Source organism: Uloborus diversus, chromosome 8 (assembly GCF_026930045.1).
Source record: "Uloborus diversus isolate 005 chromosome 8, Udiv.v.3.1, whole genome shotgun sequence".
NCBI lineage: Eukaryota > Metazoa > Arthropoda > Arachnida > Araneae > Uloboridae > Uloborus > Uloborus diversus.
In genome coordinates, this window is record NC_072738.1 from 80,047,115 (window position 1) to 80,191,293 (window position 144,179).

At 33.2% G+C, this 144,179-nt stretch overlaps 3 protein-coding genes across 3 annotated transcripts; 2 read left to right on the forward strand and 1 right to left on the reverse strand.

Annotated features, from left to right (window-relative positions):
- The first annotated feature begins 14,690 nt into the window (after positions 1 to 14,690).
- On the forward strand, positions 14,691 to 43,301 carry LOC129228259 (adenylosuccinate lyase-like). The gene is made up of 11 exons (XM_054862927.1): positions 14,691 to 15,017; positions 22,447 to 22,650; positions 24,351 to 24,395; positions 24,823 to 24,902; positions 25,360 to 25,531; positions 26,761 to 26,807; positions 26,916 to 27,006; positions 29,446 to 29,663; positions 32,586 to 32,766; positions 40,601 to 40,777; positions 42,635 to 43,301. The coding sequence occupies exons 1-11, from the start codon at positions 14,877 to 14,879 to the stop codon at positions 42,719 to 42,721; spliced, it is 1,443 nt and encodes a 480-aa protein (XP_054718902.1). The 5' UTR covers positions 14,691 to 14,876; the 3' UTR covers positions 42,722 to 43,301.
- Positions 43,302 to 43,434: 133 nt separating this feature from the next.
- On the reverse strand, positions 43,435 to 83,785 carry LOC129228257 (uncharacterized). The gene is made up of 18 exons (XM_054862926.1): positions 83,645 to 83,785; positions 75,489 to 75,652; positions 72,787 to 72,926; positions 72,269 to 72,337; positions 70,350 to 70,510; positions 66,992 to 67,093; positions 63,794 to 63,976; positions 57,225 to 57,326; positions 56,926 to 57,066; positions 55,161 to 55,257; positions 52,344 to 52,410; positions 49,241 to 49,324; positions 48,224 to 48,342; positions 47,906 to 48,110; positions 46,845 to 46,920; positions 46,319 to 46,466; positions 46,141 to 46,220; positions 43,435 to 44,738 (listed from the first exon to the last, which is right to left on the reverse strand). Exons 1-18 carry the CDS (start codon positions 83,725 to 83,727, stop codon positions 44,606 to 44,608), a joined length of 2,154 nt encoding a protein of 717 aa, XP_054718901.1. The 5' UTR covers positions 83,728 to 83,785; the 3' UTR covers positions 43,435 to 44,605.
- Positions 83,786 to 84,066: 281 nt separating this feature from the next.
- Positions 84,067 to 105,023, forward strand: LOC129227764 (guanine nucleotide-binding protein subunit alpha-13-like). Its single transcript, XM_054862370.1, has 3 exons — positions 84,067 to 84,543; positions 95,249 to 95,299; positions 104,448 to 105,023. The coding sequence occupies exons 1-3, from the start codon at positions 84,067 to 84,069 to the stop codon at positions 105,021 to 105,023; spliced, it is 1,104 nt and encodes a 367-aa protein (XP_054718345.1).
- The last annotated feature ends 39,156 nt before the right edge of the window (positions 105,024 to 144,179 follow it).

Here is a 144,179-nt window from a genome sequence, read left to right on the forward strand (position 1 = left end):
GCATTTAGGGGGGCAGCAACAAATTGAGGAAAACAAAAATGTTTTTTAATCGTCGTTCGTCGTAAATAACTGAGAATAAGCTGTAAATTTCAAAAATTTGGAGCCTTACTATGTGCCACCTAGATGTTACAACGTTACACGCATAGATATCAAAAGGATTACCGAAGATGTTATCGAAGCAACAAATTTGACGGCAAAGTTTAAAGAAGAAATTGTCCATGTATTCCATTAATATCGTTAGAATCTCCAATACTCTTTAGAAAACTTCAATTTTCGATTCGTTTAGCTTTTGCGATAACCATAAATAGTTCTCAAGGTCAAACAATGTCTGTTTGCGGCTTGCAGTGGCGTAGCCAAGGGGGGGGGGGTAAGAACCCCCCCCCCCATGAGCCCCAAAACAATATATATGTATATATATATATATATATATGAATATATACGTATATATGTATATATATGTATATATATATATATATATATATATATATATATATATATATATATATATATATATATATATATATGAATATATACGTATATATGTATATATACGTATATATATATATATATATATATATATATATATATATATATATATATATATATATATATATATATATATATATATATATATATTAGGGTGGTCCTTATTTATATGGGGAAAAAAATTCGGAATTCAACAAGTGACGCCCCCTGGTTTTGTGACACTATAATAAAAAGTAACGTGTGCAAAATTTGAACTCGATCGGTCAATAATAACACGTGCCCCTAGGCCGTTGAACTTTAACACTTTTGATAATTTTCTCACAAATCTTCGAGTTTTTACTTCAGACTCAGTACTTCGTTTCTCCTAGGTTTTAAAAATATTTTTACAGAGAGGTATAGAGCTTTAATTAATCTTTAAAATTACTTTGCATGATCTAAAGATTTTACATGGAATAAGAATGAAATAATGCTTTAGAAACTTTGCTTAATCGTACGCTTTTCTTAATAGTGTGTGTGTTTTTTTTCCGATAGTCTTTGACGGTCTGTAAAATAATTTGTGACTCATATTCGGTAAATTAATTGCGAAATTCTTCGATTAATATTGTGCTCCTCTTTCAGTTGTATCATTCACAATTTTCAGTATTTTAACGATCTTTCTTCTTTTTAAAGAGTTTCCTTCATTTTGCCGTGAATGAGGATCAAATAGAAAAAAATCTTTTAGTATTTGTAACTCATCAAACAGTTTTATTGACTCGTAATTGATTCTATGAAGAAGAAGATCGTTACCAAGAAAGTATTCCAAATCATCGACAGTTATCTGAAATTTGTTAAACAGTCATCAGACACGTCTTCCTTATCACAAGCATTTTTTGGACTAGTCTTTTCCTATCTTCAAAGTTAATTCCTTCATCCAATACGGACAAAGCTACTAGTTTATCCCTTAAATACCATAAGTGATTTATAAATTTTCCAATCACTGCTTCTGCTGCATGTTTGTCGTCATTTTGTACGCTGCTAGTTTTTCAGACATATTATTGTAACGGATTCGGTGCGACTTCCACTTTCTTGAAATGAAGACACAGTTCTTGATAAAAACACAGGAAATTTATTTACACTATGTACAGGAAAGATCTTCAACAACTGCTAAATTATTCATCAGTAATTAAGCAATTATCACACAACACCGTAAACTCAACGTTTACACACGTATTTACTTCCAAATACGAAAACAACACAGCGAAATGCCTCGCAATAAACAGAGCAAAAATGCACTCAGTTCGAAATCTCCATCGAAACTAACTGTTTATCCATCGCTAACGGCTTAAATACACCGAAAAGAAATTTCTCAAATATTCCACACGCTTCTGTAAAGTAGTAGACCGTTATCAATGAAAAGAAAGAAAATAGGGGTCGTATAATTTAGCCGAATGAAAAAGGGGTTGTATATTCATTACGGGAAACTATTTACAGGTTACGTTCCTACAATAATTACTATTTACAGGATTTGTAACATTGCCCCCTTCCTAAGGACTGCACGTCCCGGGCAGTACAATCCCCAGAAAGGGTGCCAAACTTCTATCACAAGTTTACAAATATACACATTACTTAATAACTAACAGATACAGAAAACACAATAATAACAAGAAATATTACTAAACATTAAAAGCAAAAATTATCTACAACTTTTATGTGATCAACCATGGTTGCTTACGTAATACTCATGAACTATGGCCATAGTATGGGGCTAACCGATCATAATGTACAACCCTAGGCTTTGCATTAGGTGATTTTTGGATCCTCACTACGACGTCATTCAGTCGGTTAAGGACTTTGTAGGGTCCATCCCAATGCGACTGCAATTTGGGTGACAGACCTTTCCGTCGGATGGGATTCCATAACCAAACCTTGTCGCCTTCGTTGAATTCATGTCCAGTAGACCTTGTGTCGTATCGGGTCTTCATCTTCTCCGCCGCGATGTTGATTCGCTCTCGTGCGAAGTTATGAACGTCTTCCAACCGGGCCTGGAGATCCTGGATGTACTCCTCAGGCGATGAAGGCGCATCCGGAGGACGACCGAAGACGAGATCACAAGGTAGCCGAAGCTCTCGTCCGAAGAGCATCTGAGATGGGGCATATACGGTAGTCTCGTGGACAGCACTGCGGTAGGCCAGCAGGAACAAAGGTAGCTTCTTGTCCCAATCCTGTTGATTTCTGGAGACCATAAGTGAGAGATTATTCAGGATTGTGCGGTTAAATCTCTCCACCATGCCGTCCGATTGTGGGTGTAGTGGTGTTGTCCTAGTTTTCTCAATTCCGAGAATTTGACATAGGCCCTTAAAAACAGCAGAGATGAAATTCCTCCCTTGGTCGGAATGAATCTGCAAAGGTGTTCCATATCTCGAGATCCAATGTTGGACTAGAGTCTCTGCGACGGTGGTAGCCTCTTGATCAGGAATGGGATATGCTTCCGGCCATTTGGTGAAATAGTCGATGGAAACAAGAATGTATTTGTTCCCATCAGCAGTTCTTGGAAGAGGACCCAGGATGTCGATCCCAATTCGTTCGAAAGGAGCTCCAACGTTGTACAGATGTAGCTTCCCTCTGCTTCTCTTCTTCGGTCCTTTACGAGCAGCACAGGCGTCACAAGAATGGCACCACTTCTCCACGTCATCCTTCGCCTTGCTCCAGAAGAAGCGCTCCCGAACTTTATTGAGGGTTTTCAAGACACCAAAATGTCCTCCAGTCGCACTACTATGTATTTCTTTCAGAACATCTGAAATCCTTGATCGGGGAAGTAGTAACTGCCACCTAGATGTTTTGCCGTCGTCAGATTCCCATTTTCGGTGTAGCACGCCGTTCCGTAAATGGAGCGAGTTCCATAGAGCCCAGTATCTTTTTGTTGCAGGACTGAAGATGGAAACGTCCTGCCAGCTAGGTCGCCGACTGTCACTTTCCATGAACTCCAAAATTGGTTTTATGTCGGGGTCTTCAAGTTGATCTTTTCGAACTTGGTCGTCACTCCATGGATCAGGTTCTGATGATGTTGGAGTCACTGTCACCTGATAGGCAGTAGGGCTAGTCGTTCCATACTGTTTCTCGATTCGGGAACAATAATTGCAGTTCTCAGGACAGGGTCTCCTTGATAAAGCGTTAGCATTACCGTGAGACAACCCTTTTCGGTGCTTGATATGCATGTCATATCCCTGGAGCCGCTGTATCCACCTGGCTATCTGGCCTTCTGGATTCTTGAAGTTCAAAAGCCAAGTTAACGAGGCATGATCTGTCCGAAGCAGAAATTTTCGGCCGTAGAGGTAATGATGGAAGTGTTCTACAGCTTTCACTATGGCCAGTAACTCCTTTCTGGTGACGCAGTAATTTCGCTCCGACTTTGATAAGCATTTGCTCCAGTAAGCGATGACATGTTCATTTCCGTCAATTTCTTGGGATAAAACAGCTCCGATGCCCTCGTTGCTCGCATCAGTGTCCAGGATGAAGGATTTTTCAGGCTGAGGATAGGCGAGGATAGGCGTTGATGTTAAAGCCTCCTTCAGTCGTAGAAATGCATCTTCGCATTCTTTGGACCATTCGAACTTTTGCTTGCTCTCCGTCAGCTTATGCAAAGGTCGTGCAATGTTGGAAAAACCCTTTACAAACTTCCTGTAGTAGGTGCAGAGCCCCAGGAAACTTCGCAGCTGATGGATGTTTTCGGGACGACTCCAACTCTTGACAGCAGACACCTTTTCTGGATCGGTTTGTACACCTTCAGAAGAGATGATGTGACCAAGGTAGTTCACTTCCCGGCGGAACAAATTACATTTGGACGGGCTTAACTTCAGATTGGCTTCCTTAAGCTTTCGCAGCACCTTCCTAAGATTTGCCAGATGTTCTTCGAAACTGCGTCCCACGATGATGATATCGTCTAAGTAGACCAGACAGGATTCGTAGGAAAGTCCTCTTAACACTGTCTCCATAAGACGCTCGAAAGTAGCTGGTGCATTGCAGAGGCCGAAGGGCATCACTTTAAACTGCCATAAGCCTTGTCCAGTTGTAAACGCTGTCTTTTCTCGGTCATCAGGGTGTATCTCAACCTGCCAGTAGCCGCTCTTCAAGTCCAGGGTCGAAAACCACTTGTGTCCGGAAAGAGTGTCCAAGGTGTCGTCTATCCGTGGAAGAGGGTAACTGTCTTTCTTGGTGATTTCATTCAGCCGCCGGTAATCGACACAAAATCTGGTGGAGCCATCTTTCTTTCGGACCAAGACGATGGGAGAGGCCCAAGGACTGGATGAAGGTTCGATTACATCATTCTCCTTCATCTCTTTCAGGAGGGTCTCAACCTCTTCCTTCTTGGCAAACGGTAGTCGTCTTGGATGCTGTTTAATAGGGGGGTGTTCTCCAGTATAGATCCTATGCTGCGTCAAATTCGTCCGACCCACATCCTCCGATGTAGATGAAAACAGATGCTTGAAGTCGTCCACCAATTGTTCCGCAGCAGTTCTTTGATCCTTCGATAAGGGTGCACTCCCAATTAACTTCGATGTCAAGGACTCAGAAGACACAGTCTCGGGGGAATTGATTCTTCTAATGATGCAGTTTACGGGAGTACAAGTTGCTAACACTTCGCCTTTCCGGATATTCCTTGGCCTTTCACTCACGTTGGCGACTCTCACAGGAATTACATCCTTAGAAAGGTCCACAAGCGTAGATGCTACCAGCACTCCTTTTGGGTTATTGCTTAAGTTGGGGTATTCAATGAGTCCAAATCTAAAACTATTGCTTTCTTCAATGGAGCCGGGTATTAATGATTCTGACCTTGAGGGAATTGATAAATCTGTTTGGGCTATTATTTGATGAGCGGATTTTACATCACTTTCTGCGGGGAAAACGGCTATGTCTTCTCTCATCGAGTGCAGCTCATTTGTCTTGAAGTCGAGGTTGAAGTCATACTTCTTTAAAAAGTCCAATCCGAGAATGAAGGGGTCTGTGATAGCAGCAACGAATGCCGTATGATGGTAAGTGGCATTTCCAAACACAATTTCTAAGTTTACTTTACCTTCAATCTCGATCTTGTCACCTGTCACAGTTTGGAGGGTAACACAGGGCGGCGTCCATAGAATGTTGAGTCCAAATTGACGAGCCACATCTGTTCTAATGATTGTAACATTGGCTCCAGTGTCAATAATCAGTTCGCAGGGAAACCCGTTCACGTATGCGTAAACAAACAGTCCATTACTGCCGCCACTCGTCGATGAAATCTGGAAAACTTTAAGATGGGGCTCATTCCAATTTGGCGACCTCCGCCCCGCGAGATTGCCATGGCTTAGTTTTCCTGGACCTGGGAGGGAGAGGTGCTCTTCCCTCTGGTTTCTTGGCGAGCTTCACAGTTTCTTCGTAAGTGACCCTCGCCGCCACATTTCCAGCACTTAAGTGATTGTCCATTTTGGTACTTGGGAGCCGAAGTCCTTTTGAGGATTCCTGCAATTTCTTTTATTTGCTTTTCCAGTTCAGCAAAGCGTGACGAAACCGGATCAGACTCATCAGTTTTCACGCCGCGAGCTCTTGCAGGGTTTCCCCGGTTTTCTGGAAACGGGACTTCAACTGGAGTCGGCTGAAATCTTTCTGGCACTTCTCACCGAAGCGAAGCTCCAACGCAGATGTGAGGGCGGCGAAATCCAGGCGCTGGCCGTCCGGAAGGGTCTGAAGAATGTCCGCTGCATCACCTCTCAGGGATGCTGCAAGATGGCAGGCCTTGGTAGCAGAGTCCCATCCGTTCGCTTCCGCCACTATCATGAACTGAGTTTTGTAAACCTGCCACGAAGTTTTCCCATCAAAGGTGGCAAGTTTAATGGACGGTCGAGCAACCGATGTGGGAGCGCCAAACTGTACAGAGCTGCTTTCCGCGGTCGCCAATCTCCTTTCCAGGTCTTTAAAAATGTCTTCTTTAAATGAAGTAAATTTCTTGTCTTCTTCTTCCAACTTATTTTCCACATTGGCGATACGCTCTTCCACAGTATCAAATTTTTCTTCCAGAGCATCAACTTTATCTCCCATGGCGGTTAGTTGATTCTCCATCATGGTTTTCATCGACGTTAGGTCACTTTTTATTTCATCTTGACTTGTAGTAATTTTAGCAGTTAAATCACTATTTAACTGTTCTTGGTTAGTCGCCATATCATTTTTTAATTGTTCTTGATTAGCCGCCATATCACTCTTCACAGAGTTGATTGCATCAAGCAGTTGTTTTAATTGTTCATCCATTGCGCGAGTAATCACCATAAAAATAAAGTCCAAATTTAAAAAGTCTTTATGAAAAAAAAAGTCCAAAGTCACACTTACTGCAAGAAAGTCCTGAAGTAGCCCCACGCTGGGCGCCAAATTGTAACGGATTCGGTGCGACTTCCACTTTCTTGAAATGAAGACACAGTTCTTGATAAAAACACAGGAAATTTATTTACACTATGTACAGGAAAGATCTTCAACAACTGCTAAATTATTCATCAGTAATTAAGCAATTATCACACAACACCGTAAACTCAACGTTTACACACGTATTTACTTCCAAATACGAAAACAACACAGCGAAATGCCTCGCAATAAACAGAGCAAAAATGCACTCAGTTCGAAATCTCCATCGAAACTAACTGTTTATCCATCGCTAACGGCTTAAATACACCGAAAAGAAATTTCTCATATATTCCACACGCTTCTGTAAAGTAGTAGACCGTTATCAATGAAAAGAAAGAAAATAGGGGTCGTATAATTTAGCCGAATGAAAAAGGGGTTGTATATTCATTACGGGAAACTATTTACAGGTTACGTTCCTACAATAATTACTATTTACAGGATTTGTAACATTATATTATTCAAGGGAGCCTCGATTGGGTTGCTGCGAAAAACCATATCTTCATACAGCATTTAATTGTAAAACAGCATTGAAGGGCTTTCTTTTCATGTAAGGTCAATTTAAATTGTTTCCTAAATATAAAAATTTTCAAACAAAAATTCCTTTTGCCACCTATGTGGCTCAGGGATAAGCTCCAGGTTGCCGAAAACATATCCCTGTAGGAGGAAATTCACCAGGAAATATTATTACAAGTTATGAGAATTATCTGTAATCTTTCTCAATTCCGCTTTTTACGAACAGTAAATAATATGTCATCAACTTCGTTTTTTAGAATTTAAGTGGTATTTGTACTTGATTAAAATGTTATAAGTTCTGAATGATGGAGATCTTTCCACAAAATTTTGAAGCGCTTAAATAATTGAATATCTGATTTAGAACTAAGAAAGGCAAGAACTTCTTTAAGGACACACTCTGCAGTACAATTTCAAGTTCATGATGATGGCAATCCAAATGTAATATATCCGTTCAGTTTTTGCTCTAAAAAAATGCATGTACAATTTATACGGTTGGTATTGCAAGTCGTTGTATCAAACACTACAACTAGAAGAGTTAGCAATAAAGAGCTATCATATCTAAGATATCATATACAACTGAAGAAATATCTAAGGAATCCCAAGTAGCTGTTCAATATTAGGACCTGAAGCTATCACGGTAATCCTCTCGGCAGTTTTTTTCCAGTTACATCTGGATGTACCTTTGTATCCCAGTGAATAACTACAAAATCTAAATTTAAATTCATGAAATTTAATTTTACCTCTCGAAGATTTTCTCTCTCAAAGGAATGCACGATTGATCACTAGGTCATTTGGATTTAAATTTACTGCATCTACATAGGCTGTAAATAAATGAACAACACCTTTATCCCTAATATGGCATTTGTCTAACAGTAATGAAAGCCGAGCAGATATCATTAGTTGTCTTGCTTTTTTGCATTGTGGTAGACCAGCTGTAGAAAACAAAAGTTCAACTGGTTAGGATAGATTCATACCCATTTCGGTTTCTAAATCTTGTGAATCGCAAGAATTTGATGATAATAAAGGACTATGTACTGAAATAGAAGAAAATTAATTTGAAGTATAGATTTCTACATTGTTCCGATTTGGATATTTTTTTTAAATTTATATTTTAGCTATGGAAAATACAGTATATTTTATGTTAGCAGTAATCGAGGATTTTTCGAAATTTATATTTTGAAAATTAAAAATTGCATAAGCATTTAGGTATGTTTATAACTAAAGAACAACGAATTAAAATATAATTTCAATTACTTTTATTTATACCACTGAAACTTTGCGACTCTGTTTGACACACCTATTACATACAGAGGGAATTTTGTAAATCATCACCCCCCAAAGCCTGGATGAGGCAATTTGTTGTTGTTAAAAATCGTTCATTAATGGCATAGGTCATTCATTAATGGACTATAGAATCCCTTGTGTCCATCTTGATGGGAAGAAACGTTCCCCTGCCACTTGGTTGGAACAAGCGCAGAAGAGCGGTACGCTTGACCCAAGGCCATTGGTGTACATTTTATTTTCTGTAACATGTTAAATTTTACAGAATGAAAGTGAGAGAATGCTCAATCTGGAAATAGCAGCACCTATTGAGGTTCAAAATTACTTTAAATATAAAACATTAGAATATTTTTGCATAAAAATAAGAAAATCCGCAATTTTTTCTTCGAAACTCAAAAAAGGGGACCCTAGGGGCACGTGTTAATATTCATGGATTGACTTTAAATTTTGCAAGGATCATTTATTTGTACAATGGAACAAATTGAGGGGGCGTCGCGTAAAATATCTGCAACTTCAAAAATAAGGACCACCCTTATATATATATATATATATATATATATATATATATATATATATATATATATATATATATATATATATATATATATATATATATATATACTAGTGATGTGCCGGATCGTTAAAAACGTAGATCCGCGGATACGGATCTCAAACTTTTTCTCCCCAAATCCCTACCCAAATAAATAAACTGGTGGGGGGTTAGCTAAAAGGGAAATGGCACTGTGTTTCTTCAAAAAATAATCTACAACGAAAATATAATCAAGACTATGATTTACTCTTTAAAGAAATCTCTGTTAAAATTGAAGGGCCGTTGGAAGGAACGTGTCATCGCTACGTTAATGCTTAGATAGAATGTGAAAAATTATTTCTAGATAGCTTAGTAGATGTAGGATACAGGAGCAAGAGAAAGCAGCTTCTGGGCAGGCTAGAAAATTTTTTTCGCGTTCTATTTCAGCATAAATGCAGCGCTGACCCATTCCACCCAACTTACCCCGACCGACGAAATAGCAGAACAGGGAACACCTTTTCAAACAGTAAATAGAGAATTTAGTCTCGCTTTTTTTGAAGGATGCCGAGAAAAACCAAAAGGAAGAATAACACAAACACCAAATCAATACCAAGAACCAATATTAAATTAAAAATTTCAAAAAAAAGAAAAGAAAAGAAAAGAAAAACATATCCCAGAGGGCCGACCTCATATTAAGATGAATTTCGCGGGTCAGAACACCCATTAACAAATATGAACTGACAAGAGACAGAAATTTTAAATTATTGAGCTTTTTCTCCTTATCTTCCGACTATGAAATTGCTTCCATTCACGCATATAGGCTTAGAATAACATTTAAAATGTACTCAACAAGATTATAACTCCTAATATACATAACTTGGAAGTTTCAAATAAATATCAACCGCAGAAAACTTCGTTCTTTCAAATTATTGCCATTATTTTTAACGTACGGGTAGTTTTTTACTACCATAATTGTGTTGGTCTTTAATCTATATCTATCTCCGGTAATTAAAGTTCTACAAAACTGAGGACCTGTGTAACGTGATTAACACTTTCGATCAAGTCACCTTTTGAACGAAAATAAGAACTATCAAAATCGGTTCATCTGTTTAGTAGCTATGATGCCACAAATAGATAGATACACATATACACACTTTCAAAACTTATTACCCCTTACTTTTTGTGACGGAGGGTGCAAATTGGCTTCGGAAATGATGCCTTATAATTTTGATAGGGAATAAAACATAATTTAAACGGAATTTAAGAGTCTTTTATTCAAATATTTAAGAATTTTTAGAATAGAAAAGATCCGTTTAAGATCCGCCAAAAAGTAACGGATACGGATACAGATCTTTATTTTCCCTCGGATATCCGCGGATACGGATACGGATACAGAAATCCGGAACATCACTAATATATACATATATATATATATACATATTGTATTATTATACAGTATTGTATTTGTATCAACTTGAAGGCATGGCTTTACTTTAAACTTCAGAAAAAATTACCCCCCCCCCCCCCCAGGATTTTTTCTCGCTACGCCACTGGCGGCTTGGGCTTGGAAAATACGTGTTTCTCTCATGTCGCCTGCTTACGTGTGTGAAAAATGTTAATTCTATTCGTGTTAGCCAAAGGCAGGTTAACCAAGAATATTGTGGGCTAATTACACTGGCCTCAAAAAGTTAAGGTACAACCGGTTTTTTGCGTCTAATTTGCAAATGAATGAATGTAGAAACAAAAAATTTGGAGGATATGTGCATTCAATGGTTTTTTATTGAATGCGTCGTAGAAATTTGTATAAGTGTATTGCAAAAAACCATTTATAACAAAAAAAGCAATCTTTGCGGAAAAGTCCATTCTTGAAGAAAACAGATCATCACAGTATTATGTAGTACAATGTCATAGAAACAATACAAAATTGGGTTCTAGTAAGGAATGTGTCTCCCCTAACTTGAATTCATTGGTGGCATCGATTTTCCATGCTGTTGATTAAGTTGTCGGACACCGGAATAGGAAGCGAAGACCAGATACAGAGTAAGCCTTGTTCCAGCTCATGTAACGACCTTGGAGAAGGATTTAAAGCATCAACCTGTTTGCCAAGATAGTCCCAAAGATGTTCTATCGGATTCAGGTCCGGAGATCGAGCTGGTCATTAGGGTGGGCCGAAATAAGCCGAAAATTTTTTTTTTTTCGAAATCAATTTTTGGATAGCGCGCAAAAGTTGCGTAGTGAGCTAGTTAGCACTCACAAAAAATTTCTTGGGTATTAAAAAATATCTAGCCGGCGCTATTTGACACAAAAAAACCGAAAAAAAAAGAGAAAAAATAAATTTTTGTCGAAATTTATTTTTAAAAACTAAATTCCAAATATTTTGCTGGAATGCACCGAAAATGTTATATAATGAGCCAGTTCGAGCCCATAAAATTTTTCATTGATTTTAATGAGCATTTAATCGCTCCTTTCCAACATCAAAAATTGGAGAAAAATGAAAAATATTGAATTTCTTTAAAAACCATTTTTAAAATTATTTTTCAAAATTAAATCATAGAGTTATTAATGAAATAGCACTATTAATCATAGTAATTATTATCACGCAATAGTATCATACATTTTCTAGAAATACATATAAAGATAATAAAAGTTTGAAAAAGAAATCTTCAAATTTGATTTATAATACCTCATGCATAATGAATATTATTTTTTAGAATAATATTGTTCCTTGTTATCAAATGTTGGAAGTTCTTTCCTGGCTTGAAGTTTGGCACGAATGTATCCATCTTGTGGCAGTTTCATCACGAACTTTTATTGCAGCTTCGGTTATTAGTTTCACACAACGTTCCACAGCTTCCATGTGACACTGAAATTTCTCGAAAGTGAACTCTGTAGGCTGTTCTTTGCACATTTCTTTCAATAGTTGGTCTTTTAAATGCATTATAAGAGGTGGCTCTGTTGCAACACAGTTTGCCCAATCAACTAAATCAACATAATCAACGACTTCAAAATTGAGTTTAGGACGCTTAAAAAATCGTACACCATCCGAGCTCTTCGTCTTCTTATTTCTAGAGTTCAGAATGCGCCTAACAGATAATTCCTGAATGTATTTTCTTGAGTCAAACAACATTGTCAACAGTAGCTGTTCAGGATGAGCGAAATATGCATTATTTGTTACCTTATCCACTTTTCCTAAAGCCATTTTTCTTATTGTCTTTTGATCAATTAGAAATTGTTTATCTCTATCAGGGACTTTTGCTTTTTTTCTGCAATTACACGAATATAAATCTGCGCATTTGCAGACACAAATATCAAACAAAGTCGTAGCCTCTGCTTTAAATTTGCCTAGCTTTGATTGTAAAAGTTGTGTCTTTATATTCTTAGCATTTTTTGTTGTGCTATTATATTTAGAATAATAAGATAAAATCATGGTAATCATTCTTCTTATCGAAACAAGGGGAAGGGAAGCACGCTTCCAAATATCAATAACTTTTTTTTGCAACTACAGCGGCCACACTTGCAGAAGATGGTTGCTTACATCCTTCTCCCTTTATTTGCATCCTAGTGATTTGATAACATCTTCATATGTTGGAAGAAATAAAGCATCGGGAGGAGACAAATCTTTTCCAGGTCCAAATAGAAGACTACTTGTGCATGCTCGCGTTACTTTCTTTTTCGCGCGTTTCTACATAAGTCGTGTTGTATACCAAAACAAAGATAATAATGCAATGACATTCGAAAAGTCCGGCTCCCATTTAAAAGACTTCAGAGGATTCACATTTTTTTAATGCTCAAGGACCCTATTTGGCAAACATATATAAAATAGTTATAAAATAATCTTAGGAATAATAGAAGCAGTTGAGCGCCGTTTATTATGTAGGAGAAACAATTGGAACCGAAGATTAAAAAATTAGCATCTTATTTAACTATTTTTTATTTGAGTGTGTGCATTTTTTAAAATTGGCTTACAAATGTCGCATAAAATTGATTGAATTTTCACTGTTTTTTCTAAGTAACGTATTGTGTAACATTTCAGTATTTACTTATTTTGAAACTACGTACTTTATTTATTTTTTTTTTTTTTTCATTTTTCCCATGTGACAGTCTTAAAGGAGCGTAGCTAAATATTTTACGAAATGTATAAAAATCTTTGAGGATTTCAACTAATTTACTGACAGATACTTCTAATGTTTGCTGAAACTAGCTTCAAACATTTATTTTTGACCCCCTCCCCCCCTTTTTTTTTTTTTTTGAAAAAAGTGCATTTTTGCCCTTTTTTTCAGTTTTTCAAGGTCAAATAGCGCCGGCTAAATATTAAACAAGTTTAGCGAAATTTTTTATGGGTAATAACGGGCCCATACAGCAACTTTTCCGCACTATCCAAAAACAGATTTCCAAAAAAAGTTTTTTCGGTCCACCCTACTGATCATTCCATTTGTCTCAAACCGTGATCCTTAAGATATTCCTCAGCAATCCGAGCTCAGTGAGGTCGTGCATTTAAAACCCATCAGAATGAAGTCATTACCAATAGCACCAACGTATGGGCGGAAATATGGATCGAGAATCTCATCCTGATATCTCAGACCAGTCAGTGTTCTTCCACGGAACACATGCAGGTCAGTGTAACCACCGAGCGAGATCCCAGCCCAAAGCATGATTCCACCACCTCTATAATAACTGTGGTCTTTCAACAGTGTTGGATTGGTGGTATTTATTGCGCTGTTCCCTCCAGATCAGTAGATGCCCTGAAGCACTCTCCAATGTAAATCTGAACTCGTTTGTGAACAGCACAGAAGCCCATTGCTGCTGAGTACGAAACATGTTCTATTGCCCAGCATAAGTGGATACCTTGCTGTGGTCCGTTGAAGGGAACAAACACAATTGATCGTCCTGCATACTGACTTGCATTGTGAAGACGATTTCGCACCGTAGTAGCAGAGATTCTTCTTCCTGATGCTACAATAGGGTCTGCAACGAGTTGAAGCACAGTAGTGGTTCTTCTCCTTCGGGCCGAAAGAACTAGGAAACGGACTTCTGCAGGTGTTGTATCTCGTGGTCGGACTGGAACAGAGGTTTTTTGGACACGAAATTCTCGGATTGGTATCGATCCTTAAGTCGCTGAAGAAAAAACCAATAAATCTACCGTTTATGAGCAACAAATGCATAAAGAATAACCACATCTTTACAAAACAAGCACAAAATATGAAAACAAGGCAAGAATATCGCTAAAAAAATTAGAAAAGTAATGGTTTGGTTAAAATTGCTAGCTTAATACCGTAGCAGAACATATAGCAGACAAGCTGGATTAGTTTTTATCCGATTTAAGTGTCACCTATTGTTACTTTCCGTTTCCAATGCGTCCCCATCGACTGTGATGACTTTCCCTTTGGTAGGACTGCTGATAACAGCGCCATCTATAATTGAGCAGCTTTATTAATCTTTGAATCTGGCAACTTCCGTTTGGCTTATCATACATGCTTTGTTTGTTTATCATTTTTATCATCTGCCGCTATCTCAATGTAAACTATGCTTTTCTTGATCAAGAAATAATTCCTTTTATCGAATTCTTTGGAGTGCTGAAGCTGCACCAGATTACTGATTTGCCCGTAGCTGCTTAAAGCTTTTTCTTCAAAAAGTATTTTGCTTAAATTTATAAATTCCTTTCACAATGTCTGAAGCTATGCTGTCTCATTTTCAATCGCCTCTTTCTAGTCGTTATGCTAGTGAAGAAATGTCGCGCAATTTTAGTGACGGTAAAAAATTTACTACTTGGAGAAAACTGTGGGTATATCTTGCAAAAGCTGAAAAGGTAAGCCATCAATAAAATTATTTGACGTTTTAAACTGTGCACTAGAACAGTAAAATAAAAAACAACAAAGTATAATTTTGCAAAAATGCAGATTTCACAAACACGTGTTTCTGGTTACAAGAACCCTTTTTTCATACAAAAATAAGTGAACTTTGGGGGAAAGGACATTGCATTGAAAAGCATTGAGTTCCTTGCAACCCCGAAAAACGTGTCTGCCGTACTCTGCAGTTTTTGTGCAATTATACGTTGACGTTGTTATTTCTTATTTACTTTTAGTGCACCAAAGTGATGTAACTTTTCTTGAAAAATGTTCTTGTTTTTGAATTTTTTAAATGAATTTGTTAAGGCAGTAAAACTAAGTTTTTAATTGACCACTCTAATAGATGTATTTTAAAGAAATTTACTTGTTATGCTATGATATCCTGTTTTAATGAATACTAATGCAACGAAATAATTGTTCAGTCCCTTACAGGGGCGTGCCCAAAAATTTTGGGGGCCTGTCAAAAATTACTTTTTTAGTCCCCCCCCTCCATATTGTTTACCCCTATATTTCACCCCTCATTAAAAAAATATTGGGGCCCTCCAGGCTCAGGCCCGGGTCAACAGATGTCCCTTCTCCCCCCCCCTGGCTGCCCCTGGTCCCTTACATAGCTTGAATTTCTGTGCAACAACTAAAATTTGTAGTCCCTTAAAGTTTGTTGTGAAGGAATTTTAATGTAGTTTGAATGTCATAAAGGCTGACTAGATGTCAGCAATGAAAAATCACTAGTCCACCCAATTATTGCCAAAAGATATAAAATGATAATCTAAAGTAAAAAAATTAGTCATGAATGTACTTTTTATTACACATTTGAACTCATGGAAAGACAAATCAAACATAAGCGAATGTCAAATTACTGTTTAAGTGTTTCTGTTTTTTGACATCTTCTTTCAAAGATAGAATTGACGAAAAAAACCCCTTACAACGAACTAGAAGGGACCAAAATTTCTTTCATTGTTACTGGAACTTCATAGTAATGGAATTATAGCAATGCAATTGAAATCAAATCGAGACTGAAAATTTATTTCTTTGAAAGATACTTCATTGTTCTGGTTTTCATTGTAATGGGATTTCACTGTGTACAAAATGAAATTAACTGTGTGTACTGTTTTTGTGAATACAGTGGAACCTCCATAACTCGATGCCTCAAAGAAACATGTCAACCCAAGCGGTTGTCAACTTACTGAGGTTCCATAATTTTAATTCCTAAAGAATTTCTGTATCACTTACTTACTAGTGCTTAACATTCACATTATGAAAATTAATTCCAGTAAATGAATTTTCTTTCCTTTTTATTTTCTGAAAAGTACATAACAAAATAACTGATATTATTTAAATATGTGCAGGAATAAATCCGTTTTGAAAAGAGATAAACTCTTCTTGTCAGTCGGAATCTGTTAAAGATAAAAAGTCTTGCTCACACTCAGTGACGGATCTAAAACTTGAACGGGGGGGGGGGGGGGGGGGGGGGGGGGGGGCTAACCTAGGTTCAAGTGGAGAGTCACTGTTTCAGAGGGTCTTTTTTTTTCCGTTTTTGTGGTTACTCTCAATCGCGGGGGGAGTGGGGAGGGGAGCCATTGCTCTTAGAGGGACAGACACCCTTGTTTAAACAATATGAAATTTTCTCTACAAGCGATCCCTCATCCCTCTAACGAAAAATTTAGGACTTATAAGGTTTTTTTTTTGCTTGAAATAAACTCAGATAGAATGTAATCTGAAGAATATAAATACTTCGCAAACCCTTTAAAGGTCTGAAAGCACTATATACAATATGCATCTCAATTGGATATATAGCTACAAATTATCTCGCCATGACCAGAGCTAAGGCGAAATTACAAGCAAACATTGAAAAGGTCAGTTACAGCATCCAGAGATTTCAGCTGCGCCTCCTTAGCCAGCAAACGGAGTAAAATATATTACTTATTTTGAAACGAATAACTTCAGTTTAAAAAGCTTCGACAGCAGGACGAAGTTTTTCCTCTTAAGACTTTCCATACCATTGCAAATCACATTGTGATCTGTTGCAAGTTTTGACCAAATGGGAGAAGGGGCTACTGTTCCTATAGCCCCTCCCCCCAACCTAACATTAATACGCCACAATATAGTGTGTATATATTTGTTTAAATACAATGCATATTTAAATTTGAAGTATTGGGTTTTGTCTAGGGTTATTTCTGACCTCATGGGGTGGAGGGGGGCAACAGCACCCTTTGCCTGGGAATGAAGTAAAATATATATGGCTGTTTTAATTTGAAAGTAATAACTTTCAGATGAAAAAAAATATATTGCGGAACGAAACAATGTCCTCTAAGCCTTTCCATTTCATTACAGATCACAATTTAATGTTTTCAGTTTTTACCAAATTATATTTATTATTACAGCCCCACCTCCTCTCCTTCCATTAATATGCCACTGTATATAGTAGTTTATTTAAATATAATGCATATTTCAAATCGCAAATGTATTGCAGTATTAAAAGTCTCTGAAATTTCCATTTTATCTAGTGTAAGTTCAGACCTCAAGAGGGGAGGCTATAGCTCCTTTAGCCCCCCCCTTTGATCTGCCACTACTCACACTTGTTTGAAAAACATATATTATGTTGCCTTCTTTCGCTAGAGGAATCCTGGGTGCATTTGTCCTACCCCTTCCTAGCAGGGTTGGCAAGGTTTTGGACACTTTGGTAAAAACCATGGTTTCTACCTTCCTGTCCAAAACCCTTGTGTCTAAAACAGTCCAAAAGTAAAATTTTAGAGAAACTGTATTTTGTGAGAAAATATCAAAAATAGAACATAATGTGTCAAGGTGATGTTTTATATTGAATATTTATTCAATGGTGAACAATCGAGTATAAATATATAGGTAACTTATTTCTGATTCTAATCTAGCTACATATTAGAAGTTGAATTGTTCAGTAAAAATTTCAATTTATACGCATGAGGTTTTTTTCATAACAGTAGCAAAATTTTTTGATATTTATGCATGTGTTCAAAAGAAAGTGTTCAAAATATAGTGCAATAACTAACTTGAATGCAATAAATGACAATTTTTGTAGTTATAGAAGGATATAGTTACAGATATATTAAAAATCTGAATTAAAAAAAGAAATTACGCAAGTTAAAAAAATATAAGTGTATATTTTTAATCATCTATTTATTGTTCTTTAATCTATGGTTAAAAAAATTATTTAAACATCATCTAAAAACTTATATGCAAAAACTATAAAAAAAAAAATAAATAAACTTTTTATTACATTTCTTTGAGTTGCAAATACAGTGAAACCTCCCTTAACGGACACTCCCGAATAACGGACACCTCTAATTAATGGACATTTTTGCAAGTCCCAGTCCCTCAATATAGGCTATTCCATGTAATTCACTCTGAATAATGGACACTCCGAATAACGGACAGTTATTTCACAAAAAATTTCCCTTGCGATCGTAGCACTTCCAAATTCTTTTATTTTCACAGAATATCTTAGTAACTGCTTGCCTTACAAAACTTTTCATCCTGGGCATTTGATATTCCCCCCCCCCCCTGTCATTTCCTTATCACTGTTTCTTGGTATTAAAAGGGTGGTAATGGGCAGAGGCAGCGAATGGGACTTAAAAGTTGTGGGCAGAAAAAAAAGAACTAAAAGACATGGTACTTTTTGCGGGCAGCAAAAAATGAAAAAGAAAAAAAAAGTCATAATTTTGTTGCTAGTTTTGAGAGTATTGAAGCAGATAAGTGAAAACTGATGTCAGTCTAACAATTTTAACGTACGTTTTTCTTAAGATTGTAATGAATTTTGCACACAATAACTTTTAAAAAGTTAAGATAAAAAAAGAGGAAACTGGGCGCTTTTTCTAACTGGGGCTTTCAGGAGATGCTATTGAACAGACCGACGCCGCGCCGGTAGTAGTCGGCTTTACGGCGCCATGGTTTCGTTGGGTTGTTTCATTTTTAGACATGAAAAAGATTTGCCCATATTCAAGGTCATATTGCCAACTGTCAATCATGCAATAGTGATACTCGAGATAAAATAAATAAATTAACCATAAAAAGCGTGTGTAGGGGGGGAAGAGGGGGTTGTTCCGTCGAATCGCCGCCGTTGGTAATGGGATATTCACACCCTGAGATGAACTGAGAGGCAAGCGAACCTGCTTTTCATGCAGCAATCGTAGCTTTGCAGTTGCAAACTCTCATAAAGTAGTGTTGATTTAGTTGATTTTTTTGTGTGACAATATTGTTTGAATTTTAAAATGGCAACTAAAAGAAAGAGACTGACATTGAAAGAAAAAATTAATGTTTTGGATGTTGCCGAAAAAGAAAAAAATAAGTGTGCGTTGTCTTGTTGTTTTCAAGTTGGGAAAACTCAAATCAGCGAAATTTTAAAAGATAAAGACGAAATTAGAAAATTGTGGATTGTGAGTTCAAATGAAGATTTAAAAAACGTTAAGTTTCGCAAAACAGAAACCAGTGAAATCGACGAGGTTGTCATGAAATGGTTCAGAGCTGCTCGTGCAAAAAACGTCCCTATAAACGGGGTATTTACTCCAAGAGAAAGCCAGAGAAGTCGGGGAAAACTTTGGGGATTTTCCTGTGATTGAAAATGATGTTTGCACAATTAGAGACTTTTCGGAAGCACTGAAATACAGTAAAGAATTGAAAAACTTTTTCCTGATTAAAGGGGACACTGAAGGACTTGCTAAGGTAAATGATTTAAATATTTATACTGAGAAACAGGCTTGTAATGCAAAAAAGAGATGTCAAACTGTTTTAACTGATTACTTTAATTGACTAAATGCTTTTTAAGACAAGTGTGTGCTGTCAGTATACCTTTATTAAGAAAATACAGATTAATTACCCTTGAATGTAAAATATAGTCAACCTTTCGCAATTGTTTCGATTGTGTTCTACAAAGGGAACAACAGCCCATTTTGAAAAAGGTAAATTAAGTAGTGCCTCCCAATAGCGGACACCTCCTAATAACGGACAAAACTTCTGGTCCCTTGACTGTCCGCTATTCGGAGGTTTCACTGTAGAACTGAAATTAGTTGTCTTGGTAGTGTTGTGAATTTCCTTTCATACATCTACCAAGTTACAGAAGAAAGTTTTTAAGTAATTGAGTTTATTGGCAATTCTTTAAGTAAAATAATTTTTTTAATGAACGTCTCAGTGGAAAATATTATCAATTATGCATCAATTAAAATTCATTAATATTTGTTTTTGTATCACAAATTTTGCAGTAAATATGAATTGATTAGATTACTACCCCTTAAGCTTCGGCATAGTTTTGGATAGTTTAAGACACTTTCGGACGGTATAAACCACCTGACTGTCTGTCCGAAACCAGTTTTGGACTGTCCCAAAACCCGTTTCCGACAGCCCAAAACTCTACCCTGCATCCTAGCCTTTTAGAATTGCACTAACAGAACAAAGTTGATAGCTTTAAATGAGCTTGAAAGAAACTGCAACGTAAAATTTACAGAAAAGGTCAATATGAAAGAATGCCGCTAGCAAAAATTCAACTGGAAAAGCAGTTGGATCTCGACTTATAGGGTCATCAAAATTAGAGGGGTTTTCGCCCATTCAGGCCGAAATCTATAAATTTTGCCCCCACCCCCTGTAACAAAATCTGTAGACCCCTCCCCAGAGGCCAGCAGTGTATCTTTTGCAATGTTAATGCGTCTTAGTGCTAGTTTTTGAGGGGAAAAATTAATTTTTGGGCCGCACTGCTGGGTCTTTGGGTACGCAGATCCGGCCCTGCACCCATTGAAATTAGCATTGGGCAAACCATAAAAAAAATAATGTTGATCTACCAAGGAAATTGTGTTTTCCACATGTCAAGTTACCAAATTTTCATTGTATTTCAAATTAAATGAGTGAAAGGCTGAAAAGGGGGCTCAACTGAAACAAGTACGGAGAGAATCTGGTCTGTCCTCCTTAGGATGACAAACTAAATATGTTCAATGTTATCGCGAGACCTCTCCGACGGGAAGGTTTTTTTCACAACAGCCATCTTAAACATACTCACTGTTAAGCATAGGACTAGTTGACTTGTCCTTACCTACTCTTTAAGATGCAGCAGTTTGTGCAGGGGAAGGAATCGAAACCTTTGACCAAAGATGTTTGATTTCTCCAACCTTAACAGAAATGACTGGCACAGTGGCTTTCACCTCCAGTAACAGCCTACTCTCCTCCCTTTGCCTGTTGCATTTTTGTGCATAAATGAGTACCCCCCCCCCCCCCCCCCCCCGCCCACCCCCATAGGGCCCAATTTTCCAATAGGCAAGGTAGGCCTAGAGCGGCACATTTTGCTTTAACCACAAATTTTTTAAATTATTTTTTTATTCTTGAAAGTAAAATATTAGCCTTCTTTCATTATTCATATATACAATTTTTTCTTGTATTTTAATAATGATTACTTTCACACATCTAATGAAAATCATATGCTTTTAAATCATGGTAATGATCAGCATAAAACAGTAAGTGAAGACAAAAAGCGGATGTTGATTTTAGAAAGTGTTGTTGCGTTTATCCAAAAGTCACAACAAAATTGGAGTTTGACTAATATTTTTAGTGCTATACTAAAGTTTATTCTGCCATGTGCAGGTAAAGGGCAGTAACTGCAAATTTTTCATTTTTAATTTTTTTGTATTTTTGTTATCTACTGTACATTATCTTTATTGTACAAGTTCGCTTATTTGGTTTCGGCTGAAAAAAGGTACAAAAACAACGTCTCATACCAATATTTTCTTATTGTTAGTATTGAATTCACCACACATTTCTTCAAATATCTCAAACTCATTTATGCAGATACTGCCGTTTACCTGCACACGGCAGTATTCAGTACTAGTCTCTTGAGTGATTGTCTTTTATTTCCATTTTTACATTATTAATATTTAAAAGTTGTTTTCTGTTAACATTAAGTCTCGGAGAAAAATGAAAATGAATGATGAGCCAAATTGGTCGATTTTAAAAACGCAGACTTGGGACTCTTTGCGAAGTAACCCAGTTACAATTTATTTATGAAATAAATACCATCGAACAGTGAAGTGAGGAGTGGTAAGAACATAAGTGATATATCAATCCACCGTATGAAAAATCATTTTTCAATTCATCATTAATTTTAACTCTGAAAAGTGAGGGTGTAAGGCCCCTTCACTTTTGAAAGTGTGAGGGCAGTTGCCCCCTTGTACGAGCCTCCGATGTTTTTGTCATAGAGAAAATGTTAGTTTTTACAATTTAAAATGATTTCTTGTGAAATTTTAAAAAGTTTGATACGTGCAGACGTATGATAGTAAATAGCATGTCAATTTTTCACCAATGAATAAAATTTCGTAGGATGATGTGTAGCATTTGTTTTGTTAGAACAAATATTTTGTTAACCATTTAATATTTTAACAGATGCTTGGCCTAAACATAACAGATGAACAGATAGAAGAAATGGAGTTAAATCAAGAAAAAATTGATTTCCTTGCTGCTATTAAAGAAGAAGGGCAGACTAGACATGATGTTATGGCACATGTACATGTTTTTGCAAATCAGTGCCCTAAAGCAGCCCCTATTATACATTTGGGGGCAACTTCATGTTATGTTGGTGACAATACTGTAAGTTAATTATTTTTAAGTTTCCTTAGTTATTACTGAAATATTTAATCAAATGCACTTTAGTGGGAGGTCAATTTTTTCTTATGGAACATTCGGAGACACTTGAACTTTTTTCCTTTATCCTTTTTAAATAATGCCTTTTATCTCTTCTCATTAGATATGAGATGTAAGCATGTCTGCACACATTGTATTTATTTTTTCTTTGTTTGATTATTTGATGAATTCAGAGTTTTATTCAGTGAATTAAGAGTTACTCCTCTCCCAAAAGTTAAGGTTTGGGGTGCCTCTTGCATACTTGCCAACTCTGTTTTTAACAGAACACTGTTTTTTACGTCCATCTCCCTATTTCCTGTTTTTTACCATTTTCTAATGTTTTTACAGTTTTTTTCAATCAATCATGGAAAGGTTTCACTTTTTTTCTCAAAAGATGATACCCATTTCTAGTCATCCCCCAATGCCAGGGGAGAGTAGAACTTCATATAGTGCATAAGAATATGGACTGGAACCAATTTTCTCCCTTGTGATAGGAAGAGATTCCTTGTCTTTCAAATATTGTAGACCTGAAAATTCCAATTTCCAGTTACTACTCTGTGACTTGAGGTCCCTTTTATCTTACTGGCCATTTTTTTCCACAAATATAATAAAAAAGGCACAATTTTCAATGAAATTGAATGCCCCCCCCCCCCCCCACCAACTACCCTTCCTACTTAAAAATCTGCATGTTTGGGTTTTATATGTTGTTTTTGTTGTATTTGTGTTATAGTTTAAAAAAAATTCTTTCATACTTATCATATAGCAAGCATAATATTGAGTGTTTAGTTTTTCTGGTATTTTAAATTTTTATGCTTCATGCATATTATACTCTTCTTTAATCTGCAAAATGAAAGGAAAGAAAAAAAAAAACTGAAAAGCATCATATAAATGTTTTCAAGAGGGAGGAGTGTAAAAGGTACAAAATGAATGCAAACCCATGCCCAGATAAAAGTTACATGCCATATACACTTACGTATCAGTCATCCAACCCCTTTTCTTATAGGAGGAAAACTGAAAACTTATGTATAAATTGAGCTCCTGGTTTTTCTGAAAAAATTGGGAGCATTTTGCTGCAATTTTTGAACAGAAACCTTTTAAATAGAAGTAAAATAAGATGTGATGAACATTCTTAAGTGAAACTAGTATATAGTGATCATCATGAATCTTTCTTCTGCATCTATCTTATGAATTACTGGCTGCACCTCATACTAAAATGATTCTCACGGTCCTGAACATAGAAAATTGTAAGATATTTTAAAATTTTCTAAACAAATTAAAGAAAATTACAAAACAAGAATTGTGTTGTGATCATTATTCAATGAGTACCTATTTAATTAATTGGATTTACTTTCCAACAACCTACTTCCAAATACTCGTCTCCAAATTTGCGACATTGGGACTAATTGTGACTTTTGTAATATTGAGCAAAAGAGGTCACATGGGTCAGCTTTGCGAGCCATAAGTTGGGCTCTACTGCACTAACCTACTGATCTGTAAGCATTTATTTACATGTATTGAGAACTATTTAAACTACCATTTTCAGGGTATCTTGTAATAATTCTATGTTTTTTTTTTTTTTTTTACTTTTTTTTAAATATATAAGATCCAAACATAAACCTCAACCGTTATGTAACTTTTACTCTTCATATATTCTCATTTTATTTCAGGATTTGATCATAATTCGTGATGGTTTAAACATCTTGCTTCCAAAGGTGAGTAAAAATAGTAAAAGTTTACATTTGAATATCACTACTTACTTTGTAATTATTCATTTTAAATTTTCTTAAATTAATTTTTTAAGTTTCTAACAATACCCTTTTTTGCTTCTGATATATTGTTTATCAAATGCAAAAACATATCTATGTAGTTGCAATTTTAAGTGTGAGAACTTTGCCATAATTAGCTAGTACACATTTATAAAATGTTAATAAAAGGCAGTTCTAAAAGTTTTTAGTGAAAGATTACCTGCAGATTGCAGGGATATACGGTTTGACATCAATTGTATCATATTTGGTGACTTTATCACTTGTGTGGTAAAATGAAAAAATACAATTTATTTCATTATTTTTTAATATAATTAATAGATGCTACTGTGTCTTTATGTTCTCATATAACTTTAAAAGTAACCTTTTTTTCCAGTTAGCTCGATGCATCCATAGATTGTCTAATTTTGCCGAACAATATAAAGATTTGCCCACGTTGGGTTTTACGCACATGCAGTAAGTATCCGTTGAAATGATTTCAAGAACATTTCCAGCTAATTTTTTTTTAAAAATATTGTTGTGTTTCCATGTAGTTTAAACATTCAAAAACAAGTTATGTCATCATTTTTGATGAAAATATTGAAAGCTTACATATAGTGGCGGATCTAGGGTATAAGAATCGAAACTTACATTGCTGGGTAACATCAACATTGCTTAAATTCATATGTTTTAACTTACCAGACTGAGAATGTTTCTGCTTGGAGCAAATTAAATTTTTAACCTGTAATTAAAAACATTCAAAGCAGATGTATCACTACATACAAAACTGACTTTAAATCGAAAACGTGCAAGCCAATAATTGGAAGATCCTATGGTATAATTTATCACATTATTTTAACTTGTCTCTTCATATTTTTTTATAGCACACAGCTTTTAGTTTCTTTTAAATTTTTTAAAATCATTTTTTCAACAGGCCTGCTCAGCTTACAACTGTTGGAAAAAGAGCGTGCTTATGGATTTCAGATCTCTTAGCGGACCTGGTAAATATACAAAGAGTGCGGGATGATTTACGTTTTCGAGGGGTTAAAGGAACTACCGGAACTCAGGCGAGTTTTATGACAATATTCGATGGAGATCAAGAAAAGGTAACTAAGTTTTGCATCAAGAGGCTACCTATATTTTTGCAGTGAACGAACTTTTATTCATTTTTTATTTTCATTTTCCTTTTTTGTGTGTGTGCGTCAAATACCATAGACTGGCTAGGCCTGTCTGGAAAGTACAATCTAGTGTCTGGTGTAATTGAACGTGTTAATAAGGATGTTTTGTATTTTTTACCATGAGAAATCTTTGCTTCTGTTATCTTTTCTTTTCTTTTCTTTTTTTCTTTTTTGTGAAAAAAAAAAAGAATTCTGATTAGAATGCTTGTGGGGAATAAATGATTTTTGCAAACTTGTATTTTCAAATTTTGACTGAAGGAAGCGCAGTGATTGGAGAGGGGACACTTTTTTTGGTTAATTTACTCTTGTTGTTTTCAATTTTGAAACCGAAACTAGAAATAGTATTAAAAAAAAACAGAAATGTCAAAATTTGCAGAAAATAATTATTGTGTTACTTTGTATGTCTGTTTACAAAACATTATTTAGCACAAGCAGTAACTTTTAGCTTATGTATTCATTGTTTAGATATTAGTAAGTCAAATGTTTTACTTAAACAAAAGCCACTTGCTTAATGAAATTATTACCAGGTGCTTGTGACATCAAAGTAGAGAGGGTAACTTTTACAAAATTCATCAAAATCTTAAGAAAAATATGGGTTATGTTGATAGACTTACATCAATTTCCACTTATCTCCTTCAATAGGCTCGAAACCAGCCCTAATATAATTTTGTACTTTTCTTCTTTTCATTTCTTATTACCGCTAAAAGTCCTGTGACTTTTTTTTCTCCCCCCCCACTTATAAGCCCCCATTGCCGCCACTGTAAGTCTGTGATAACTGGCTATATTTTGAACTATTACTATTAAAACACTGCAGTTATGTAAACATTTGCAATAGCAATAATTTTGCTCTTTGCTCAAATTGTAATACAGTATTACCCCAATTTAACAATTGCCAAGGGGCCCGAAAAAAGTTATTGTTAAATCAAGGAGTATAGGCATTCGATGTAGTCAAATCGGGACCAGAGATATGTTTCATTAAATTGCGGAAATTGTTAATTCGAAGTTATACTGTAGTTGGATAATTTTAATTGTTCATCAATGTTATCCAAGTTTTCGTGACTGTATTGTTATAGTCCTCCCTCCTCCCTCGTTGATAAATGTTTCCATTATAATTAGTTAATCATTTGACTTCTAACTTTTTAGATCTTGTCTTTTAGGTGAAAAAGTTAGATGCACTTGTCACAGAAATGGCAGGATTTGAAAGGTATTTTTGTTGTTGTTTTTTTGATGAAAGTTATTTTAAATGCTTTACTTTACTAAGCATTGTATAAACTTTTCAAGGTTCTAACAATCTTTTGTTCTTAAATTTTAGATCTTACAAAATATGCGGCCAAACCTATAGCCGCAAAATCGACTGCAATGTTATTTATAGCCTGTCCAGCTTGGCTGCTACAGTTCACAAGGTAATATTTATAAAGTAGATCTTTCTTTTTTTTCCTTATTTATTTATTTACTTTTTGTTGGATATTTGCAATCAATTATTGAGATATTGACTAAATAGCAGGAAAAAGCACACATGACATGCACAACATGTGGTTTGAGGGGAAGGAGAACTAGGAAAAAAATTAAGCTCATTAGAGAAATTTGTGCTTTTGAAATGAACAAAGAAATCAAAATAGCAATACCCCAGTAAACAAACCCAGTCAATTCTTTGATTTATGACATACTAAAAAGAACTACCTTACAGAACCGAGCAAAAAAAAAATGTTGACATTGATTCCATGTACTATTTTTTTGGATCTAAAGAATTGAAGTTTAATAATAATCATAATGAAATTCTTCTCACGGGGGGGGGGGGGGGGGGTCAGCTGACCCTTTGAACCTCCCCTGAATCCGCCCTTGTGTGTGATTGAATCCCTGTGCTCTAACAACATAAATGAACTTCATGTATTTTAGTTAGTTAAATTAGGATTGAAAACTATGATGTCTTGTTTTTATATAAGTATGGTTGTAGTTTCTTGCAGACACATATTGCAAAGAAAAACCCATATGAGGCAGTGAGAAGCAGAGGGATGTAAGTGGCAAAATTAAAAATTTGGAGACGTACAAATGGTAGGTGAACCTCTCCTCTGTCTTAGGGCAAGAGAAAATACCAGTAGCCCTGGTATAGATGCTTTTATACAATAACTTTTCAATGAGAGCCTACCTAGGACTTTATCTTTAAACACATTTTATTCAAAACTTGAAAAGGTCCACTGACATCTCTTTGCTGCTCACTGCCTCATATGATCATGAAAATTGACTTGCATATCTGCTATTCCAGTTTATGTTTTAACTAGTGGTACCCACACGGCTTTGCCCGTAATAGAAAAATTAAAAGGTCTTTTGGTTTGTCTGTATATTTACAAATAATATATGTTGAATTTTCTCGCCAATTGGCTTGTACCCATGTTATGTTTCCACGTTATGATAATTTCGTATCTCGCCAATTGGCTTGTGCCCATGTTACGGTTCCACGTTGTGATAATTTCGTAATTTACTCGTCCATCTTATGATAATTTTGTTCTTAAAGTTGGAATAGAAAAAGAACCACATAGAATTTTCAAAAAATCGCTTTGAGGTGCACACCCACATGCTACAACCTAATTCTGTGCCAAATTTCATGAAAATCGGCCGAACGGTCTACTCGCTATGCGCATCACAGAGATCCGGACAGAGAGACTTTCAGCTTTATTATTAATAGAGATAACTTAACCTCTTCAGGACTCATTTACTAAACGAAGTGATGGGACTTACCAGGCTCCGATTGTCAAAACAGCATTTTCTCCCACCAGGTCGCATAGTACAGGTATAAATATGTATCATGTACGTGTGTGTAATTCTGCCATGGACAGGTAAAAGGCAGTAGCTGCAAACGTTTCCCCGCTTTTTTTCTTTTTTGTGCATTTTTATCATCAATTGTGCGTGAGCTTTATTGTACAAGCTTGCTTATTTGGTTTCCACTGAAAAAGAATCTAATTCCAACCCTATTGTTAGTATTGCATACTTGCCAACTCTACTGTTTTTAACGGGAGACTCCCGTTTTTAAAGATTTTCTTCTGTTTTTGTACTTTTTTCTATTAATTATCAAAAAGGTTTCCCTTTCTTCTCAATAGATGGCGCCCTTTTCAAATTTACCAGTGTCAGGGAGTAAGAATTTCCAACTCATTTAGTAAAATTTAATTTTTTGGAAGCTTTCCACATTGCATATTCATCAAAGCACGTGCTTTGGCGAAAATTGAAACAGATTTCAATCTTTTTGCATCTTGAAATGATTTCAAATATTTTGAAAGTTTGAAGTTATTTTAACATGTGCAACCCTATACCTACTTATTTTATATTTCATTTTCATTATATATTTTTTTTCGGATTTTAGTAATTATATTTTTGTGGCTACTTTTTTGGTAGAGACTGGGGAGTGTACGAAACTTTAAGCAAAATCTTTCCTTATTATTTGGATTTTCTAGCTGCTACTGGTTAGCTTACGTTTGCACAAAATCTCCATTTCACCTTAAGTTTAGTGTTCATGCCATTTAAAAGCATAGTTTAATAACTCTGTTGTAAAGATATGTCGCTGGTGAATCATCTGTATACCGATAGTGGAATCTCCTGTTTTTTTCTTCGAAGGTTGGCAAGTATGGTATTGAATCCAGAATGTGTTTCTTCAAATAATTCTAAAACTAATTTCTGCAGATACTGCCATTTACCTGCCCATGGCAGAATCGTGAAAGTTACTGGTGCAATTGTTTCAAAACCTTGATATCTCGAATTTTTTTCTCTTCCCAAGAGATTTGAGATGTTGAGGTTGTATTGTCTTGTGTAAATGAATTCTCAAAGATATAATGTGATACATTACTTTCCAGATTTGTACAGATTTAAGACTGCTGGCAAGTCTGAAAGAAATAGAAGAACCATTTGAAAAAACTCAAATAGGGTCAAGTGCTATGGCATACAAACGCAACCCCATGCGCAGTGAAAGATGTTGTGCACTTGCAAAACTGCCCATGGGCTATCTCATTAATGCTCTGATCACTGCCTCAACTCAATGGATGGAGCGTACATTAGATGACAGTGCAAATAGGTATTCAAAATACATCAGAAGTTTATTTTAGTGAAAATCTTCTGAATCCATGGTTTTAAGCTTTTCTTAATTTTCTCTTATGTTTCCATGTTTCGCTCTTCTTTTTTCTCCTCTGATCTTTTTCTGAAATATTTTCTTGTACTGTTGTTGTTGAAAATTCTCCTATATCCACAATTAATGCTTAAAATGAGGCAGACTCAACATACACGGCAAAATAAATTGTGTTTGGAGCTTTTAAATTGCTTCTTTCATTTTCAAGAGCTGCAATTTAAAATTGCAGCTCATTTTTACTTTTCTTGAGTAACATCGTATGGTATGTGAATAAAGTTGAATTTTTTGAATTTTTATTTTTTTTTAAATGATCATTTTTGTGATCATTTTTATCTTAATAAAAATATCCAAACGTGTGAACATAAAGCTGAAAATGTGGCGGTGTAGTAGTTCAATATAAAATTAATGATATGGAAGTAGTAAGAAAATTGCTTCTACACAAAAAATTTCATTTTCATAGATTGTGTAGGGTCCTTTCTTCATACAAAACGAGCTGATGTGTGCATCACATGACTTCCTTTTACACCAGTTTAATGTCATTTTCTCATTATTGGCAGTTTTAATATGATTCAATAGTTTACTCTCTGAATATCACCAACAGTGGCCAAATTGAAACCAGATTGAAAAGAAAAAAAAAACCCCGCCAAATTTGTCGCCAAGTTGGCGACAAAACTTGGTGACCAAAAGACTGGCGATATATTGCCAAGTGTCTGCCAAATTATAACACCACTTGAATTTACATCAAAATTAACAATGACTTCCCCCAAAAAAGGGGCAAAAGACCCCCTTTGGAGCATACGAATGCAACCAAAAAGGAAAGTGCACAACTAGACCCCACTAGGAGTCTAAGTACCAAATTTCAACTCTCTAGGACATTCCATTCTTGAGTTATGTGACATACATACACACATACGCACGTACATACAGACGTCACGAGAAAACTCGTAATTAACTCGGAGATCGTCAAAATGGATATTTCGGTTGTCTGTACGTTCCTAGGCACATATCCACGTGTGGTCAGGTTGAAAAAAAAAACTCAACCCAAAAACTCAACTCAATTTAGGGGTTAGCAAAATGGAAATTAAGGTCGATTTTTGGGTGAAATTTTTTTTGCGGATACAATACTTCCTTTTTTGTAAAAGGAAGTAAAAATAAGTTTGCTTTTTCCCAATAATATTTTTTTTCATTTCACCCACCTTTTACTTGGTTCAACAATTTTTTAAACTGATTGTGACAGATTCGTAATTTTCCTTATTTCTACATTTTGACTGTTTTCAGACCACTAAATTATGTTTAAAATCCTCAATGATTCTATTTTTTTTTTGGCATAACCTAATATTGGTTTTATATTTTAATATAATTAAGGGATTCAAATTAATAACAAGTAATTTTTTCTAAAATTTTATTATTTAAGATTATTTAGCATGTCCCTAAATAATCATCTTTTTAAATTCAGTTAGCTTAAAGGATGAGAAAATATGAATGCATTAAACTAAAAATGCAAGCCTCAAAAGGGAATTATTCAACAGACATGTGATTTTTCAGTTTTTTATGAGAGCAAAATATTGTATGCATGAAAAAAGAAGGAGCATTGGAAGCTAAATTCAACAAACTTCCAGTTAACTCATGCAACCAATTAAAATAGTTTGCTATATAGATATATGCTTGCCAACTCTGCTGTTTTTAAAGTGAGACTCCCGCTTTTTACGTCCATCTCCCGATTTCCCATTTTTACCATTTGCTCCTGTTTTTTCAGTTATCTCTATCTGTCATCAAAAACTTTTTCCTCAATAGATGGCACCCATTTCTAGTCATCCACTAATGCCAGAGAAGAGTAGAACTCCATATAGAGCATAAGAATACAGACTGGAACCAATTTTGTCCCTAGGGATATGAATTCTATGACAATTATTATGCTAGAGAGTGCTAAATAGGTTTTCTGCACTAACTTGTAACAGAGCTACATCTATGGGTGAATCTGCACCATTTTTTTCCTAAGCATAATATGTAGGTACGCCAAAAAAAGGATACTGTTAAATACTCAATTTTCCTAACACTTATTTGTATGCTGCAAAAACTCTATTTTTTCCTCCGAAAAAGTCCATTGTTTCTTTTAAATGGGCGCCAAATTCACTGTACCAAAGAAGTTGGCTTGCTCAAGCGTTTACTTAAAAGAATTAATTAATAACTCAATCAGTAAAAATTTATTTCTGGAACCTTTTCCACATTGCATGTCCAACAAACCACGTGCCCTGCTGAAGATTGAAGCAGATTTAAATTCTTTTGCATCTGGAAAATGTTTCAATTATTTTGAAGGTTGGAAACTATTTTAACATGTGCTACCTTATACTGACTTATTTTATTTTGATAATTTATTTATATTTTTACGAATTTTAGTAATTAAATTTTTCCAGGTACTTTTTTGGTGGGAATTAAGGAATGTACGAAGTGAAGGCACTCCTTTTATTCAATTTTTCTTTTGCAGTATTTTTTTTCCTTTATGCTACCAATTAGCTTACGTCTTAGAAATATCCCTATTTCAATTGGAATTTGATATTCATGGCATTTTAAAGCATACAATTATAATTAAGATGTAAAATATATCACTGGCAAATTATCTATATACCTGTAGTAGAATCTCCTGTTTTTTTTTTGTTTTTTTTCCTTCGAAGGTTAGCAAGTATGTAGATACAAAAATAAATTGGAGAGCTTTCAGGTGTTGTGCAATATACTAATAGTGTTATGTTAGTTTGCACTGCCAAGCAATTTCAGTATTTTTCATCCTATTTGGGTCACATGTCTGAAATACAATATTTTAAAAATGGTTTGTAAGGTTTAAAAAAGTTAATGTATAATATTTTACATTTACAGAAGAGTAACATTACCAGAAACTTTCCTCTCTGCTGATATTTTCCTAAACACTCTGCAAAACGTCACTGACGGTTTGGTTGTGTATCCAAAGGTAATTGAGAGGCATCTGAAGCAGGAACTGCCCTTCATGGCAACGGAGAATTTTCTTATGGCTATGGTTAAAGCAGGAGGGGATAGACAAGTAAGATAGATAACATTATTGTAAATCTGTTCTGTCGGTTTTATTTCTTGAGAAAAAACATGATGGCACAAAAAATTTTTTGACTGATGAGGAGGGCTGTACAATCTGACCTCCAAAGACATGGAATATGACAAGAGGCCAAGTTAGGGCCAAGGCCGTGTCCAGAAATTTTTTTCGGGAGGGGCCCGGATTAGCACATTGCCCTAACACACACACACACATATAGTATATATAGACACACCAAACGCATAAAAATGTTAACATAGAAGACTTTTTGTCTCGATTTTTAATGATTCCACTGTGTCCTTATTTTAATTTCTTATTATTTTTCTTATTCACCTTGTAGTGGTAAGGATAACAGGAGAGTGTCCCTTTAAGTCAGATGTAGAAAATTCTGTATTTTGAGGCCATATATTAGGTAATTGAGACAACAAAAATATGAAAAAAAAAAAAAAAAAATAGACAAAAAAAGTCTTTTAAAAGTTATACATTCTTTTGCAAATCAAGATCAAACAAAATAAAAATTGCTTGCTCGACAAATCATGGAACTTAATGGACAGAAAGGAAAAACGAGAGAGGAGAAAAGAGAAGCACCCCGCCATCTGCTCATATTGGCTTTTAGTGAAGTTTATTTTTGATCACTCTCCCTACCCCCCCCCCCCCCCCCCCCATTTTTTTTCAATTAACTGCCCTACAGTATGAAAATTGTACAAAACAGTTTAAAAGAAATGGTGTAGACATTCAGAAAATAAGAACGGAAGAGTAATATTCTAGTCATTTGGACAATTCATACTTTATTTTCTTGATAAAATACAAAATTGAAGAACTTTTCAAGGAATTTCAAAAACTTAAATAATTTTCAAAGACTCTCGAACAGTTGAAATTATTTGAAGCTTTTTATTTACACTTTTCAGAAGTTGATTGCACAGTCTTACAAAACGATTATAACTTTGAAAGACACACCCGTTTTAAGTTAAAAATAAATGCAACGAAATATTTCTTGAAACAAACTTTTTTTTTTCAATCACAAGTAGTGCAGAAAATGAAAGAGAGTAGAGTAAGTGTTATTTTTTTCTCATACTTTAAGGTATTAACAGTATGCAGTAGAAGTAAAGAAAAAAAAACAAGCAATAACAAAAGAACTTCCATGATACTGAATTCGGCATTAAATAAATGCAAGACAAGAAACATATCAGTCACAAAAATGATCTTGAAAATTATGCTACAGAAACGCGAGAATCGTGATTTTTGCATTTTTTACTCAGGATGTATCAAGGAGCTGAATTTGGCACATCTTGGTAACAAGATACTCGCCTAATCGGAAACTAGGGGCCCAGCCTTTGGGAAGTCCCCGGTTCGAAATCAGTACAGTGTAAGTTTTATAACAGTTTTAGAGGGAGGAGGGCAGGGTCGTGCACAGAGGGGAGAAGGGACACCTGTTGGCCCGGGCCCGAGCTTAAATGGGGCCCAATATTTTTAAACCTAGGGTTGAAAATATGGGTAAACAATATGGAGGGGGCCCAAAAAAAGCATTTGTGACAGCCCCAAAATTTCTGTGCACGCCTCTGGAGGAGGAAGTGCACAGAAGTAGACTTGAAAAGTCTACCGAACTGACAAAGGGCCTGCCTTGACCCTGGACTGCCCTGAATTGAATTGGGAAAGAGAGCAGGAAGTCCTAATTAAAGGTCTAAATTTCAAGTGTGCCTTGCAGCTAATGAGAACAAGAACTGCTTTTTCTGTATTTCTTCAAAATATTATAAATTTTGAATAGTAGCAAAATTAATTTAAAAAAAATTGTTATTTTCCTTTTCTGACAATAGGAATTTTAAAAAAAGAAAAAAAAAAGCTTCTTCTGTTTTACGGTACAACAGGTTTCGGGGGGGGGGGGGGGCGGGCCCGTCAGGCCCCCCCTCTGGATACGGCCTTGGTTAGGGCGATTCCATTTAAATAGGTGTTGCAGGAGAGAAGGGAAAATAGCTATGTGATTATACTCGTTTTATGTTGTCACTGGGGCCTTATTAATTTACTGCATTAATGAGGGGAAGCAAAAAGTTTCTATGGAAACAACAAAAGGAAAATAAAAATGTTTATAGTATAAAGAATGTTTTAATTTTGTCCGGAAATGTAAAAGCAAAATCGTAAGCTCAAAAGGGTAATAAATCAATTAATTTTTGTTTTGAGAATACAGATTGAATATAGTTTAGATTTTAAAAAATATTGCCGTGAACAAACTGTCCTTTTTTTTTTTTTTTTTACAAAACTGGGTCTAAATAATTAAGAGGCAAAAACACACATTCATGACAGACAAACTAACATGTCTGTAAAATAATAGACACGTCCATTTCCGCCTACAAACAGGATGTTTGCCTTTCCATATCGTCGTTGGTCAGACTATGTATGACCTTTATTGAAATATTTCTTGCAATTTATGTGAAAATGCATCATTACTTCAAAAATTGTGGTGCATTTTATAATGTTAATGAAAGCATTCATTGGTATTTTTACTAAGAAAATATTTTAGTATTATTTTTAGAATTGGTTAATAGTTTTTACTCTTTTCAATTCATTTTGATAATAATGATGTTTATTATTTGTTGCTTACAGGCCGTCCACAAATGATGTTACACTTTAAGGGAGGAGTGGTCATGGTTGCCACACTTCCGTCCAAGGGACGGAATTCCGTCTTTTCAAAAATTTTGGCCATCGGATTTCTTTTTCCATGTTCAAAATGATTTTTATAGATGAAACAAATCTTTACTTTTGAATCTCTTACTCTCAAAAAAGGTCTTATTCTTCTGAGGACAAAAAACTGGCCCATCTGCTAAAGTTAAAAAGATAAGCTGTTTTTTCCCCCAAAAAAAATAATTAAATAAGTCACTCAATCTGTTGATTTCAACCATTCTTATCTTAATCTGGAAAATTTTATTAAAGTTTTTATCAATGCATCTTATAGCCAAGAATCTCATACCTGAATTTTTTTTAATTACTATTTTTTTTTGTATGAAATATGAACTATTTATGTAACATGAACTATAAAATCTGAAGCTTTTTTTCTGCAGTAGCAAATAGTAAGTTTTTTTATTGTATTTTATTATTAAGTTCTTTTTCTGCTTTTACCTCCTAAAAATCTTGGACAATGATATGTTGTTTTTTTATTTAGGTTTTAATTTTAACTTAATCTTACATTTTGGTTTTACTATATAGTTACAGCATCAAGAATTAGCATTATTATATATGTCTAAAACATCAAATAAACTAAGCGCTAATATTTTGGTGTCGCGAAATGGAGCCACGCGCTTTTCAGTCCTGGCCAATTTTTAGAGTGGCACCCATGGGAGTGGTGTTAACGAAATTGTGATAGTTTGTGACATTGCACTTTTTCATAACAATGTGAAACAACAATTTCATAAAAGTGTGACTTCATTTCTGGGCAGGCCCTTATTCATCTGACCATGTTCTGTGCTTTTCTAAACGTAATTCCGTGCTCTTTTTTTGCATTTTTAAATGTGAGTGAACTAATTTCTAAACAAACATAAATGCATTAACGGGTGGTGAAGAACGAAATAACTTATGCTTAGTTGAGAGTATGATGATGTAGTTTGAGATCTGTAATGCAAACAAGTTTCTTAATTTTTCATAATTTTCATTAATAATAATAATTGATTTTAGTTGCAGTAAAAACATTATTATCCTGTTGCAAAACAAATTGCTACTCAAAATTTTTTTTTATTTCATTGTAAAGACTGGATGATTAAACTGAACAGATTAGTCAATGAACTTATATTCAAAATAATTATTATAATAACTGAAACTTCTACGAGCGACCACCTGTGTTAACGGCCATTTTTCTGCAGTACCGATTTTGCATCCTATCTACTCAATGATAAAAATCCGTGGGAGAGATCATCGAAATCTCTCCTAATGACCAGCAAATTGCAAAACTCAGTACCAAAAAACTAAGCTATTTTTCAAAAGGAAATCAATAAAAAATTTTGGCCTGGATACATATTTGTCTTCTGCTTACAAAGGTGGAAGTAAACCAGAATAAGGGGGGTAAAATCTATGTATCCAGGCGTTTCAAATGGATTCCTTTCGTGTCCCTCTGTTTTGAGCCTCAAAACTGTTGCAAAGAGGAGGGCATAGTTTTTTGCACCCTTGGGAAGCTTAGGTGACACTTGACAATCTCACTGCAGATCAGTCGAGCCTCTGTCATTTTGTTAGAGGTTGATAAGGATAAACAGTTTTTCAAAAGGTTGTTATCGGAATTCAGGGGATACTTTCGAATAGAAGAAGGGCATTTCTATGTCATTTTAATGGTCAGAATCTATTTATAGCCCTATGAACATGTGATAAAAAGATAGGCTCATGTTGTACTTGGGCTAGCACCAATGGTAACGACATTATTTTTTGAGTCTAAAATCTGAGCTAGAAATGAAAGTTGTTTCAGAAAAAACAGAATCTGAAGCAGACGAATCTCTTTTTGCATTTTAAAGTGAATCATTTTTTAAATGAAAACATGAGGTAAGAAGAAATTATGGAAAAATTTAGTATTTCTCAGGAAATGTTTCTTCTTCCAAATGATTTTAAAATATTGGCATGTTTTACATTCATCTGAACTCATCGTATTTTATGCCACAACTTTAGATTTTTATTTCACCAAAAAAAAAAATCAAAACGTTTAAAATTATTTTTAAAATTTAGATGAGCAATTGGTAAGCTAATTTGTTTGTTTTTAAGAAAATCATCCCAATACTGTTCGATATTTTACGAATCTGCGCATGCGTCAGGTTTCTTCTGATTTTATCAAAATAGGGGTAATTGTGATAAGAGAGTTGAGGGGATTTTTGTTTAGCTTTGTTTCGTTTTTCGTTGGATTTGTTTATTATGCGTGTTGGTTTGTGTTTTTTTTTTTTAATTCCCCTTCCTTATCAGGTCTAGAAAAATAAAATAATATCAGACTAAGCAGAAATGCTACCATGGTGCATTTTCTTAATCAAGCAGCCACCACTTTTTAAAATAGAACCGTTAAACCATGCTAGTCGCGACTTTCGAGGTTGAACAGTATCTGTACCTCAGAGCCAGAGTGACATAAATCCAAAAATTGTGATTTTCTGTTTATTAGTGCATTGTATGTAGAAACCTATTCTGCATCGAGCTATGTGAAAGTAATTCTAAAAAGAAAATCCATTTCTATTTTTTACCTGAGTTAAAAGAGCGTACATCCCATCCTTTGCATGCCATAGAAAAAAGTTTTTCCATCATAATGTGACTTACGTCCTTCTGACTCTGAAGTACGGATATGATAACAAACTAAATTTGTAGGCACATGTCTTTTATTTGAACATCAAATAAATCATTTCAGTCTATTCCGGTTAATCCCATCCAGAGCCCCCAAGACCAAAAGGCGGGCCTCTTGTCAGTTTCGCCCGAGGCCCCCTCCCCTCATAAAATTTATGCTACTCTGATTCCGAACCGGGCCCTGAATTTCAGACTAGGCTGACACGGCTTCTTGTGAGCCCTGATCGGACCTTTTCGGGGTGGGATCATTTTGGTCTTAATAACCGGCTGGTCTGATTACCTAAACAGGACCTGTATATCATGACCAAACATGCTATACATAAAACATTTAAATTCTGTGACGATTGAGGACCATTTGTATGGTGAAGATACAAAGAAGAAATATTGCTCTTTACAAAATGTTTTAATTAAAAATAGTCAATTTGTGATAACTCGAATCTAAAGGGGCCGACGAAAAACTTACGACTTATCGGAAGTTCGACTTGCTGCTAGTTTCGATATTCAGTCTTTTAATATTAAAAACCATCAAATATTTTAATTAATATGTAATAACAGACAAACTTACAGAACTTCAAAGTTTTTAAGTACAATATGCTCATTTTAATCAAAAGTATTGAGAGAAAAAAATCAAAAATATGGTTTTGATTTCGATGCTGCTGGAACCACTTGAATAGAGCTTATTCTACTTCAGGAAAAGTGCACATCTTCATTCGTTTCAAGTTTAGATTCATGGATTCTACCGCTTTAGAAGTTTCACTTTTACTTTTAATATCATTGACAGAGTACGTGCTTAGACGTCTTTAATAGCAAAGATAACTCACCCTGGCTCTCAGGAACCTGTTGGCAATGGATCGAACTAAAGAATGAAGGGGAACGCATCTTAACATAGGTCAGCCTTTAAAGGTACAATCAGTACCTGACAGCTTAAAAGCAAATTCGCAGTCCAGCAACATGTCAAAGTGTAAACAGTACAGTACAACAAAAGAAAACTAGCTAACTCATTTCCGCACGTGTAACTCCTTTATTGCACATTGGCTAAACAGGTGCTCTTCTTGCTTTAGAGGTCTATTGTGCATGAATTGCAAGTGAAGGTGAAATAATTTTTCTCTCATAGTCACTTGTTTTTCTCTTTCTTTTTTTCGTTCTTTCGAAATAAATTTTGAGTTATCTTGGAAAAAAACTTTGAGTTAAAAGAAGTTAACTTCAAGATGTTGAGAATAACTAGCATGGAATTAAAAACAAAGGGGTCGGAACCTGATAAAAACTTTGAGTTATCGGACTTTAGTTACCGCAAATTGTCTGTAATTTAAAGCAAAGAATCTTTTTACACTCAATCAACAACATATTCAAACTAATAGGGTTTTAGTTACATTCCTTCCAGTCAGTATTGATTCAATTCAATAACCAAACTAAAAATATGAGAGTGAAAAATTAAGTTACAAAAAGTACTAATCAGCTATTAAAATTTCCAGCAAAATGAAAATTATGTATTTTACAAAGGAAGGTATTTGTAAAATAAATAAACATGTTTTTTGAAAAAAAAAATTTTTTTATTATGCCTTAAAACTGAGCTAAATAAATTTGAAATGGCTATTTTTTTTTAACGTCTGCCGACAGTGCCTCCATGCAGTGGGAGTTTAGTTAAGCATTTTTTTCCTGTAAATATTGCTGGGTAAATATTGCTGTAATTTTAATCTAAAATTACAGGAACCATAATTAATTTCTATTGCACTAACCCTTATGTTTGTTAATCTACTTGAAACTTGCTTCAAGCGGGTGATTTCTATATTTTTTCCCGACTTTTTCTCATTTCCCTTGCTCTAATTAAACATATTAGTTCCCTCTAAGTGAATAAAATTAGGATTGTGTTGTATTTGTTTTGATTGTTCAAGATTTATTTTGAACTAGTGGTACCCGCACGACTTTGCCCATAATAGAAAAATTAAAAGGTCTTTTGGTTCGCCTGTATATTTACAAATAATGAATGGTGAATTTTCTCGCCAATTGGCTTGTACCTATGTTAGGGTTCCACGTTATAATAATTTCGTATCTCGCCAATTGGCTTGTATCCATGTTATGGTTCCACGTTATGATAATTTCGTAATTTACTCGTCCATCTTATGATAGTTTTGTTCATAAAATTGGAATAGGAAAAGAACCACATCGACTTTTCGAAAAATCGCTTCGAGGTGCACACCCCCATTCTACAAAAAACTAGTTCTGTGCCAAATTTCATGAAAATCGGGCCCGAACGGTCTAGGCGATATGTGCGTCACAGAGATCTGTACATCCTCTGGACATCCAGACATCCTCCTGACATCCAGACAGAGAGACTTTCAGCTTTATTATTAGTAAAGATAAGCGGTTGGTCCAGTTAAGAGGACATGCCACTGTAGTTTGTATGACTTTGTTTATATTGCATTTTTGGATAGGTCGCGCTTCTTTGCTGTCTCCCAAGAAATGCAATATGACGAGTGGTTACTGTAATATAGGGTATAATTGCAGATACATTAATATTAATTTTATTGCTTTGAAGGTATGCCATGAGGAAATACGTGTGCTCTCGCAACAAGCAGCAGATGTTGTCAAAAAAGAAGGGAAAGATAATGATTTAGTGGAACGAATTCGCCAAAGCCCTTACTTTGCTCCTATACTTGATCAACTGGATTCTCTCCTGGATCCATCTACTTTCATAGGCAGAGCTCCACAGCAGGTAACTAAATTTCATATTATTAACTGAGCTGTAAGCTCAAATGCCTCTATTTTTTTAACTTACACCTCTGTTACTGGATTCCATCTACTTTTATGGGTAGAGTTTCACTTCAGATAACGTTATTTCATATTATTGACAGGTCCCCTAGTCAGTTTGATCGCCAGGCCCCCTACTCAGATTCTGAGCGGGGCTCTTAGTTTGTGACTAGGCTGACATGGCCTGTTGTCAGCCCTGGTTATTGATGGAAACGTAAACCCAAATGCATTATTTTTATTGACCTTTATTTTCTCAGCTTAGTTATAATGTTTTGAGTATCAATTCATTGAGTTTACATATCTCCAGCAAACTTCGTATGTGAATGATCATTTCTTCAGGTTGAGCTGTTTATGATAAGTTTCAGAGTACTAACGAAGATGCTTGCTGGCATTTTTGTGCAAATTATAGTACAACTAGTTTTCTATCCCCCCCCCTTTTTTTTTTGCTAAGTAATAAACCCTAAAATATAAAAATTAAGTTTGAAAACTAAATTTTTGTCTCAGCTGGTATTGAAATTGAAACCATTATATATTAATGTCAACTTGTGTTGAGTGGAACTCGTGTAATCAAACATTTTCTGTTCTAACTTAACTGAAAATTCACGGGTTATTATTGAAATGACCTTTTTAATTCCATTAGAAGTAGCATTTAAAACCCAAGTTTTCCTCTGCTCTATTATATCACTTTCACCCCCAGAGAATGCAAGACTGCTCTTGTGTTCCAAGGTTTTGGACGACAGAAATTAAGACATTTTAAGGAAGAACATATAACAAAATGCTTTGGACTTTTTCTTTTATCAGAAAAAAAAAGAGAGAGAGAGAGAGAAGAGCAACACTCTTAAGCAGAATCAGTTAATTTAGGCTTTATTAGCTTAGAAACACTTCGTTAATATTTTTAAAGTGAACACTTGTAATTTATGTACACATTATCATCTCTGCATAAGTTAATGGCATTTGTTGTATCCAGTAATGTAGTTAACATTACTTTTGCATTGTTTTTGCAGTAATTTACAATAAAAAACCAAACATTTTTAAAGGCCAGCATTTTTAAAGCATGACATCATTTGCTGACAACCCAACAATATTTTTTTTAGTTGGTCCAAATTGAGATTACAATATGCATCCTATTTTGACAATAGAAACAACTTCTTTTGAAAATATAAAAAGGAATATAACAAAATACAGGGTGTCCAAAAAGTCCTTGACACATTTAAAAAAATTCATAGAGAACCAACAAATTGTATGAATTTGTGGTTTGCACCATAACACTTCACAGGTTCAAGAGTTTTTATGACACCGAAAAGGGGGGGGGGGGGTGAAAAGTTTGAAAGAAGAAAAAAGGCATTTCGCAGCCAGGGTGTCAGTATATGCTATGCTTGTAATTCTTCATTTAGTAATTTTCATTCCTGTTTGCGTTTTCCCATGTCAACAAAAGCAATTTAAAAGTTACTTTTAAATGCCTTTTTTCTTCTTTTTTCCCCCCTTTTCTTTTTTTTTCTTTTTTTTTTTTTGATGTCATAAAAACTCTTAAACCTGTGAAGTATTATGGTGCAAACCGCGAATTCATATGACTATTTGTTGGTTTTCTATGAATTTTAAATGTTTCAAGGACTTTTTGGACAGCCTGTATAACTTGATGCAGTGATCCAAAAATAAACTTAATCATCAATCTTGTCTGTTTATGTATTTATTTAGTCTCATTGTTAATGAAATAAAAAAAAATATTAAATGGAAATATTTTTAAGGGAATAATTTACACATAACAAGCAAAATCAGGGAAAATTAATCAGTCAAATAATAATAAGCATGCCATCTCTTTTAGGTAACTGAATTTTTGGAAGAGGAAGTCTATCCAGCCCTTGAAGCATACAAAAAAGATTTAGACGTTAAAGCTGTTATAAGAGTATGATGGTTTAAAAGACATTTATATTATGTCACTTGAAACTAATATACTGTGATAGACTAATGAAATCAAGTTTACTAAAGATTATATGAAAATTTGTAACATTAAAACATGAAACTACTTCTTTAGGTTTGTTATATAAAAATAAAATGCTGATACTTGTTTTCTTCTTTTTTTTTTTTTTTTTGAGTTATAATACCTTCAGATAAGTGTATAAAATTTAATTGTATAACATTTACCCATTGAAAATTTCAGAGTTTAAAGATATATGAGGCAGTGAGAAGCAAAGGGATGTAAGTGACAAAATTAAAGGTTTGGTGATAACCAGTACAAAGAATAGAAGAACCTCTCCTCTACCTTGGTGCAAGAGATAGTTTTAGTAGCCCTGGTGGGTACTGCTATACAGCATGATTTAGAAAAAAGATTCAATGAAAGCCTACCTAGGATCTGATTTTTAAATGCAATTTACTTAAAACTTTAAAACTTGCTTCTCGCTGCCTCATATATATGTTGAATAATCCCCTTATTCTTGTACCAAGAGTTGAATTTATTAGAGTAACACAACTTCGACAACAAAATAAATTCAGCACACTGAAAAGGCTTCCTTGCTATGATATTTACCTAAAAAATTGCTTTTCAATAAAATTGTTTGATGAAGAATTTAAAATTCGAATTTCAAAGATCTATTCTTGATTTTCTGAAAAGATACAAACTTAGCATAGCCAAAAGATTTTACTTTTTAATTACTTTGTACATATAATGTAATACATACATTATGATAAAGATGTAGTACTTTTAAATGAGGCATTTATACAGTTGAACTTGCTTATAGTGAGCCCTAATTAACAAGGAATTTAGAAATACTTGGTTGGTACAATGTTTAGTCTTCGGGACTAGAACTGGCTTTTAACGAGCAAACCCTTCTTAAAGCAAGCAATATTTTTGTGCTCATAAGGTATCTATTCCCTTCCAGCTCAGCTTATATTTTCTTGGAAAATGGATCGTTAACACTCTGAAATGGAGTTGGAAATGTCATAAATTCTGAGAAAGTTATGAGGGCCTTTAAAAAAAAATGTGGAGCAGAGAATCATTTTAAACTTATATATTTTTTGACAACACTATAATCATTTCTTCAAAACTTACTTTTGAGGATATATAGCTCTAACAAATGGAAAATAATAATTATGAAGAAAGTAACGACAAAGGTGAAGAATTTTAATCTGAACCATGATGTGCAGAAAGAGTCCTTTTGTTTCATGGAAGGTAATGGTGCAAATGAAGTTTTCTGGGTCACAAGTATTCCTTGGACACAAAACAGTTCAAAACATGTAACCAACTTCTTTAGAACTGTACAGAAATAAGAACAGACAAAGCAGGTGTGTATGAATTTTTAAAGTTTTTCACTAACTCTAAGTTATAACGAGTAAGTATTGCGGTCCCTTTGTACTCGTAATAAGCAAGTTCGACGGTACACTCTTTCATTTTCATATTTCGCACATAAAAGAACCTTTCAAAACAATAAATACTTGGGGAGAAGAGTATCCAAAAGAAAGAGGGAGTGAACAATGTATTTCAGACATTGTTAACTGAAAATTATTCTTAAAAACACAGAAATTATGTTCCTAGGTAAAATTTCATTTTCTTCAGAACTAAAATATTTCAATGAGAAAAGCTTTACATTCACATTGAGTAATTATGACATATCTAATTAACTTATCTGGTCTTATATAAAGTTTTATGATTTGATATTTTTTTTCCCTTTAAAAATAGTTTTTTTGTGTTGGGAATAACTAAAGGCGGAGTTTTCTTTCTGCCAATAAAAGTTTCTCATTCTATAACTTCCAAAGTGAAAAGAAACCATTCTAAAAAGGGCTAAATGCAAACAAACTGCTAACTCTGGGTTTTCTTCAAGAGCTGGTAACTCACTAGAAGTGCATCTGTGCAGGGATCTCTTCCACGAAATTGGCGAAAGACCTCTCCAGGATGGCAGCCACCTCCAAGGGATAAATATGTATCTCTAAACCTGAAATGAAATGTTTTTGAATTAACAGTCAATTGGAAAAATAACCAAGCAATTCTGAAATTGTCTGTTTTGAGCAAGGTGACCAACCTTTTTAGGGTAGTAATGTGTAGTAAAAATGAAAGAAAAAAAAAAGGGGGAGAGGAGATGAGGTTACACAAACAAAGGCTTTTTTATTATCAGTGTTATTGGTTTATAGTCAAAAACATTTTAACTTCACCTGCAGGTACTAATATTAATATATATAAATATTTGTACTTGTTGAAAAGAAGCCTTAAAAAAATAAATTTAAAAACATTGTAAAGTTTAACATTGAAAGCTGTTTTCAACAAAGCCAATTCACCAATTAGAAGTGGATTTACACAAAATGAAAATAATTTCTCATCTTAATTTTTTCTTAACTGTTTAAAAATGAACAAAATATTGTTCAAATCAATACCTGAAGCATGGGAAAAAAGCCCTTTCCAGTCTTTGGTCTGGCAGTTCAAAGTCCTCATACAAATGTTTTCCATGTCTCATAAGTTTACTTTCAAATTTTTTCAACCTTTCCAAACATTTATTCAATTAAATTTATTTCTAGACTCATTTTTGTTTTCAGCTATATTTTTTGATGTGATTGTATTTAATTGGGGACTGCTTTCATGTTCTTATTTTATCTTTTTTCTATAAAGCTTTCAAGAGAAAATTGGCTATACAGTAATATAGACCGCATGATTTTAAAATTTGTTATCTTTGTATAAAATTTAAAATAAATTATATATTTGGGGAAACAGTCCAAAATCAATACAGTAACGGTAGTAACATGAAAAAAGACATTGTAATTGTATTTTCCCCTGAAACAAGCAACTTAAATTAAATCACTTATTTTGATTTTGTTTCTCCATGAACAAATAGACCATAAGAGCTTTTAGAAAACAGTTGCAAAGTCACCCTTTGAGGACCAATTTCACATTACCAGTCCCTTTTTGAGAATAAATCTGTTTCCTCGAATTCCATACAACATGCATGACATAATTATTTCAAAATATCTGTTAAACAATTGTTTGGGGGGGGGGGGGGGAGACTAATGAACATTCTGTGCATTGTATTCAGATTTTATTTAAGATATATAATTTTTCTCTTATTAATAGTTAAAGATCTGATCGAAATTAAATAAAAAATATTTTCCCCACTCTAAAAGATTTTACCAGTTTAAAATAGTTCAGTCACAAACCCATTGCAAAGCTCTTGGCCCTTAATTGGAAAATTTCTTCAGTGGCTCCTTAAGGGGCTATATGGCCCCCGTTGAGAAACCCTGCTGTAGAAGATGAGGTTATAGAAGTAAGTGTTGCCATTACTCATTTGAGAAGTTGGATTTTATACATTAGAAGAAGATGTTAATATATAAGATTCATGTAAATATTACCTGTGGCCTATTTTTGCCATTTTTTCATCATCATCTAACCCTTCTTCCACAAAAGCACTAAATACATCAGCAGCAATCATCTACGGATCAAAAAATATATATATATATATATATGTATATATATATACTTTTTGGGAATATAAAATAAAATAAACCAAAATAAAGTATTATATCTTACTTCTGCCCAAAGGTTTGAGAAATATGCTGCAGGGTATTGATCACAAAAGATTTCAGGGAAGGAACAAGGTTTGGCGGTATTCTTCTCATAAGGAAACGGCATATATTGAGCCCATACTCTTTTAGCTGCATTTAGCCAGAATTCATTTCTGAAATTAAAAGATAAAATTTGTTTGAAAGTAACTAGTTTACTGCTTTCTTTTTAAAATATATAATTTTAATTTTAATAATATAGTAAGTTGTTTGAGGTTCTATTTAATAACTATTAAATTTGAGGATTACCCCATTTTTATTGTTTAAGGAATACCTTTTTCTGTTTTAATACTTGTAAAATGTTGAAGAGTTTTAATGTTTTAATTACTTTTCAAGATATCTTTTTGGTCAGAAATTCTATTTTGTAGCGTTGCTGTTACCAGTAGTGTGAAATTAGCTTTACCATTAGTTGTTATGCAAAATAATAAAGTTCATTGTAATATCATCATAGCAAAATGAATACTAAGACCAGTCAGAAAAAAAAAAATATTTACTTGCTATACAGTTCCAAATCCAGGGCAGAGAGGAACAGTTCTTCAGTCAATCGTAAACCCATCATATACTGATCCTCTATAAAAAGTAAGGAAAACATATATAGATCATAATAGATTTGCCAAGCATCATTTGATTAATATTTTACATTGTTCATATATGAGACAGAATCATTTGTGCTTTTTTTTTAAATAATTTTTTTAATAATCCTTATTATAGCAAAGGTACAGCCCAGGATGGGGGAAAAAATATCTTTCTGATCTTAAAACAATCATCCATGTCTCCCACTCCCTCCCCCCCCCCCTATTTCTTAAACTGTTAGAAATGTAAATAGACATCAGAATTGGCATAGAACACATTTTTGAAGCTTTTGACCAAAAAAAAAAAAAAAAAAAAGCACCACTACCTCATCTCTTCAAAGCACAATGCTTTCAGAATTATTTAATATTATTATTTGCTGCTATCCATTTTTAAAAATTTAACAAAATCATCATGATTTAAGGAAAATCTAAAATTCCAAGGAATAATTTGTTAACATTGGCAGGAATTTCAAACTGAGCTGTGCAATATTTTAGCAACTATAATGCAATCAAACCTCAATTATCTGAGTTGATTTGGACAGCCAGTACCTTGGATGTCGGAAATCTTGGTTAGTAGAAACTTAGTAGAAAAACTTGTCAGGATCGGAAATTTAAGAAATGTATTAATTAAAAATGCAATGGAATATTTTTAAAAGGGGAACATAAAAAAGTAATGTTTTACAGTTAAAAAACTAAAATGGAAAATAATTTGTAGCAGGTTTTAAAAAGTCCATTGATTTTTTTTTTTTTTTGACAGTACCAAGTTAAATATTAAAAAATGCATTGAAAAAAAAATCCAGAAAATGATTTCATTTTCAAATTGAAAAATTCATCATTTTATTAAATTTACATCATTAAAAAAAGAAAAAAAAAAGACTGCATTCTCAGCTCGGTTAACAGAAACCTCGATTAACCGAAGCTCAGTTAATGGTATTGAAATGCTAAATGCAATAATTTCATCACAAATTGAAGCATAACTTTACTTTTAATAAGCTGTTCATGTAAGTCAGCAGGTATCACATCCCCACTATCCACATGTTGACTTAACTTCTTAACTGTTTTATAATCTCTGAGGAAAGAGCTCATCACTAGTGGACACACATTCACAACATCCCACTCCAAATTTGTCAGCCCAGCCACTTCAGTATAAGGAACAGTTGTCAATGAATGTTGCAGTAGATGACCAAACTATATTAACCATATTTGAGCTAATTAGTTTCTGGTGTCAATTAATGATAAAAATGATTTGTTATTACTGCCAAATATACATATATATTATAAAAACACATGTCCCTGCATACCTTTTTAAATAATACCTTCAAATCTGAAAATGAAAGCAAAGATGGCTTGCCAAATGACGGAGGGTGGAAGTTAAAAACTAAATATGATAAAGGTTCAGAGCCATAGACATCACTCCGATCTGAAACAGAAAAAATATGCATATAGAGCAATCAGGATTTATTCTCAAAAGATAATATAATATATCTTCCACCATTGTAATTATTTATTGCAAAAAATTATTCAAATGAGAAAAAAAAAATACAGTAGAATCTCGAAAATCCGAGTCTCAAAAGTTTTTAGGTTCCACTTAATCCGAAGTGCTTCATTTACATTTTAAGTTATATCTTTAGTCACTAAAAAGTTGATTTTTATTAAAATCTGAAAATAGCAATATTTTGCTACGGTAACACTTACTCATTACGTTCAGTAAATTGTAAAAATAGATTGAAAAGTTGGTTATGTTTTGGTCACCTTGCACAAGTAAATGCGTACGGATATCGAGAAAAAAATTAGTTAAAATTCCTTTAGACGTAATTGAAAGGAAATTTATATTGATATTTGAGTGATACATTTTTCATGAAGACAATAGTTCCTTTTCTTTATACAAGGAAATAAAAGGTGCTCGTACTTGTGTCTTCCGAGTAGCATAAATTTTAAAACTGGAAGAATTTTCGAGATAACCCGAGTTTTCAGTAAACCAAGATTAAGTAAATCCCAGTTACCTCGAATTTTCGAGACTCCATTGTATATCCAAACTGAATTTAAAGTTTGAATTTCCAAATACATGGAAAGTAATAACAAATAATATACTAATTAAAAAGTATATTTAAGTGTTAATATGAGCAGTAATGTTTTTTTTTTTAAATTCTGTACGTTTCACATGAATAAATCTTCCTTTTATCAATCATAATGATGATGGAAAAAGCATAAAATTATGTTTAATGATTACATATTGTTAACTATGAAATGAATTTCTTGGGAATTTTTGTAATGCAATTAAACAACATAGCTGATACTAAAATATATTAAACATTTACTTCTTCCAACTTCTAGCCAAGCACCTCTCATTTTTTCATCTACTCTCATGTATGGATCCATATAAAATGATGCAATCTCCTTACCTGAAAAAAAAATCCAAATTTTAAAAACATTGAATAAAAAAAACTCATAATGATTTTTTATTCAATTAAAAACTTTACACATTAACCGAAAAAAACATGTTAAAAGTTCATAAAATATTTCAAAACTTTGAAAGAAAACAAAATAAATTGAGATGTAGAAAATTGAAGATGGTAATGCATGAAAAATATGCATGCTAATAGTTAATGGGTAGAAACTAAAAAAGGAAAATTCTAAAAAAAAATTTAAAGGAAAAACATGTTTAAAGTTCATAAAATACAATTTCAAAACTTTAAAAGGAAATAAAATAATTTGAAGATGCATTAAATTGAAGATAGTAATGTATGGAAAATATACACGTTACTATTTAAAGGGTAGAAACTAAACAAGGAATACTCTAAAAATAAATTTAAAGGAACCAGTGGCATAGGAACTTAAAAATAGGAAGGAGCTGAGGCACATTGTGTGAAACCGGTGGCAGAATCTCTTGGTGAAACGTTTTAGGAGGCATCTCCCTTAACAAAAGTTCAATATTCTAAAAAAATTCAGAATATAACTTGAAAAATTATTATTGAAGTTAAAAGCAAGTTTTGATTTCAATTGTTCAGGAAAACTGCAACACTATGAAGGAATTATGGAACCAAATCTTCCAGGAAATACAAAGCAAGGCAGGACATGCATATGATTAGACTGACAGAACAATCATTTATTTGTAACATTATCTATACTAATATTATGAAGAGAGAGGATGAGTTTTTGTGTGTTTATATGTTCGAGGTAATCTTCGGAACTACTGCACTTATTCGAAAAATTCCTTTACTATATGAAAGGTGCTTTCTTACTTAGTAACATAGGCTATAATTCGAAAAAAATCTGACAAATATTTCTTTTTTATTCGATTTAGGCCCAAATTTCATGTCAATTGCCTATTATTGGCTATTAAAGGGGTGAAAAATTACTTGCAGATATTAATATTTTATATTGTTGAAAAGGGTAGAATTTTCCGCGTTCTAAGCAATTTGTTTCAATTCTCTAACTTCATTACGACGGGAGCAATTTGCGTTTTTATCTCGAACTTTTTTAGGCTTAGCTGAAATTTTGGCATTATTTTCTCCATTAAATAGATCAATAAAAAGTGAAGGAATGGTCCCACAGTTTTCTTTTGGACATCATTGGATAAAGCGACATTTTTTACTCCAGATCTCTCTCGACCTATGGTCGAAAAATTAGCTTCTATCTTCAAAGGAAAAAAGTTACAAGCGTTTTTAAATCAATTTCGAAGTACGTCATTTTGATTCAAGTTGTCAACCATTTTATTTTCGGGTTTCCACAGTTATGCTTTTTGCATCCATTGTTTATTTCCTTATTTTGCATTTAATTTCTCAAACTTATTTTATTTCATTCTTCCATGGTTACACTTTTAAAATCCATCTTTTACATTTTAATTTCTTAAAAGTATTTTAGTATCCGTCATTATCGTTTAGAAGGGTAATTTTGCATGGTGTTTTTTTTTCTCTTTTATTTAAGCCTGATTGTTGAATATATGTCACTTGACACAATTTTTATTTTCAAGGCAGACCTGGCAATGCAGCTCTTAATATATAAAGATTTGAAAGCCACTGTTAATGTGATTTTATACCTTTTTGTTTGTTTGGCGAAACATTTATTATTGCGAAAGAAAAAACATCCGCTTCATTCGCAAAAAGGCATGGTCGCTTGGCGCGTTAGGCGCTAAGCAGTTCAGTCTAAGATTATTGTTTTAAGGCAACCGTTAATGTAATTCATTGTTTTGGCAATTTGTTTTGAAAGAAAAGAAAGTTTTGATTTGTTTTTATCTGAGTGAAATTGTAAGACATTTTTTTTTTTTTTGACAACCATTTTTGAATGTTCCACAGGATGGTTTTTTTCTTTCGTTAGACGGATCGATTATGATAGCGTGGTTGCTGGGCAAGTTTTGCGAAAAACAATAGAGTTGCGGAATTATTTTTTACATATGAAAGATATTATCTGATATTTTATTTTTTTGCTTATTTGGCAAAATATTTTTAAATTGCAGTAAAAACCACTTCACTCGCTAAATAGAGTTTTAAAGCAACTGTAAATCTAATTTAATGATTTGACAAAAAATTTTAAATTCCAAAGAAACTTGAAGTAGTTTTTTTTTTTTTGAAAAGGCATGTAGGCATTTTATACAAAGAAAAATGATCGTTTCACATTAGGGGGGGGGGGGGGCGTCAATTTTTTTTATTCAATGGACTTCCATTACATTTTTAGCACAAGCATCGCTGTGCAGGTACTGCTAGTAATAAATATATAGAATGAATTTCATTCTGGAAGGTTATTGTAGTGTTGAATTTTTCACAAACAGGAGAATCAACTTGTTCATAGTTAACCTGTGAGACCCCGTTTCCTGGGAATCAAGAGGTTTGTAAACAATGAGGAAAACGGTGAAAGCAGTGCCGTAGTCAAGGGGAGGGTCGATGGGGTCTGGACCCTTCACGAAATGAGTAAGAAAACTCAAAAATAAAGGTATCAATTTCTTTGCGCATAATTTCCTTGTTCGTACACATAACAAAACTGGAATCCGAGCACATGCAAATTTTGTTTGAAACCCTCTGAAATGAAATCCTGGCTACGCTAGGGTGAAGGCCCAACCAAGTATGCTCCACCACCCCTATCTTCGTTTTTTATTGCATGAATCTTCTAGAAAAGTAGACAACATCTTTGAGGTCAGGTTTGAAGTAAACAATGTAGTGAAATACACCAAGGGGAGTCTCAACTGCCCTAGTTCCTATGCCCCTGAAAAGAACAAAAAATATGCAACTATATTTGTTTTAAAATCCAATTGTTAAGCAGTAAAATCTATCTTTAACTAATAAAATATGTTTTCCTTTGTAAATTATATAGGATAATGTGTAACTGCTTAAAACAGTTAAAGTAAATTCGGTTTTATTGCATTGGAAGAAAGCTAGTACTCTATGCAATTATGCATGTGTCAAACTAAAGACAAAATAAGCTTACCACTTTCATCAGTAACCTTATAATATGACACATCTTCATGCCAAACATCTACATTTTCTTTAGCTTCCTGTAAAATGTGTATGTGTAATTTAGAGGTCTTTAAACATTCATAATGTTTAAAAAAATATAATGATTATATTTTTTATAAGAATGAATATGGTGAAATTCTCTTACAACAAATACCAATTCAACCAAATTTACGTTTCAACGAAACGAGTTTTCAGTCCCGTTTTAATTGCCTCCATATTGCTTGAATACCATTACAACAAAACTCCTGTTTACATTGAACAAAGTTAGAGGTCTCTTGAAAATTGTTGAACAGGATTTCACTGTGTAACTTTAATTTTTAAATAAGCATGATTATAAAATTCATTTTATTTAATCATAAAACAAATATCCATTAATAGGAAGAATTGTGAACTAAGGTTTTTACTCAATACCTTTACTGCACATCTTAACCTTAGTGCAATAAAAGCTTCAAAATTGTTAGTATTGAGGAAAAACACACTTTTCTAGGCAGAGGGAAAAAAAGCAAAAATTTTAAAGGAAACTCTGAAATATATATAGTATTCCCCTTGCTATAAAAGGTATATACATGAATGTATACTTTACAAAAAAAAGTGCCAAAATAACTTATATTTTATAACTATTTTAGCAATCAAAAGACGAGGATTTTTTTCTGGGGGGGGGGGGGGCAGATGTAACACTGATCAGGTTTTAAAATTTAGAATAAGCATTAGGTTATATTGGCAGCTTGAATAAATTCTTGTTGTTTTTTTTTGTGAAAACTATTGCTTTAGAATCGCTCGTCAGAAAACTATATGTCTTTTGAAGCAATCCAAGTGTCACCTAATTTTTGACATCTTCATAAAAATAAGAGTGCTGCTCAGCCAGCCCATGTTTCAATGGCCGGAACAATTGGTAGTTGGAAGGGGTAATGTCCGATGAATAAAGCAGGTGGCATAGGACTTTCCACATAAGTGTTTCTAAGTAGGTTTTAAAGGTATTGAAGCATGTGGCCAAGCATAGTCATGCTGCAAAATAACCTTGTCGTGACTTTGCTCGTATAGCAGGCATTTCCCCCCAATGCTTGGCTTAATCGCTCCAATTGTAATTTTTACCGATCTCCTGTGAAATGGTTTTGATTTCAGCAGCTCATAATAAACAATACCCAGCTAATCCTACCAAATGCAGAGTAGAAGCTTGATATCATGGTTATCATGATTTGCTGAGGATATTAATGCATAGCCGGGTATACCCCACAATTTTCTACGCTTAGGGTTTTCATAATGTATCCAATTTTTCATCCCCACAATGAAAAAAAAAAACGGTTTTTCACACTTAAAATATGCCAGTCGACATCTCTCGACTTCAACTAGTACGACACCCAATGACCTTGCTATTGAACCATTTTTAATGCTTTCAGAGGTATGCTATACTTCAGATTGTTGTTTCTGCTCCTTTCTTTCTTTTGTTTGAACTTGTTATGTAAAGCTAGCTCAATCTAACACTTTTTCAAAATAGTGAAAAGAATTATTACACAAAATACATTCTGAATCTTTAAAGATTTGAGAACATTATTTGCAATTTTTAAATAACTATCTGTCAAAAATGGTCCTAAAATTTTTTAAACGTCAAAAATCAAGTCAATAGAAAATAATCAACGTAGTATTGGAAAAATCAAACAACAAATCATTAATTGAAATCTTTTTAAAAAGATGAATAAAACAAAAAATTTTTTTAACCATTAAGCAGTAAGTTACTGCCTTTAAGCCAGAGCTAAGGCAGAACTACATGCCTACAACCAAATATGCAATATACTGACCGTCCGGTTATGACATTCACAGATTGCAGTTTCTTTATTATGGACTCATGTAATTTTTAATTACTTCTATCTTTATAAGAATGAGTTTTAAAGCATTAAATACTTTTTAATTAAAGAAAACAAATACATATGTGGGGAAATCAAATTTAATTCAGTTTAAATAGCGTGCTTCATTTTTTTTCTTTCCGCACATACTCTATGCAATTATGCATGTATCAAACTAAAGACATTTGATCGCTGATAACTTTTTATGTTTTAAAGATATCCAGCTCGAATTTTATAATGAGTTGTAGTATATATCTGGGCTTTGGGTTATGAAGGTTATAAAGTGCTTTCTTTCGTGCATGAGCAGTGAAAATTCAATTGCTTTAAACGTTCATATTTCATTAAATTTTCAATATTTTAACTTCAACCTTTGTTATTATGTTTCTCTTGTATGCTGTCAAATATTCTAAACGTTTAGTAGCATTTGACAGAAAACTCTGAGTGATATGAGCCAAAAACCTTCAAATAAAATTTTTATCTTTGAAAGAGATGCTTATATCTCCGTGTGTATAAAGATACTTTCACGAAAGTTTAAAAATAAATTCTACATGGTTTGATAGCTTATTTCTGAAGTTTATAGCTTCTTCCCAGCTATTTAAAATGAAGGATGATCAAAAATCGTTTTTTGTTTCATCAATTTGTTGCTGATCCCCTAAATTAACAGTAGACTTAATTTTTATTGGAAAATGACAGCTGAAGTATACATTTCATATGAAAAAAATTGCATAGCGATTGGTCATTTATTTCTCGAGAAATCCGTGAAAACGTGAATCTTTAAAAGTGTCTCAATACTTTTAGTCATACAGTGTAGATGCGCCACAATGAGATTCTAGCGTAATCAGCTTCAGTAACGACGTCCGTTTTAACGACGTATGTTAAACAGCGAGAACTTATTCAACTACCCAATAGTTGCAAGCAATGAATGCAGCATAAAAAATAATATTTACTTGAATAGTTATTCCAAATAGCTTCTTGATCAGTCCAAATATGCCTTCTAAAACCACTGGTAATGGAAAATATTGTCGAACTGTAGCTTCTTCCACACTTTATAAAATAATAGAAAAATGTTCCAAATAAATACATCAAGTAAAAACCAGTTCTTCAAATATATAACACCACATAGTTTCAAAAACATCTCATACTCCATTAAAAGGCAATTTAGTATTAACAAGAAAATCTTACAAATAAAATTTAGTTAAAAAAGGCATTTAAATATGATTTGGCATTACTTTTTATGGAACAATTCCAAATTAAACAACTAATGAAAATAATAATGAAATTAATAACAGAAAGGAAATCAAATTTAGTTGCAGTAAAAGTAAAAATAATACACAACAGAATATGAAATTTTTTACTGAAACTAGAACATTTTTAAAAAATCCAATAAAAAACATGTCTTTAGCAAAGAAAAAAAAACATTCATAATAACATTGGCAGATATATATATATATACATAGGTCACACAAAAGTGAATTTTGAACTACAATAATATGCATATACTCTCAATTGTACATCGATTTTCAAAAACCAAAACAAATGTACGTAAAAATTTTATTTAAGTTCCATGAGTACCTTAGTTTCAAAAGTATCTCAGCTATAAGTATGTACAACATTTATATAAAACCATTTTTTTTTTCTATTCTTTTCAAACTTGCTTCTTAAAAATAATCCTGATTAAATGCATAAAACCTTTGAAGAGATTGAAAAGGTTATTTAAAATAACGTGAAAAAAATTGGAAAGCATGTAGAGCAGTGACCTCTTTATACTTGTGCTGTCCCCAATCCGTTTTTCATACAAAAAATGTTCTGCCCCTCACTCCCCCCCCCCCCCTTGCAATAATCTGGCTTCATAAATGTTGTTCTGATGTTACAATTTATTTAATGGGGTTGAAAAACTAACAGATAGTAGAGAAACACATTTTTTTTAATGCACCAGGGCACATTTACCTAGTTTTATTGCATTGAAATATCAGTATTGATAGTTTTATTATATTTAATACAGTCAACTCTCGATAACTTAAAGTCCCAAGAAAACATTTCAGTTATTGGTAGTGCGAGATATGGGAAGTTGTCACAAAAGTCTCAAGAGTTTGGGACTCAATGAAAACTTTGATTCGAGTAATAAGCTTCGAGTTATCGAGATCCGACTGTATCGTGAAAAATTACAGAAAAATAGATGCTTAAAATTTTACTGCACTACTAATACAATTGGTGGACTTGCTTTTAAACGCCAATTCCATAGCGTTATACTTTTGTTAATTCCAATTTTTGACACCGATTTCATTTGTGTGTGTATTAAAAACATTATGTCGGTAACAGCTGCATGCCTTCCTTACAATTACTCTATCTTCTTCCAATGGAGGCACAACCCACAAATAGGAAGCGACTGATAAAGGTTGCTATTTTTTCTTTCTAAAACCATTTTTTTCTGTTAATATCATTTCTCACAAGCAAGTTAATTCATTGAATTTAACCTATACTTTTAGCCTTCCAATTTGCCCAAAAAATTAGTTTGATTTGAAATAAATTTCATTTATGGTATCACTCACTTATGTGAGTATTCTGAACTCATTTAAGCAGACTATGATCCTTCGTTTGAGAAAGGGTTAATTTAAAAAATGTATTTATCAGACTTATAAAAAGTGAGAAAAAAAAAACATAAACTAGATTGATTTTACACTTATCATGTAAAGACTGATAATTTAATCTCACTTGAAAAGTTCTTCTTTGTGCAGTCTTTGCCAGAAAGGTATATCCCATGGTTGTAGCTTATCTGCAAATCCGTTTGCATTTGCAAATTCTTCAAGTGTTTCTATTTCTTTTAATGTGACATCTTTACTTTTTACATGTAATCTGAAAAGGCAGTATGAGTTACTTTTATTCTTTATTTTTAATAGACATTTATTTTTCAATTACAGTTTTATAAAATGTAAAAGAGAACAAAAACAAAAAAACAATATTTAAAAATATTCAAACACAATCAACAGAAGAATCAAAATTATGAAGCTCACGTTGTAATAAGTTCCATTACGTTTTCAACACTCCCAGCCATTTTAGTTTTCATCGACAGCTCTGCATAAGTATCAAAGCCTAGTAGTTTTGCTAAATTAGTCCTGAAATAGAGCAATTTATGCCAGTATTAAAGCATTTTGCATGAATTTCATACAAATTGGTTGATAAACTGAATTGAATATTTGGTTTACCAAAAAGTACAACAGCAAAAGAAGAATGAATTGGCATTTAATCAGTCAGAGGGCTCAAGCAACCATTTTTTTTAAGTAAAGTATTATGTTTCGTTAGAAACTGACTTTATATTTCACACTCCAGAATCTCCGGTACTTACCACTATATCGTCCCCTCAGAGCAACGTTAAGATATCTTAGTGTTATTTCTGGGATTAGATATCTTACTGTTTCTCTGAGGCGAACAATATGTGGTTGGTCTGTTTGTATAAGAAACTAAAGACAACTCAGTTTTTTGATCCGATCAGACTAGAAGACTAGAAGATCTCGACTAGAAGTCGAGCAACCCCTAATCTAGCACTCCCAGAGCTATTGATTTGGAATGGGAACTTGGAGGACTTTGTAACCACAAACATATTTAACATGCTTCAGTCATCATTACCAAACATGAAAGATCTTTGACTGGTTGGCAACGAGCCCAGGACCTTCCAGTTACGAGTCCAACACCTTACTGATCTAGCCACCACAGCCCGTTTTCATACTGACTAAGTTCTCTCTAGGAAGATAAGTTAGAAAAAAACATTTATGTGTAAAACCCTATCCGTTTTACATAGGATAATTCATAAAGAATGGTGGGGTTTCACATAAGGCTACCGATTTGGGAATATTGGACTGACAGCTGGGTTCCACTTGTTACTTATTATTCAGTTCAGGGGCGGATTTACAGTTTATTCATGGGGGTGGCGGTTGAAAATCGTAAAAGTCATTCCTCCCCCCCACAACCCATGGCAGGGAGTAAATTGCCCCCCCCCCCTTTATTTTGTCTTTTAAATACTAATCGCTCCCTATTGTGCCTCACGAACTTATCGCCCCCTTGAAGTGTCGAATCTCCCCTTTGCAGATTATCACCCCCAGGGTTGGAAACCACTGTTCTAAGTCATAGCAGTGTATTATCATACCAGTATATGGTTCATGGAAGACAAATGTTGGAAGACAATTATTAAAATTCAAAAAAGGGGGGAGGGGCAAGCTTAGGTTCAAACAAAAAAGTGGGTAAGGTTGTCCATCCTCGACTACACTAACTGTCTAAACTCAATTTAAAGCAATTTTGTGGAATGTAGGGGAATGTGGGGCAAAGTGAAATGGTTGAGAACACTTACTTTTTTCAATATGAATAAATTTGAATTTTGTTCTACAATTTACAGTTCATAAAGAAAGAACAATATATTAAATAATAAAACTTGCACTGAAACAATATTTTTTAACTTTGGCAGTAACTTTGTACCTCCAAAAAAAGGTGAAAATTTTTTCACTTTTTTTTTCATGGGGCAAAATGAATTTTTTTTTCAAATGAAATATTTTTTGTTAGATTATTAAATATATTTCTGATCAAATGAATCAGTAAATAAAAGAATGAATAAATAAATAAAAAGAAAAGGAAAAAATAAACAAATAAAAAATTAATATGTGAGAAAAAAATTAATGAATGAATAAAATAAGTGAATGAATGAATAAATAAGGGAATTATTAAAAGAAGGAATGTACATGTAATAATAAGTGAATAAATACACAAGTGATTTGTTAAAGGACTGAATAAGTAAATGAAATGAGCTATTTCACTTCGCCCCATCCACTTTGCCCCGCATGCCCTTGAATAACTGGACAAATTATTTAAAACGCAAATAAGTTTAATATTAAACAAATACCGCGCCAAATATAAGTAGATCTCAATTAATATTTGAAACGTTAATAACGAGAACTTTATTATTTAATAATAATAAAAATAATTTTTGACTTACAACAAGATATTACAATATGAGTATCAATTTTTGAAAATTGCTTTTATTATCATATTTTTTGATCGTCAAAGGTTACTTTTTCTTCACTGGAATAGACTACATGTGTTTCTACATTGTTAAAATATCACCAGATAGATGGCGCTAAAAGCGGTACAATTATTTCAACATTTCGCTTTGCCTCACTATTTCACTTTGCCCCACATTCCCCTACTTGATTGAAATGAGTAGCGATTGCTAATAATTCCTTCAATTCTATATACGGTCGCCCCCCACCGCCCCCCTAGTAAATTCGCCACTGATTCAATCAGTTAAAATGGTGATCAAGGGAGAGATGATATAGCACACTATGATTGGCCTCCCTAGGTCACCAGACCTAACACCATGTGATTTTTTTCCAGGTGGGCATATATAAAGGATACCTCCCTTAGAGTGGCGGCTCTTGCCTTAATTTAGCGGGTGGGCCTGCTGTGTAAAGTTTTCACAATAATATTTATACAGATAAAATGAAGAGAACTATAGTTAGTAATGCTGAGCAATAAAATACGTTCTTTTGCAGTTTCTTTATTTCGTGCTTCTCTTCAAGCGTCAAAGTTGAAATTGGTGGTTTTAGAAAATAATCCACTTGATTATTTTTTTTTAGTTGTAAGATAAACAATCTAAATTTAAAGACATACAACCCATACAACTAGTACTAAACAACACACAGCATTAAAAAAACTACTATTACACTCTTAATATCAACACGAACAATTGATCACGCAGCAGCATTAATTTCGATTTAGCTATGCTTCCTTAGAGCAAATTACGAACGTAACAATATTTTTTCTAGAAACAAAGTTTCCTTAATTGCTTATTCTTCTTTTTCAAAATTCGAATTATCTTTAAGTTTTATTGTGTGGAACCACATCACAATACCTACTGGTCACATCATTCATAGTTCAATTCTTTTTTTTTTTTTTTTTTGCATTTTAATAAAATATGTAATTTTTTGAAATCTTTGTATGCGCTTACTGATAAATCAATAATTTTTTTTAATGCCATTAGAAAAATCAAAACACTTAAGAATATTTCAATTTTATAAAAAAAAATATAAGGCCTTTTTTGTTTTTGCACATATTTCAGAAATCCTTTTGCTAAATGATAATAATAATCATTTCCAAAAAGCTGTGCATTCGTTTGCTTATCCTATTAGTTAAAAATATTCTGTCGTTAATTATGTAAAAAATCATGAAACTTCCATAATAAATTTTGTTAATAAGGATATACAAAACTTTCAACATTTTAATAATTTATAAAGTTCTTACCCAATGCACAATTTTGCTAAATATATTGTACTGACTGCAAAACGTATTACTTTTAAGCTGTATCTTTAATATAAAGAAATCCTTAACTATTATAATAACATGGAAGCACACACACACACAACAAAAAAAAAATGTTTGAATTTTGAGATCTTGAATTCAAGCTGTGCTTTTTTTAATCGCGAATTGCGATAGGACCCTACTCGTTGGGTTTCTTGTTTCTACTAATGACTTTTATTGCAACCATAATTTGAATTCAAGACGTCAAAATTCAAATGAATGTCAGGGGTTGGGGTTTTACGTGCTGGATTCTATTTTCATGTAAAAAGGATTGTGTGAAGTCGAGAAGGGTCGTTAATAAATAATTAGATTCCGAAGCACATGAACACCTGCATTATAAGCATAGAAAAATGAAATCAAAGGAAGGATGTCCTTTAACGGTCAAGTGAAAACAATAAGCAATTCATGATTGTTCAAAAAGAAGTTCATCGAGAAAACGCACACCTGCATGAGTGACCTAAAGCCAATAATTTTTTAATAACTAAGCTAGAGTGTTGAAACTCCCAAAATTTCTTAAACAATCTGAAGTTTTTAAATAAATAAAAATCAATAGTTTGGACAGTTTTGATGTAATGTAGCCGCTATGCCTTTAAGGACTTAAAGCGATGTACTGCGTCAAACTGAAATAATTCAAGTCTTTGCTCGATAGAATACTTTAACATAGAAAATAAAAAAATAAAGCCTATTTTACGACTAATACTTATTAGTACTTTAGCCACCTATCAGAACAAAGAAGAAAATTGAATACATCTCACCCAATTGAAGCTGTTTTGTAAAAGGTTCGGACAAATTCAGAACTTTTATTAGCACGACACTCAAAACCAACTTATCTGTGCTGTGTGCTACTCGAAAATGAAATCTCTATTCAGAAATTTGGAAAATTCTGCTCATATTAGTTCCAAGCAGAAAATTAAGTAAATAAAAATATGCATGAGTTGCGATAAATCCATAAAATTGTAAATCCCTTTTCCAGATATTAACAGCCTATTAAGATTAAAGACAAAAGAGGGTCAGAGCACATGAGAAATCTTTTTTTCATACACGTGGGCTTGCTTTTTTCTGCCCTCCGAGCCGTTTTTTCGTACAAGTGACGCGTATAAAATATTTCCCTCCTTCTTTGCCCTTCTAACTAGTATTGGGTGAAGATACTTTTCCAAGGGGCAGGGAAGCTGCTGCCCATACAGCAGGAGTCCGGGTGACACGGACTTTCCATTTTGGTGTCTGGTTGAATTTTTGTGATTGGTTAGGAGCGGAGGTGTGGCAGGGGGCAACAGTCGAAATAGCCCAAGAATCATTCTCAAAGCTTGCAATCGGGAATGATAACACATGGAAAACTTGTAATATTTTATTAGCGATATGCAAAGTGCTAGAGATTTAAAAGCCGTTTCCTGCCCCCAATTCTTTGTTTTTTGTTTAACTGAAATACAAAATGTTATTTTTGAATAATATATATAACTGTGCACAACTTGTCTGGGTGGGCCAAGCCCAACCGGCTCATAGTGACGAGCCGCCCCTGCTCCCTTATTTGATGATCTTGACAAACTGAAAATATGGATGACTACTGTCCAACCATGGATTGTATGGAATTTTCAAACGTCCAGATGAGACGAATCTATCTGAATGAGGGGGAAAAGTAAATTTTGATGCACGTATTCCGCTGATTTGAATGAGACTCTGCTTCTGCAAAAGCTGACATCGCTAAAAATAATGGATTTGTCCATTTCCAGCTGTAAAACGGATGTTTGTCTTTCCATACACTCCGTGGTCAGACAGTACAGCAATTGCTTCCGTGACTGGGTATGTGCTACAACATGTATGGCGGAAGTTTGAATTACAGGTGCGATATCGTCCAGGCATCAGGAACAGGGCACTTTGAATATCTTGAGAATGATTTAAGTGTGTAAAAAAATGTCCTTTTTGTAACTTTTTTCTCTAAGAAACACAGTTGAACTCAATTAATACGAAATGTCAAAAATCCACAAATTTGTTTGTATTAGCTGTTATTTGTAATAACTATGAATTAATGATACACTGAGAAAAAATGAAGAAATGCTTACCTATACATAAAAAATATTACTATTAATACACACATTGTAATCTAAAAATTAGTACATACAGAAAAAAATCACCTATTTCATACTAAATGAATATTAGAAAGAAAATATTAAAGAAGGAAGATGATAATCGACAATCGCGGAATAGGTTCCAATCCACAATGGTAGAAAAACAGTTTTATTTCCAAGTAAATAGAAATGACCACAGGCAAAGAAGTGTACATGCTTTATTTTACATGCAAAAATTTAATTTTTTTTCATGATACACAATGGGACTTCTACTACATAAGAAAATGATGAATGATTTTTTTAGAAATCATTCCAGAAAAGAAAATTACAGTATTCAATCACGAACATTTTAAGTAAAGAGGTCAGAAATTTTTGTTCGTCTTAGCCGAGACTTTCATTTTAATGTACGTATTATGCATGAAATTTTTAATGTAGTTAGGTAGCAAATTATTATTAGCATTAGCAACCCATAGATGTATCCTGGTATGTTGCCCAGAACTGCTCAACCACTTGCCCTTTTCAATACAGTAGTATCTTTATAGCGCCCACCTATATAACGCAATTCCCTATAAACCACACAACATTTCAGAAATAAACAAAAAGTTATGCATTTATAAAAAGCCCTCTGTTCTGCTTTGCAAACATAAAATTGTTACGCAAATCAATTTTTGAAACAGTTTTTCATCTTTCCATCTTAATTCAAAGCTTTTAAATGAAAATTAGTATTCCCAGTAAAAAGAAAATATCAGATCACTCTTGGAAATGCAGCTCTTTTGTAAACCTTGAAGCTAGCAGAAGAGCAGAATAATTCACTTTCTTTTGATCGTGAAACATATTTAAATGACACTATATATATTATGTTGTATAGTTAGTGCTTTAATACTCATTGCAGTTAAAACTTTTTCTAAGATGCATTTTTCGTCGCCTCAAATAGTTGTTGCTGGTGTGTTATTCCTGGGATTAGAGGTCATAGGGTCGCTATGAGGCGTCGATATATAGATTAACTCTGAATATTAGTTTTAAAATATGTGAAATTATCTATATAACTCCAAAATCTGCATAATGCAAAAGCTCTGGTCCCAAGGTATGTGTTATAACGGTCTTCTACTGTAGATGGATCAAGGAAACATAAGAAACATAAAGTATAGTAATTTCATCTGAAACATATTCATTACCTTTGATGCCTTATTTCTTCTATTTCTAAGCTGTTGTTCAGTTCATCTGAAGTTGATGTAGCTCTTATGTGATTAGCAAACCAGGCATTCCATCTCAGAAGTCTATTATCGCAGTATTCCATAAAACAGTTATAAACATGAGGTTCAAGGGTTAAAGTCCATGGGCCACGAGCAACATTGGTGCTGAGAAGAAAAAAAATCTTCAAATCAGAACCCAACTTTTCTTTAAAACATACGGGTCATTCTCCAGAAAATGTAACTTTTCAAAGCAAATATTTTTCAATTTTGAAACCTTTTGTTTTATTTTTTTTCATTCTTACTTGAAAGGGATACCTACTAGAAGTAACCATAGACAATGGCCCAGCTAAGTTCCAATTATTTTACTCATAAATTAAAAAAAAAAGACCTTGTTCACGGAAATTTAAAAAAAAAAGAAAAAAAATTTAATGTTTAAAAAATGAGGCCAATTTAATAGCAAAGAAGTAACTTCGTTAATTGTGCACACATTGAGCTATTTTAATGATTAGTGGGAATCTAATATTAAGCTCTCTTAATGAAAGTATGGCTTAAGTTTTATTTATCCTTTCAGTTCAAATGTGTGTTAAAAAAGAGCATTTAGTCAATTTGAGAATATACTGGCAATTTAAAATTTTGGTAGAATGCCTAATATTGATTTATTTCCCCTCGGTCATTTATTTTTACCTCAGAAATAATGACACTCATAAGGTCTCTCACGGAGATGAGATTCATGGATGAGCGTAGTTTTCCATTAATATAGGCCAAATAGATACATTTTTCAAGGCAATATATTTTTTTCTTCATTGCTACAATCTGCACATGTTAAACATATGAAAACATGTTTACTTTGTTCTCTACATTAATTTACATCCCTAAAATTCAAGTTCACGGAGGTGAGAGGTCACAAGAACCACACTTAATTTTTCAAACAAAATCCATCTTCTTTCTTTTCAACAAAATCTCACAGCTTCTTTATGGCTAAAAATAAACGAGGGAGCTCCTTTGTATCATGGAAAATAAAATGTGAGGTCATTACTGCCACGTGTTAATGAGAAATGGCGTTTTGTGTTTAGATAACCGAGGTGAGAATTTATTGTGCGACATGATTCCTTATCCTACTAAAACAAACTAAAATACAATGTGAAACAATTAAATATACTTAAATAATTAGTATTTGAGATACTTATGAAAAGAATAATAAATAAATAAGTATATGCTTTTGATTAAACAAGTTATTAAGCAACATAAACAGTCACATCAGGTGTGTGACATACCACGGAGGTGAGAATTCACATTTTGTTAACCAAAAATATAGTGAAATAAAAATTATTATTAAAAAATTGTTGACAGATTTACATAGATATATTTTTGATGAAATTAAAGAGCATTGTTAAATGAATCGTTCCTTAAAGTTTTTACAGTAAAAGGTGTGACAGTAAAATTACTTTTTGAAGAATGACCCATATAGTAATAGTCATTTCAAAGTTATGAATCAATAGTTTTGATAATGGTATTTAATGAGCACAAACAGGGCTATGGAGTCAGAGTCAGATTGATTTTGGGGCAAAGGAGTCGAAGTTGGGAGTCGAAGGTTCAAAATTTCAATAGTTGGAGTCTGTCAATTCCCCACAAAGTTCGCAATTCTGCCAGTGCTTGTGGAGTCGGAGTCAAAATCGAAGGTTCTAAAATTCCGCAGGTCAGTCACTTTTCCTCCAACTCTGTGGCCCGGAGCATAACAATACAACATTAACAACAATGCAATACTCGTCTGAGATTTTGGTTTATCGTTTAGTATATCTTTCACTTCATCATTATAAAGGTAACTCCCTTCTTATATATATATATGCTTTGCCTTTTCAAAATAAAATCCTCATTTACATTGGCATCCCAAAAAGGCATCATCAACACTGAATGATTCAACACATAAATGGGGTGGTTTCCTTCAGTCAAAAGTACTACTTTAAGTCATTGAAATGGATAGAATGAGCAAAAAAAAATAACATGGACCCAGAAAATTCTTTCATTTTAACAACAGTTTTTTTTTAAATTCATTTTTTAAATGTCCGATTTTTCAAACAAGGAGTGGTCTTGATGACGTAACAAATGATGCACTTTGCCGCATCTTTCTACTATGTGTCCACGTTATGATAATCAAGTAGCGAATTAAATAATGCACTCTATACTTGCTATCAACCATATTGTTGCCAATACACGTGAATAAAGATGCAAATTCAATATTTTGCTCTGTGAAAGGCATTTCATCATTTGTGATGTCATCAGCAGAAGCTGTAAACAATGAAAGCGCTCCGATTTAAGTAATTTTTTAAAAATATTAAACGTAAACAAAATTATCGCAAAATGGTCATCTCCTATGTTTTTAAACATGCTCTTTCAGAAAAAAATATTTTTGAAATTTTGGAAACGACCTCATTCAGCACTGCAATTTTTTTTCTATGAAATCTAAATCTTTAAAGCAGAATTTAAGAAAACTATATTATTTAAGGAAACGGCCATACTTAAAAGTATGTAAGTTACATGACATAAAGCACTGGCACATATATGCGCATGGGTTATCTAATGGGGGTTATCAGGGTATCTAAGAAATCGACAATTTCATAGAATTTTGTTAAATGCCTTAAAATATAGGAAAAGTAATATATTTAAATGTGTATCTGTGTACAAAAGCAATGATACATCATAATCCACTGTTGATTTTCCAGCTGGAACTTTAACTTAAATTTATATTTCCATTTTGATGCACATTTTTTATTCAAATTTAATGACTTAAAATAAATATACATAACAATTTTTCTTTTAATAAATTATAAAATAACAAATGTGGGTCAAACATCTTCATTTAATGATCACTTATTTTTAAATATAGACGTTTATTTCTGATCAGCCTACCTAGCTCCAACAAAATTTCAATTTTAATTCAAATATCAAATACAATATTTTAATGATTCAAAATTTTAATATTTTAATTCAACAACCAGTTCTTGAGTTGCAATGCTTAAAGCAGAATAATATAAAGAAATTTAACTATGTAACTATAATTTTGTTTTTTAATCGGGTAAATATAGAACCAGGTTAAAGAAATTTCATAGAGAAGTTTTAAGAAAATAATAACTATGTCTGTCCACTCTTTGCAAAAAACTTAAAACAAGACTAAAAACTTACGGGTCAGCTGCAAAAAACTTCAGCACTTCTTTTGGGAAATTTTTAATGTCGTCAAATTGCAAATCATGAGAAAAAGACGATGTCGCCTGCACTAACTTATGCCTGAAAAATATAAGAAACAGTTATGTAACAAAATGACAGATGTAGAATTTTTAATTTACATAAACAAAGTTAACATTGGGTTGATCCAATGTGGGAAAAATTGAGGCAAGTACAAACAGAAATTGGGGCCCTTTTCCTGAACAGATATCTACACTTTTAAACTGAAGTAGAGTTTCTTCTTCCAAAAAATTTTCGGCATGATCTAGATAACCATTGCCCCAGTGGCAAAAAGCTGCGACACAGCGACATTGTCGTGGACAACGAAACAAAATCGCGGACAGTTCTGTCCGCGCTAAAAAAATAAAAGTTGTCCACAGAAAAAAAAAGGTTGTCTGCAGAGAAAAAAGAAAACTGCAACTGTCGGACATTTATTTGCATTAACTGCTGACGCGGGGAGGGAATAAACGCACACGTGATCGCACACATGATCCTTCCCCGCCCACGCGGTGGTATGTATTAACCAAAACAAGACGATATTTTTCAAATTGTTTACTGAAAAAGCAAATCTGAAATCGAAATAACGCATATTTCTGTGTACAAAAAAAAAAAAGTTGGCACATTTCTGTGATGCAAGCGATAAGTAACTAATAACATAGTGAATAATTTTGTTTAATTGTTTCATCAAATCATTAGCAGTAGTGTTGTTACAAAGTTCTATGAAAATGCAGCGTAAAGACTTTTTCTTCATGCTAATGATTTAAAAAAAAAAGCATTTATATCAGTGAATTGAAATGGGATCGCTTCAAATAGGGTTATCAGCTTTAAAATCATCGCCATTTAGTGTCTGGTGTTAAACCTTTACTCATCCTTTTTTTTTTTCACGACTCCGAATTTTCGGTGAATGTGTCAGTGTTATTAATAATATTCATCATGCAGATCTGCTAAATGGTAATTCTAAAATTATTTTACTTTAATATATTTTTTATTTACCGTTTTTATACTTTTAATGATTTCATTTTGAAAAATGCAATCTGATTGCATCTGATATGAGAATCGAACCTTTTTTTTTTTTTTTTTTCAAGCTAACTTCGCTTTATATGGAGGCAAATAAATGAAAAGTCCATTAAAACCATCATTTCAAGATTTTATAACGAAACTCCGCCTTTGTTTATGAGTCAAAAATTTGGTTGCTGAATAGATGGTTTAATTTTAGTTTTGCTGCAACTGTGTCGATAGATGTTAATGATATGTTTATCTTGGCTTCTCTATGGCTTATAAAATGCAATTCCAAAATAATTTTTTAAAAATTAATTCTTTCATGAGCCGTTTTTATACTTTTGGAGACTTCACTTTGCGAATTGCAATCTCTTTGCATCCGCCTTGAGAATCGGATTTTTCAAATTTTTGATGCTTAGTACGCTTTGTTAAGGGGGAAACAAATAAATTCTCCTTTTATTTTTATTGAAATCACGAAATTTAGATGTTTTTAACGAAATTCTGAAATCTTTAAGAGTTTCAAACAGTTAAATGCTCAACCACTGCTTGATTTTTTTTTTTCAATTATTAAACAGAAATTAATATAATAACGGAAAAAAGAAAAAATTTCACACTAAACACCTATTTTAAAATTTTATTTTACTCTTCCCCCCCCCCCCACGCAAAATTATTTGCTTTTTCACAAAATGAATCCAGTTTTCACACAAAAAAGGACCCTGTAAAAAAATCCTGGACAGACCCCTGTTTAATAGTCAACACATGTTAGCAAATGTCAGGTGCCCACCAAGGACAGGGGGGTGGGAGTCATCAGATTGCACCATTGAAACTTTTAGAAGGAGGTAATTTTAGAAAGATTTTGGGTTTAGCTATGGGGGGGGGGACGGTACCTCCTGCCTTAATTTTAAAATAATTATTTGAAAAAAGACTCGTTTATTTTTTTTTATTGAAACCACGCTCGAAATTTTGCAGACAGATCATGAAGTTCTAAAAGATTGTCGCAGACAGCTACAAAAGTTTCTGCCACTGGGACCATTGCTCCTCTTCTAGATTGTTATTTAGTTAATGTTTGATCTTTGATATATTCTATCTCAATGAAGTTTTTGCCAGGGATAATCAAGTCACCCTTACTGGTGCATTACCCTAAATCAGCGGTCGGCAACCTAAATTGACTGAAGATCTACTTTCCAAGTTCGGTGAATACAAAGATCGACTTGAAGGGCGGGGGGAACGGTCATGTTGCATTCGCACTTAAGTTGAGATTATGCCGACTTCAAATTATAGGCAAAATCTTATCAAAATAGACTTTACTACTTATTAAATAGTTGCTGTAATTTGATAAAATAATTTTACATAAACACTGTTTTCACCCATAAGTAGATATATTGCTTGTTTTAAAATTGATAAGATAGTGACCATAAAAAAATCGGCTGAACCTAAAAAGTTTTGAAAATTTTCAAATAATTTGGACGTCAAACCTAATTTTGTTCCAGAAAATGGTACTCCGATAGAAACCAAGGAAAAAACATTGTTGAGATCGACTGAAAATAGGCTCGAGATCGACGGGTTGCCGACTGCTGCCCTAAATGATTGCATAGGCTCTGAAATTTTGCTCCCAGTAGCAGAATTTTTTCAGTAATCTGTGATGAAGATAAAAAAAAAAAGATTAGTCTGCAAGGTAGAATAGCATTAGATTAGTCGTAGTGCTTACTACGAACCAGCAAAAAGGAATGCTTGAAAATAAAATGCTAAATTAAAAAGTTACGAGTAAAACAAAGACCAAAAAGCATCAAAATAAAATAGAAAACTGAGGCACAGCTAGCAGCAGGAGCAAGTTCTTTAGCCACTGAGGACCCCCGCATAGATTTAAGTGCCTTTTTTGTTTTTATTTATTTTTTTTTCCTGTTTCATTTTTAACTGTTCTTTTGTGCTTTAAATATAAGGAATCTGCACAGAAAGAAAAAAAAACTTTTTTTCACTGTAAGTGTGTTAGTATATAATACAAAAAACTGCTAATGAACACTTTAAACTTAAGGGTTCCTGTTAAAGTGGTAGCCCGGGCCCAGTTACTACCTCTCTAAATTAATTCAAGCCTCCAGTGCAAAAAGTTGATAGAAGGCTTAAGTATAAACAGTTATGTCATTCAAACTGCTAGGCATATTTTCAGGGCAGACATTTTTTTTCTTTTTAGAGCAAATGCGGTTCTTCAACCAGTGTTAAAAAATCAACAAAAGTACAGTACATTCTACTTTTAAAAGAAAAGAAACAAATCACAAAGATTTCTTAATTTTCTCAGAAGCATATATTCTAATAAAGAACTTACTTATATTTCCCTCTTCCCTCGTCAAGTTTACGAACAATGGTTTGAAAATGATCATAGGCTTTATCTGACAAGTCCATTCCAGACAACTGTGATTCCAGAATATGCTTATCAACGATCCTGCGTACTGGCTCAGTCAACTGATTTTCATTTGACTTTAGTTCCTAATAAAAAACCAAATCCTCACCATACAATAAGCTTTAAATATTTACAAAATTGGAGCAAAATTAAACTCATGCGAAAACTAAATACAATCTGAAGAACTACAAATAAAAAAAAAAGTTTATTCAAAAGAATCACATGCACAAAAGGAAACACATTGCTCATTAATATTTTTTTGCACCAAAAAATTATTCTGTATTAATTTGCAACAAATACTTTATTTTTTATCAAACTATACAATTTATGCAGAGTCCAAATGCAGGCTATATCCCCTTTCCTAAAACTAAGTATTAAATAAAATAAATGAAACAACCATTAAAAGTTAAAATAGTTGCTAGTGTTTAGATTAATTTAATATTATATGCAAATTAATATAAATAAATAAATATTCAGGGAAATAGATAACTCAAATAGGAAAAGTGTCAAGATTTATAGAACACATATAAAAATGCCACTTGTATTAGTATACATTCCAAGGACATAGTTAATTTTGTTACTGTCTTCATTTGTACACTAAATCTGCATCAAATTACAGTGCACATGGATTTTAGTGCTGATATTTTGTTCATGGGCAAAAGCAAATTTCCTGGTTAAAAGAATTCAATTCCTCCAACTTTGTGAGGATTTCAAAATCAACAACTTTATTAAAATAACCACCTCAAAGTTTTTTTATACAATCAGGACTCCAAGTTCTTTTCTGTAAAGTAAATATAGACGAGTCTCATGTGGTCAAGTGATCAAGACTACTGTCTTTTACCCAAGCGACCTATGCTATATCACTGGCATGGGAAAAACCGAACCAATTTTTCCACACTATAAAATAATGCATATTAATCCTCCCTCCAAAAGATAGGAAGTTGGGCAGCAAAGAAGATTCAGGATAAATGACTAAACAAAGGGAATTTCTAAGATTCTTTCAGGAGCAAAGGCAGACGGTTGAAATACAAAGCTTACTATCCAATTGAAGAATTTTTCATCAAAATTAGTAGAAGACTTTCAAAATAAACTTATAATAAAGGAAAAGCACAGAAAAAGATAAATAGCTGTATTTGTAGTTGAAAACCTTTTCTTTTTTTTTAAGTAACAAAATTACTGAAAACAACACGAATAGTAAAAATCTTAAAATTTTCAATCTCATTACAACTTATGAAACCAGTGTATGAATTCAACATTTACACAGAAAACGTGTAACATAAATTATTTTGCCTCCCTCTTACCAACGGAAAACTTAATAAAAAAATAAATTAACAAAAACAAACGAAAACAAATTAAAATTTATCTTTTTTTTTTTTTTTTTTTTGCATAACTGATGAAGAGAAACAATAATCAATTCAACTCATAATAGAAATAACTTATTTCACACTGGAAGCAGATTTGAGGAATAGTCCATCTAATGGGGAACGATGCAGATTACTTTCATGCTCTAGGGATCCCAAACGAGGAGAGAGAGGAAGAGGGGTATTGAGTTTTTAGAGCGGTTGATTTTTGGGGCATTTTTCCTTTTTAGGGGGTCTCTTGCTCTGGAGTGGTCCTTGTGCATTTGTGGGGAGGAATAACTCTAGGGGGGATGAACACCCCTACATGCTCCACACATTTCAGAGCACTTAGCAAACCATCTATAATGTATGGGATAGATAATAAATTTAAAAAGTTGAATAATTGCTCTCCCAAACTTGACTTCTGAAAATTAACAATAAAATCACATCTTCAGTTAAGAGCTCAAATTATAAAATGATTTAAATAAAAATTCTGAATCAAACCTTAAATGCTTTGTATATAGCAGGGCTTAGATACTTCTCTCGCTTTGCTTTTATTATTCTTGGATGAAGCTGAAAACAGAAGAAACTAAGTTGAAAAAAACTAAAAAAGGAAGAAAAACATGCAGAATTTAAACAATTACAACTATGTAAAATTTAAACTTTTAAAAAATTAAAAAACTAATTCCCAAATTTTAAAAAACACTCTGAGGTGAAAATCTTTAAAGTTTCAAGTAATTTTGTACCAAATTTCAAGGCTGTAGATTCTACAGGTTTCCTGGAGGCAGGCCTGCCACAGACAGAATTTTAGAATTTCTTAAGATGTTACTTTTTTTTTCTTCAAAATACAGAGATACAGAAAATATTTTGTGCTTCAATACTTTGGCTAGAATTATATAATTAAATAATATAATATTGAATAGTTTTACCAATTCTGTAAAGATATAGCATTTAAATTAGAGCTTTATACTGTACTGTCAACAACAATGTATGAGATTTACTATTAATGACTATAAAAGTACCTTCACATAAGCATCAGCAATGCTTTGGTTTCGACGAACTGTATAAAGCAATTTGAAAGCTCCCCAAGCAAAATCAAAAGGAGCTGTAAGTCTGTCTAATGGTAGTATCACATTCTGCACATTAATTTGAACTTCTGAGTCTGAAAAATATCAATATTATAAATCGTGAAATCACTCACAAAAAGATAAATATACATAGTGTATATAAATTAATTGAAAATATTTCGCTGGAAACAAAGAGTCTCAAAATCACACAAACAAACATTGGATCTCTTTGCAATTGTTCTTTTCTTAAAAATTTAATTTGTTTTATCTACTCTTTTCCCTGTTTGAAACTGGAGTTTTTACACCTCCCCCATTCCTGCATGTATACAAAAACAGAATCAAGCAGAAAAAAGCACTAAAAGTGTTATGAAATTCATATAGTGCGAAGAGAGATTTGTCAATGATTGTTAGACTTGGTTTGACGTTTGAAGAGACCCTGGGGCTGGAGAATACGGTAAGGCTTTTTCCTGAATTGGTTGATTGCTGATTTTTCTCTCTCCTTCGGACAGATTGTGTGGTAAAATGAATGCAAAAAGGAACAATGTAAACTTTTGTGTTAAGTTAAAAAAAATTACTTTCACTTAAAAAATAATTATAAATTATGATAGAGAACATAATTATAAATTTGCCAAAGATTTGCTCTTTATCTTGATTAAATATACAACTCTTGCAATAGGTACATGCAATAAATTACAGTTATCTAATAAACAACATGGAATATTTGGAGCTTCGGTCCGACATCACTGCAGCTGAACTATAAATGATTAACTGTTTGTGAGTAATAATCCTATGTAATTTTGTTACGAAACATCCTTTTTCTTTTTAATAAAAAAAAAAAATTCTGCTTATTTAGGAATGATTTGTTACCATGGTTACCATGGCTTTAGACAATTAGAAGCCTGTAGATGTTGTTTACATTGATTTTCAAAAAGCTTTCGATAAGGTACTGCATGTTGCTCTACTTAGCAAATTAGCTGATATAGGCATAGGAGGGAAAACTTTCATTTGAGCAAAAAACTGGCTGACCGGAAGGAAACAAACGGTAGTTGTACGGGGAAATTATTCTGATTGGAGTGAGGTTTTAAGCGGGGTTCCTCAAGGATCAGTGTTAGGGCCTGTTTTGTTCATTGTTTTTATGAATGATATTCATAAAAATATTTCTGGGAACATGAATTGTTTTGCTGATGATGTCAAAGTTATGGGGAGTGTAGAAAATAAAAAATAAGCAAATCAGCTGCAAGAGGAACTTGATCATATTACGGAGTCGGCTGATAAATCGCATATGGCTGTTAATGTTGGGAAATGTCAAGTGCTACATTTAAGGCTTGGAAATAAGTGTACAAGTTATTATTTACAAGGTTCAGTAATTAGTCAGGCAGAAAAAATTACTGATCTAGGCGTCTTAATAAGTCAGGATTTAAAGTTTAGCCAACAGTGCAGCATAGCTAGTAACAAAGCCAATAAGATGCTTGGGTTTATCAATAGATCTATTTCAAACAAAAATCTAAAAAAGTTCTTCTGTCCTTATATAGAAGTTTGGTAAGACCTCATTTGGAGTATGCTGTTCAGTTTTGGTCTCCTCATCTTAAGAAAGATATTAATGTATTGGAAAGGGTTCAAAGGTGGGCTACAAGGCTAATAAATGGACTTTCTCATTCAGACTATGATTCCAGGCTTAGAATGCTAAAAATGTAGTCTTGAGCAAAGAAGAGACCGAGGGGACATGATTCAATTGCTTAAATTAATTAAAATGAAAGATGTTATGGGGCTAAAGTTTAGCACTGAAAATAGGACAAGGGGTCATTGTTTTAAGCTATTTAAATCTCAAGCTAACATGGATATTAGGAAAAATTATTATTTTAGCAGGGTAGTGGAACCTTGGAACAGCTTACCAGAAGAGGTGGTAATGAGAAAGGGAGTAGATAGTTTTAAGATAGCCATTGATCTTCACTGGGGATTGTAAATTAACTATGACCAGTCTAGCTGGGAACAGAACCTGTTGCAGGTCGTCTCTTTTGTATTTGTATTTGTATTTTTAATTATTACTCATATTATCCGGATTTCTGTTTATCTGTATTGCCTTTCGTCCCTGTTAGTCCAGATAAACGAGGGTGCACAGAACTCAAAATTAATCTACAACAAAGATTCCTTCTTTAAGTTGGGATTACAATATGCTAACTACTTTAATACAAAAGGCTAATGCAAAGGCACTAATTAGTACAAGCAGTTCAATCATAAGATTGTCTCTTTTCTGCCAGTAGGGTTCTTTAGATTACATTGTCTGAATCACTTTAACTGGAAATTCAGCATAAGTGAAATAAACAACCCTACAGGCAAAGAAGCAGTCTCGATTAGCTATTTATCCTGCTTAACCATTCGTCGAGTATCATAGTCAAAAAACACAATCATGAAAAAAAAAAGTCAGCAAGCTCGTGAGGTCATTCTCTATTAGAGAATTTTGCTGGCAGTTGAGGTTTTCGTGTTCGCTTATGAAGACTGTGGCAGGTTAAATATGTTTGTGGTCACAAAGTCCTCCAAATGAATATGGTACAAATTTAAAAGTTTATAGAGAAATCCTGAGCAATGACAATTTAATGAAATTAATTTTTAACAGAATTAAACAAATAGCTAATAAAAAATTAAACGTTAACTCTTACCATCAAGTTTCTGATCTAAATGATGAATTCCAGCTTCATACTGAATCATCAATTTCCCAACTGCATTGACACATTTTTCACTATTTAACTGGCTGAAGGCAGGAAGTGCAGATGTACGTAACAATGGATTATTTTCTGCTGTATCTGGTGGAATTTCAGGTAAGCTACATTTTCCCGAAAATAAAAATAGAATAATATTAATGTGAGAAAACTTAAAATATTGTTTTCTAAAACAAAAACAAGAAGCTCATTCAGTGCTTCATCTTTACAAACTTTTAGTGCCAGGACCGATGTTAAGCATTCGACATTGCATCAAATGTGATAAAATTGTACATTCAATGAAACAAACTCTACTTGTCATAAGTATTGACAAACAGAGAATTCTCTGAAGTTTTCACAGAAAAAAAAAACTCCCTTCACTCCTCAAAATTATGCCAAAAGATTGTTAGAAATTCTGTAAGTGCTAAAAACACCCACTAATTAAGTACCTTATTTAACTTGTGCTTAGTGTGCTGTACTTTTAAAGCAGTCAAATCCCTTTAACACAAACATGAATAAAATGAAAGTCACTCTAAATATGTTCAGTTGAACCTCCATTTATCGAACTTCCACAAATCAAAATTTTCTATACATCGAAATCCCAGCAAATTTCCATGTCCATTATATAGAAAAATTGTTTCTATATATCAAAAAAATCTCTTTATATTGAAATTCTTTCGAGACATTTGTAGATTTTTTTTCCACTTTAGACTGTTTGTCTCATCAAAAATGAAGATTGGGGAAGAAAATTATGTTCATCAAAGGTTGCTACGAAACTCACGAGGAATCTGGGGTTGAGGGGTGTGTAGATAGGGTGTTGTTCCATTCTGGAGTTCTTCGGTTCCCCCCTAAGTTTATTTCAAATCTTAATTGTAACCAGTAATACAGTAAAAACAGTTTCAAGTTATTCCTATTGTTCTGTTGATTATCATTCTTAGTCTTTTAGCTTCAGTGAAAATCATTCAAGTTAAGTAGATTGATTTTTTACTTTCCTCTCAATTACATTGTCAAAACGAAAATCCCCTAAAGTGGCAGATCAAGTTGAATTGCCGAAGAATGAAGATGTATGAAGGCGCAAAAAAATGTCGTTTCTGGTAAATTTAGAATTTCAAAAGCCTGTAAAAGTACTGAAACTTACAGAAAATTTTCACTCAAAAACATGAAACGGCATTACAGTTGATTTTTTAGAAACTATACAGAGCTCAGTAAATGTTTACATTTAATTTTTTAATTATTAACTTCCCTTCTATCCGATATTTGTATAAATTAGAAATTGGCACACAAAAATTAGCTTTAATTATAAAGTTTTAGGAGATTTTTTATGATAAATCAAAATTGTTCCTATGTATTGAAATTTCTGTATATCGAATTTTTTCCAGGCAATTTGCTATTTCGATATATGGAGGTCAGACTGTATTTTATTTAACTTGGGCTTAGTGTGTATTGTACTTTCAAAATACAGTCAAATTCTGTATTTTCAAACATGTCTAAAATGAAATGCTGCTAAGACAAATTACACAATGTAAACTTGTAAATGATACTTTTTGACTTTACTTCCTCGTTATAGTCACTGCAATGCAAAAAAAAACTGCTCTTTTCTTTTTTTTTTTTTTCAGAGTGGTTTGACAGTATTTCCAGTCCATTCAAATTGGTTAGAATGCTACAATGCATTAATGGCATTTAATCATGTAGCTGTATGAAAATTATATTATTTATACTATTAGAAATTTTTAAAAATACAGAGTTTTAAAAAATAGACAGTAAGAAGTTTGACGTTCTGTTCAATCTAAAGTTAAAATGAAAAATTTTTTTTAAAAACCTCCTCAACATGCATAAGAGTTCTGCAAATCTGGGGGCTCCTGGATCATCTTGTTTACTCTCCCGGGGCTCACTTTTGGACACCATCTTTTGAGGTCACCTCAGATCTTGAAAGATAACAGCACCACCTCTACAATTTAGGCAAAGCTCTGAAAGCCAGGGATAGCCTTCAGCACCTCTGCACTCATGATAACTACTTGCAACTGAGCACAAGATTTTCAGACCCAAGGATTTAATGTGTATGTTTTCCTCATGTACTGAACAGGCATTTGCTCAAGCCAGATTCGGATTACGAGTCCAATCTTTATCCACTAGGCTACCCATGCCCAGGTCAATTATGTTTTCAAAGAAAGAGATTGAGTGACCTTCTTTGTTACTCCATCATCAAATTCTTTTTTTAAATACAAATTGCACTGCCTTTCCCTCATATTCAACAATTTCCACTTTTCTTTACTTTTAAGGTGTCAGAAGTGCGGAACCCGCAGCCAGTGTTTCTTTCAGGCATCTCTGGGAGCACTGCCCTCCCGACGAATGCGACTGCCCCCTCCCCCCGGGAGAAAAATTTGTTTTACACTACCATAAGAAATTTTCTTTTTTTATTTTTAACGAAAAAATTATGGAAATAATTAATGTTCAACGCTTAACAAACAAGAAGGAATGTTTTCTCTTTTCCCCCTTGTCTGTCTGTTGTCTGTTTATTGCTGTTGCAATAGGGATAAGAGGGTTGGTACCTATCTAGCTGTAAACCCAGACAAAGCATTGGTGTGGCCCTGTTGGTGTGGTCCGGTTCATGCGCGTAGGTCACTCTTAGTTCGTAGGTCATAGTATACACTCATACTACAATCTGGTTGGAAATCAAAAGTGTCCTGGATAACAATCATTTTATTTATATGGAGGTAAGGGAATAGTGAGCTCTGATCAGTCTTCTTTGGTGGGCAGCAATGGGAATGCCTGTGTGTTCGTTTTTTTTTTTTTTTGTTTGAAGTTAAAAAAAATATTCAGTGGATAATTTTGAATTTATTTCTTAGAGGGCGGTGGGGTACGTGTCCCACTCCTTAAATATACCCTTTACCGCTTTGAACGCTTCCGCCCCCTTAAATATGCTACCCCCCCCCCCCCAGAAGCAAAAGGTCAGACAGAAACATTGACTGCAGCCTTCTTGAGTTTATTAAATTGGTCTTACCAATTGAAGAAAAATTCTCGTTACAATACCTTTTTGGTATTACACACATGCGATAAAATGTAAAACTCAAAATCAAGACTTTTTTCATGTTAATTGAAAAATAATATAGTAAACACAACCAATGACCTTTAAAATTTTGATCAAGCAACTTTTTGCTCAGCAGCTAAATTTATATCTTTTAAGCGTTAAAGGTTTATCAGCCTGTGGATAGGCAATACACAGCTACAGCTAAATAGATATAGAATAATTATACACTGCATGCGGTAAAAAGAAATGGGGAAAAGTAAAAGAAAATTTCTATCAACAGCTGCTAAGTCACGGGCTGTATGTAGATTGGACACAAGTGAAATAAAAAAAGTAACATAAAATATGACTATAAATGCTACAAAAATAAAAATAAAGAGATTGCACATCAATACACATATAAAGTATATAGGTTGAAGGGAGGGTGAAAAAAATTCGAGATATCGAGTTTTCGAGATAACAAGGTCATAATTATAATAAAATAATATTCTAAAAATTAGTCACGAGAGTTTAAAATAAGTGGAAACATGTAATGAAGGTTGAAAAAATGTCTTAATACAATAACAAATACAGTGAAACCCCTCCTAACGGACACCCCTTTAATGCGGACACCCCTCTTATGCGGACAGTTTTTAATTCCCCGGCAAAGAGACATTAAACCTAATGTATAAGGAACCTCTCTCGTACGGACACCCTCAAATACGGACACGGACACCCTTTTCGAAGTCATTTACATTGATATATCCTTTTTTGCGCACAGTATTTAAAACTTGAGAATTAAATAGCTACTCCATTGAAAGGCTTCATTTAATGCAAAGTCGACCAGCTTATACGGAGATAAAAAAAATATTTCTTTGCAATTTTACTTTGCATCTACTGCGTAGCAAAAAATTTTCAGCTTGACACCGAAATGCATTTTTCATTCCAAAAAACATCATCAAATCGTCAAAAATAAAAGAAAAGAAAAGAGAAAATGATTATTCTGCAAGTTTCTGTCTGTATACCCCCACCCTCCCCCGTTGCCTTGTTCCTTTTCAGATGACTAGCAAGCAGGCGTGTTGTGTCTAAGTGGAGCCGAGTTGACGCGCCATCTAACAAAAATATTTTATAGAGAGTAAAAGTAAAGCCAATGCAATATCATAAAGTAAACTTAAGGGTAAAAGCATTCAGTTGTTTCATCGTTCTCATTGAAATGGCTCTGAATACTCATCGTCAGCGTCGTACTCTTTCTCTTAAAGAAAAAATTGAAGTTATAGATTTCGCAGAAAAAAAAAAATAAAATTGGAATACGGAACATTGCTGAAAAGTTTGGTGTGGGACGCACACAAATTTGCTGTATATTAAAAGGAAAAGAGAAGTTTAAGAAAGAATGGTTCATAAATGGAAACCAAGAGAAGAAAAAAGATTTTCCTAAAAGTAATGCCCTTGCAGTGGATGAAATTGTGTTTAAATGGTTTGTGTCCGCAAGAAGCAAAAATATTTCGATTTCTGGCCCTATTTTACAAGAAAAGGCGAAAGAAGCAGCTACTGAAATGGGTATAGAAAATTTCAAAGCTTCCAACGGATGGTTAGATCGTTTTCGAACGAGACATGATATCGTTTTTAAAAAAATATGTGGTGAATCCATGGATGTGGATGCTGACGTTTGCGAGAAATGGTTTGAGAAAGTGCCTAGTTTGATTGAAAATTACGAGCCATGTGACATTTATAACATTGATGAGACCGGTTTGTTTTATAGAGCTCTGCCAGATAAAACCTTAACTTTACGGAAAGAAAACTGCTCTGGTGGCAGAATCTCCAAAGAACGCTTAACAGTTTTGTTGGGTGCCAGCATGGATGGTACAAAATTAAAACCAGTTGTCATCGGAAAAGCAGCCAGACCTCGGTGTTTTAAAGTACTGGATATAAAAAAATTACCTGTAGACTGGTATTCAAATAGAAGAGCGTGGATGACAACCAGTGTCATATCTGATTGGCTTGTAACTTTTGATAAGAAGTTGGGGAGAGAAAAAAGGCATATTGTTATTTTTATGGACAACGCGCCCTCCCATCCCAAAGACTTTCACTTGAAAAATATAGAAATAGTCTTCTTGCCAGCAAACACAACATCGAAATGCCAACCTATGGATGCTGGGATAATTCAAGCATTTAAAATTCAATACAGACAACTAGTTATGAAGCATTTAATCAATAAAATGGAAGAAACTAAAACAAGTAGCGAATTGTCCAAAACAATTGATGTGTTAGATGCAATCAGCTGGGTTAAGCACGCATGGAAGGAAGTTAAAAAAGAAACAATAGTAAGTTGCTTTAATCGCGTTGGATTCAAAAAAGGATCTGCCACAGAGGAAATTGACAACGAAGTTGATTGTGACAATGATGGATCCGATTTGCAGTCGTTAATGCAACAAGCAGGGTTCACAAATGTGACCGCTGAAGACTATGCTCCCATCGACGACCAAGTTTTCACTGAAGAAAGCGAAACAGAAATTGCAAACATAGTGCGCGAAATTAACGAAGATCATACAGTTGAGGATGACGATGAAGATGAACTGTCCGTAAAAGAAGACGTTAAAACAATTAAAAATGTTAACGAAGCTTTAAGCGTATTAGATGGACTCAGGGAATTTTCAATTAAACACAACGATCCTAAAGGACTAGACTTGGTACAAGATCTTAAGATACATTTCGAAAATGAAAGACTTTCATCCATCAAAACATATCAACAGACATCAATCGAACAATTTCTTAAAAGTACAAATTAGGTATGTAATTTTTATGCGAACCTGTTATTTAAATCTCTTTAAGTGTGCAAAACTGTAATATTTGAATTTAACCTGATAAAATAATTGTTTATTATGTATATCTTGGTAAAAACTAGTAAATTAAAAAAAATCTATGCATATGAAAGAGTAGAATTCACACATATTTCATTTAAGATTTCAAAAAAAATTAACAAATAACTAAAGTTAATTAAATTAAAAAAACCTCTGTAAAGCGGACACCCCTCTCTTACGGACAAAAAAGTTTGTCCCGTTAGTGTCCGTAATAGAGGGGTTTCACTGTATTTTAATATTTAATATGAGCAAAAAAAAATAGAAGAAAAAGAATGTAAAAACATGCTCTAGTGAAGTAGCAAAATTTAGTGATTTACCACGACTAAACTTATCAAAGATTTGGATTACCAAATTGCTGAACGGTTTCAAATGAGTTTTGAGCGCCTCCAGAACAAAAGAAAGGATTGCACCATTCCTTGTGTCTCTAAAGCGGTTTTCCGTTCATCTCCCCTTTTTACGAAGGCGGAAATAGATTCAAATGGGGACAAAAAGTTTTAGGTAGGTTTTTCGGGCTTCTAAGGATTTACATTTTCTGACACCCCCTGTTTCTAGAATGAAGCTTCTCCGAATCATTCCTAACACCTGAGAGAAATAATGAAGGGTGTGAGAAGTTTTTGAAAACATTCCTAAGTTGTTTCAAAACAATGAACTCTTTTTTCCAGAACAATTACATTTGACATCAAAAATATTCAACATAACAAGGTTTTGATTAAAAACTCTTCGACATAAGAATGAAAAATAACATTGGAAAAATATGCAAAATCAAGGGGAAAATTAATTTTTTGTCATATCAAGGTTTTTCAGATATCAAAGTTTGAGATATCGAGAGTACACTGTATTACAGAAAAATGCCATTTCAAATTTTGTATGAGATGCCTTTTGTTGTGCAAAAGTGAGAAATGCTACATTTTTTTCTATTCATCAGAAAATCTAGTTTTCAGCAATGGAAAAATGTCTCGATCCATCCTCCCAAAAAGCAAGAACGCACTGCCAACAGGAACCGATTTACTCACCTGGGTGCCCCGGGCACTGACAGCTATGGTGCCCCCCCTCCCCACCAACACAAAAAAAATGTGAAGGTTAGTGTTGGACATTATTTTGATCGAAAGAAAACTTTAAAATATCTATTTCATACAAAAAAAGTTAATAATTTAGATGTTTTGCAAAGAAATCATTTAATATAAATCTAAAATAATTTTATGGTTTTCATGTTAGAGAATTTTTTAGTCGCAGATGGAAAACCTATGATATAAATGGTAAAGGTAAATCATAATGTGCTTTCTGTGCATCAATGATTCTTTATATATTTTCCCCTTTGTTTTCTTGTAGTAAATTCATGTAAAATGTCCTCATAATCAAGTTTTAGGTCAAACTTACTTCTATTGATAAAAAAAGCTAATAAAGATAATTTACCATCAGAAATGAGTGTACGTAAAATACGCTTAATTAAAAGGACTCTTCAATAGCGAAAATGATCGCTATTCCACAACAATTGGCTAATATGCTTTTATTTAATAAAAAAAATTGTCAAATTAGAAAAATTTTTTGTTTCCTTTAGTTAGAGGCCCTGAACACTGGTCCCTAAAAAAAAATGACAGAAATTTGGTGCCCCCTTTCCTTTGGTGCCCCAGGCCCGGGCCCCGAATGCCCTGCCGTAAATCAGTCCCTGACTGCCTATAGCACAAAGATCCTCAAAAAAAAAAAAAAGCAATAGTCCTGTCAGCCCATGGACTCCCCAAATGTGGGCATATCTTCGACCAGGAAAATCTCAGATTTCAGAAACTTTTTTTTCAAATCATTTTGTGAAAAAAGAAATGGAAAAACAAACAAGAATTTGCAAGTTCAGTTTAATCATGATATGTTTACCATAATTTTCTTTATGTATTTCTACAATTTATACTGCAGCAATATATTTAAACTTTGCAAAAAAGTTGATATTCTGAAATTATCTCACTGACGCTTTTAGCTGTATAACCTACGTAAAAATAAATATAATAGAAATCAAATCGTCAGAACCCAAATTACCAGAGCCACAGTAGCATTATTATTTATTAATATTTAAAATGAGAAAGCTCCCTCCCCCCTCAGAAAAGGGGGTTGGAGAAAAGAAGAGATTTTAAGAATGAAAGTGAACAATTTGAACCACTTTTTAACAGAGGTTTTCAATGCAGTATTGTATCGAACGAAATATTTTTCAGGGGATTTTTGAATCCCAAAGAAAAAAAATTGAATGATAAAATTTGAATGAAACATACAGAACAATATACTTATTTCTTTTACTGAATATTTTATAGTTTACTATTCGCAGTGGCAAAAGTTTTCTCGTAAATAAAAGCATTTTTAATTAATTTTGCATTATATAATAAGTATACAACAGCACCGTCCCCAACTTTTCTCGATGTAAACAAAGCTCAGCGGTCACCGCTAAAAGTTACGAAAGTTAAATTTTCACTGAATAAAAGATAAACCTATCTGCTTTAATTAGCAAAAGCTAAAAAGTTCGTATAAAGCGTGAAATAAGTTATGTTTTCAGTTATGCTCCATTAGCTCATCATGGTTCTAAATTACAAGTACAAACTCGATGAATATGAGTTTAACCTGTATCCCTCCATCCATTTTGCAAAAAGTGGTGCTTAATCTGAATCAACTCAACTCTGTGTTGTCAAAGATGGCCAGGATGGCCAGTGTCTGCTTTGGATGTTCGTGTTTTGAGCGAGTAAAATATGGGCCTGATGAAATAGAACAATATCAACGAAGTAGAAAAATTGATAAAATGTTAGAACTAGACAAACGAGCTCGTCGTAAGCTGGTAAAACTATTGTTATTGGGTGCTGGTGAGAGTGGGAAAAGCACATTTCTTAAACAGATGAGAATCATACATGGTTTGACTTTTGATGACGAAACTATTGCTGAATATAGGATTACAATTTATCAGAACGTTGTGAGAGGAATGAAAGTTTTAGTCGATGCTAGAGATAAGCTTGAAATTCCTTGGCAAGACCCGTCACACCAACAGTTTGGTGAACGTGTCATGCAGTATGAAAATTCATTTTTGGACAAAAATGCTTTCCTTCATTATGCTCCATCTGTGAAAGAACTATGGCAAGACAAGGGCATCAAGACTGCCTATTTAAGGAGGAGAGAATTTCAATTAGTAAGTGACTAGATAGTAATTATCAGAAATTTTAACCCTACAAAATCCTTTTAAAGAAGCACCTGAATAAACATTTTGACAATACATGTCAATTTTTTGGCCAATTTGTTAAAATGGTGTTTTTTTTTATTTCTTGTGAAAAAAATTGCGTAAATGAAAAGTTTTTTGAAATGTATTATTTATTTGTAGATTTACAAATTGCTTATCAAATGAGATCAAATCCTACTTCAGTTGCGGACTTCATCATTGCGGGCGCCCCCCCCCCCCCCCCCCTCCTCCCAACATGACATAAGGCCCTTGAAAAAGAGTCCAATCTACACATAAAACTTGCGAAAAACAAAGGTCCCAGAAACGTGAATCTGCCACTGCTCTGAAAATTCTGAGAAAAGCAGTATTGTATACTAAGAATTCAAACCGCAATAGGGTCAGAAGATAAGTTGATCCCTCTTTCAATGAGATGTGGAGTATATGTACCCTATTTGCTTCCCCTTCCCCCCTATTGAAATCTTCAAGATAAGGGCTTAACCTTGTCTGTGTAACAATCTATCAATTTATCTATTACTTATGCTTATACAGTTGACGCTCTTTAGAATGACCTCTGATTAATGTGACCCTTTGGTTACAATCACCAATGCATGGAGTCCTGTTTGCTGTTCCATAGATATGTTATTTTTGACGTCCTTTAGAGTGTCCAAACTGCATAGCTCATTCCAGTATGACATCCAAAACTAAGGTTTGATTTACTTGATTCTTAAGACTATCTAAAAGCCTGTCATAAATGATGTTGCACTTCCTTTTTCCGTATTTGATCATGTTTTACAAGGTATTTTGCTTCATGTTATCCTCCTGTCCTTTCCTCTTGGCAAACTTTTTATTTTTGGAAAATTTGATTGTTTTATTGCCTTTGCAAACTAAGAATTTGGTAGTTGGTGACACTCAGCAACTTCAACTTTTCATTTCTAGAGTGAACATACGCTTGTAGTTATCACTAATCGCTGAAAGTAATTTTTTTTATTTTGTCACCATGGTAAGAAGTAAACAAGTTGTGAAATCAAGTATACATACCTTCGATAAATGTACCATTATCATTATAAAAAATGCTTTTATTTTGACTAAAATGTATAATAATCCAAGGATGTATACAAGGAAGGGGTGATAGCCCCTCCCTTGAGCAATTCATCAGCAATTTTTTGTTGCAATCCGCATCAGCAATTTTTTGAAATTGAAGTTCTGAAAAGCAAGTGCAGTCTTCTTAGATGACATTAAAGAAAGGGACAGAGCTAGATAATGTAGACGCACGCTGTGCGCGGATACATCTGCTGACGTGCGGATACATTCGCCGTGGAGTTGCACGTCGTCTGATAATCGTGTATGTTTTTAAATACAAGATAGAGATTAGATCAATTTGAAACGAATAAGAAGTAAAAATAATATCTTTATTTCTAATTCGTTTTAAATTAAAATTTATATTAGAGACGTACCGAGTAGCACTTTGGCCGAGTACCGAGTACTCGGCCTTTCACTACTCGGCCGAGTACCGAGTTACCGAGTACTCGGCCTTTCACTACTCGGCCTAGTTAAAAAGTACCAATTATGTTTAACCACCGACACACATGTGATGAATTTTGAACTTATTGGAATAGTAGTATAAACCTCCTTGTCCATATAATAGTTTTTAAAACTAAATTCCTGCTGAAATTTAATTATGCATTATATAAACAATTAAGTTTGTGTCAAAAATTTTACAAAAAAATTATTTTTAAAATTGAAAATAAATAAATAAAAGGTATGATTAATCAAATTGGAATTAAAACAAATTACAGTGAAATCCCTCTAATGCAGACACTAACAGGACAATTTTTTTTTGTCCACAATAGAGAGGTGTCTGCAGGACAAGGGTTTAATAATGTTATTTGCATTGGAACTGGGGAATTAAAAACTGTCTGCATAAGAGGGGTGCCTGTTAGGAGGAGTTTCACTGTATACCAATCAATTATAGTTCTAGTCCGCCAAACATAAATAATTTTTAAAAGCAGATAAAACAAATGTGCAGGAACACTGCAGACATGTGTTTCTGACCCCCGTTACAAGGAACGTCTTTTTCAGTGCATAACATGTGAGCTAAAGAATGTAAAGACATACGACAAAAAAATCCGACTTTTGTCGGATGCCTTTAAATCCACGAGCTCCCATTTTGTGCATTGAAAAAGAAATTCCTTGTAATGCCAAAACACGTGTCTGCAGTGTTCCTGCAGGGTGCTTTTAACGTTGTTTTATTTCCTTTTATTTTTTAAGCAAAGGTAATTATATTTTTTATAACTAATTTTTGTTTGTAGCAAAAATCAATTTTTAATATAAAAATTCCATATTTTCTATACATACCTTTTTGGCATAATTTTTAATAAATAAGTTTTATTAGCTTTGGGGATATTAAAATAAAGATTTATTCCACAAACTTCATTATTCTCAAAATTTAAATTTGACTTATAAATTTTTACTGTAAATGATTGCAGAATATAATGCTTGCTCTTTTTTTTTATAAATTTTAGTATCTGTCTTGGACAATATTCAATTTTTTGCAACTACTCGGTATTGGCCGAGTATCTGATCAGAATTTGGCCGAGTACCGAGTACTCGACAAATTGGCCGAGTACCGAGTAGTTACCGAGTACTCGGTACGTTTCTAATTTATATTATTTATTTAGACTGTAAAAATTATTACAAGATAGTATATACACTCGCCCGTTCGGTGGATGTATTCGCTGCTGTGCGGATACATTGGCTGCGGGCACGCGCATCTCGCGATAATCGTTCAAATTCTTACTTTTCACTTTTAATTTGCTTTAAAACTGATATTATTTAATTATTTTGTAAAAAATATTAATAGATAGTATATACGCAAGCGCGTAAGGTGGATATATTCGCTGCTGTGCGGAGATATTCGTTGCGAGCACGCGCATCTCGCGACAATCATTCAAGTTCTCCTTTACTTCTCATTTGTTTAAAATTAATATTGCTAATCTAAAATGTAGTAATCATTTCTAGATAATATAGACAGACGCAGATACATACGCTGCTGTAAGAAAATATTTGCTACTTTGCGGATATATTCATCGTGGACATGCGCATCTCGCCATAGTCGCGAGTAATGTTCTAGTTTTCCACTTGTCCTTTTTCTTATTGTTAAAAAATTACTGAAATGTTATTCCTCCTTTTTCTCCTATGCATCAAGAGGTGATAACTGAGCAATTCTTTTCATGTGGCTTAGCATTTACTTTTTGCTCTTTTTTTTTTCATTTTCTTTTTTTTTGTGCTCATATCAAATCGCAAAAGCACCTCTGTGGCTTTAAAGCTTATCATATGGGGGTAGCAAATTCGCATTTGCCGTATTTTTGGAAATTAGAACCGCACCTGACGTAAGCGCTACGCTTTCAGTTTAACAAATAATGTGAAAAAAAAAAGTTGTTTCTGATCGTTTTTTTTTTTTTTTTTGAAGATATCTAGAACACAATTTAAACAGATTAAATATTTCAAAAAGAAAAAATCCTAACTACTTACTGACAGTTAATTACCCTAAATCTGACAACCACGGACTTTGCCGAATTTTGGATCGCTGCTGAAAATTTTTACATTGCGCATGAAAAAAACTTTGAACGATTTTATGGATGTTTAAAAAAGTTATGAACTTAATTTGAAATAATTACAGGATAAAGTCTGCTTAAATTTCAGCACCTTAGTCCAAAGAGCGATGCTTAAAGCAGAAGATTCGGACTTGACCGCGAAATAAGAATTCCGCAAATTTTCCAGATCATTGCTCGATTTTTTTTCCGATTTTAGCTCAATCGTTTTAACTAAAAACTTAAGACATAAAACACATTCTGGCATAATTTTATATTATCTTCCCGTTAAGTACAAAAGACTTAAATTACATTGGAAGCTAAAAAGGCGGGACACGCCGATAATGAATTCATCAATTTTTTGCACAGTTGATCGCTTGGGGGAAAAAAGCGTGCTTAATAATACCACCAAAAAATAAAAAGAAAAATTTTGTTATCTTTTATTCAAAACACATTTTAAAGCGCATTTCTTATTTTGAAGAAACTTCCAAGCATTTAATTTTCCTTTTTTTTCAAGATAGTCTATTTTCTGTAACATGTTGTAAACTATTTTTAAAAAAAAAACGCACCATATGCGCCACATCTGCTGTATCCGCCGCATCAGCAATGTATAAACTTTTTTTCTCAGAAGTGCCGCGGTGCTTACGTTCGAAAATACGGCATAGTTTTGGAATCCTTGTGTGCATTGGGCTATTAAGGGACCAAAGGCAGATGGGGGACTTGCTCCTTGTGGTATCTCTCATCTTCATAAATAACACTTATTTTATTGCACTTGTTTTTGTCCCCTCCTTCAACAAAACATTTCCAAGAAGCAGCGAATTGCTAGTTTTTCCTTCATTCTCAGAAATTTGGGTATCCTTTTGATTTTTTGACTCGACAGCTTAACCCCCTTGCGGTTGGCCAGTCACAGAATTACATGTTAAATGGACGAGATATCTAGTCAAGAACTGCAAGGTGGTTAAGAAAAAAAAAGGTCTCATCAATGTATGATTTGCAGTGGAGATATAATTCCTAAAAATATGTGAGCTTAGGCATGAAAAGATATCTGCTAAAAAGAATAGGAGCACATAATTGGCACGGAAATTAGTTCTAATTATACCTGCAAGTATTTATTTCTTATGATTAAAAATGTTTTTTCTTTTTTTATTTTGGAATCCGGACAATCCCCTCCCCTCGTTTTTTTTTTTTTTTCTTTTTTTATGTGATACACAATGATTAGCTTGCAGATACTTTTGAGTTGCGTGCACAGATACTTTATATTTTTATCTGACTCTGGAAAGGGATGGGGTTAAAATTTCCCTCCCAAAAACTGTTTGGAAATGAAATTTTAAAAGGGCTATATATATATATTTCAGACGATCTTTAATGATGTTAGGAGGATGAGTTTAGAGGCCTTCGCTGGGACAGTTTTCAAAATTTAAGTCTTAATGATGTGATTATAGACACTTCTGGCAGTGTTGCGGAGGGGGGGATGGGATCTGTACCTTAGAGGCGGAAGGACTTAAATCACGTTATGAAAATTTTACAGGCGAGAAGAACTTTTTTATGGCTCATGTAAAGGATAGTGCTCTGAAAAGAACTTTTTTTAAAAAGAATTGCCGTACAATCTGATAAAGTTTGTAACATTCAAGTCATTCAGAAATCAATTGGTGGGAAAGCCTTGTTATGTTTTCTTAAAATGCCATAAGTAATACAGTAATAATATTTCAACTATTATGTTTATTAAAACTGAATCTAACATCAGTATCCATATTAACCAACCAATAATACAACTGAATAATATCTATTACTAGGAGCATATTTTGTTTTTAAGATCTGACTCTTAAGACTTGAGCATGCCATTTCGGATCTTCGAAAGCTGTTACTAAGGAATATTTGGTTGAAATCGGTTGTAAGTTTATTGTGTCACTATATGGAGGTAACATCGACACAGGCTACCTAAACACGCTTCGCTATAAGCAATGCCTTAGGAAAATAGCTTCAGCTAAAAGGAATTTGACATAGCTTGTTTTCCACCAACGCAAAATGCATCGAAATATCATCTATATCGAGTACATTTGCAGGGCTTCATTTGGAAAGAGTTTGAATTATAAACTCCTGATCCCACACTTTTGGTCATGGCAGTTCGTAGATGAAGAAATTTCAGCCAATCCAGACTTGAGACCAGCACTAGGACAACTTTTAGATATAATTAAATGTGCTAGCCAAAATACGCTGGAAGACCCATATAACACTGCAAAATATGTATGTCATCGATATGGACTTTCATATTCGGTAATTTGTAACAACTTTGAAAATAACTGCACAAACACAGGAAACATTTTGAATTTGGATGAAGATAAAGATGAGATTTCATTTTGGATGACGTAAATATCCTATTTTATAAAACATTTTTAAATTCTCATAATTTTCTTTTTTTGAAAAATGTATTTATTCAACCTTTTTGGAAAACGTACTTGGATGCAAAGTTTTTCACTGTTCTTAAACCGCTTAGATTAATAATGTTTTTAACACAACAAGCGACGTTAGTGTTTCGGCTCCTATTTCTTTATTTCCTTTCATTAGTCTAAATCAAAATTATTTTCTTATCGAGCATGAAATTTCCTTTCATTTGATGCCACACATGATGTTTTTTATTTTTAAAAATGTTCTGTGATTTTTCAAGATGGGACCAAAAAAACCGAATTTCTCACTTCAGTACTGATGTAAATTTTTACTCTGCCCACTTTACTTCAAATATCCCTTTTTATGTTCCTTTTCAGCATGAAGTTTACTTCCATTTGATACCACACACGATTTTAAAAAAAAAGTCATGGTTTTTCAAAATGATGATTGCGGCCAAAAATGGAAAACAAAAATTAATTTGAATTTTTTGACATCTTGAATTCAAATTATGTTTTTCGCAATCACAAGTGTGTGTTTGGAACTGATGTGATATACCCCACCCTTGGCGACTTTTTCTTGTTGGCGCCAAGAAAGCGTCGCCAAGAAAACGATGTATGACGACATATGTCATACATCGTTCTTAGCGATGCTTTTTTAGCGCCAACAGGAAAAAATCAGATAAAAAAACATGATCAAAGCACTTCAGAACACAATATATATAAAAACAACATAAAAGCACAACAAAAAACATCACGAATATATGCTTCAAAAATGTACAGGGCCGGGGTTTTTTGTAAACATATTAAAATAGAATGAAATAAATTATTGTATTAATTACAAGTCGAAATTAATGCATTAATTTTTTTTTTCATCATTTCTCCGGGATACGAGCCCTCGGTCTCATAGTACTTTCGTAATGAGACTTCGGCTCGCCGGCCCTGCCTCGGTCTCATTACGAAAGTACTATGAGACCTCTGGCTCGCCAGGACCTCGGTCCGTTATCCCTCCGACTGTTAATATACATTACAGTCGGAGTATGGTCACAGTTATGTATATTTTCATGGAGACACCCAAGGGTGGCTCCTTCCGTTCAGTGTACAATAATGACACAGTTTTAAGTGTGAAATATGCACCATTATTGTGCAGATTTATTAATAAAATTCAGCATTTTTAAGAGTACAACCGAAAGAACTTTCAATTGTTAACATAAAATTCAGTACCTAAAGGAGGCACGTTAATAGAATGTCTAAATAATTCGTGGCATCGATAAGAATTAACTTTTAGAACAAAATAACCGTACTATTTCTGTAAAATTAATTTACATACAGTAAAAATAAAGTTAAAAACTACAAGAACCCCTCAAGGATTTGTAAAAACAAAGAATTTTGGAAGTGAGAGGTTTTTTTTGAATTCTAAAATAAAGAACTTACCTTTTTATATGGTATAAATATTCACACTCAGTCTAAAACAATACATCATATGACAATGGCACGTTACAGATACACACCACGTTGGAGTTAACTTTTAATTAACCTTCAAGTTTGAAGAAACTGGCATTTTCTAATGTTTTTACTTCAAAACACAACTACTGAATTTAAACTAACACAAAATAAGCATTCCTGTAAGGTATATTGCACGAAACAACACCACGTATCTCTCCTGCGTGAAACCCAAACAACCCAAGTAAACAAGTTTGAACAGATCTGTAAGATTGCCTTCGGGTTGCTAAACACAGGTTAGTTTGGCCAGGGATGCCATGCATAAAAAATTATCGCCTTATTGGCGAGAAAAATATTTTAATTTTGTGCAAAAAAATCAAATGTTGCCAAATGGGGGGGGGGTATATCACATCTGTACCGTGTGTTTGTGTCTGTGTGCAGATATGAGTGTGTGCGTGTTTAGGTGTGCGTATGGTGTAGGGGGTGTGTTTGCGTAGGATATAGAAGCAACCTGGAGACGGTTTTCGCTAGAGGAGCAGCATCGGGAGGGGCCAGTCGATGGTGGTGCTGCAGAGGATGGTGGGGGGGGGGGGGGAATAAAATCATAGGACGCCAGAAACAGTCAAATAAGAACAATAAGCAATGTGATTGGGAACTGATGTGATATACCCCACCCTTGGCGACTTTTTCCTGATGGCGCCAGGAAAGAGTCGCCAAGAAAACGATGTATGAGGACATATGTCATACATCGTTCTTAGCGATGCTTTTTTAGCGCCAACAAGAAAAAATCAGATAAAAAAATATGATCAAAGCACTTCAGAACACAATATATATATAAAAACAACATAAAACCACAACAAAAAGCATCATGAATATACGCTTCAAAAATACCAGAAACTAGAAAGTTTTGGACACAACGAACAATTACTAGAAAGTATTTAAAATGCTTAAATTGACAAATTACTATAACAGCTCACCAATGAAATATGTACCAATAGAAATAAAAGCTATTTTCCATCATGCATCTCATCAAACAAAAACTTTTCTCATACTCTGCTAAAAAAGAGCAAAGCGATTCAAATTGCGATGTTTAAAGCGGAAAACATCCCCAAAATCAATAACTATTTCAGCCAAAAAAGCGCTTAGTTACTCAAGTTTCGATGTATGAAAAGTAGAAATGTCTCAACAAAACCTCCTAAACATAAATAGTACAAAAATACCATACATTTATTTGCTATCCAGACATGCTTCCAAAATACCTATTATATATTACATAAAATAACACTTTTATATTTTTATAAAATGCTGGAGTCAACTTATTTCCAGAAATTCAGTACCTAAAGTTAGCACGTTAATAGAATGTCTAAATAATTCGTGGCATCGATAAGAATTAACTTTTAGAACAAAATAACCATACTATTTTTGTAAAATTAATATAAAAACAGTAAAAATAAAGTTAAAAACTACAAGAACCACTCAAGGATTTTTAAAAACAAAGAATTTCGGAAGTGAGAGGTTTTTCCTTAATTCTAAAATGAAGAACTTACCTTTTTATGGTATAAATCTTCATACTCAGTCTAAAACAATACATCATATGACAATGGCACGTTACAGATACACACCACGTTGGAGTTAACTTTTAGTTAACGTTCAAGTTTGAAGAAACTGGCATTTTCTAATGTTTTTACTTCAAAACATAACTACTGAATTTAAAGTAACACAAAATAAGCTTTCCTGTAAGGTATATTGCACGAAACAACACGTATCTAAACAACCCAAGTAAACAAGTTTGAACAGATCTAACTAGCTTGCCTTCGGGTTACCAAACACAGGTTAATTTTGCCAGGGATGCCATGCTTTAAAAATTATCACCTCATTGGCGAGAAAAATATTTCAATTTTGTACAAAAAATCGGATGTTGCCAAATGGGAGGGTATATCACATCTGTACCTGTGATTGCTCAAAAAAAACCCCCGCATTTTTCACTACAATATAGATGTCTGTTTTTATCATCTTTACTTCACTTTAAGTATCCCATATTACATTCCTTTTCAGCTTGAAATTTTCTTTCATTTGATACCATGCATGGTTTTTTATTTTTTAATTTTTTTCGTGAATTTTCAAGATGGCGTCCAAAAAACACATTTGTCCCAACAGTACGGATGTATATTTTTAGTATGTTCATCAGGAGTGTGTTACCCACCATTTACCACAAGAATCATTTCGGTTGCAATTTGTTTGACCCCAAGGTGTTTTTTGGCCTATTTCTACTGCACTATATTGTCACATAAACATTGGAAGATACTGACTTTCTCTCTTTTTGCACTCAATTATCCTTTTCTAATGTATTCTCCTTATGCTATGCATTTCTCCTAGTGACTGAAAATGACTTTTTTGGGCTATTGCGATGCTTTTATTTTCCATCCCAGCTATGAATGGCTACAAGTTGAATGATATTTTTATGTACCATAGATGTTGCTAGATTTAGTAACTTATTTCATTGAATTTACGTTTTGTCATATTAATGAAATATTTAAAATTTTCATAAATGGCCATTGTGTCTTCAATCTGGATTTAGTGCTATGGTGTATTAGGCCATGTGCTGTGAAGAAGTACTGAATTACCTGAACCACATCCTTTAGAGTTTGCCTGTGTTCCTGAGATGATGGATTTGGCATTGTCAATGTTAACGAGTATTTGGAACTAAGGAAAGCATTGTACTGAGGATGCTGAATTTATCTAGATTGGTGACATTTTGAGGGTTTTACTAATTCTGGTGATGCTTATTATTCAAGCATTTGAGTTCAAATTTAAATTTTAACCACAGTTGTGATATTGCCTGTAACCCATATAGACCTAAATAAATGTTTATTTTGTTTCAAGTTTTTGTAATTGTTTGCTCCCTAGACCCACCCCATAAACCTTTTGTAGGCTTAACTAGTAATTTCTTTTGAAATAAATTTGTAATTTAATGGTAAATTTAGAAATCAATATTTAATTTCCAACATTGCAAAAGCATGAAGGAGACTGTTAAGTTATGATGCTAAATGCTCCCACCAACCGGCCAGCATGACAAGAACTCCTTCAAATGCTCTGCCTGAACTGAAAACGTTCAGTCAAACTACTTTTGGAGCAAACCTTGTATGGTGGGATTGTGTTCATTGTAGTGTAGTTTTTATTTTAGACTTTTGCTTATCAAATACTCTTTGTATTTTTTTAATGCACATGTGTCAAGAAATATTAACTTTATTTGTTTGTTTATAGAGTGACAGTGTTCAATATTTCTTTGATAATATGGAACGAATTGCATCACCTGTAAGTATATTGTTTATTTTTATTTTATTTTCAGTTATAGTTTAATGGAAATATTTCTATCATTTTTGTCAATGAGTAAATTTTATAGCATTGTTATAAATACAAATGCAGAAACAAGCTGTGGTCTCACCTAGGCCAACTCTAGTCAATTTCTTAATTCCCAATGTTAGATCGAAAGCTCTTTTAAAATTATTCACTCCATTGCAAGTAACAGCTGCTTATTCCATACCTACGACCATATTGAAGAAGTAATTTTCCCTTATTTTGAGATTTAAAAAGCTTAAAACAATGACCCTCTGGTTTTGCCATCTGCACAGAAATCTAGCTCATCCCCCTTCGTTTTACTCAATTTAAATGACTGGCTCAGCATTCGAAATTGCTACTGGTCCAATAGTCCCCCAGACTATCAAGACCCGCCTTAGACCACCATAAAACAAGAAGTTCTGTCTAGAACTAAAGGAGCCTACTTTCCCATATACCCGTACTACTTTCTACTACCTGATCAATATTCTCAAAAATAGCTAAAATCGCAAATTGTTTCAAACATATATTTTTAATATCATAAGCTGATTTCTAGGAATAAAATATTCCTCACCTTTCAAGAAAAGCACAGCTACCTACGCTTTTTCCCATTAAAAAAATTCTTTAACAGTTTTCAAAACCAAACAAATAATAATTAAAATAAATAAGCTTATTGAAATAAATACATCATATTAAAAAATCGTTTCTTTTTCCCCTGTTGCCAAAAATAATTTTTTAAATGAATTAATGCAATTACCAAAATGAATAAAAACAATAAAATTTCAGCTTAAAGAAATAATTTTCATTGTCAAAAAAAAAAAAAAAAATCTTCCGCGTATATCTTTATGTAGAAACATGAATGACTTCGAGTTTATTCGCCGAAAACTGAAAGCCTAAATTAAAACTTTAGCGTGAAAATAAAAACAAGTCATATCAACAATAATTATTTCACAATTAAAACCATAGCTGAGGAGTCGGAGTCAATATCATTTTGGGATAAAGGAGTCGGAGTCGAATATCCAAAAATCAGAGTCAGTCATCTGTCCTCCATGTATAAATTTTTGCCAAAGCTACAAAGTCAAAGTCGGGGAGTCGGAGTCCGATTAACTATCGGGCACAGGAGTCGAGTCGGAGTCAGGTGCCCCTAAATTGTCAGAGTCTGGAGTTTGGCGTCAAGAGCTGTTTCCAACAAAATTTGTTTGAAGTAAATCCGCCTTCAAGTACGGAATCTACATTGACTTTCAGTTTCCCCGTAGGCACTAATGTTAAGGGATTTGAACTGTTCAAAATTGAATGGAAAATTGTTCAAATCAAAAAGATATTTTATATACAAGTTTTTCATCAAAAGTTTTTTCCTGCAAAGTTTGTTTAAAGCAAATTCGCATCACAGTTCGGAATTGCCTTGAATTTCCCCGTAGGCGCTGTTAAATTTTTTTGAACTGTTCAAAATTGAACAACAAATAGTTCAAATCAAAAAGTGAAATATGGGAATGAGGTGTACTCGCCGAGATCTTTCGAACAAAAAAAAGTTTGTTCAAATCGGACTATTCATTCAAAAGTTATTAGAGGGGGGGGACAGACAGACCGACAGACATTTTTTTCCCATCTCAATACCCTACTTTCCAACTTTGAATTTTTCAATATTTATTTAATTATTTTACTTATTTTTGATTTTTTTTTGTTTTTCCCGATATTTTTAAGATGCATTAAGCCTTCTTTCATGCTTTTTTCTTTTTTTTCTGACTTTTACTGGGAAAATAAGCTAAAAATAAGCGGTGATCCATGGGACAACCAACCGCTGACCATTTCTGATCACAGATGGCTAGAAAAATTCAAAAGCATTAGCCTAACTGGTTTTTAATCATCATTATTAGTTTCAAACAGCTTTATCTAATTTTAAAACCCACACTTTAATATTTATCATACATGGGGGGGGGGTTGAAATTGGTCAAACTGAATTCTCAAATTTTCGGAAGCCGATTTTAAGGGTTGCTGCCGCTGGTACAAGCCATTTATTGATACCCTATTATTAGATATTTGCTGAAAATTCTATTGCTCCCTCATTGTATCATTTTGGTCCTTCAAAAGTGCTTTAGTTTGTGTGACAGAAATTAGTGCAAGCCTGATAATCAGGCAGTACAATAGAAACCTATACTCCCTGTTTTTAAAACTGATTTTGTTCAAAATGCGTACAAACTCTGGAATAAAATTCCTTGCTCATCTCCACATTTCCCTGAGTTTTCAAAACTTTAATATGTAAGGTACCTGTTATATCTTATTAGTAAGTTCTAAAGTTTCATTATCATGAAATCATTGAACAATGCCATGTGTATCTAAGATTATGGTCTAATTTTAGGACTAATTATCATCCTAGATTCTTTTTATTTGTCCTTTCCTGTAAAATTTATGTTCTAAAGTATTCAAAATTATTGATAATGAACCATTATTGTGAGTTTATGAAACTGTTCCAATCATTTGTAATATGATATAGTAGTGTGTACTTCCTTTTTGGGACACTTTTTATGGTCCCAATCCCTTTGAATATGGACCTCCTTGTATTTGCCTCTCATTAGCCGCATTTACATTAGACTTTTGTCCCTCGCATTTCTCCACTCCAACTCTGAAAAAAAAGGATAAAAAATACTCCTTTCACATGCAAAAAGAGCTTGTACCCTGTATCTGAGGAAGCAGATTTACCCAGCATATTTCGCAGCTGTACCCGGCTAGTAAACAAACTCGTTTTGTAACAAACCAGTCTGAATAAAAACTCCATTTTCACTCCAGTCCATAGCAGGGGGAAGAAAATTCCATATTTCCCCGGCAAGTAACCGGAATGTGGTTAAAAGCAGGTTTTTTCCGGGTAGAAAAGGTTCATGGTAAACATGGCTATTAAGAGACACTCGATTTAAGGTATGTATATTAGAAATATCGAATTTATAGGAATTCAGGGTCCTTTTTTGTCCAAAAAGTTTGTCTTGCCATTAACAGGCAAATAAATAAGTATTCTAAAATACTTACTGAGGTCTATACATTCATGCTTTTCCCTCTCATCAGTTTTTCAAAATAGACTAAGCCCCAACAGTTAGTGGGGTGAATGCCGCTCATGATAAGCTTTGTATAGAAAATTTGAAATGTTATCACACTGTTTTTGCATTGTAAATTACATGACCATCAAACAAATCCATGTAAAGTATTAATTCAAAAGTGGGTCATTCCGTGTCAGATCATCACACGGTTTAGGACGGACCGTCACAGAACTGGATGAAACTTGGTACATGAAGAGATTTAGCCCAGTTATGAATGAAAATGCTAAAAAAAAAATTTCTTTCACCTCATTCAAAAGTTATTAAATATTAATTATTCAAATTTTCATCAAAAAATGCTACACTTTGAGACAGTTAAATCTCATTTTCTCAGAAACTATAACAGATACAAGCTTGAAATTGGTCTTGTTTTGAAGCTCTTTTAATGTGCTTTAATTTGATGTGCAACTTGATAAAATCAAAAAATAATAATTTTAAAATTTAATTAAATTAAATTTTAAAATTTTAATTTCTTAAAAATGGACAATTTTAAAATTTTGAAAAAATTTACAAAATTACTTTGTGTTATCCTCTAGCATATTACCAAGTTTCATAATGGGATCTTAATGGGATCAGATGATACAGGGAGGACAAGTTTTACATATATCAAAGTTTCTGCATTTTGGACAAAATACCTTTCTGATGGATTACTCAAATATTATTCTAAGTTATTAAATTAGCACAGGAAACTATAAATGAACTGCTAATAGTAATGTAAAACCTTCTAATGTCTTACACCTATTTTAAAATTGAATGAAATTAAAATAATAATGGAAAAAAATAAATAAAACTCACAAGAACTCTTTTTTTAAAAAAAAGAGAACGTCAGCATTGTCCTACATTTGTCGGAGTTTTTTACTCTCTAAGCTGCAAAATATTTACAATATTGTTCTTTTCTTCAGCTGGTAGAGTATATGTCCTCCCTGTTGGCGTGATGGGATTTACTTTACAAATAATGTCCGAACAAGGTATCCATAGAATGTCTGGCACTGTTGGATATGAAAATGAAGGAAAAGGTCCTGGTGGGTGGAGGAAAGTGACTTTCACTTCATTATCTTCATTTTTGGACAAAACATAACTTAGCCACCATTTTTTATCATATATGGAAATGACATATCCATTGAGATCTTTCATCATTAAAGGAACACTTTCTCCAGTTGAGATGACAGAATATTCAGTGGATGATGGAGAAAAAGAAAATGCCTTGGCGCTCACCTTTGTTCCACAGCTTGAGGGAATAAAGGCATGCAGCTTTTGGGTACCTGGTATTGGCACTGCTTGCTGGAAACGATGAGAGAGAGCTGTTCTGCGTTTTGAATATATTCTTTTTGGCTGGCGTAACTGAAGTACATGGTCTTTGAAAGGTCAGATTTTGCCCATTGGTACAGTTGCATAGGTGTCGTAATTTGGTTTTCATACGGCCTTTGAAGACTTGCTCTTGCTGCTTCTCTTTTGAGTGTACCACCCACGCCATCACATGGGCCTTTACCGTGAGCAGTGGCAGAAAAATGCCACTCAGCCTCAATACCAAAATCTCTTTCATGGCAGCATAGATTTAAAAAATTCTTTTTATTTTTGTATTGTGCAGCTGATCCATCGGAGAAATAAAAAATTTTGTCTAACCTTTTCTCCAATTTAGATTTTAAAAAATTTATTAGCTTTTGTTGAAATAGGTGAACAGCTACTGTGTTGTGCTCAAGACATTCTGAGATTATAATAAAGCTAAGGTGATGAATTTTGTTTTCATTTTTGAAATATATAACAAAAGGGTGAATTGTGGCTTGATTTCTGTTCCAGTGAAATGATTGTGCTTCATTTTGCAAAACAAAGCTATAGTTTTCGGAAAAGTCGCAAACTACTGCCACCTCAAACTGAGACAAATTTTCTTTTGTATGGGTCATAAAAGAACTCTGCTGTTTAGCTATAAAGTCGTGACGAAGAAGAACTTTCAAATCATTACAAAAAATTTCAATGAACTCATTGGTGGGTTTTTGTAAAGTTTCCAGATTGCATCTGTCTACATAAATCCATTGGCGGAATGTTATCGTTTCAATCATATTTTCTTCTGTACCATCTTCCAATATTTTCTGTATCTCATCAATGCCAGGACAATTTGCACAATTCGAAAAATAACAGTCAATGGAAGCTGGGTTGCACACAATTTTTACAAGACAATCTGTATATTTTTTTATCTTTCCATTTGTGATCCAGCTCATTTTGGAATTTTCAATTTTTAATTTAACATTTTGATGAATGGTACACACACAAACTGCATGTGTACCACTTTGTCCAGCTAAAATACAATTCTTGGGTCTTAATTCGGCAAATTTGGAGAATCCAACTTTGACATCGTGATACATTTCTTCAAAAAGTTTGTATGCTTCTTTTAGATTACAAAGCATTAATCTTTTAGACATTTTAACTTAATTGCCTTCACTGAAATGCAATCTTTCATTCCTGCCATTGGCCTACTTATATCTTCACTTTCATAAAATTGTTGTATAATCTCAGCAGTTTCTATGGGCAAATTTTTCCCTGGATGTTGATTGGAAGTGGACAAAACCCCTTTTTGTTTTAAAAGCTTTTTAGCTTGGCGTGCATGGTAGTTCGATGTTTTTAATTTTTCAGAAATTTTTCTAATGCTCCAGTTATCTGGCAATAGAGTCAATATCATTGTCTTTTTTGCTTGACTGCTACAATTTTGATAAACTTGTATCAAATGATCACCATTTCCTTATTTGGATCCTCTTTCTCACTATCGGAATCAGCATTTGGAAGAAGTTTTCTTTTCACTGCAGAGCTAATTTTTTTTGCTTTCGTTATGAGAATATTTCTTATATCTTCTTTTTTTCTTGTTGACCGGGGATTCACCTAACTGAACAATAGAGTCATTTAATGATCTGAATGAGTCTTGAAGTAATGATCTGTCCGAGTAATTGTCACTCTCACTTTCCCTATCTAAGTTCTTACCTGGTGATTCATGACTATTGGAGGCACTATTATCTACAGTTGACTCAGTGGTTTTCTTCAACCGCAAAAGCTCCTTTCTGCATCTGTCACATATTTTAGACTTTTCAGGCATTTCTGGTACAAATGAATACATCCATGGCATTGCAGATCTCAATCCTTTTCTTATGTGTGAGTGAGAATACTTTTTGAACGGATTGCAACAATTTAAATGATTCATGATAAAATTAAATACTTAGCAAATAATATAAATACGCTGAGTGTCAAAATTAGTTTAAAAATAGACTGTTTCAGTTCTGATATAAACCAACTGAAATAAAATAACTGAAAGTTAAAGAAATGAAGTTTGCACAGCAGAAGACAAAGCTTGAATGCTGACTGAAGATAGTTTCAACAGGAATTGTGTTTTTCAGAACAAGAAAGTATTATAAACACCAGAAAGAATCCCTCTATCCCCCACCCTTTTTTTGTGGAAGGATCATTTTGCAATCCCAAATATACCCTCCCCCTCCCCTCTCCTAAAAATTTTCAGATCATCCCCCTTCATTCCTTCACCTCTCCCCCCCCCCCCCAAATAAATAAATAAGAATGAACATTTTATGCTCTATTTGGCAAGCATTTCTAGAGGTTTAGTTTCCCTCTTCATGTGCTGGTTTTCTTTTCTAAAAAAAGACAACAAGAAGAAAAGAAAACACTATGACTTAAATAAAACAAAAAAAAAAGGATCTTGCAAAAAAAAAAAAAAAATAGTTTCAGTTTTATTCCTTCCAAAAGTCTAGATGCCTTTTGATGCAAGGGCACTTTTCTTTTTGTTCAGTTCATATGTGTTACAAAAGAAGTTCATGTGAGTGTACTGCTTTTGATTATTTTTGGAAGGGGTTTTGGTAACTTAAGGTGCAAAATCCTTTCTTTCAAAAAAATATTGTCGCACCCATGCCATAAAATTATGACAGGCTTTTATTAATTCATTTCTCCCTTTTCTTTAATATTAAGAGTAACTATTATTTACTTATTTATTTTGTGTACTCTAAAATTAATATTGCTACAAACAATTATTTTGGCAAATTTTACAAAAACAAAATTTGATTATAACCTCCCCCCCCCCTTTTTTTGGAATTAGTAAGTTATCTTTTGAAACTAAGGGGGGGGGGGTGCTTTTGAGATTTTATGGTACTGCTGACTGAACTCCACAAGCAAAAACATGAAACATGTTGAAAAATTGGTCAATCCCAAACCAGTGACAGGTGGAGAAAAAAGCAGTGAGGCAGAACGAACCATTGGATCTCATTCTCAATAGCCACCCCCAGTCTGTTTCATTTTGTTAGCAAAGGGGGGGAAAAGGGTAGCTTACTGTTTCAGATCTGAATTTGTAGTGGATTATTTTAAGTTCACATCCCCAGAGAAAATATTTTCTTTTTTTTCCCTTTCTTCCTTTCCTTTTTTAAAATTTTATTTCTTTTTAATTTATTTTTCTCAATGAGATGAGATTTAGATGATTAATATTTTTATTAATGAGTTATTTTTCAGGAACAAATCGTACTAAGAAAAACTTCATTTCTAGTAGACAGTTCTGCATAAAAAAGTGAACATGTATGAAGCATATTTATTTATTTATTTTTTTTTTTTTGCACATAAAATAATAACTATTCAGCACAATAACCCATATTTTGGCAGATATGTGAAACTTGTCCTCCCTGTATCAACTGATCCCATTAAGATCCCAATATGAAACTTGGTGAGATGTGAGAGGATAGCACAAAGCAATTTTGTGATTTTTTTTCAAAATTTTAAAATTGTCCGTTTTTGAAAAATTTAAATTTTAAAATTTATTTAAATTTAATTTTAAATTAAAAAATTTTGAATTTCATTAAGTTGCATATCAAATTGAAGCAGATTAAAAGAGCTTTAAAACAAGACCAATATCAAGCTTGTATCTTTTATAGTTTCTGAGAAAACAAGGATTAACAGTCTCAAAGTGTAGCATTTTTTAACAAAAATTTGAATAATCAATAATTAATAACTGCTAAATGAGGAGAAAGAAAAATTTTTTTTTAGCGTTTTCATTCATAACTAGGTTAAATCTCTTGATGTACCAAGTTTCATCCAGATCTGTGACGGTGCGTCCTAAAATTGCTCCAAATTGTGTTGATTTGACGTGGAATTACTCAAGTGTAATTAATGAAAATCAGTTAAAAAACTTTGATACTACAAAATTTTTGATATAATTTTGATATTTTTTTTCCCAGTTTAAATAATTCTGAATTCAATTTAGCATATGCATGCATGAAACATTTTCAACAATTAATCTGAAATGTTAATAGTTTACGCTTACTATGAAATTATACTGAGTTTACACAGTATGCATGAACTCGTCTACCTCCGAAGAAAGGACACTTCTATTTAAGGGACAAATTGTGCAGTCCTCTTAGTGTCCCTTATTGAGAGATTCTACTTTATTTCTGAGCTGTTTTAAGCAGATTAGTATGTTGTGGCATAGCCTTAATTATAAAACTCTTCTGTTCCAAATTTTACTTAAAAAGCCAAATTCATTGTAGTATTAATTGTAACGGAATTTCACTGTATATCCAAAAAAGATGTGACCGAGGTCATGAAAGGCAAGATTTCAATTAAGTTACAAATTATTGTCATGTGCACCTACAAAAAGGTTAGCTTATTATCAAAATAGAGCCATTTTCTTAAACGAAAAAAATGTTAGTCAATTTTTCTTTTAAAATAAAAAGTAGTTTAGTTTTAAATATTTCTCTTGTTTTATAGTGGAATACGAATTGAAAGTTGCAGCTTTTAAACTGCAATAAAAAATCGAATGTGCCAGGTTTTTTCATTGATTTAAAAAATATGTACTTTTTCTCACAAGAATTAAAAAGAAAAAAATTCCTGCAATATCAAATAAAGAGAAATATGTTTTTTTTAATGTAATTTTTCGGGAAACAAAAATGATCTATTCGAATGAGTGATGTAACGAGAGACTGCTTTGCTTGTTTTTTAATTAAGGCAATGGATTCATTAATTTATATTTTTCAAATTAATTTTTGTTAATGAGATCAAAAACATTGCAGGATTATACCCCTTCTCATCAGGACATACTGCATGCTCGCAAGGCAACTAAAGGTATTACTGAATTCACCATACACATCAACGAAGTGCCCTTTCTCTTTGTAGATGTTGGTGGACAAAGATCTCAAAGACAGAAATGGTTCCAGTGCTTTGATTGTGTGACTTCCATTCTATTTTTAGTGTCTTCCAGTGAGTTTGACCAAGTGTTACTTGAGGATCGTTGCACGAATCGTTTGCTCGAATCCAGGAACATTTTTGAGACCATAATAAATCATCGAGCATTTTCTGAAGTATCTTTCATATTATTTCTTAATAAAACGGACCTTCTTCAAAAGAAAATTGAAATAAAAATATCCAATATCTCGGATTTTTTTCCAGATTACCAAGGTGATCCATTTAATTTAGAACATGTGCAAAATTTCATTCTAAAACTTTTTGAGAATACTAAACGAGATCAAAACAAACCTATCTTTCATCATTATACTACTGCTGTGGACACAGAAAACATCAAAGTAGTTTTTAATGCTGTAAGAGACTCAATACTTCAAAAAAACATAACTCAGCTAATGTTGCAATAAACCTAATGTTTCAGCTTTGCCGAGATCTCACGTTGTAAGGTTTTGTACAGCCTTTGTACCAATTTTACAAATTATCTTTCTACAATTACTGTTTCAGTTTACATTCCATTAATAAGATTGGTTGTCTGTATGATCTTATAAATATTACACATGTAATATAGATTTATATAGGTACTTTTGCAATTTCACTTCTACTTAAATATTACTTACTTTTTGCAGAATGTAATGCAAATATTTATTATTTTGACTTTGTCACAAGATGTTTTGCTTTAGATATGTAAGAAATGTTATTTGAATTTGAAATCCATAACACAATATACTATTTGTGCAATACAAAATTTAGAGTAAATTCAAGAAGTAAGTAACATTATGTGCAATTTTTTCGCGAGACAATTTTTCTTTATTCGAATTTTGTCAAAATTCTTTCAAAGTTTTTGTTCTCATTTTTACATGTATTAATTTGGTTTGTTCAGCATTTTGAGTAAAGCCATCCCCAAAGTTGATGTTGCCCTTGACAAATGTTTCCTAATTGATCCATTTGTTAAACAAATATCCAGTTATAAGTTCTTTAGACAAACACATAATATGTTTATTATTATGCCACCTTGCATACAGACCTCAAATTCAGAATACTGGGACCACAACCTACCCAGAGTTCAGAATTTTTCAACCAAAAAATCATAACTCATCAATATAATTTTGATGAGGTAAACCATTCAATATTTATATATACTAAAGTATATAAATGATCTGTATTAAATAAATTCACATCTTATATCGATTTATTCAGTCAACTACAATTTTCAATCATTAGCCTCAGTGCAGCTCACTGGTTTTTACTTTGTAAACTGAAGAAGCAACAACTAATGAATTGCAGTTTTGGTTTTTGGTGAGAAAAAACTTCAGAAGCTATTTTTCAAAAAGACTTGCGTAGTGATTGTTAAATTGTACCCACCATAAAAATATTTAAAATGAAATAATTATAATGAGGTCGTTTCCAAAATTTTAAAAGTATTTTTTTCTGAAAGAGCATGCTTAAGAACATAGGATCTGACCGTTTTTTAAAATAATTTGTTTAAGCTTAATATTTTTAAAAAATTACTTAAATCTGTGCACTTTTGTTGTTTACGGCTTCTGCCGATGACATCACAAATAATGAAATGCCATTCAGTGTTGCCATTTAAAGTGCAAAATATTTAATTCGCATCTTCACTCACGTGTATTGGCAATGAAATGGTTGATAGCAAGCGTAGAGCGCAATTTTAATTTGCTGCTTGATTATCATAACGTGGAAACGTAGTAAAAAGATGCGGCAAAGTGCATCATTTGTGACGTCATCAAGACCACCTTGTTTGAAAAATTGGACATTTTAAAATATTAATTTAAAACTAGCTGTTGGGAAAATGAAAGTATTTTCTGGGTCCATGTTATTATTATTTTTTTTTTTTTTGCTTATTCTATCAATTTCAGTGACAAAAAATACAACTTTTGACTGAAGGAAACAACCCCATTTGAAATCTTATAAAGTAAGCCAGGATCCTCCGGTCACAAGCCCGATGCCTTACCAATCAAGCCAGCACAGCCATAAATATCCGTACTTTCCGAGTAAGGGCTTATTAAATCTGCAAGTCATTAAGTCATGTAATTGGTTGCTAACAGTTACCGCAGATGCAGAATCTGGATCTGCAATAATTGGTATTGCAGATTTGCCAGACTTTTCCTTCCCCTCAATATTGGGCCTAAGTTGTAGATTTGGTGCTGCCGTCAGTCAAAATCAAACTCCTCCCCTATTTGCAAACCTTCACTTTTGCAAGTGCCTAAAATCAATATTCGCTACACAAATAAACTAACTGCCTTCCAAGTGGTATTAATAATACTAGCACAAACATAGTAAAAGATATTTAAGAATAAATCTCCCCCCCCCCCCCTCTAAAAACCGCACAAAATTTCTTTTTTGATCATTGAAAAGGACTGACCCTTTTAAATAATTTTTGGTTGAACCACTGCAACAAAACAATAATATACATGGGCCTTATTCCTCTCTATTGCATAATTTGAAAAGGAGGATTTTTCATAATTCAAAATCATAATTGTAATTGGTGTTTTTGGGAGAAAGGATATTTTGGCATTAAATCATAAAAAGACAACATTAAGAATGCAGGAATGGAATAAGAATTGCAAGGGTGTTTCAATGTTGTTAGGAATGCCTTTATCAATCAAAAAAAAAAAAAAAAAAAACTTGCATATGAAAGCATCTTACAAAAGAAATTGTTATTGTTTTTATATTTACGTGTTTTTATATATTATTTATTTTATTCGTTTGATTGTTACTTCTCAAATATAACTCATGGATGCAAATGGATCTATTTCTACCATTAAAAAATGTTAGACTTTGCTTGCGTGTTTACATACTCAAAAAAAAAAAATCTTTTAAAACAATGCAAGTTTTTTGTTTGATGTATCAATTCCATCAATGTTTTAATTTTGTCTATTAGTGTTTTGTTGTTGTTGGGTCCTACTCAAAATAATTTTATGAAAATTTTGCATTAAAAATATTTAATTGTAATAAAGTTGAATTCAGTGTAAAACTATTTAACCTTTTAACTGTCATGCCAGAAATGATGTCGGGCACAGCACTAGTGTTTTTTTTTTCTTTGAGTGCATCATATTGTTACACCTGATTTATTTGCTTGGGAGGTGGAGGGCTGTTAATTTACTCAATTCAATGTATGGGAGCACTTTACTGAAGGTAACAAAGGATAGAGGTTTATGTTCAAAGTACATCACATTTTATATTAGCTGGTTTTGATTTATTTATTTTTTATTTTTTTAATTTTTATAAAATATTGCTAAACCAGAAGTGAACTTTACCACTGCCATGCTAAGGGGCAGCCGTCTGTAGTAAATATGTGGTGGCTACAAAACCTTGAAATTTTTCTGCTTGTAATTCAGAATACTAAGTATTTTATTTTGCACTAAACATTTAAGTTTTGCAATAAAAGAAAATGACAATTTATGTACCCAAATTATCAATTTGACAGTTTAAAGGTTAAGAATAAATGTCATTAGCTGTTCCTTTTTGTTATGAGCATTACAGTTCTGACAAATCTTTTAGAAAGCTTAATTGAAATGAAATATAAACAACGTATTCTCTATAATTAGCAAAATATTTGGTGATAATATTTGCATAATGGAGAGAGCTGACTGTATTGTTTTATTTGAAATGTTCCTAAGACACTGAAATTTATAACTTTATTAATATTCTGATGTTGAGGGAATTATTTACATTGCAATAACTTCAATCCTCAGATATCTTTGCTAAAAAAAGAAAAGGACTTACTTTGATTTTTGTGTTTATTTTTCATTCTAGTCTAAAAAATCAGCCTTATGTCCCCTCAAAAATGTTTCACACAGAAATATTTGTTGTGTAGTAATTTATTATATAGAGAATCTGCTGCACTGCAATATATAATTCTTTTTTATTTAAAAGCAGCTAAATTTTCAAATTTGTAAATTAAGGATCTCCTCATATTCTTTCATCTTGATTACAATATGTGAAAGTGTAGAATTCTTTAAATGTATATAAATGCAATTAAAACCTCCTAGCTGCATTTATGAAAAACCCTGCTTTGAACTTGATGCAATTTTATATTGTGAACTGTAATTTATCAAAATTTATCTTACTCTGAAAGTCATAAAAATCAAACTTATAATTTAACTTTTTTGTACTAAAATCAAACTATTTCTTTAGAGAATGATATGAAGCTCATTTGTGCTGTTATAAAATGTTTATAAGAGATTACCTGTGATACCAAATTAATTTCTCATTGCATTGCTTTGTGCAGCATAAGGCTCAAACTAAATTGTATTTAATTGAGCTTCAATGATGTGAAATATGTGAAAAAGCAGTTTAATGAGCTTTAAGTAATGGAATCGCCATTACTATGTTTAGAATTGTGTGTTGTGATGACAAAGTCTTTTAATGTAAACCGTCTTTAGTTTTAATGTTATTTAATTTTAATAGAACAACTTTTTTATTATTATTAATTTTAAGCTGTTTATATTAATTTCTTTTAAAATATTTTATTGTATTTTTCTTTCTTCCAGAGTACAAATTAATGTTGTATGCCATAGGTGTCATGCCATGAAACCTGATGGCTGCATGCAGCCATGAAACAATTTTGTTTTTTGGCTGCATGCCAAACACCATGCAATTATTTATTGTAAATTTAATGTGAAGAGTTTAATATTCAGCTAAAGCAAAAGTCAGGACCGCCAAGAGCCAAGACGGGTTCCTTTGTCAATTTGATCGCTGGACCATGTGCCGTTATAAAGCTTGTCAAATTTATACTACTCCGATTCTGAGTCCAGCCCCTTGTTTCTGATTAGGCTGACATGGCCTCTCGTCGGCCCTGACAAAAGTTATAGAGAAATGAAAAAGCAAAGATAAAGAAAATTTTTTATTGGAAAATACATTTGATTTTTCAATTAAGCCTCTCTAAAGCAGTCGTCTTTTCTTCTGTCAAAAATTGATTGTTAAGGAAGGTGAGCACTAAATAGGAGTTGCTTGCCCATCATTTGGGGGCTCGGGGGGGGGGGGTCCAATTTCCTCTTCTCCCTTTGACTTTGAAAAGTTAATGTTTTACTTATTATTGGGGGTGTTTTTTTTCTTTTCCAACAAATTTTCATTGATTGTACTCCCTTTGCTCCCCCCCTCTCCCTGGAAATACTTTAAATGATAGATCTGAGAAGTTGCCTAGAAGTACACAGTATTATTTTTAAATATATGCAGATTAAGAGTAAAAAATAGTTACATTTTAAGAAACACTGAGCACAAACGATGGACCCAATTTAAAAAATTCATATTTTGGAAACTAGTTCCCATATTACTGTAAGTGGTACATGAATTTAAAGAGAAATATACCAAGTTTTTTTCCCAATAAAGTTTGATCACACAAATATGCAAAGTGTGAGCACATGGTGCAAAATGTTCAATTATAAATACTCAATTTTGGAGCACAATATTATCAAAACTGTAATCCAGTTCACCTTCATACATTTTAAAGTACCATACTGTCAATGGTTTAAAGCTGCACAAATGTGTTCTTGGAAGTTTTTTGTAGTGTCTTTGAAGTAACCCTATAAAAATCACAGCCTATGAAACGAGCTGGATTGCAGATTCGATATTTGTCGGGAAAGAAAAGGCTCACATATCGAACATTTGTAACTGAAAAAAACTTAAGTGTATTTATCATTTAGCTTTATATTCATGTATCACTTATTGTAATCTGTGTGGTAGTTTCAAAAATATAAATTTAAAAAATCGGGTCCATGATTTGGGCTTACTTTAATTTTGTTTGGTAGTAAAATCAATAGACATTTTTGTTGATTTTTAAGAGCTTTCCTAAAGTTTTTTTTTTTTTTTTTTCCATTTATAAAAGTGTCACAGAAAGAAAAACTTCCTAAAAGCTTGGATGAGAACAAGATGTTCATAAAAACAAGGTTATTTTAAGAAAGAAAATATTTGAAGATCATCACTGAATGGGGGAGGGGGGCACCCTAGTATTAAATAACTAAATGGAGGGAGAGGAGAATCTGTTCCACAAAATTTAGCCCTTTAATACAGGATAATGTGTAAATTTGGTGCATATAATACGTACGCATATTTTATTTTTGCGTCAAAGTGTTTGGTATCATCTGCTTTCTAAACATGTACAGTAGACCCTCATTTTACGTGGTGGTTATGTTCCACCGAAATGCCGCATAAAGCAAAACTGCGTCAATTAAGTCTTAATTGTAGTGTTAAAATAGGGGTTAGGTTCCATAGATGGAAAAAAAAAACTTCATTGTAGTGATAGATAAATATTTATAAAAAGTTTAATGTGTATCTATTCCAATACATATGCACAGCGTGCATACGCAAAACATGAATTAACTTACTGTTTGTAAAAAAAGAGCTGGTTATGGTATTTTTTTGGTAGACATTATTTTTCTGTGTAGTTCTTTGTGGGGGCATTAACGCTTAAATGATGACCTCCTTCATTTCCATGACAGGATCTCTTCCTTTACTAACAAATCAGAAAGAAGATTTGTCATTGTTAACAATTGGCTAAAAATTTTGAGTGTGAAAGTTTTTGGTTGCATGTCAGCAATGTAGTTATCCGCCCTGGTTTGCTTCTCTTTTGTCACTTCTGAAAGCTCTTTTTTCTGTGAGCTCTGCATTGTGTGAGTTGAATAACTTGACTTCTGGAAAGAGCTCTGGAATCAATCTCAAAAAATGTCTCCAGTCACCCAAGCTTCACCTATTAACACTCTTAAATACAGTGCATTACATGTTTTCTATAATTTCATGAGTTGGGATTTTGAAAGAGGTAAAAATTTTAATCTATTTACAGTGCCGCATGCGTGTAAAATTAAAACGCATCCGCATAAAATAAAATAAAGGTGTCAAATCTGAAACTGCGTATAATGAAATCCGTGAAAAAAAACCCCATGAAACGAGGGTCTACTGTACTCAGCCACCATACAATTCTGAGGTTGACACCAATGCTATATTCAATAAAATGTGCTTTGAAAAAATGATAGTACTATCATTCTTATAAGAATATTTGAATGTATCATTGACGGAGATTACTTTAAGAAACTAATCATATTTTACCATTTATTATTTCTTCCTGGAAGAAAGAAAGTACCTGAATTATTTTTATACTTTGCTAAATACAGGATTTATGTTTTTGGTAGCTATATTACTTAGTTTATTATTGAACTTTTTTTGTATGTATTTACTGTTTTTTATTTGAATTTACTATTCTGAATATTTATTGCTAAAATGTATTTATTTTACTAATCTTGCTTTATTGTTAAGTCAAGTCAATAAATTTTAAGCAGAAGTTTAAACTTGATTTCAAGACAGCAATTATGTAACAAGATTTCCAACTATAGTTTACATCATTATAATGTGTTAAAAATAGTTTACTAAATGTTATAAATCAGAAAAGCTTTATAGATAAATACATAGTTTTTGATTAACTTTATTAAGATTTTTTTTAAGGTATCAAATGTTGCTGGCTGTTGTTCAAAGTTTATACAGCTTTTTTTTTTTTTTTTTTTTTGTAAAAGTCCTAAAGTTCTTTCACTTTAATTTGAAGTTACATTTTTTTAAACCGGAAAAATGGAAAAAAAATCATTTATCCTATTAAAAAAACTAGTTTAACTGCTGTTTTAACTAGTTCAAAGTGGAAGGGAAAATTTCCTTTTCGACTTTTTGTTTCAAAATGTTAACTGTCAAATGAATGAAACTTTTTTCATTGTACTACACTTACTGGAAAGCATTCGCATATTGCTTCAGCTGCTAAAGATTTTTAGTTTATCCCTTCAATTATTAAGGAACAAGCCAAAAAGTTGGGATGATGATAGTTTTATCAAAATTACAGTGTAAAATGGTTTTGTTCGTACAGTAAACTCAAAATTTTCTACTACCTTTCAAAAAAAAACTGATTAATTGAATGCAGGTAAATGCACAAATTTTTACACTTAAAATGTGCAAAATCTATTTTTAGACGCCCCTGTTTCTCTCCCCCCCCCCTTTTCCAATGACATCAAACCTTCCATGATCAACGAACCCTGAGTAATGAAAATTGGATCTGTAGGCACCATTTGCTCATGTATATACGTAATCCATTTCCAATAATGAGCAATTGCTTTTCAGCTTTTATGCACATTTGTTGCATACACTGTTATCGCTTTAGCTATAATTTGAACATATTCGATTGTTATTGATCTTGTTAAGCTATTGCATGCTTATTTTGCGGATTATCTGCTATTTCGCTTATGTGCGGTTATCGTACCACCCTATTCTGCGCATAACTAGGAGTTTACTGTACTACTACTAATAATAATAGAAAGATTTTTTCAGCAAATGTATTAAAATTACACTTCCTGTTCCACTTGATGTTTTGCAAATTTCTTATTAGATCCCACCCACAATTCATCGAGCTGATCTTAAAACTTAAACAAAATCCAGAGTTTATTTTTTATAAAAAATGGAATCTGTAAAAATTTAACAAAAACTGGATCTTGTAAAAAAAGAAAACATGGGAGAGCATAAATTGATACGTTGGACTGGCCTCACAGGCCATCAGTGAATACTTGCAACATTAACAAGTCTTAGTGCTAGTTTTTTTTTTTTTTTTCTTTTTTTCAACTTATTGGGCTGTTTGACCCTTTAAGCACGTTGGGCCCCCACTCTGTAGTGTCTGCTGGTACGCAAATCTAGGCCTGACTATATCAAATTTTTAAACTACTTCTGCAAGTCAAACACATCAATAGATAGGGGGGGGGGATGCCAATCTGAAGAAATGCAAATTTTGTAATATTAAAGGAACTATCTTAGTAAAATTAATGTTTTAAGCAACACTAAAAATTAGTTGATTAAAATGTTGTTCAATGATTTATTAGCAAGGATTTCTTTTGTAATAAATTTAATGACAATTTTTGTGTGAGGAAATTATCTTTAGTCATTTTCAAAATTAGCTGTATTGTAACCGTTGGTTAGAAAAGTCTTGCATGTGTTGAGGAAAGCATATACAGTAAAATCCCTCTAATGCGAACACTAACGGAACAAATTTTTTTGTCCGCAGTAGAGAGGTGTCTGCGGACAGGGGTTTAATAATGCTATTTGCATTGGAACTGGGGAATTAAAAATTGTCCACAAAGGCAGGCTGTCCGTTAGGAGGGGTTTTACTGTATAGTGAAGCACCGTTTATACGTTTTTTAAGAAAATGAATGAAAAAAGTCTACGTTCATCTGTATTAAACTCAACTCTGCAGTGGCCAGTTTTTGAAACATATAAATGATAAAAACTTAAGAAAAACATATAAACAGTGCTTCACTGTATCAGCTGATTTTCTTAAATGAGGTATTTTATTAAATAAGTTGAAACGATGAGGCAATAAAGCAAAAGGTATTGTACTATATTTTATGTGAATGAAATTATATCCATGCACTCATGGTATAGATCTCCCTCTTGAGAAGATCTCTGCTTTAACTGACTCCTGTTTTCCTCACAAAAAAAAAAAAAAAAACTCCATGTTAAATATCCTAATTTTAAAAATATTCAGTATACAACAAAAAAAAATTCCTATAAGTTCTTCTAAGGTATACATGTAATTTTTAATAACCGGAAATAAATGACTAATTTGATTGTGAATCTAAAATAAGAGAAGCATTATATCATATACTCCCTCTAATTATCTGCTATAACTGGATTTTCCTTAACTAATTTGCCATCTGTTTGAATTAGGCTGGTTAAGATAGAGACTGGTGTGTCTACGTATGGTACAGTAAAATCCCGTTACAACTAACTCCAAGGGACCGATAAAAATTTTTGTCATAACAGAATCGCCTTAAAACTTTTTTTTATTTTCATAAAAATGTTAATTTTGCAAATCTACACTCTAAGTTTTCTTAAATGTGTAACATTTATAATTACTAACGATTTAAAATATAGACACTTTTCTTTTTCTGAAAAACCAAAGAGGAAAATATTGAACAGTGATGTTTTATTCATTGGTCATCTTCACAGAAAGTGTTATTTTCTTTTGTACGAGAAATTTATTAAAATTAGAAGGACATTATAAAAGATTCTAATTTATGAACGTCACTTTATTGACCACAAGAAAAGTTGAAATCTTACTTGACCCCTTGCAAATTTGCAAGGTGCCTCACGTTTGGCACGTAGAAATTGACTGTGCATGGCTAGACACTTGCTTTTGGTGTCTCACATGAGCTTACATTTCAGCATGAGCAGATTTCTACCCTGAATAAAGCTACCTTGAATGACTGTTTGGAAAATACAAACTGAGTTTTCATCAGTTGTGAAAGTCTTTTTTTTAATTCTGAAAACAGCAATAACTAAAAAGTATTCAAATTGACGTTGAGAAAAACATTTCGTTGTAGCAATTTTTTGAAAAAATCGTTTCGTTAAAACGAGAATTTTTATATATTATGTTAATGGGTTTTGAAACTGGACCAAATCCGTTCGTTGTAATGGATAGTTCGCTGCATTGGTATTTGTTGTAATGGGAGTTCACTGTATATTCTGTGCTATATTTATTCTGAAACTGGTTATGTATTCTTTATCTGAAAACTTGCTTATAAAAATGAATTTTTATCAAGAAAAAAGTAAAATAAATTAAACTTCTGTAAAAAAAAGATTTCTGTTAAAAGATTCCAAGATTTTTTTAAGCAAATGAAATTGTACCATCTAGTAGTTGCTATAGAATAAAATGGTTCCTATATCCCATAAAGTTACTTTCTAACCATTCTGATGTACTTTATAGAAGACTATCTATGTCTAGAAACATTACTTTGTAAAATATTAATAATAACCAAAGATATTTTCTATCGCCCTGCATTGAGTGTACAGTACAAACTAGACTCAGAGGCATGCTCAAATCATGTATAGAAAGTTATCACGGGAGAATGTCATTAATGATTGCTCATATAGTAAATAGTATTTTCTTTCTTGCAGTAATATTTTATTCTGAAAGTAACAATAAACAATTTTACATTTGTGTTGTGTACTGAAAATAAAGAAATTTTATTAGCTAACTTAAGTGTGTACTGTCCAACCACGGAATGCATGGAATTTTCAAACGTCCCGATAAGACGAATCTGTGTGAATAAGGGGGGGGGGGGGAGTAAAAATTTGATGCGCGTATTCCGCTCATTTGAATGAGACTGCTTCTGCAAAAGCTGATATTGGTTTTAAAAAAAATAATAGATTTGTCCATTTCCGGCGATAAAACAGATGTTTGTCTTTCCATACAATCCGTGGTCAGACAGTAAGGTATTATATAAATAAAAGGAATAACTAACGTAAGCAAGCAAACATCTTAAAAATAATGCCGCAAAAAGGTTTATCTGACTGCATTGAGCTTCATGAATAATAAAAAGCAAACACGCAACGGCAAACATAACTTTTTTTGACAGGTTTTGTATTTATGGTTGATAATTCCTTTTATCTATATTTCAGTATAAAGAATTTTTAAAAAGATCATATTACAGTGAAACCTCTTCGAGCGGCCACCCCTCTTAACGGCCAATGTTTTGCGGCACGGATTTTTTGGTCCATAGACTTAATGTTTAAAATACCCCTAGCAACGGCCCCCATTTTTCAGGGAAATTTATTCACTTCTTGTTTCTAATGTACAGCCTTTCGGTTCAAGAAGGGCTGTGTTATTGGCTGTTAAGTAATTCCGATAATTTTGGAGTAAAAATGTCACTCACCCTTATTTTATTCGTTAGCAGGGGCGGATCTAGAAGGGGCCATGGCCCCTCCCAAAGCCCTTGTGATTGTAGGAATTTTTTTAAGGGAAAAAAAATATTATGAGAAGATAACAAAATTTAATACATGTATTTTACTGAAAAAGAAGTATAGGCCTTAATTGGGAGATAAATTATATCCCTATCCGCAAAACAAAACTTTTATTTCCAAAAAATTTCCCCATCTTTTACATCATTTCTTGATTCCAACTACAGATACTTGGACGATCTCTAAATGCTGCGGTTCTCAGAGTATACCTATTGTTCACAAGACCAAAGAGAGCCTAAATTTTCGTTTTTATGGCTTTAATTTCGAAACTTGGAGAAGAACCCCCTTTTCCCATGCCCTTTCAAAAATGCCTTGATCTGTAGCAAATAATTGCATTTTAAGTCTTATTTGGAAAAAATCTCCACGGAAGCTAGCTTATCCAGCCCTTATCACTTAACTTGCAAAAGCAACTTAAATGATTTTTTTGGGGACTTCAATTACAAACGAGTTTTGATAAAACCCCCTCCCTAATTTATATCGTGATGATAGCTTCAAAAGGAAGTTTTTTGGAGCAGCTCACTAATCTTTCATCCCTTTCTAAAATATGTATAAATATAGTTAAAAATCTAATTTTTAGAGCCTCAAAGGCAAAATATTTCCAGGAAGGAAGATTCTAAGCACTTTCACACTTCCTTTAATGTAAGCGAACATTACCTAAAGGTGCATTTTTAGGCTGGACAGCTGAAGAGCTAGAAGAGCACCCATCCTCTTCTAACTTCTCAATGTATAATGACAGAATATTTTGGTTTCTAAGCATTATTTTCAAAAAGTATTTTGGGGCCAGCGACCGAAACCTGACCTTTCTCCGTACATCATCAAAAATAGACAAAATGCGTTTTTAGTTTCCTAATTTTCAAAAATTACTCGGAAATTTAAATTTTGAAACATTTTCGAGGGAGATTCCTAAATCCACCCTCTCACCTAATGTCTCGATACTCCGAAAATTGTGTTTTTAAAACTTCATTTTAATAAAATTTCTCGGGAGTTATCAGGGCCCAATTTCCCAATAGGCAGAGTAGGCAGCTGCATAGGGCGGCAAAATTTTTAGGGGCGGCAAATTTTGCTTTAACGACACATTTTTTAAATAAATTTGTTGTTCTTGAAAGTAAAATATTAGCATTCTTTCATTTTCCACAGAGACAATTTTTTCTTGTAATTTAATAATGATTACTTTCACACATCTTATGAAAGTCGAATGTTTTTCAATCATGGTATTTGCCAAATCGTCATCAAAATTTGCCGAATAAAACATTTTTTGGGAGATCACTGTGATCATTTCATCGGGGCGCCTCAGAATGTGAAACGCCATCATTTCTTCATAAGTTTGACAGTCTGGAACACTTTTTTACGTTTTTTTGAGTCAAGGAATTTTGCTTCTTTTAGGGGGGGGGGGGAGGTGGTGGCAGATTTCATATTTGCCTAGGGGCGGCATGGAACTAAATTCGGCCCTGCGGCGTTTGTTCAAAAGTTTCGGATGGCCCCTCCCAAAATAATCGGCTGGATCCGGTACTCTTAGTTAGTCAGTGTGTGTGCGTGCGTGATTGATCTGGGTTACAAACAGCAGTGTTAAAGAACACTTTTATGAATCTCGAGCAACGTATTGAAGTTCTGAGTAATACGATCGCGGATGATTGGCGATAATAGAGTAATTCTGAATTCTTTTCAAGCACAAAACAGCAATGGAGTGCCTTGATATTTACTGTGCCGACTGAAAGAAACTTCTTCTAGCTAACGAGTCTGCCGAAAATTAGTGTTTTTCAATTTAATCTAAAATTAGTTTTTGATTGATTTTAATTAACTATTAAGATCGCTTTTAGGATAAGTATTTTTTTTTTTTGTGCCTTTCAAGCGCAATTTTTTAATACTTTTTTTTTATTGTCAGCAAGCTAAAATTCGAATTGAAGTGGTCTTGGTTATAGTAGATAAAGTTATCGGAAATTCAATGCCTCAACAACTCATTGACACCCTCATTCTCAGCCTGGGTAGACGCTGTGAAACCTGCCTAGCAGTCGGGGGAGATCATATCCCCTACTAAAGACCGGATGTTGCTTGCTGGACACTCATCGGCCTTCAGTCGCATTGCGCTCCATGCTACTTTTTCAATAAAGCTTCTTTTTATCCCTCTGATTTCTCTTTTAGTAAGTGTTGCTTACATTACACATGTCCTTACGTATTGGGGATCTTACGGTATTAAATGTGTTGATTTGGAAAGCTTTTGTACGAAGTTATATTGAAAAAACCGTCTCGTCCTTAATTTTTGCACGCCAGTGTAGGCTAAACAACCTATGCATTCAGCTGCAACACTAACAATGATTGATGATTATTTTTACAAATCAGAACCCAAAACAAAGGGAACACCTCCCCCCTTTGTGATAACAGAACAATCTACTCGTTATGATTTGTTTTCTTTCCAGAATGTTTATTTTCAATTTGTGTGATTTCAAAAACTAGATATTTTGTGTTGTTACAGATGAAAGATTTTGAAGAACCTTCTGGATTCCCACTTTCAGATTGGTTAAATTGTAAAAATTCCTTAACCGTAAAAACTGACAAATGTTCGTAAAAATTAGAAAAATATGCAGATAAGAGTTAATTACATACAGGGCTGGAGCCTATAAGATAATCAAGCTATAGCTTAGGGTCACTGCTTTGAAGTGGGCCCATAACTCGCAAAAAATTGCGTGATTCGTACCTTAAAAAATGGAAAGTGCTTGAAAAAACTAATTTCATTTTCAAGTGTTTGAAAACCTTGAATATTTGAAAACATGTGGCTACAAACCTTAAATTTTAAAATTTCTAACAAATGGTAGGGGGAGGAATGCCAAAATATATCAAATTCAGCTCCTTGCTACATCCTGCATAAAAAATTAAAAACTCATGGTTCATATATGTTTGTAACATATTACTTGAAATAAATTTTTGTGACTCCCATGTTTCATATCTTGCTATTTATTCAATCTCGAATGCAGTAGTTTGGAAATTATTTTATATTGATTGCTTTTATCTTGCTTCAACTGCATATTGTTCATCTGCTTACCCCAATAAACAAGAAGTTTTCTGTCTAGAACTAGACGAGCCTACTTTCCCGTATACCCATACTACTTTCCAGTACCTGATCAATATTCTCAAAAATAGCTAAAATCGCAAATTTTTTCAAACATATTTTTAAAATACTTTAAGCTGATTTCTAGGAATAAAATATTCCTCACTCATCTAAAAAAATAAATGCGTAAAAAAAAACAAAAAAAAAAAGCAGCAACTTTTAAACAAAGCAGCTAATACACTTTTTTCCATTAAAAAAATCTTTAACAGCTTTCAAAACGAAAAAATAATAATTAAAATTAATTCGGAACTCCAGCGCTCGAATACGCTACCTTGCGGTGATTTACAAAACTGCAAATGAAACTAAAACTTTGCCACGTTGCGTTCCACGTGTGTCTGTTGACGTAAACACAGGCAGTTTGTTCTGAGTATTTATTAACGCAATCAATGTGTCTTAGTTTGCTTTCAGCTACAGAAATTAATTCGTCCCTTAGTAGTATTCTCGAGCTTCTCAAAATAATGTTAGTTTTCATTATTTCCTTAATAATTGGTGAAAGCGAAAATTCTGGATTAACAAACTTGGATAACGTTATACAAGGTAAAAAATTTTATTCGCAACTCCAACGAACTATAGGGGGCACTGCAGTCACTGTCTAATGGCGGAATTAAAAACTAAAACAAACGCATGTGGTAACGAAGAAAATGCTAAAAGTGTTGTGATTTTTGTTGTTATGTATGATTTTTTCGCTTTATTCATTTGAAAAGATTTTTCAAAGTCTTTTGGTTATTCTGACCCACATAGAAAGAGATTAGAAACCAAAAAGTATTACGAAAGTAAACAATTAATGCAGAACACACAGTAAGTTGTTCTGAAGCAGCCATTTTCACGATGTTGAATTCGGAATTCATAAATTTTTGGTTCGCTTCGAACGGCGTTTTCATTTTGTACCGTTTTTTCTATACATTAGTACATATTAAGTTCAGTTTCGTGACATTTCCGGCATTTGTTGACATTTTTGTCACATAGTGCACATACGTGGCAGACTGTCAAGAGTAACGTTTAACACTAGATAATTTATTTCTATGACTATATGATTGGATATCTAAAGAAATCATGCATTTAATTCATTCGTCATGGAAATGATTTACCTGATATGCGAAATCTTGTCAAGATACATTATTCTTTCACACAATTTTAAAACCATAACCTTAAACAGATTTTTGGCGAACTTTTATTTTTTATTGTTCAAATTCTTAACGTCTTTCTGGATTTTTCAATCTGTTCTGCGATAAATATTTTCAAGAAAATTTATTTGCATACTTTCTATTTCAGTAGGATACTGTAGTAACAAAGGTTATTTAAATCATTTATGTGGAATTAGGTTAAGGAAAAGTGTCCAGTCAATGTTGTTAAGTTCGTTTTTTTTTCTTCATCGAATTGAAAAACTGATATTTATTCAAATTCACTCAGAACAAAATAAATAAAATGTGTACTCACAGTTTATATATAGTGGTAGTTTTCTTTTCAGTTGATTGACCATTATTTCTTTTTACTTATCGAATTCTGTAATCTTACTATCATTTTATTCCACTCATGATAAAAATTAAAAATGGTTTAACTAAAAACGCGAAATCTCGCCAAGGCTACTTTGCTCGCACAATTCCAAAACTATAACCCTAAACAAATTTGGCGAAATCTTTCAGCTGAGAATAAAAGGAATAAAGTAAATTCTTTCTCGGTTAAACATTTTTCATTTTGTTCTACGATAATAAATTCAAGAAAATATTTTGCATACTGTCCATTCCAACTAAATGCTGCTATAAAATATGATTAGTTAAATTAATTTAAGATTAAAAAAAACTCATATTCTTACAAATTCATACAAAACAATAAAAAATTTTACCTGGTATAACGTTATCCAATTTTGTTAATCCAGGGTTTTCTTGTTTACGCTTCCACCATTTAATACTTTTTTGAAAGAAATAAGGAAAACTAACATTATTTTGAGAAGCTCGAGAATACTACTAAGGGACGAATTAATTTCTGTTGTTGAAGGCGTTCTTAGACATGTTGAATGCGTTACTCAGAACAAACTGACCGCGTTTACGTCAACAGATACACGTGGAACGCAACGTGGCAATGTTTTAGTTGCATTCGCAGTTTTATAAATCACCGCAAGGTAGCGTATTCGAGCGCTGGAGTTCCGAATTGTTTTGTATGAATTTGTAAGAATATGGGGTTTTTTTTTAATCTTAAATTAATTAAACTTACCATATTTTACAGCAGCATTTAGTTGGGATGGACATTATGCAAAATATTTTCTTGAATATATTATCGTAGAACAAAATGAATAACCGAGAAAGAATTTACTTTATTCCTTTTATTCTCAGCTGAAAGGTTTCGCCAAATTTGTTTAGGGTTATAGTTCTAGTATAGTGCGAGCAAAGTAGCCTTGGCGAGATTTCGCGTTTTTAGTTAAACCATTTTTAATTTTTATCATGAGTGGAATAAAATGGTAGTAAGATTACAGAATTCGATAAGTGAAAGGAAATAATGGTCAATCAACTGAAAAGAAAACTACCACCATATATCCGTGAGAATTTTGTTGATGATTTGCATAACATGACACAATTAAATCGTAACTCAGAAATTAGAAAAATCGAAACAGAAAATTTTTAAATGAACCGATTCGGGAATTCGAGAGAAATAACTCAGCTATAAATGGAAAACAATAAGCGCTAGCCAAGCAAGGAAAAAAAGTATCATCTTCTTTCGATAACAATTTGTAATGTCATATTGAATTTTCTAGCATTAATTGTTATTCTTGTCAGGCCACAATTATTATTTAGTTTTATCAAGAATTGATAAATATCGAATTCAACATCGTGGAAATAGCTGCTTAGAACTACGAACTACGTAGTTTGCATTAATCTTTGACGTTTAGTAATGCTTCTTGAATTCTCATTTCTTTCTACGTGGGCCAGAATATCCACAAGACTTTGAAAATTAATTTAAAATGAATAAAGCGAAAAAATCATACGTACGAACAAAAATCACAACACTTTTAGCATTTTCTTCGTTACCATGTGCGTTTGTTTTAGTTTTCAAGTCCGCCATTAGACAGTGACTTCAGTGCCCCCTATAGTTCGTTGGAGTTGCGAATAGGCTTATTAAAATAAATACATCATATCAAAAAAAAAAAAAATCGTTTCTTTTTCCCCTGTTGCCAAAAACAATTTTTTAAATGAATTGCATTTTAAATTGAATGCACTTACCAAAATAAATAAAAACAATAAAATGTCAACTTAAAGAAATAATTTTCATTGTCAAAAAAAAAAAAAAAATCGTCTGCGCATATCTTTATGTAGAAACATAAATGATTTCGAGTTTATTCGCCGAAAACTGAATACCTAAATTAAAACTTTATCGTAAAAATAAAAACAAGTCAGATCAACAATAATTATTTCACTCAAAACCATAGCTTCGGAGTCGGAGTCGGAGTCAATCTCATTTTGGGGTAAAGGAGTCGGAGTCGAATATCTAAGAATCGGAGTCAGTCATTTGTCCTCCGTGTATAAATTTTTACCAAAGCTACGAAGTCAGAGTCTAAGGCGGGGAGTCGGAGTCCGATTAATTGTCGGGCACAGGAGTCTTAGTCGGAGTCAAGTGCCCCTAAATTCTCGGAGTCGAAGTCTGTAGTTTGGCGTCAAGAGCTATTTCCAACAAAATTTTTTTGAAAAAAATCCGCCTTCAAGTACGGAATCTACATTGACTTTCAGTTTCCCCGTATGCGCTAATGTTAAGGGATTTGAACTATACAAAATCAAACGGAAAATTGTTCAAATCAAAAAGATATTTTATATACAAGTTTTTCATCAAAAGCTTTTTCCTACAAAGTTTGTTTGAAGCAAATTCACCTCACAGTTCGGAATTGCCTTGAATTTCCCCGTAGGCGCTAATGTTAAGTTTTTTTTTTTGAACTGTTCAAAATTGAACAAAAAATAGTTCAAATCAATAAGTGAAATATGGGAATGAGGTGTCTTCGCCGAAATCTTTCAAACAAAAAAAGTTTGTTCAAATAGGACTATTCATTCAAAAGTTATTGGGGGGGGGGGGGGGACCGACAGACCGAAAGACATTTTTCCCCATCTCAATACCCTACTTTCCAATTTTTAATTTTTCAATATTTATTTAATTATTTTATTTATTTTTGACTTTTTTTTTTGTTTTTTGCGATATTTTTAAGATGCATTAAGCCTTCTTTCATGCTTTTTTCTTCTTTTTCTGACTTTTACTGGGAAAGTAGGCAAAAATAATGATACACTACCTCTATTCCTTTTTGTTTTCTGCACTGCTTATTATTAAAAAAAAGGTTGTTGTAATGAAAATTCTATAGCTTATTTTTTCTTTTAAACTTAAAATATCTGTTTTTTTTTTTTAATACAAAATTTGAACAATACTGTACAATTGTATAATCTAGTACTCAATTTCAGAGACTGGAAAATGCAAATGAGGTGCCTTAAATTATTAAATGTTCTAAAATCCGTGAAAAGAATTGGCGCAGTATAACCTACTAGGGCTCTTGTGCCAAAGCACCCAATCTAACCAACCAAAGCTCGAAAAAAATTAGAAAAGTCTTTGAAACTCCTAAGCAAAGTATGCTTCAATTTTATTTCTTATTAAGTGTATAAATTATGAATTGTTCAAATAAGTAGTATGTTACTCTCATGTTACCTATTTTCTAAATCTGTACACCATTTCTTTTAAAGTATTAACTAACGTCACTAAGCACATTTAAATCATAAAACTTTTTAAAAAAAAATATTTGTCTATTTTTTCCCCGAGATTTTTGTCCCATCCATTTAACTCTTATAATGCTTCAAAATGCAGAATTTGATATCCATTTACAAAATTTCTTCCAGGGGGGAGAAACCTCCAGACCCCCTAAAATTGGAGATATTCTATATCCCACTGAAAAGGAGCCCTGCGCCACTCTCTTGATACCAATCACCCCTCTAAAAGTCAATTCAAAAAGGACAGCATGAAAACACACATCAATGAAAACGACAAACACACAGAAAAAAAGTAAAGCATAGCCTTATGCATCACAGAAGAACAGACCAAAACAAGGGGAGGGGGGAGGATAATTAAAAATTTTGCTCAAAAACAATCCTGCCCCCCCCCCCTTCCAGGAACTCAGTCATAAATCCGCCTATGCCTGTGACGTAGGCTCGTGACGTTTCAGAAGAGCTCACTTTTGCGCGTGGATTTTTAAAAATTCATCGAAAATCAACCACGGTGTTTTAAAATTCGGCGATGGTGAATTTTTTGGTTTTGAGGGTCAATAGGGAAGTATCAACCTATCAAATATTCCAATTTTAACTATTGCACAATGTTGACAGGCTTACAAAACACAAAAATTCACCATGGCCCGATTTTTAAAACCAACGATTGATTTTTTATGAATTTTTTAAAGAGCGATGCGCAAAAAAGATGTGTGGCCTAAAACGTCAGCAGCTGACGTCATTTCCCTGTTCCGATCAGAGCTCCATTTCCATGCCGTGTTGCGCCTACCAGGAGGTGAATAGCACTGTCTTTTTCAGCCTTTTTAAAGCCTTTAACCAGCATTTTTTCCATCATGGAGCTAGGATTCACGAAAGGTCGATCCAATAACCTTCCTCAAGTAAAGTCATTCATGGTGTTTGACTTTTTTCGAAAGGACGAGAGATTTAATGCCCTAGAAGTACGGGGAGTGAAACAACAAAGTTTCACCATTGTTATTCTTTAAAATTGTACGTACATATCCGTCTATGTTTGCAGTTCATATTATTCGCATTAGTTTCCCTTATCAAGATTGATCATTTCCATTTGTGTGTCGATGGTTTTTTTATCTGAATATATAAATTACAATGTAAGAGCGCTATTCCAGTTCTTACTTGGCGGCTTTTAATGAGGCGCGCATTTTGTAACAACCTTACTGCAAGTGATTCCAGTACTAAGTTTTAGAGCAGTTTTTGCATGAAAATTTTTCGCTTTGTTGGCAATAAAAGTTGATCTGCTTTTTTTTTTTGCGGAAAATTGTTTTAAATCCATTAATAAATGTTAATTATCCTTGAGTTTTTGTGCAACTTAGCAAAAAAAGGAAAAATATTTTTTTTTTGCTCTTTTGATAAAAATAATAAATGTGAAAATGGTGTTCATTTCATAAAATAAGTACCTTTTTGCATGTGAGAAATGTCTTGTATATATAGAAACGCTTCTGGTGATAAACTGAAAATGTATTTTTAAATTATCAATTTGTAATAGTTAAAATTTGAAGATAGTTTGAATGTTAAAAAGAAAGTATTAATAGTTTTTGCATTGTTATTAAAATGGAAATAGTAATGCATCTATTACTTTCTATTCAAGTTTATTGTGCAGGGTTTAAATTCCTTTGTTTACTTGCATTTTTTTAAAAATATCTCATATGCTTATTAAACATTTATTTATGAACAGTTGTGAACATATATTTCAAACTGTATTTCTCACTTGACATAGTTTTTAATTAAAATGAAGTGCAAATTTTCATTTTCAAATTTTAATTAATAAACACACTTGAAAACACTTCTTTCGAAGATCCTGCTGGGACGGAACAATAACAAATCGCTTGTGAGTAGTTTTTTTTAGATGTAGATACGCATCCAGGAACGAAGCAATACTTGTAATTGATTCTACTAGCCATGACAAAGAAAATCAAATTAAAAACAATCGCAGAATGCATTAAACCCTACAGACAGCAAAGGATTTTCACTAGCCTTTTATGCGCGCTGCTGTTAGAAGGCTCTTGTTTTCCCGCGCCTTCCCCCAAAGATCGCCAAGCACTTCTTTGTCCTAGCCAACCCCGCCGCCTCGCAGCGCGGCAGTGACGTCAGTCAAAGGACTTACAAGCAAATGACGTCACTCGCGCGTGAACTTTAAAAAATTATTTTTAAAAAAAGTATTAGTCGTATCGTAAAAATTTTTTCGCAGATGATGTTCATGTATGTTACTCTATCATATAAAAATAAAATTAGAAAATCGAATACTTCCCTATTAACAATATCCAATAGCCAAAATATGAACATTTAATAGGTTGCAAACTTCCCTATTTCTTTGATGGTACTTTTTTTTTAAAATATAGAGATAACATGCTACCATGATTATCAGGTATCAAATCATAGGTCAAGAAAGAAAGAAAAATTATTCGTTGTGAAAAATTAAAGATAAATATAACAATTTTTTTTTTTTTTTTAATGCTAAAGACTATTTTTATAAGCTTAGGTCGTACTAAAACGTATGGAATAATCTATGTATATGATTTCCTAATTGCAACATCCAAAAATTGAGCTTTATCTTAGTTTATGTTAATTCTAAAGCAGTCAACAAAATTTAAATTAAAAATTTGAAAGAAGAAATAGGCGGTAATACAACTCTGTACGAATAGCTTATTATGTCACCTATTTTCTTCTCTCAAACTTTTAATGTTATTGGCTGCTTTAGGAAGAACATAAACATACATATATTAAGATCAACTTCAATTTTTGGATGTTGCAATTAGGAAATCATATACTTAGATTTTTTCATACTTTTTAGTGCGATCCAAGCTTATAGAAAGTCTTTAGAATTAAAAAACATTTTTTACATTTTATTTTAAAGTTTTTTGTTTTAAAATTTACTTTAGGTGAAAAATTTTGAAAGTTAAAACATATTTTCTTGTTACCTATCCTTATTGAAAAAAAAAAAAAAGTATGGACTTACATTTTAAATGTATTGCTCATAAAGAAAGAACAACTTTTTTCTTTTTTCTCATTAAACTTTTTTCAGTATTGCTGATTTGTATGCTTGAATTCAAAAGCAATTTTGTTCAAGTATAGTGAAAAAAAGAAAGCCTTTAAAAGCGCCCACATATCTTCACCTTAGAGCAACAGTAGTCTTAGTGTTATTCCTCCAATTAGATTTCTTACTGTTGCTCTGAGCCGACGATCTACTGGTACATGATTGAAACTGATTTGTTTAATTTATTGCCAATTCATTTTTTCATTCGCAACTCCAGTTAACTATAAGGGGCGGGGGCGCTGCAGCCACTGTCTAATGGCGGATGAAAAAGGTAAAACAAACAAATGCCGTAACTTATAACTTGCTTTGACGCTTAGTGAACGACAGTAATTTTTCATTGTGTTTGTGGGAAGCTTTCTTTTCTATTCTTCTGAAATTACATTGCATCATGAACTATCTGAAGCCTGTAATTACCCCAAAGAAAACACGTGGAATGGAATGTTTTACCTTTTTCTTTAGTACTGTTGATCACCGCAAGGTAGCGTATTCGAGCTGTGGAGTTGCGAATTGTTTATGGCTACAATTAAAAAGCGGAAGTATTTTAAATTTATAATTATATACTATTATTTTTCATTGTTTCTGGTAACAATTCAAAACCGAAAACCAAACGCAGGATTATGACAGATATTTTAAGTGAAGAAATAGTCTTTAAATGAAAAAAAACAAATTTACCATAGTAATTGGCTTTTGCCTTCGAAATAATTTATTTTAAATTAATAAAAGTAGATAAATTTAGTAATGGATGTGCATTTACATTTCACATAAGACACCAAGTTGATGAAAATTTTTTAAAGATATTGGCAGGAAATAAAATACGACTATCATAGTTTCAAAAGTTTAACTAAATATTCGGTATTCGGCTTGTTTATTAGGTTAGAATTTTAGCCGAATTTTCGGTAGTGGCAAAATTTGGTATTTGGTGCATTTCTCATGATTTATGATTTTGAATATAATTTTATTTTATAAAACGATTTTTTTTTTTTTTTTTTTTTTTTTTTTTTTTTTTTGCGTATGAAATAAAAAGCACGAAAGTTATATCTCATTTGATGTAATTGAGGCTCGCATCAATATTCTTTTTTTTTTTTTTTTTTGCGTATGAAATAAAAAGCACAAAAGTTATATCTCATTTGATGTATATGAGGCTCACATCAATAAACAAATTGTCTTCAACAAAAGTGTCTTAGTGTTTTACTTCATACATTTTTCTATCCAGCTATTAAAGCATCTGCACATTATTCAAAACTATCTGGTCGAAGCGCTCTGGACATAAAAAGTTGAAAGGAATAGCCAACGAAATAATACGAAACGATCGTGTATGCTGTGCATAGTGTAAGCAAAATGCAATTGGAAGGTCCATTTTTTATTTTATCTTGCACTAAATATCAAAAGATTAGATTAGAATGTAACATAGCATGAACATGCCGGCCTTTTTTTAATTTCGAAACATTAAAAATGCCGACTCAACTGGACTTCGCCAACTGGATAAAATCGCTAGGAGAGTGAGAGACCCCTCCCCCCCCCCCCCCCCATGGCGACGGCGCTAGTCATATGAAACATTGATAACAATGACCAGGAGATTGACACACGATTTGTCTGACTGCAAGTTATCCAAATTGCATTGATGTGTGGAAAATTTTGCCATCAACAATTCTTCAACCCGATTTGGTCGATTGACAGTGTTATAGGTTTGAATTGATATAATATATTTGTGAACAAATGTTTCTATTATGAGCATAATAAATCAAAATAATATTCAAAAATTAATCGATATTTGTCTGAAGTACTTACTTGGTTTTGCTAAAATCTTTAAGAAATAATCACTGACTTGGTCAAAAAGCTACAAATACATAAGACGCATTAACTACGGACTGTTTAGTAATTATTTGGAATAATTTCAACTTATATCTTTTTTATTTTACATATAATGCAACTGACTGAGGCTTCGAAAATGTTTATTAGCTTTCCAATATGCATAATTTTTGTACTTTTGTCAAAGGTGGATCCAGCTTCTGGTTTTGGGAGGCGTCATAAGTTTAATTTTTTCCATTAAATGAGGAATCTGGGACGAATATTTCAAAGTTTACGTCCCAACAGCTTTAACCTATCTGTGATCCCTTAAAGAAGAGGAATCACGACCCCTCCCAGGATGTTCTCCCATATTTTTTGCTTCTGTTTTTATTATATATTTTTAAAAAATCGATATTATTCTGATGTACATGGATAAAATATGTTCACTGAAATAAAAATTAAGCAATAAGCACATTGACGCAAATAATTAAAACATGAAAAAAAAAAAAAAAAAACTAGCACTACGACTTACAAACGTTGCAAATATACTGTGCTGCTCCTTGGTTAGGAGCCCTACAGATTTTGTTTTAGGGGGCCCAAAATGTATAGATCCGAACCTGGTTTTCAGTATGCTGAAAAAATTGAAAGTGACATGCTTAACTTTTCTCCAGATAGTGACTCTTCCTAAAAAGGTTTGCCACATTTGATGTAGATAATCGCAGTACTACACAGTCAGTTTAAAAACTTAAGAAATTTTATATCACAACATCGCAGCGTTCAGTTAGTAACCATATTCATTCATAGCTCAAAAATAATTTAAAAGCCAGCCGAGGATGCGCAGTGCACCCTTCTGAACACCTGCGGCACTGGGGGGGGGGGGGGGGGGGTCCCGGTTAGATATTTAAGAGATCTGGCAAGTTTACTTAAATTTATCTCGCTTATAACGACCCTGCTTTCTCGAGAATCCGGAATTAACCTGGAAATTAGAAATATTTAGTTGGTACAATACTTAAGGTAAACATTTTTACTTTCTTCTATATCTAATATATAGAAGAAAGTATTGGATTCGTGCAAATTTTCGAATTTCGAATTTTGACGGATTCGAACGTTTTGAGGTGTGCTGAGTCCATTTCGATCATTTTTGGAAAATGTCTGTCTGTCTGTATGTGTGTGTGTATGTGTGTGTGTATGTGTGTGTGTATGTGTGTCACGTCTGTGTGTGACCAGTTTTTTGTGGCCGCTCTACAACAAAAACTACCGCATGAAATCGAACGAAATTTGGTACACATATGTGCCCCTATGTGAACGTGTGCCCATTAGTTTTTGGCGCGAATTCCTCCAAGGGGGGTGGAGCAATGGGACGTTTTTCGAGTTACGCGTGCTTGCTATTCCTCAGGAAGTAACTGGCGGAATCAAACAAAATTTGATCCATATGTTGGTATTAACAGGAACAGGTGCTGATTCAATTTTGGTGTCAATAACTCAAACGGGGGTTGAGCTATAGAACGTTTTTTGTCGTCAATTGTGACTGCTGTATCTCAAGAAATAATGAACGGAATGAAAGAAAAATTTATCGGCAAGTAGCCCTTAGTGGGTATAAGAACTGATTTTATTTTTGTGTCAACAGCTAAAAAGGGGGTAGCGCAATCACCCGTTCTTTTTTTCCATTTTGAGTGCCCTATCTCAAGAAGTAATGCTACGTTCTGGTTGAAATTTGGAATATATGTGAATCCATATGTAAACAGGCTTTGGTTCTATTTTGACGCCGATCGCTCCAAGAGGTGTTGATTTTTTTTTTTTTCGAATAAAAATATTTTTATTAATGCAACAATAAGAAAGATAAATCGTAATAGATTGTCGTCTGCGTATTTCTCGTGATTTTAATTGTATGGAAATGATAGGAAATATTATCGCAATGATTTAAAATTTTTAACTGTTGCCATCTTATGTTTGTTAACAAATAAAATATTTGTAATTCATTCAAGCAAGGCTTTTAAAATAACTTTCAATTTTCGCTCTTTGCTTTGCTTTCGCAATAATTCAGACATTGGGATAGTCGTCAAGTTTTTGCATGTGTCATTTTGTTTTTGTTGGGAATATTGCTTCCTCGTCAAGCATGGGGAGGGATCAGAAAAAAAAAAGAAAAATATAGAAGAAAGTTTCGTGATGGCCACAACATACTAGTTTTCTGTGATTCATAACATTTCTATTGATTTTTAGCTCACTAGTCAGCATGGGCGCCCATATGCAATATTTTAAGGGGGGGGGGGTCTCAGATATTTCCCCATATAAACCGATTTCAGTACAGATTAGAGTTTTTAATAATCAACATTTTTAATAACTTATTAACGGCTGGGGTAGAAATGCTTTTACATTTTTTGCAAAGAAAAAAAGTACTAAAAGCAAGGAAGTTCGTATTTATGGGGGGGGGGAGGCCTTAGGTGCCCACTTGCCCCCACTTCCATATGGGCGCCCATGCGTAGTAAGCTTATCCTTTCTCGGAAAATTCCTGTAACATTCCGAAGTGAACTGCATGTTAGTGATGAGTCATGAATCTTGAGAGTGATAGGGGCTGTTTAGGAGTATTTGAAAATAATATATTTACTGCCGCCAATGTTCTCACTTCCACGGAGGATATAATAGCGCAAATTCTAGTTGATGGAGATCAATATAGTAACAATTATAATACTCGTAATAATTATAATAATAATAATGAAAGCGACGACGATAATGACAAGAGTTAAGATTTTTTAGTTTAATAACCCTTAAGGAGCAAAATTGTTTTTACAAACAATAACAAACGAAAGAAATGACGACAGAAAGTTCAAAGCAGCTTTTCTTTGGTAATCTACCGGATCTTAAAGAAAGAAGTATGAATTTTTTTTCACAAACTCGTCTTTTACGAACACTCGTTTATAACGAGCAAACCAGACCTGATCTGCGTACTCGCAGACCCCGCAAGGCGGGAGGGCCCAAGTCCTTAAGAGAGGGCTCACGTCCTTAATAGGAGGCCCAACGGCCCAAGAAATTGAAAAAAAAAAGAAAAATAATAATTTGAATTTTGACATCTTGAATTCAAATTATGTTTTTCGCAATCACGAGTGTGTGTATGTAGGCATGTGTGTTTGTGTGTGGGGGTATGTGTGTTTCTGTGTATAGGGTATGTGTATGTGTGTGTAGGCATGTGTGTTTGTGTCTGTGTGCTGGCATAAGTGTGTGGGTAGTTGTGTGTCTGAATGTGTGTGGGAGGTATGTGTGTATAGGCATATGTGTTCGTGTCTGTGTGCAGGTATGAATGTGTGGGTAATTGTGTGTATATAGATGTATATGTTTTTGTGTGTGTAGGTGTCCGTATGTATGCGTGTGTGTATGTGTTTGTGTGTGTAGGTGTCCGTATGTATGCGTGTGTGTATGTGTTTGTGTGTGTAGGTGTATGTGTGTGTATGTGTGCGTGTGTAGTTGTGTATGTATGCGCGTGTGTGTAGGACATGGATGCAAACTGGAGACGGCTTTCGCCAGAGGAGCAGCATCGTGAGGAGCCGGTCGACGCTGATGGTGTGGGGGTGGTTGTGGGAAAATAAAATGATAGGACGCCAAAAACAGTCAAATGAAAGCAATAAGCAATCGTGATTGCTCAAAAAACTAGCACTAAGACTTAGTAGCGTTGCAAATATACACTAATGTACACAAATATATTTAGTGAAATAATATGCAATCAAAGTTAAAATTAGAAATGGAAAAAGATATTGTTACAAATTCTGTAAATAGTAATCATTATAGTAACGTAACCTGTAAATAGTTTCCTGTAATGAATATACAGCCCCTATACATTCGGCTGAAGTATACGATCCCCCTATTCTTTTTTTTTCTCATTGATAAAATTTGTGAATGAAGTGGGAAAGTGTAGAACGGCGTAGCATTTTCTGGAATAGTTGAGAGATTTCTTTCGATGTTTATAAAAGCGTCCCGCGTGATAAAAAGTTAGTTTCTATTGAGAATTTGTACTGAGAGTGTATCAGCTCCGTTTATTGCGAGGCATTTCGCTGTATTATTTTTCGTATTTGGAAGTAACTACGTGTGTAACCGTTGAGTTTACGGTGTTGTGTGATATTTGCTTAATTGCTGATGATTAATTTAGTAGTTGTTGACGATCTTTCCTGTACATACTGTAAAAAAATTTCCTGTGCTTTTAATCAAGAACTGTGTCGTCCTTTCAAGAAAGTTGGAAGTCTCGCCGGATCCGTTACAATTGGCGCCCAACGTGGGGCTACTTTAGGACTTTCTTGGAGTAAGTGTGACTTTGGACATTTTTTTCATAAAGACTTTTTGAATTTGAACTTTATTTTTATGGTGATTACTCGCGCAATGGATGAACATTTAAAACAACTTCTTGACGCAATCAACTGTGAAGAGTGATATGGCGGCTAATCAAGAACAATTAAAAAATGATATGGCGGCTAATCAAGACCAATTAAAAAGTGATTTGACTGCAAGTTTTACTGCAAATCAAGAACAATTAAAAAATGACATTGCGGTTAATCAAGAACAATTGAAAAATGAATTGGCGGCTATGAAGAACAATTGAAAAATGAATTGGCGCTATGAAGAACAATTGAAAAATGAATTGGCGGCTAATCAAGAACAATGGAAAAGTGATTTAATGGTACTGAAAAATGATTTAGCTTCTAACCAAGAGGAAATTAAAAATGACCTTACTTCGGTAAAGACTGTGATGGAAAATGAATTTAATGAGATAGAGCATCGAGTTGATGCTTTTGAGGAAAAATTTGAAACAGTAGAAAACCGTATCGCAGCAGTTGAAAATCATGTGGATGAGAAAATTAAAAACATGGAAAGGAGATTGGCGACCGCGGAAAGCAGCTCTGTACAGTTTGGCGCTCCCACATCGGTTACACCCCGTTTGCACTGGCGGAATTAAGCCGCTTAGTTTTCAGCTAACCTACTGCGCATTCACTTAGCGCATCTCAAAGCCGCTTCAGTTGAGCGACACTGGGAAGCCGCGAAGGAGACGAATCTCCATGTTAGCAGTTTGGCAACAAAATTCCACTTCCGCCAGAGGCCGCTAGAGTATCATCTCTCGCACTACTTATATCTTTTCGCTCGTAGCGAAGCATTGTAAACAAGTGTGTTTTAAAAACTATCACCTGTATATTTGGAAGTATTAAACTACTTTCGCCATGAAAGCTGTTCAAAGAAGCATAGAATACTTTCGGAACTCCAGCGCTCGAATACGCTACCTTGCGGTGATTTACAAAACTGCAAATGAAACTAAAACTTTGCCACGTTGCGTTCCATGTGTGTCTGTTGACGTAAACACAGGCAGTTTGTTCTGAGTATTTATTAACGCAATCGATGTGTCTTACTTTCAGCTACAGAAATTAATTCGTCCCTTAGTAGTATTCTCGAGCTCCTCAAAATAATGTTAGTTTTCATTATTTCCTTAATAATAGGTGAAAGCGAAAATTCTGGATTAACAAACTTGGATAACGTTATACAAGGTAAAAAATTTTATTGTTTTGTATGAATTTGTAAGAATATGGGAGTTTTTTTAATCTTAAATTAATTAAACTTACTATATTTTAAGTGCCGCCATTCACGGGCGCTCCATCCATCCGAACGGCGCGGCAACACTCCAAAATCCGCCCGTGAATGCCGAACCCCTCATCCATTTGGATGGCATGGCGCGGCTCGCTGGATATCCAACCGAGCCGAAATCCACCGCACCGCGCCGATTTTCGACCGCTCCATCGCATCGTGAATGTGATAACCCGTTGGAGTGGAGTGTCGAGATAGGAAATAGTGGTCGATGATAATCTCATGTACCTGACGCGACTAACTAATATCAACCAATTAGAGTATTTGGTTTGAGCTCCCTGGGTTTGAGAGAGGTAGCAGAGGGGTGAAAATCGTGATGCAATATTTGTTTTTGTTGATGAAATCATGTTCTCTCGTGTAATGGATATGGTTTTTTCAACTTTTAGCTCTACAATTGCAAAAGAAAGCAAATTCAATATAAAAATTTTGCCGTTTAAGAAATGCGTCTTATTTTCTACATACATATTGTATTTGTTTTGAATGAAACGCATAATGTTTAAAGAAAAGCAGACAATTTGACAATCATCCGTTGAGAATGAATCTGACAAGGGTCAAAGATTTTTCAATTATTTTCTCACAACTGAATAATACTTAGGGAATTTTGAATTTAAATTGCAAAGTAAAAGCAGTATTATTTAAACCAATTACTGTTTGTGAAAATGCGTTTCGTAAACAGAGATTAGGAGAACAAGAAATTGGAAATGAAAAAGATTAACTCGTATGATCTCACTACTCTCAAAAATTAGAGCCTATAAAAGTAACAACATGAAATAAATAGGTTTTATTAACAGTTGTTAGGTTCAATAGATTGTACTCAAGGTGAGGTTTTTTTTATATGGCTAAAACCAACTTGTGCAGCACATTATACATACTTGTCAAAAAAAAAAAGCTAAAAATTTTATATGTATCTGTTCATCAACTTTAGTTAGTAACAACTAAAGCAGACTTTTTTTTACAGCATACTTTAAATATCTTTTTCATAACTGTAATGATAGCATTTTTTAGTGCTACATAATGCTGCACTAAAAACTGCATATTCTGATATGTTTCAGTTTCATCAATTAAAAAAAAAAAGAAAATCCTACATGCCTAAATTCTTGAATTCAAAGAAAAAAAAAAGAAAGTCATTCTAATATTTTGAACACAAACAAAACAATATGAATTCTTTTTTCTTAGTGATAAAGATTTCATTGAAATTAATAGTAAGAGCAAATATTGATGGTTCTTAGCACTCAGCTAAATTTTCCTACAAATACCTTTGCAATTAAATGAATAATCAAGTGCATATTTTCATGTTAAGAAAAACATGTGCTATAAATTTTGCACTAGTGCAGATTGAATTTTTTTGTTTTGGTCATAACAGTTTTGGAATGACAATATATATTAAAACCAAATGTTCCTGGGGGGGGGGAGGGGGAGAAGGGGCACGACTTTCTTTGCAGCACTACAGTTATGAAAAACCTTACCTGGCAGCAATGAAATGGTAGGATTGAGATTTGCATAGCCTTTACAATACTGCCAGGTTAGGTTTGCCCTAACTGTATGTCTTTAATTGATAGCGATGTGCCAGATATCCAAAAGAAAATAAAGATCTGTATCCGTATCATGATTAGTAGATCTTAAATGGATTTTTAGCTGTAAACTGTTATTACATATTTGAAATTCTACATGTGGATAACTATAAAATAACATACAATTAAATTTGAATTAGCTTTACATTTTTTAAAGATATTATAAGGTAACATTTCAGTAATTTTTTTTATACTGATTTAGGAATTGTACTATTCCTCCTATCGACTTTTCCAGCCATTCTTCAAAAAATTGAGACAGAATTCTCTGATTACTCTTCGTAAAGATGTTCTTGGCAGTGCTATGTCGGTAAGGGCAGGTCGAGAGGAATGGAACAACAGCATTTATATGCCGAAATATTATTTCTAGCCAGTAGATGTAGCAGCTGCTAGTATAGCTACAGACCAAGCTAGAAATAATTTTTCACATTTTACTTCGTCTTAAATGCAATGCAGTCTCATTCTTACCGACTCTCCCCTTCTCTTCGTAGAACTTATTTTCAGAATAAATCAAATTCCTGATTATGTTTCTGCTACGGATTGATTTTTTAAATAAATCGTGCTTTTACCCTTACGGGAATACCTTTCATCACAAATTTTACACTTGGACAAGGATCAAATTGGGTTAAAAATTCAAGGTCCATATATGTATTTGCGGATCTAGACATGAATGATCTGTATGATTGTCTGCGGATCTACATTTTTATGATCCGGCAATTCACTAGCAATTATACACTGTAGCACTGTTCTATTTTCAGTAGGAGATTTATGGAACCACTGTCAATTTTATAAATACAATTTAATTTTAGAGAAAACTAAAAACATTAATTGTCAATATTCTGAAAATATTAATGATAATTATTTTTTTTTATTCGTTCAAAAACAAATGCTTTTGATTTTTTTTATTATTATTTGTGTGTGTTTGTGAAGGTACAGGCTTTACAGAAAAAAACATAGATTGAAATAAGAAAAATTCTCGTAATAACAAAATAAGTTTATTCATACAGCATTTATATACATTAATCTTTTAAAGTGAACATTTATTCAGGGCTGTGGAGTCGGAGTCGGAGTCGAAGAGTCGGAGTCGGACTGATTTTGGCGTAAAGGAGTTAGAGTCGGAGTCGGTAGAAAATATGCCGACTCCGACTCCGGTCTACTTTTTTTTCTTTAATTTTCGCTGACTCTCCTGGCATTTTTTGAAAAACTGACTACCAGTTGATTCGATTACATGTATAAAAGCCTAATAATAAGAAAACAACTGTCATTAATAACCAGCTGGCTTGATTGTTCATCGAATTTTCTGTAATAGCCACCTACGCTGTTCCCTAGTTTGCTTGTTTTTCAACATTCTTGAAATAATAGCAACTGTGAGCACGGTTTTCTTACCTAACATTTTATATTTTTTTAATCACTTTAAAACAACAATAATAAAATTTTTTAAAATCACTTTAAAACAACAGTAATAACATTTTTTTTACTTCGACCTCAGTTATAAAATTGTAAAGGGAATGTACCCCTTGAGCAAGTTGGAGCCCGTAGTTCGAGAGGTATCTTACGGTGTTCTGTAATTCAACTTAGTGTTGGCGTGCAAAGGCGCAAATCTAAAAGACATGATAAAATATATCTGTCTTTTCAATTTAAGGACAACATCTCAGGGTTGGCAAAAACCCGGGTTTTTTTAAAAAAGCCCATGGACCCAGGGTTTTTTGGGTTTTTTTAAATAAAACCCAAAAAAACCCAACTGAAGTTGGGTTTTTTAAAAGAAATGTGGGTTTTTTTTGTCTTTTTTTAGGGAAAATGTGGGGGTACTTGTAGCATATTGTAGCGTAAGTATATGGACAAAGTGCAAAAATTGTCTTCGGGGAAAAAAAGCTGGAAAACAAGTTAAAATTCAGCATTTTCTGATGAAAAGTATGAAAGACGAAAAAACCTAAGTATGGTGAAGTTTCGGGTTTTTAAATTTTCATTATTACCAACAGTTATGGCAAAGTTACTTCTCGAGTGATAAAATCTATTGTTCGTTTTTAATTACTACGTTTTTTTTTTTTTTTTTTTTTTGCATTTTACTTTATTGTATTTATTTTGTTATGCAAAACTACTGTAGAACCTCAAGTAGTTTAAATCCCTTTTTACTGAACTCCAGCATAATCAAGACATTTCTTTGAGTTTTATGCTGCCTGTTTTTCTATTTCTGTGTACAGAGTAAGAAATATTCAACTTTTTCGTAAGATAATGAATATACTGTATCTGTTCTGTCGACCGTTTGAAAAATCTGTTTATTTCTAAAAAATATACCTTGTGTTTATTCGAGATTTGTGATGTGTTGTTTAGCAGAAAATAATTCACATGAAAGCCTTTTAACTAGATTAGTTTCCTCTGTACACATATTGAGAAAATCAGACGTGACAGGACTTGGTCGAGATAATTTGAGTTATTTATTGACCAGTTCAAGAAAAAAGTTAAATACATTTATTTAAAATCTTTGAAGTATTTTTTTAATGCCGTTAAGAGTTAAGAAATACTATTTAAGTTCAAAATTCATTTTTTATGTTCATTGTCTGCGGTAAAGAACAAATAAGAAAGAAGTTTAAATTGTGAAAGTATTTAAATTAATTATTTAAAAAAAAATCTTAGGAAAAATTTTAAAAAACCCAAAAGTGGGCTAAATAATGGGTTTTTTTTAATGGGTTTTTTCAAAAAAAACCATTGGGTCCAATTCGGCCAACCCTGCAACATCTACAAGCTTGATTCTCAACAAAAGTATGAAATAGAACAAATATCTTGGTTACAACACTCAAATAATTGCAGTTAATCTTAAAATCTTCATTTCAAGATTAATTCTAAAGCAGCCAGTAAAATTAAAATTAAAAATTGAGGGAATAATTATAGGAAAAAGAAAAGCTATTTGTACAAAGCTGTATATTGCCGCATTTTCTGTAAAATTTTCTCCAAGCGTACATGTACCCCATATTTTCCCTCAATACAAGTATAGGGCCTTATTTTCGTTGAAATTTTATAGATGAAATATAATTTCAAATTTATTGGGGATTTTTTTTTCAGAATTAAAGTATGTGTATTGTTTTTATAAACTCTGAAATATACTTGAGGTGTCACCCACCAGATGGATCTCGGCCGGAGCGGACCGCCCTCGCTCTAGAAAGGTTTTTTGACTTAGCAAAAAAAGCGTTTTTGAAAATCACACGATTTGATCAACGTCTATTCGTTAAACATTAATGGGGAGCAAGTTAAACCTTTTCAATTTTTTTTAACAATAGGATGATTATGTGATTTCAATTTTAAAATCGTAATTATTGGAACAATTTGATTTTCAAATTCAATTTCTGACGTTGTATGCTTCTTAATTTTACAAAAAAAATAAAGCGCTTAAATTTCATAAGAAACAAATTAATATTTCAATCTCTGTATAGAGGTTTTCCTCCCTTCTCATGAGGGGGATAGGGGTTGAATTGAAAAATAAATAAATAAAAAAGCCGGAGTCGGAGTCGGGTGTTTCGAAACCCCGGAGTTGGAGTCGGAGTCGGCTATTTTCCTTCCGACTCCGCAGCCCTGCATTTATTGCCAGGTGGTGTAAAGTTGCACACATCAAATAAAAAACTATATTACTAAAATATAAATAGTCGAAAGAATGTTAAATATATATATATATATATATATATATATATATATATATATATATATATATTTAGATTTTATCAATAAGGAATTAAATTTCAATTTCCAAATTTTACTGCAGACAATTCTTTACTTAGCAACAGCAATGGTGTTATTTACTTATACAACATTTTAAAATCAGAACACTCTCATTTTCGCTCAAATTTTGTAGAATTTTCATGACATTGCCTGCGTAGAAAGCTTCACTTTTTAAAAAAGTTTCATGTACTGTGAACAAAGGCAACCAGTGCCAACTTGTATCCAAAAGCGTGAATCAGTATGCCTTGTGTACTAGGCTAACCTAGGGTAAACCTTGTATACCAAGCAAATCGGAATCCTTTTTTTTTTTTGAAAATTCGTAATTCCAAGTGGATAAAAAGTTCCCCTTTTGCCCCCACATGTACCATAAAATCATTAATCTCCAAGGCATCTCATACAAAGCAAAAAATTTATAATTTTTCTTCAAAACCATTGATTATTTCTTCCTTTTTTTAAAAAATCAAACATAAGTCTAAAGAAAATATCAAGCTGAAAAATATATCAGCTAACAAACTTTTGAATCAACATTTGCAAATGAATAATAAAAAAAATAACACATTCAAAACAAAAAAAACAACTGAAACTTACAGAAATCAATATTTTTAAGCACCATGCGGGAGATTTTAGTGATGCATGAGAGCAAAAACTATTTCACATTAATTACCTAACTACAAATAATCAAGATAATCAGTTACTACTTACTGTTTTTCTATCTAGCGAATGCTTCCACACTTTCAAAAGTAAAGAGGCATTGGCCTCCACTTTTCACAATTATTAACTAATCGTAAAATAAAAGTACAGATCGACTATTGTGTTTACAGAAAAAAACAGTCTTAAATATGTTTTACATTTTTCTCATGTAATTTTATACAAATTGAAATGGAAGGAGGAAGTCTCTACTGTGGCCATCCGCCTCGATTTTTGAGATTATGTCCCAAATGTATTTGAGAAGGTTATTTAATTAATAATCACGTTAAAATCCAACATAGTCAAACTTTCATTAAAAGTTGATGATAGAAGAGTTTACCCTAATCATCTATTCCTGCATCTTTTTTGGTGCATCAGCCATCTATAAATCTTTAATGAGCCAACTTATGACTACAGGGCAGTAAAAATGTATATAATTTAATTAAATCAAGTCAATTTCTTTCAAAGAACTAGCTGTGTCGAGCGTTTTAACTTTTATGGTTCTTTTAAAATAGTTGTATATCTGTTGTTTAATTATGACCACCTTGCCCCATGTACCACTCCTTTTACCTCACCACATGGGGTAAAGCGGTCATAACTACATATGAAAAAGAAAGTGAATAAAATATTTTTTTTCTTCCGAAAACTTGATGCAATGTGTTCTCTTAATGTAATGTTTCAAAACATATGTGAAGTTTTTAAAGGAAGTCTTAAATATTTATTACGTACATAAGATGGGAAGCAGGATTTTTTGACAATTCCCTACCCTTTCCTGACCGTAATAAATGAAACAATATCATAGAGAAAAATAATAAAATACATACACCAAATTTAATTTTTCTTTTTAAATTAAAACTAAAAATTGCATTGCATAAAAATATTTTTCATAAATATCCTATTTTCAATCACAAGTGATCATAGCCCCTACCACAAACTAAAGGAAACATAAAATTATAAGATAATTTTTGTGCAGAAATCATTAAACGAAGAAAAACTGTTTTCCTAGAAATTGAAATTGCATAACTTCAACATTTCAAAACAGTAAATATAAAAGTAGTATGAAAGTCGGTGGCGCACACAAGGGGGTCCAGGGGGTATGGGGTATGGGTGGGGTTCAAGGGGTCCGGACCCCTCCCATAGCTCGCTTTTTTTTCCCGATTAAATTCCCCGCATGTGAAATAATTTCAAACAAAGGTAACAATTGTTTCAGTTCCAATGAGTGAAAAAATAAAATCCTCATGTTAAAACATTTTTTAAATTATTGTGCACTTTTCCAATAATGATTTGCCTTTTAGAAGCGCAACGGTGATTATAAATGAATACACTGTAATAACCTTGTTTTTAGTTTTGACATTACAGATTGAAAAGAGATTCTATGAACTTGAATCTATTTTTTAATTATGAGAAATGTAAAAGTGTAAATTATTTTGCTCTCTGGTTATTTTGTGTATTTCATTCAATAATGCTAATTACTTATTCAAGTTTATTTTTTACTGTTTTCCATTTTCGGGCACTGATAAAATCAAGTCAATATGTTTGACGGCATATTGGGGTATGAGATAGGAATTGCGCTTTCGACCTTGGACCCTCCTCCTTGCAAAATTCCTGTGTGCGCCACTGATGAAAGTGCATGATAAAAGCAAAGTCATTATTGCAATACAAAAATTATACAAACCTTTCTTTTTTTTACTTCCACTACTGAGGGATACATCCTAAAAGCCAACAAAAGCGAAAGCCAAATTTAAATTAACTGGCAATCACCATTGTATGACCATTGGGACGAATTCCCTTTATCCCTTTATGTCACTTACCATAAACATGTTATGCGTCCATTTAAGTTGCATGCATAGTGAACAAAATTGTCATTAAAAATATAATACTGCTGCGGACGGGAAGGTAAAATAATTACTTATTGAAATAAGAAATTTTAATTTAGGGGAGTAACTCAATATTAACAAACTTATATTTTACAGCACTAAAGCAAATGTGACAAGCTGCTTGCTTTTTTTTTTTTTTTTTTTTTTTTGAGTAATTGTAATTGTAAATATATATTACACATGTTTCAGGTTTTTCAAATAGATCATAAAAGAGACGACTTTTTTTTGTATGAAGTTAGAGCACACGATAAGGACTTAGAAAATGCTTCTCAGTTAATGCAGTCAGTTAATGGCTCTCTCCTTGTTGGTTGCTATAAAACTAAGAAATAAATTATCTTAAAAAAAGCAATGTAAGTTTTTTTACCTTCAAATGTCTGTTAAACAAGGTAGTTTTGCATAGCACATTTCGAGAAACGTCAATTGTTGTGGCGAACGATTAGCGAATTTCAGTAAATAGGTAATCTGATCTCTGTTTGCAAAGAAAAATCTTAAATTACATGTGAATACAAATGCTTCAACTCATCATCAAGACACGTTCACACAAATAAATGAAGAAATCTGGCTGATGAAGCCGGGAGATAAACGTATACAAAGCTATTTGAGGACAAACTATCATTAAATTGACGTTATTTGACCAAGGACATCCAAATAATTTCAAATAAATGCAGGAATAGCGATTTTCTATTTCAAAACAAACATTGGCGCGGTGCGGTGTGGATGCGGTCGTGAATGCGGTCCTCACAATTTTATCCCATTCCAAATGGAGCGACTCCGAATGGCTCGGCTCCAGGGAGGCTAAAAGAAGGAGCCTCATCTCCTTTGGCAGCGGGGCGAAAAAGTGACCGGATTATTCCATCGCCAATGGTGGCGCTAGTGGTCCATCTCTCGCAGTTCGCTCGCCTGATTTAGCCGACCCCGAGTATTCGACTGGGTGGATGCCGGCAGTTAGCTAGTTTGGGGCCATTGATACGAAAAATTTGTTGGAACTCAATAATATCGCGCGGTCAGCACGATGGACCTAAAATTACTTTCTTTCTTATATTTGTTCTAGAATTTAGACATTAATTCTGTGTGTCCTCGATCTTCTTTCTCCTTAGTTCTTTTACTCCAATTAATTTATGCAGTAACTTCGATCAACCCTCTCCCCCCCTCCCCCATAAATTTTGCATGATATAAGCTCATTTAAAATTAAATATTTCACAGTAATATGTGCAATAATATTTAGTTTCTTTTTTTGTTTACTTCTGCTGAAAAAGCCGTTTTCCCCCCTTTTTTTCTGGTGGATTAATCTTTAAAAACGATAAGAAAAAAAAAAAATTAATACTTTGAACATTGAAAAAAAACTGCTTTTTCGTTAGTTAATTGTGAACAATTAAAAAAGAATCTTACAAGAAAGTGCTATTTAATTCAAGCGTTAATCTACTTTATTGCTTATATTTATCAAGCTAAGTTTCGTTTTCACTTACCATAATTACTTGGTTCTTTTATTCCAATATTTGGTTCTGTTACACCGAGTTTCTTTATCCTGCACCACCCCCCCCACACACAAATTTCGTGCGATATTAGCTCATATAACTTAATATAGTTCACTGTATTATGTGCACCAATATTTAGTTTCGTTTTTGTTTAATTACTTTT

What these genes read in the sequence shown, in the direction of transcription:
- LOC129228259 (XM_054862927.1), top strand. Translation starts at nt 14,877, where the DNA reads ATGTCTGAAGCTATGCTGTCTCATTTTCAATCGCCTCTTTCTAGTCGT. An exon ending in AAGCAGGAGGGGATAGACAA is followed by an intron (nt 32,767 to 40,600) that starts GTAAGATAGATA and finishes ATTGCTTTGAAG; the next exon opens with GTATGCCATGAGGAAATACG. An exon ending in TAGGCAGAGCTCCACAGCAG is followed by an intron (nt 40,778 to 42,634) that starts GTAACTAAATTT and finishes CATCTCTTTTAG; the next exon opens with GTAACTGAATTTTTGGAAGA.
- LOC129228257 (XM_054862926.1), bottom strand. Translation starts at nt 83,727, where the DNA reads ATGCTTTTATTTACGAGAAAACTTTTGCCACTGCGAATAGTAAACTAT. An exon ending in TGAAGGTATTATTTAAAAAG is followed by an intron (nt 48,111 to 48,223) that starts GTATGCAGGGAC and finishes TGGTTAATATAG; the next exon opens with TTTGGTCATCTACTGCAACA. An exon ending in ATGGCAAAAATAGGCCACAG is followed by an intron (nt 44,739 to 46,140) that starts GTAATATTTACA and finishes ATTTCATTTCAG; the next exon opens with GTTTAGAGATACATATTTAT.
- LOC129227764 (XM_054862370.1), top strand. Translation starts at nt 84,067, where the DNA reads ATGGCCAGTGTCTGCTTTGGATGTTCGTGTTTTGAGCGAGTAAAATAT. An exon ending in GGAGGAGAGAATTTCAATTA is followed by an intron (nt 84,544 to 95,248) that starts GTAAGTGACTAG and finishes GTTTGTTTATAG; the next exon opens with AGTGACAGTGTTCAATATTT. An exon ending in TGGAACGAATTGCATCACCT is followed by an intron (nt 95,300 to 104,447) that starts GTAAGTATATTG and finishes AAAACATTGCAG; the next exon opens with GATTATACCCCTTCTCATCA.